We start from the raw sequence: 143,821 nt of genomic DNA, 5'->3' as shown, positions 1-143,821 counted from the left end.
GCTGCTCCGGGGGCCCTTCCTGCACTTGCGCGGCGCGCCCTCCTGGGAAGAGCCCCCTCTCCCGCCCTGGCCCAGGTCAGTTCGTGACCTGGGGACTGGCCAGTGCAGAGCCGGGCAAGCTCTGCTCTGCGAGGCGTGGGGAAGGGCTGCTGGCTCGACTTGCTTTCCTCTGTCCTGGGGAGGGGGAGCACGGCCAACCAAGCTCAGTATCAGCGCCCGCGCCCTGGCGCTCTGCCATGATTCCAGATGTGCCCGTCCCGCGGTCCTGGCCCTTAGGAGCTGAGGGCCTGCCTGCCGTCCTGTGTGCCCGGTGTGCTGGGCACAGGCACAGCTGCTGGCGGCATAGCAAGGGGGGGAAGCAGCTGTGCGCACAGGCGGGTGCTGGCACGGGAAGCGGCTCTGGCTGGCACAGGGCTGCCTCTGAGCTGGGCAGGGGTTCACTCCCCTGTCTGCTTGGGCGGAGATGAGGGCCCAGGGCCTGAACTGGGTCCCCTAGACGCAGTTTGTGGGCTCAACTCATAATATTCGCTTACTCGGTGCCCCATAGATAAGAAAGGATGCATTTGGCCAGTCTAGATGATAAACCGTGCATGGTGAGTGCTCAGTAAAATTCATTAAGCCAGCCGGGCATGGTGGCACACGCTTGTAACTCCACATTTGGGAGGTTGAAACAGGAGGATCATGGTTCACGAACAACCTCAGCTACTTAGTGAGGCCCTGCGCAACTCAGTGATACCCTGTTTCAAAAAATAAAAAATAAAAAAATCATGCTGGGGGTGTATCTCGGAGGTAGAATGTCCCTGGGTTCCATCCCCAGTACCACCAAAACAAACAAACAAACAAACAAACAAACAAACAAACAAAAAGATTCATTAAGCTAGGTGTGGTGGCCCATGCTGGGAATTTTAGTACTTGGGAGGCTGAGACAGGAACATCCGGGTTTGCGGCCAGCGTCAGCTACTTAGTGAGGCCCTGCTTCAAAATAAAGAATAAAAAATTGGGCTGAGGGTGTAGCTAGATGGTAGAATGCCCCCGGGCTCAATCCCTAGCAACACACACACACACACACACACACACACACACACACACACGACTCATTAAGTTGGGCGTGGTGGCGCACACCTGTAATCCCAGTACTTGGGAGGCTAAGACAGGAGAATCCCAGGTTTGCGGCCAGGCTCCACAACTTAGTGAGACCTTCAGCAACCTAGTGTGACTGTTTTAAAACAAGATGTAACGAGGGCCGGGGGCATAGCTCAGAGGTAGAATGCCCCTGGGTTCAATTCTCAGTAACACACATGCAGAGGAAGCCTGGTCACTGGTCCCGTAATGCTGAGGAGGGATCACTAAGGTGCACCTCTCCCCGGCCTTGGCTTCTCAGGCCCAGCTGCCCTGGTACCACTTCCCGGTGCTCCCAGGCTCCAGACTTCCTCCACGGCGGGGCCCTGCCTCCTGCCGCCGCGGCCCTGGCTGACCCTCCACTGTCTGCACTTGGCATAAGATGGCAGTGAGCCTGGGCAGCCCTTTGGGGTCAGCATATCCAAACTCCCCCATCTTATGGCCAGCGAGACAGAAGGCGGCCTGTCTGGGGCTGCAGGGCGAGAAGCAGGACGAGAGCCTGGCTGGTCGTCCTCCGCTGACCTGGGACCCTGGGGCCCCACAAGGGCTCAGCCAGAGCCAGGGACATTGTTTTTTTTGCCTTTCCTTTAACGGCTTGGTGACATGACCATGCTTGGCATCACCAGGGTCCAGGTGTAGGCGCGCGCATGTGTGTGTGTGTGTGTGTGTGTGTGTCCAGTGCAGCCCTCAAGCAGTTACTAAGCAGACTCCGAGCTGTGCTCTGCCCCAACCCAGGGTGGAGACATGGTTTGGTGTAGCTAGAATTTGGGGGACACTCTGGAGTGAGTTGGAAAAGGAAGCCGTGAGGCTGGCAGAGGGCCTCGGGTGCCTGGGTGGGGGGTGGGCTTCACACAACAGCAGCAGCAGCAGCAGCAAGCCTCGTGAGGGGTCGGCAGGGAGGGACGGCACAAGGCTGTGTTGGGACTTTAATGCCGAGGGCCACCTTCCTAATTATTCAGGGTGCCAGGAATGAAGGCAGGTGAAGACCTGGGAGGGCCAGAGGTGCCTCACGGGGCTCTGAGAACCCTTCCCGCCTCCCTTTGTCAGCGCCTCTGCAGCCTTGGCCTCACTGCCTCCAGCCGGCCTGAGCAGCCCTTTAGACCTTTGGAACCCACTTTGGAACCAATACTGGAAGCCCTATGTGAAACACCCCTAGAACTAACTCAGACCCCTGTCCCTGGGAGTGTCCCTGGGGCCCCGAGAACTTGGGAGACCCTGTAGGGTGGCCGGGAGGACTGGGAGTCGGGTCCTAGGCCCTGTCCCGGGCTTGGCACGCAGGTTCCTTTGTGCCGGCCTCGGTTTTGTCCTCTGTGTGAAGGGGACAGTGTCTTTGCCTTGCCCTGCTCCTCTTCGGAGGGGCTTGCACAGCAGCTGGAGCCACGTGGGAAGGCTTGGTGTAAGTGGGAGGCCCCGGGAGAGAAGGGAGAGGCGCTGGCGTCTCCCCAGGGCGCCAGGGAGAGCTGGCTAGGGGAGACCCCTTTTTGCCAGGGACGAGCAGGTTTAGCAGCGGCTGGGCCATGTGTTTACTGACTCAGGCCCAGCAAGTCATCTACTGTTCTCCCGCCTGGGACTGACTCGCTCGCTCGCAGGGGCAGTGGTCCTTTTGTGTTGTTGTTTATTTTGTTTTGTTTTTGCAATGCTGGGGATCAGCCCCAGGGCCTGGCGCATGCCAGGCACGTGCTCTGCCCCTGAGCCTCACCTCTAGTCTCAGGGTGGTGGTGGTGTTGGAGTATTTAATGGCCAGAAGGGTCTACTGTGCCCCGGGAGGTCCTGGAGTCGAGGGGTGGGGTCAGCTGGAGCTACAGCGAGTGTCCCACCATGTCTTAGGAAAACAGATCCTAACAGATCCAGGTGTGGGTCGTGTGTGATAGGCTGGAGAGCGGCTCCAGCTGGTGGTCCCTAGCTGGGCTGAGGAGGGGGTTGTGCTTGGGTGGGTGGCTAGGTGGGAAGCACTGATACCCCTTGTGGTGGGGAGCCGGTGGCCTGGGCAGGCTGCCCTGTGAGCTGCGGTGGGTTGTGCCCACCTGGGGTGTGTGTGTGTGTGTGTGTGTGTGTGTGTGTGTGTGTGTGTGTGTAGTTTCTCCTGGAGACCATCTATCTGAGGGTCAAATCCCTCTCCCAGGTACCTGCCAGAGCTGGGCTTGGGACTTTGCCCGCTCGCTTCCCTGGCTCAGGCTGGCTCCTGGTGGCTGGAGGGGTGGACAGTCACTGCACAGCCTGGAGCTTGCCTCTCTGGACAGGCTGCCCCACCTGGGGGTGGGCGGGCAGGAGTGGTGGCCGTGGTTACAGCTGGGCTCCAGTGAGGAGATTCTGGCCAAAGTCAAGAGAGCATTGGCTCCTGCAAACAAGTGCCCCGGCCGCCCAGTCCGGAGGGGCCGCTGCCCATCGCCATGGTCGGGGCCAGCGCTGGCTCTGGACCTGTAGCACCTGGCCCCGCCCCACCGGGTCGCTTGGGGCCAGCCCCAGAGCGGTCCATTGGGAAGGTGGGCTCTAGTATCCTGCACTGGGGGCTTTTTCTGACCCTTGTCCCTCCTCCCAGCAGGCACTGGAGCTAGCTACCGGGAGACTTGGGCTTCTCAGAGGGGTTCCAGTCCACGCAGAGAAGGGGGCGGGGGGCACTGCTGCCTTTTCAGTCACTCCCACCTCTGCCCGGCTCCAGGCTCTCAGCACTCTCGTGCCCTGGGCTGTCCCGCCAAGCACACTCATAGCCGGCCTCACTCGAGAGCCAGGGCTCTGCCTCCACCTTGCCCTCCCCATCCCAGCGCTCAGAGCCCGTCCCGGCCGTCCATCCCAGATCCTCCCAATCCATCCCAGATCCGGGAAGCTGAGCACCTCCGGAGCTTCTGGGCTCTGGCCCGAAACACCTCTGTTTGCAACTCTGGGGCACTGTCCTGGGGACCTTGTTGAGGGGAGCTGGTCACAGACCCCAGAGGAGGGAGAGGCGCCCTGCCTCCCTCCTAGCTCTGTGGGACTGGGGGGCGGGGGGGCTGGACGCTGCAAAGGAATGCCCTCTCTGCCTCGGGAGCAGCCCCAGCACATCCTAGGACAAGCGAGGAGCCCGCCAGAGACAGGCGGACACGGGGTCGCAGCCCGGGGACTGACTGTGCCGCGACTGCAGCCCAGCTGGAGGTGGGGTCAGGGCCGGGGGCTCCAGGACCCCACGTAGACCGGCGGGAGCAGCCCCCGCCCACCCTGTCAGGCCCCCCTGAGGTCTCCCGCAGCCCAGGGCCACCAGCAGCAGCCAGGCACGGGAGAGGGGCAGCCCGCCGCGGCCAGCCAACCCTCGGTCCCGCCGGCCACCGGGCACCTGCGGCTGCCAGGGCTCTGGGCAGAAAAGCCTGGCTGCCCGCTCTCCCACCTGCCCGCCCAGGGCTCGGGCGGCCGCCCCCACCCCTCCCGCACCGGAGCTCACCTCCGAGGCGCCGCGGCTGGGAACTGTCCCGAGGAGCCGGTTCTCCGCCGAGACAAAGAGGAGGGGAGCGAAGGGGGCGCTGTCGAGGGCCAGGGGGCCGGGAGGAATGGAGGCTCCGGGAAGCGAGCAGGAGAGGCTGCCACGGAGGAGCCGGCGGCGAAGGGAGGGCGGCGCGCCAGCCTCCCAGGGATAAAGCCCGAGACTCGGGCCGGCCGGCGGGAGAGGAGGGAGGGGCGAGGAGGGGCGGGGGGCCAGGGCGGGGGGCCAGGGCGGGGGGCGAGCCCGTGAGCGCGCGGGGAGGTCGGGCCACGAGGGCGTGGGCAGCAGAGGCTGGGGCTGGGGCTGGGGCTGGCGGCCGCGGGTAGATGCCCCCCCCCCGTCCCGTGCCAGGCTGTGGTCTCAGCGAGGCGAAGCGGGTCAAAAGTCCACGCAGGAGGGAGGCGGACGGAGGAAGCAGCCGGCCGGGGCTCTGGGCTGGTGGGCTGGCCTGGGAGGACGGGCTGGGACAAAGAACAAAGGTGCCTGCGGGGAGGGTGGCCGCTGACCCCGGGGCCGGGCCCTGAGCTGGGCAGGTGCAGCCTGGGGGAGGGCTCGGGACAGGCTCTGCCCCCCTCCTGGAGGAAAACCGGGACCACCTACCATGACTGACCACGGTCTCTGGGGGAGGGGGTGGGCTGGGGTCTGAAGCCCAAAATAAAAGGTGCATGGGGAAGCCCCCCCTTTAGACTGGGGAGGGCAGCAGGGCATGGGGAGGTGGGGTGGGGTGCAGGGGGTGGAGAAGCAGGGGAGGGGGACACAGGGCCGCCACTCCTCACCCCACCGTCCTTGGCTGCAGAGGCGGACACCTCTGCCCTCCTGCCACCACCAGCAACCTGGGGTCTCAAGAAAGGAAAGCACCTTCCTTCCTCACGCCTTCGTTTTACCATGTTCTGTTTTGTACTGGGAACCGAACCCAGGGCTGTCCTACCACTGAGCTACACTTGTTGCCCTTTTTATTTTGAAACAGGGTCTCACTAAGTTGCTGAGGCTGGCCTTGAACCTGTGATCCTCCTGTTTCAGCCTCCCAAGTACTGGGATTACAGGCTCGTGCTTGTATCTTATTTATTTATTTATTTTTGCGGGTCTGGGGCTGGAACCCAGGGGCATTTGACCTCCGAGCTACACCCCCAGCCCTATTTTTTATTCTTTCTTCTCTTTCTTTCTCTCTATCCTTCCTTCCTTCCTTTTTCTTTTCTTTCTTTCTCTCTCTTTCTTTCTTTCTTTCTTTCTCTCTTTCTTTCTTTCTTTCTTTCTTTCTTTCTTTCTTGGTGGTACTGGGGATGGAACCCAGGGAGGGGCTTTCTACCTCTGGTCTACACTCCCAAACGTATTTTATATTTTATTTGGAAACAGGGTCTCTTAAGCCAGCTGAGGATGACTTCGAACCTGTGTGATCCTCCTGTCTCAGCCTCCCAAGCGCGGGGATTACAAGTGTGCGCCACCACACCCGGCTTTTATTCTTTATTTTGAAACAGGGTCTCACTAAGTTGCGGAGGGCCTTACTAAATAGCTGAGGCTGTCCGCAAACCACAATCCTCCAGTCTCAGCCTCCCGAATGCTGGGATTGCAAGCATGCGCCACCATGCCTGGCTTTGCTTGTATTATTTAGAAAAAAAAATTTGAACTTCCAGAAAAGTTGCCAGAATAAGAATAGTATATAGCAGGGTGGAGTGGCATATGCCTGTACTTGTAAGGCTGACACAGGAGGATCAAAAGCTTGAGGCCAGCCTCAGCAACTTGGTGAGACCCAGTCTTAAAATAAAAAATAAATATAAAGGGCTGGGAATGTAGATCAGAGGTAGAATGCCCCTGGCTTTAATCCCCAGTAAAACACAGATACACACACACACACACACACACACACACACACACACACATCTATATATCCTGTAGCAGATATATTTAACTTTTTGTCCGTTTGCCTTGTTGCACTGGGCTACACCCCCAGCAACTCCTTTTTTGTGGTGCTGGGGATTGAACTCAGGGGCATTCTACCTCTGAGCTACACCGCTAACCCTATTCTAGCCCTATTTTATTTTTATTTTGAAATGGTTTTTCTAAGCCGAACGTGGTGGTGCACACTTGTAATCCCACTACTAGGGAGGCTGAGACAGGAGGATCGCAGGTTTATGGCCAGCCTCAGCTACTTAGGCCCACCACAATTTAGTGAGACCCTGTTTGAAAAATAAAAAATTAAAGACAAATAAGGTTGGAGGTGTAGCTCAGAGGCACAATACCCTTGGGTTCAATCCTCAGTTCTGCAAAGTAAGTAAGTAAGTAAATAAATAAATAAATACATATATAAGCAAATAAAATATTAATAAAAAATGGAATGGTCTTGCTGGGTTGATGAGCGTCTCACTACTTGCTGAGGCTGTCCTTGAACCTGTGATCCTCCTGTATCAGCTTCCCAAATACTGGGATTACAGGTGTGCGCCACCACGCCTGGGTCTCTTTCTCTATATATTTGCGGTGTGTGTGCATGAATAGACATACACATACCCACATGCATTTTTCTTTTTTCTGAGCTGTTTGAGTAAGCCACGGATGTTTGTCTGGTTTCTTTCCTGGCTTGGGACCGAAGCCTTTCTCCTCCAGGAAGCCTGCCGAGTTTTTCCAGCGCATCTCACTCCCGTGCCTTCCCGGAAATCTCTTGCGAGCTCACAGTGAACCTCCTGGCCGGTTCACAGTGGTGTTGCCCCCAGGAACTGGGGCTTTGCTTGGTCACCAGACACTCTTCCTCCTGCTGCCCAGGCCAGGCGTATCACCGGCATCGTCCCGATGGACGGACATTGGATTCTTTTGATGCCCTTGTGTCCAGGGTGTCTGAAAGCCCACAGGCCTGGGCTGGCTGAGGTGGGGGACCGCAGGGGGCCCACTGAGAGGGGGACTGGCTCCTTGGAGATCACCAGTTTGACCTGGGCTTCTCACTGCTGGGCCAGGACTTCTTCGTTCCCCAGAGCGCATGCACTACCCCTGCTCAGGCTGTGGCCCAGGGTCCTCTCTGAACCCCACCTGGTGACCCCAGTGAAGGCGGGATGGACCCGCAGGCGTCTGGTCCCTCTAGCCCACCCATGTGAAATCCGGGGGGATGCTGGCCTCCTCTCCCAGTGCCCATCCCCCCGAAGAGATTTCAGCCAATTAGCACGCACAGTATTTACTTAATTAGGGTAATAACATAATTAGTGTAACTTGGGCTCCATCACTTGGCTTCAACACGCAGTTAGGAGCTGTCAGCGGGAGGCGACGTCCTGAAAACGCTCATTCAACTTGGGCGGTGCACGGCCGGGCAGCTGTCTGCTGGAAAGCAAGGCGGGTGGTAGGCTGCAGCGTGTGTGTGTGTGTGTGTGTGTGTGTGTGTGTGTGCGCGTGCGCGCGTGTGTGTGTGTGCGTGTGTGCATGTGTTGATCTGGGACAGAAGAGTAACCAGGGAAGAACGGTGGTGTTCGAGGCCGACAGAGTCCCTGCCTGAGGCTACTTGCGTTACGTGGGCATTGCCACCCCTGGGCCCAGTATCAGAGCAACAGCCGGAGCCTCGCTGGGGGGACAGAGGATGGACCCCTGTCCCGAAATTCTCTGCCTGAAACATGACAGCTTTTTTTTTTTTTTGGTGGTACTGGGGGTGGAACCCAGAGGCTTTTTACCTCCGGGCTACACTCCCAGACCTATTTATTTATTTACTTATTTATTTATTTATTTGGTGATACTGGGGTTCCTGGAAACCCTTCTCCGGGCTACACTCCCAGACCTATTTTTATACTTTTTTATTTGGAAACAGGGTCTCTTAAGCCAGAGTCTGGCATCGAACCAGTGCGATTCTCCTGTCTCCGCCTCCCAAGTGCAAGGATTACAAGCGTGCGCCACCATGCCCGGCTCCCAGACCTATTTAATATTTTATTTGGAAACAGGGTCTCACTAAGTTGCTGAGAGCCTCACTAAGTAGCTGAGGCTGGCTTCGAACCTGTGTGATCTTCCTGTCTCAGCCTCCCAAGCGTGGGGATTACAAGCGTGCGCCACCATGCCCGGCTCCCAGACCTATTTTATATTTTATTTGGAAACAGGGTCTCACTAAGTTGCTGAGAGCCTCACTAAGTAGCTGAGGCTGGCTTTGAACCTGTGCGATCCTCCTGTCTCAGCCTCCCGAGCGCGGGGATGACAAGCGTGCGCCACCACGCCTGGCGCTTCACAGCTTTTGGGGTGGGGAGGAGGCTCATTCCCTGGCCTTCCTGTGTCCCTCCACCTCGTGCAGCATAGTGCTGGAACTGCAGCCCTTCTTGGAGTCTGGCTTGGTGTTTCAAGCTCACAACCGCTGCCAGGCATGGTGGTGTACGCCTGGTATCCTCGTATTCTGGAAGCTGGACAGAGGATCCCAGGTTTAAGGCTGGCCTCAGAAATTTGGCAAGACCCTGTTTCAAATTAAAACATTTGTCGGGCGTGGGGGCCCACGCTTGTCATCCCAGCATTCGGGAGGCTGAGACTGGAGGATCGTGGTTTGCGGACAGCCTCAGCTACTTAGCGAGGCCTCTGCAACTCAGTGAGACCCTGTTTCAAAAATAAAGAATAAAAAATAGGGCAGGGGGGTGTAGCTCAGAGGTCAAATGCCCCTGGGTTCCGTCCTCAGACCTGAAAATGGCTGGGGTATATTTTGGAGGTTGATCCCCAATCCTACCCCTCCACACACACGTCTTCAACTCCCTGCCCCACCTCAAAGCAGCCCAGGAGAAGTCACCAAGCTGGGTTTATGCTGCCGTCTCCTGAGCCTCTCAGCATTCTGCTAAGTGGCATGAACATCTCCACCTCTTAGGTGGGGAAACTGAGGCAGCAAGAGCCAGTAACGGGCAATGCCAACTCCCACTCCCGTCATTAGTCCTTGCGGGCCAGCGATCCCTCCCACTGAGCATCTGCAAGGGAGCCCTGGGCTGGCACAGGGCTCTGGAGAGGCAGGGGCTCCTTGAGAGGAGAATTGTTACCATTGGATACAGAATGTCCCCGGAGAAGCTCATGGATTGGTGCTCAGAGCTGACGTGATTAGGTCCTGAGGGCTGTCATCTCACCAGTGGGTGAATCCATTGGGATAGGCTTACTGGGTGGTCGCCTAGGCAGGGGGTGCGGCTGGAGAGGGAGGGCCCCTGGGGGCGTGGCCTTGGGGACCCTGCTTGTGTCTCTGAATCCCCTGTGTGCTCTGGCTCCAGGATGAGAGGGTGGATGGAGCCCGTGCTCCTCCCTCTCTCTGCTTCCTGCTGCCAAGCCTGAGCTCTGCAGACCCGGCCTAACCTGGACTAAATGCTGAATCTCCAATAATTGTGAGCAAATAAATCTTCCTTCTTCTAAGTTGTGCGATCAGACTTTTTTCTTTTTTTCTGTACTGGGGATGGAACCCAGGGGCATTCTACCTCTGAACTACAGCCCCAGCCCTAGATTTTATTCTTTACTTTGAAACAGGATCTGAGTTGCAAAGGGCCTGGCTGTGAACTGTGATCCTCTGGTCTCTGCCTCCTGAATGCTGGGATTACAAGTGTGCAGCACCACACCCGGCTTAGCCGTTTTGAATTTTAGTAGTGAGAATGTTGACCGAGAGAAGCTGTCTGGGGGTACTTGTAAGATGGGGTACCTCTAGAGCCCAGTGTTCCTGGATTGGAGACAGGAACTCTCCAGTTCAGAAGGGCGGGGGCCTGGCCTGAGGCAGAGGAAATTGCCAGTTGGAACTGTCCCCTCAGGGACCGTGGTGCTCAGACAGTGCACAGCAGTGCGGGCAGAGGGAGGCTGGCAGATAGCCATGGTTGCTAGCAATAGTCACAACAAAATTAAAACTTCATTCCCACTGTCAGATTTCTGTAGAGACCGGGACATCATCTGGGGAATAATGAGATAAAGATGGCCGCAGGAGGCCGGCCGCGGGCGTAGAGGAACCCACGCTCACCTCTGTCCCAGCATCCAGCGCCGGCCGCCTGGCTCCCTTGGGCTTGATTGCCAGGCACGTGGTGCACATCTGTGGTCCCAGGGGCCTGGGGGGGTTGAGGATGATTACACGTTTGGGGCTGGCCTGGGTAACTTGGTGAGACTCTGGACTGGAGTCATAAAATATAATAAAATAGAAGCCGAGCGTGGTGGTACACGCTTGTCATCCCAGCATTCGGGAGGCTGAGACAGGAGGATCGGGTTTGTGGACAGCCTCAGCTACTTAGGCCCTTTGCAACTCAGACCTTGTTTCAAAACAAAGAATAAAAAATTGGGCTGGGGGTGTAGCTTGGAGGTCAAATGCCCCTGGGCTCCATCCCCAGTACCACACACACACACACACACACAAAAAAAAAAAAAAAAAGAAAGAAAGAAAAAGGGCTCTATGTAGGTTAGAGGTAGCATGCTCCTGTCTGTCTGTCTGTCTGCCTGCCTCTGGAAGTCACTCTCTCCATCAGCACCAATTAGCTGTGTGTCCCTGGGCAAGTCCCTCAGCTCCTGGGCCTTGGCTTTTCCCCTGGAGGAGCTGAAGGAGCACCTCTCTGAGCCCCATCCTCCCTGCCGGAGATCTGTGGCTAGAGAAGACAGCCGTGTCACCAGCAGCAGAGCGCAGTGTGGACGGCGCTGGGCTGGGGCTGGGCTGCCATTCCTGCAGCTGTGGCCTGTGACCCCCGCTTCACCCCCACTCCTGGGGACTCAGGTCCGTGGCGCTCCCTCCTAGCCGACAGGCCCCACGCCTGGGCATTCCTCCTCTAGGAGGGGAGGCGGCTGCCATCGCTACCAGCAAACCATCCTCCCTGGTTCCTTGCTCCTCCAAGCCAAGCACATTAGGGGATAATTAAGTAAAAATAGGCCTTCCGACCAGCGTAGCTCATTAAGGCCTAATTAAGTTAATTAGTTCCAGGTGTGGACTGCGGGCTGCGCGGGGAGCGGCTGTTGTCTGCTGTAACTGCGTTCTCGCCGCCGCAGCAGTGGTGGCAATCGGGATGGCCGTGGCCGCCGCCGAGGCTGTCTCGGAGGCCTGGAGGCCTGGAGGCCTGCCAGGGTGTTCAGGAGGCTGCCACTGAGCTGGGAGAGCCAGGGAGCAGCAGGGAGCCATCGGGAACCACCCAGGGAGCTGTGCACACAACTCGCTTGATTTTCTCACACCCTATTGTGGTCCCCCTAAAGACAATAACCTGGCTTTGCTCACAGGCAGGATTAACCCAGAAGGAGGGACTGGGACCCCAGGAATCCACCTCCGTTACCTCCTTTGTTCCTCTTGAATCCCAAGTCCTGTCTTTTTTGGCAGATGCAGGATTTTTGTTTGTTTTTAATTGTGGTACTAGAGATGGAACCCAGGGGCATTCTATATCTCTGAGCTGCACCCCCAGCCCTTTAAAAAATTAACATAAAACTTTTGGAATAGAGTCTCACTAAGTTACCTTGTGCTAGCCCAGAACCTGTGATCCTCCTGCCGCAGCCTCAGTGGGGGCCGCTGTGCCTAGCAGGTGTGTGGCTCTCAGAGGTGGCCCCTCTTTGTGGGCCAGGGCAGGTGTGGAAGCCACACTGGACCCGCTGGCCAATCAGTGTTCTGCTCAAATGTCTCCCAGAACCTACTTTCTGTATGTGGTACTGGGGATTGAACCCAGAGGAGCACTACCACTGAACTTTGTGTGTGTGTGTTACTGGAGGTTGAACCCAGGGGCATTCTACCTCTGAGTTATACTGCCAGCTCTTTTTTATTTTTATTTTATTTTATTTTTGTTTTGTTTTGAAACAGGGTCTTGCTAGGTTGCTGAGAGTGTCATTATGTTGCTGAGGCTGTCCTCGAACCTGCCATCCTCCTGCCTCAGCCTCTCACGTACTGGGATCATCATACTTGACTCTTTTTTTTTTTTTTTTAGACAAGGATCTCCCTAAGTTGCCCAGGATGGCCTCAAAGCTGCGATCCTCCTGTCTCAGCCTCCTGAGTACTGGGGTTAAAGGTGTGTGTCACCACACCCAGCTATGAACCTACTTTCCTCCGTGACTTTCAGACCCCAAGAGCTGTGTGGGTAGGTCCCTTAGTTTTGGCCACACTCCTGCTTGTTCAGTCAGCTGTCATTCCTGGGCCTCTCCTCTGTGCAAGGCTGGGGTATGATGCGGGCAGGGCAAATAGAACCCCGCCCCACGATGCCTTTGGTCTCTCCAAAGGGACAAACATGTTAACGCATCTAGCCACAATTCGTTGTGACTGTGAGCACCCAGGGGTGCTCCACTCAGGCTTGAAATAAGATGTCGTTGCTGCAGTGGGTGTCCTGTCGGTGATGAGGCAGGGTGTGTACCAGGGCTCGGAAGGGCCTCCCTCTGTCCAGAAGAGGGCCAACTTGCTACCAGGATGGGAGAATGAGGGGCCACAGCGGGGTCTGAATGAGGGTCCTGGCTAGAAAAAGAACTGGCAGCTGGAAGGCCTGGGAGGAGGTGGCCAGGTCACAACTGCAGATGGATTTGAGGGGTACTTAGAACTGAGGGGGCTTGGTGCATTGGTAGAGTCAAGAGCGCTGCCGGCCCCCCAGGGCGCCTGGGACGGGGCTCAGGCCCAGGGACGACCCGACGGGGCTGAGACAAGGGTGAGGAGAGTGGGGTGCCTGCGATGCAAACTTTGGGGTACGCCTAACATTTCCTTTATACGTGTGTCCTGTCACCAGCTCCCTGAAATTTCTCATTAAGAAAGATAAGTCTTAGGTAGGAGCAGGTTTTGGCCTCCATGACGTGGGGAGCCACTTCCGTCCTCCACGATGTGGTAACGGCTTCCGTGGTCTATGATATGGGAACGGCTTCCATTCTCCATGATATGCGGGTATTTCTGGCCTCCATGACGTGGGAGCGGCTTCATCCATGATGTGGGAGCGGCTTCCGTCCGCCATGAAAAGGGAGCGGCTTCTGTCCTCCACGATGTGCAGGAATTCCATCCTCCACGATGCAGGAGCGGCTTCGGGCCTCCATGACGAGGGAGCAGCATCCCCCATGCTCCTTGCCACTGTGGCTCTAACATTTATCCTCTGGAGCTGGCCCTGTGGGATGAAGAAAAAAATGGCCAGGGATATAGTTTGAAGATGAAATGCCCCTGAGTTCAATTCCCAGCATAAATAATAAATAAACAAATAAATGTAAAAAAAGAGATATATCTTAGATGGGTGTGGTGGCTCTCACACACGTCATCCCTGTACTTCAGAGGCTGAGGCGGGAGGATCACAGCATCAAGGCCAGCATGTGGTAACGTAGACCCTACTTCAAAATAAAAAGGAGAGCCGGGCGTGGTGGCGCACGCTTGTAATCCCCGCGCTTGGGAGGCGGAGACAGGAGGATCGCGCAGGTTCGAAGCCAGCCGCGCTGGCTTAAGAGACCCTGTTCCCAAAAAATAAAAAAGTATAAAATAGGTCTGGGAGTGGAGCCTGGAGGTAGAAGGGCTTCCAGGAACCTCAGTACCACCACAAATAAATAAATAAATAAATAAATAAATAGGTAGAATGCCCTGGGTTCAATCCTTAGTACCACCAAAAACTAAGATACATCTTAGGTGTGGTGGCATGTGCCTACAACCCCAGTACTTGGAGGCTGATACAAGGGGATGTCAGGCTTGAGGTCAGCTGTGGCAACTTACTGATGCCCTCAGGAACTATATACCACACACACACACACACACACACACACACACACACACACCACACTGTGGGCAAAGGTGCCACAGAGGCACGGCCATGGCATTGGGTATGGAGTTCACCAACGACTGTGTCTCCCTAACAGTACCAAGTTTCAAATGGCAAATGCCACCGAAGGCAGAGGAAGGGGTTTTGCCCATCACCAGCTCCTGGTGACCCCAGGAGCTCTGCTTTTTGTCCTGGCCCCACAGGCGAGAAGCCTCAGGGGCAGAGGCCCGATGCAGTGTGGCCGGGCAGCCTCCAGGGTGCCGAGTCACCTGTGGCTGGGGCAGTGCCCGAGGGCAGAAGGTCTGTGTAGTGCTCTTGATTTTTCTCACCCTCGTTGTTCTACACACTGGGGCTTTGTGAGGAGCAGGACTTGCCCCACGCCACACGGCTGGTGGGGTCTAAGTTAGGATGGCATGGCCTCCTTGCACCCCCCATCCTGGTGGCTAGCCCCTCCCTTTGGTCTTGTCAGTGGCCGAGAGCTGTGGGCTGTCTAGGGATGCCTCAGTGTGATCTGCAGCAGGGCTGGCCCAGCCTCCTGCTCGCTCTGGGTGCGGTTCAGCCTCGGGTCTGTGCCTGGATTTTCCCTGCCGTACAAGGAGGTCCACACATTCCTGTCTGGCCCATGTTCTTTTGCCTCCCAGAGCCACAAGGCAGCCCAGGAGCGGGATGGTCCTCGGCTCCACTCTTGAATGGGAAGATGAGGCTCAGAGATGGACCATGAGGGCCTGGGGCCCGGGTCACTCCCAGGCCCCCGGATCCATCTCCGATAATGCAGCCGAGTAGCCAGAGAGGAGGCCGCAGGGGGTCACTGGGCAGCCAAAGCTGGTCTTTTTACATCTCTAGTTTTCTTTAACTTCCCTCCAGACCCCCTTTTGGCCTTGGGTTCACAACTCTACCCCAGCTGAGGCTGGGCCCCCTCCCCCCAGCCCCCAATTACGACTGGCCACAAAAGCTGGACCAGGATCAGACAAAGGGACAGGGATGAAATGCTGGTTGCCACGGCAACCTGGCAGGGTTGCTGGGACCCGTGGGAGGGGCCTGGCTGTGTGCCCGAGCCCAGGCATCCTGAAGACCTCTGAGCATGAGCCAGGGTGGCCCGGGGGCCCACAGGAGTCCCCCTCCTGCCCTGGACCCCGGAGCTGGGCGTACAATGACAACCTTGCCCCCTCCGTGCGCAGCACCTGCTCGTGGGGCCTCCCCCGGTGGCCCCATTATCCTGCACCTGCTGGCCTGCCACCTGCTCCTTGTTCCAGGCTCCCTCCCCATGGCACTCCCTGTCCACCCCCAGGCCCAGCTGCCTGCTCCGAGGGCCCGCCAGGGAGGGCTGGCCAGCAGTGTGTGTGCTCACAGCGAGGCCCCCAGGGCCTCATCGCCTCACCTGTGAGATAGGAGCTGCCATTCCTACTCTCAGGGGCTCCAAGGGTCCCTCTGCTTGGGAGGAAGTCTGAGGCCAGCGTGTCCCAGAGCTGGGTTATGGTGGATCGCCAGGTTGGGAAGAGAAGAGAGAGAGGGTGTGCTTTGGGTCACTCTCAGGCCCATCTAATTAGACCACAGGGAAACCAGAACCGAGTCACTGCTGGGGTTGGAGAGGGCGTTTCTCAGAATCCCCTGAAGGGTACAGGGGAACTGGCATTAAAGATACATGTTATAGAGAGATGATGAAGCCGGGTGTGGTGGGCACGCTTGTAATCCCAGCATTTGGGAGGCTGAGGCAGGAGGATCATGGTTCACGGACAGCCTCAGCTACTTAGTGAGGCCCTTTGCGACTCAGTGAGGCCCTGTTTCAAAATAATGAATAAAAAAAATTGGGCTGGGGGTGTAGGTTGGAAATAGAATGCCCCTGGGTTTCATCCTCAGTACTGCAAAAATAAATACATAAATAAAAAAAATAAAATAAAGAGATGATGACACTAAAGGCCAAGTGTGGTGGGGGACACCTGTAGGCCAGTACTTGGGAGGCGGAGGCAGGAGGGTCACAAGTTTAAGAACAACTTCATCAATATATTGAGTCTCTCGGCCATCTAGTGCGACCCTGTTTCAAAACAAAAAAATAAAAAAGGGCTAGTAAAATGAATTTGGGTTCAATCTCTGGAACACACACACACACACACACACACACACACACACACGGATGGCACTAAGCCAGATGTGGTGGCACATACCTATAATCTCAGTACTTGGGAGACTGAGGAGGATGGCAAGTTCAAGGTCAATTTCAGCAACTTAGTGAGACCCTGTTTCAAAATAAAAAATAAAAAAAGACCTGAGGGTATTTCTTGGAGGTAGAATGCCCCTGGACTCAGTCCTCAATACTAAAATAAACAAAGCCCCCCAAATCCCCCAAAACCCACAGTATTGCAAGATTTTTTTTTTTGTGGTACTGGGGGTGGGACCCAGGGACTTTCTACCTCCAGGCTATACTCCCAGACCTATTTTATACTTTATTTGGAAACAGGGTCTCACTAAGGTGCTGAGAGCCTCACTTAAGTAGCTGAGGCTGGCTTCATATCTGTGCGATCCTCCTGTCATCTCAGCCTCCCAAACACTGGGTACAAGCGTGTGCCACCATGCCTGGCAGTTGCAAAATTTTAATTAGCCAAAACATTCTGATTGATGTTAGGATTAGCTAAAAAAATTGACATTAGATAATGGTTAGATTTTACTGAGGCAAATATAACAGAGTAAAACATATCTAGTATTTGTCTAGCTAAAAAGAATTGACTAGGCCCAGATAGAGCTATCCTGTCCAATGACCTACCAGAGTGAGGTAATGGTGTGTAGGTGAGGATGGTAGTCGTGGAGGTGATGGTGACAGAGCTGGTGATGGAGGTGGTGATGGAGGTGGTGGAGGTGGTGATGGAGGTGGTGATGGAGGCGGTGTTGAAGGTGGATGTGGTGGAGCTGGTGATGGAGGTGGTGATGGAGGTGGTGATGGAGGTGGTGATGGAGGTGGTGATGGAGGTGGTGATGGAGGTGGTAATGGAGGTGGTGGTGGAGGTGGTGATGGAGGTGGTGATGGAGGTGGTGATGGAGGTGGTAATGGAGGTGGTGGTGGAGGTAGTGATGGAGGTGGTGATGGAGGTGGTGATGGAGGTGGTGATGGAGGTGGTAATGGAGGTGGTGGTGGAGGTGGTGATGGAGGTGGTATTGAAGGTGGTGATGGAGGTGGTGATGGAAGTGGTGATGGAGGTGGATGTGGTGGAGCTGGTGATGGAGGTGGTGATGGAGGTGGTGATGGAGGTGGTGGAGGTGGTGGAGGTGGTGATGGAGGTGGTGATGGAGGTGGTGGAGGTGGTGGAGGTGGTGATGGAGGTGGTGATGGAGGTGATGGAGGTGGTGATAGAGGTGGTGATGGAGGTGGTGATGGAGGTGGTGGAGGTGGTGGAGGTGGTGATGGAGGTGGATGTGGTGGAGCTGGTGAATGGAGGTGGTGGAGGTGGTGATGGAGGTGGTGATGGAGGTGGATGTGGTGGAGCTGGTGAATGGAGGTGGTGGAGGTGGTGATGGAGGTGGTGGAGCTGGTGATGGAGGTGGTGAAGGTGGTGATGGAGGTGTTGTTGGTGATCCCCAGAACACACGTGGTGGATCTCTTGAATGGCCATCCCTGTAGGGCTTCGTGCTGCGTCCCTGGAGCTGTCTGAGTGTGGGGCATAATGCTCCTCAGTGTCTGAGATCCAAGGAGACAAACTTGTTCTGGGCTCTGGGCCTTGGTGGTCTATGTTACTACGGGGGTGTTCACTTAGGTGCCAGCGACGGGTAGGTTCCCACAGGTGTCTCAGTCATCCTCTAGCTCAGAGGTGCCTCGGGTCTGAAAGTGAGAGACCCGCGCTACACACTGAGCTGCTGGGATCCCATGCAGACCATGACCCCAGGTGGAGGCTGTGTCTCTGTGAGCCCACGTGGTATGCGATCACGTGTCAAGGCTGGGTATCTGTGACTGCATGTGGATCTGTGATCATGTGTACAGGCTGTGTGTCTGGGATCATGTGTAGATATGTGACCACGTGTAGAGGCTGTGTGCCTGTGATTATGTATAGACATGTGACCACGTGTAGAGGCTGTGTGCCTGTGATTACGTGTAGATATGTGACCACGTGTAGAGGCTGTGTGTCTGGGATCATGTGTAGACATGTGGCCACGTGTAGAGGCTGTGTGCCTGGGATCACGTGTAGATACGCAGTGAATCTCATGAAGAGGCACACTGAGATCATATCAGGCACCAAATGTCCCCCATACCCATGGCTTTTAGGTGGCAAAGTTGATTTTTTTTTAACATTCTCAGCCCTTTTAAAATTTTGAAACAGGGTCTTGCTGAGTTGCTGAGGGTCTAAGTTTCTGAGGTTGGTCTCGAACCTGTGATCCTCCTGCCTCAGCCTCTCAAGTACTAGGATTTCAGGCCGTTGCCACCAAGCCCAGCTGGAGCAGGGGTTTAAACCACAAATGTCAAACTTCATCTTCTTTCTATTTATTCAGGGAGTCAGGGGAGGACCCACAGAGTCTTATTTTTAGTTATGAAAAGAAAGGAAGAAAACCCAGCCTCTGGCTGCTCCCCACTGGTTTCCTATTCGCTGCGGGTCCTGCGGCAGATGCCTGGCTCCACGCTCCGTGCTCTCGGTGGCCTCTAGGCGGCACTGGTGCACTGTCGGAAGGTTCTAGGCTGCAGACAGGAGGGCAGATAAAATCAGAATGGAGGATGCAAGTTGGCAAGAATAAAATTCTTTATTAAGAGAGCAAGTAATGTCTATGTACCTTCAATCAGTAGAATGCCAAAATAATCTTTAGAACAGCATGCTAAAATAGCATGGTTTTATTTTTCCATTGCTTTATTTTAGTTTTTAATTGCTTTATTTTCCATCCATCTTTCCATACAGATACTCTCTGATGGCCCCTCATTTAAGATAACCTACCAGCCGGGCGTGGTGGCGCGCCCTTGTAATCCCAGCATTCGGGAGGATCGCGGTTCGCAGACAACCTCAGCTACTTAGTGAGGCCCTCTGCAACTCAGTGAGACCCTGTTTCAAAATAAAAAGTAAAAAATAGGGCTGGGGAGTGGCTTGGAGGTAGAATGCCCCTGGGTTCCACCCCCAGTACTGCAAACAAAAACAAAAACAAAAGCAAAACAAAAACAAACCTACAAAGTCCAGCTTTTGCAGACAAGGTATATTTGGGAGTTTCTCTTCCAGGCAGGTCGTGAGAGGGGCTTCCTTGCAGTGCGCGCTGAGGGCCGCCTGCATGAGAGCCTCTTAGTTAGTGGGTGCAGATTCCTGGGGTTCCGCAGAATGGCTGGCATTAGGTCTTACTTTTGTGTGTGTGTGTAAGTAATATTGGAAATGGAACCCACCAGTGTTCTACCTCTGAGCCACGCTGCCAGCCCTTTTTCTTATTTATTTTTTTGTGGTACTGGGGATTGAACCCAGGGGCACGCTACCACTGAGTGACATCCCTGGCCCTTTTTTATCTTTTTTTTTTTTTTTTTTGTGGGTCTTGGGGGTGGAACCCAGGGGCATTCGACCTCCAAGCCACACCCCCTGCCCTATTTTGTATTCTTTATTTTGAAACCGGGTCTCACTGAGTTGCGGAGGGCCTCACTAAGTAGCTGAGGTGGTCCACGAACCACGATCCTCCAGGTCTCAGCCTCCTGAATTCTGGGATTACAAGCGTGCGCCACCACACCCGGCTTATCTTTTTTTCTTTTTTTTCTTTTGGTGGCACAGGGGGTGAAACCCAGAGGCTTTCTACCTCTGGGCTATCCTCCCAGATCTATTTTTGTATTTTATTAGAAACAGGGTCTCACTAAGTTGCTGAGAGCCTTATTATGTAGCTGAGGCTGGCTTCGAACCTGCGCGATCCTCCTGTCTCAGCCTCCCAAGCGCGGGGATTACAAGCGTGTGCCACCATGCCCGGCTTATCTTTTGTTTTGAAACAGGGTCTTGCTAGTTTGCTGAGAATCTTCTGCATGACTGAGGCTGGCCACCAGACTGCGAGCCTGCCTGGTACTGGAATGACAGGCATGCTGGAGAGACGGCGCCCCGCTGGCTACGTCTTTAACAGTCCCACAGTGTGGAAGATGACTGCGGTGACCAGGTGACCATTATCTGTAGCATATAAATAGTCCGAGGCAGAATTGCTGTCTACAAGGATATGCGCTTGTAATTTTTATTTTGTGGAACTGTGAATTGAACCCAGGGGCATTCTACCTCCGAGCTGTACCCCCAGCCCTGTTTTTTATTCTTTATTTTGAAACAGGGTCTCGCTAAGTTACGGAGGGCCTCACTAAGTAGCTGAGGCCTGCCGCACACCTGCGATCCTCCTGTCTCAGCCTCCCAAGTACTGGGATTGCATTTGCAATTTTGATAAATATTTTTAGTGGGGAATGATACCAACTGATTCCTTAAACAACCATGCCCGTGAGTTAGGCAGATGCTTATGAACAAGGCGAGTCGATGGCTTCCTTGTGGAAGTTTTGCCAAGCACTCGCAGATTCTTGGACGCACCTCCTAGTGAGAGGTGAGGTGAGGGTCACGTCCCTTCCCCAGGAAGCGGAGGACGTTGGCTCCTGTTGGCACTGACAGATAGCATGGCAGTATGAAGCCATGTGGTGCCGGAGGTCAGACCATAAGAGCCCAGCAGCCTCCACCTGGTTCTCTCGGGATGCTCCTTCTATGGAGAGCAGCCACGCTGAAAGAAGTCCCGCCACCCCGAGGTCAGGAGTCTGGAGAGCTCGCGCGTGGGCACACTGGCCAGCAACACTCAGCCACAGAAAGGCTCTTGTAGCCGCCAGTCTATGCTCTGCGCCTATGTGCTAGAATGCTTTTATTTTTTTCCCTTGTGTACTGGGGATTGAACCTTGAGGCATTCAACCTCCGAGCCCCCAGCCCTATTATTTATTCTTTTTTTTTGTGTGTGTGTGGGTCTGGAGATGGAACCCAGGGGCATTCGACCTCCAAGCTACACCCCCTGCCCTATTTTTTATTATTTATTTTGAAACCGGGTCTCACTGAGTTGCAGAGGGCCTCACTAAGTAGCCGAGGCTGTCCGCGAACCGCGATTCTGCAGGTCTCAGCCTCCCGAATGCTGGGATTACAAGAGTGCGCCACCACGCCCGGCTAATATTTATTCTAATTTTGAAACAGAGTCTCGCTAGGTTGATGAACATCTCACTACTTGCTGAGGTTATCCTTGAACCTGTGATCCTCCTGTCTCAGCCTCCCAAGTGTTAGGATTACAGGCATGTGTCACCATGTCAGCTTGAAAGTTTTATTTTGTTTCTGCAGTAGTCGGGATGCAACCCAGGGGCATTCTACCTCTGAATGACACCCCCAGCCCTATTTTTTATATTCTTGATTTTGAAACAGGGTCTCACTGAATTGCAAAGGGCCTCACTAAATAGCTGAGGCTGTCTGTGAACCCAGATCCTCCTGTATCAGCCTCCCAATTGCTGGGATTACATGTGTGTGCCACCATGCTGGGCTAGTTTGAAAGTTTTAGATCCACATGTGAGAACCTGGGCCACTGTTTTTTAATTTCATCCAGGTTGTCTCAATTTTGTTCATTTTTTAAAGACTGAAAAGCATTCCACTGTGCAAGTATACAACATTTTCTTTATCCATAGATAATACTTAATTTTCTTTTTCTTTGTTTTTTTTTATGGCAATACTGAAGCTTGAACCCAGGGCCTTGCTCATGCTAGGCAAGTGCTGTACTATTGAGCCACCTCCCCAGCCTGATAATCATTTTTCCCCCATGGTTCTGAGGATTAAGCCCAGGAGCATTCTACCTTCAAGATATACCCCTATGTGGTAAAGCCCAGGGGTCCTTTACCACTGAGCTGCATTGCCAGAACTTATAGTTTTTAAATTTTTTTTGCAGTACTAGAGATGGAACCCAGGGGTGTTCTACCTCCAAGCGACACCCCTAGCCTTAGTTTATATATTTTATTTCAAAACAGGGTCTCATTGAATTGCAAAGGGCCTCACTAAGTAGCTGAGGCTGTCCATGAACCATGGCCCTCCTGTTTCGGCCTCCCAAATGCTGGGATTACAAGCGTGCGCCACCATGTCCAGCTTTTATTTTAATTTTTTTTTGGTGGTACTGGGGTTCCTGGAAGCCCTTCTACATTCGGGATACACTCCCACACCTATTTTTATACTTTTCATTTGGAAACAGGGTCTCTTAAGCCAGCGAGGCTGGTTTCGAACCAGCGCCATCCTCCTGTCTCTGCCTCCCAAGTGCGGGGATTACAAGCGTGCGCCACCACGCCCGGCCCTATTTTAATTTTTAATTATATTTTCTGAAGGACTGAGGATTGAACACAGGGGCATTCTACCTCTGAGCCATAGTAAACTGGGTGTGGTGGCCTAGGCCTCAGCAAATTAGTGAGGCTCTCAGCAACCCAGTGAGATCTTGTTCCAAAATAAAAAATAAAATAGAGCCGAGGGTGTAGCTCAGAGGTATAATGAGTGCCTCTGGGTCCAATTCCCAACACCACACACACACACACACACACACACACACACACACACACACACACACACACACACAGTCTCACTAAGTTGCTGAGGCTGGCTCCAAACCTGCGATCCTCTGATCTCAGCCTCCCAAGTCACTGGGATCACAGCCGTGCGCCTCCACACCCTGCTGCCTCCTCTTCTGACCTAGGGCTTTCCCTAAAGCGAAGGGAGTCCGCTGGCCTGAGCTGATGACCTTAGAAGCCACCCTCAGTGAATGAGAACAGGACTCAGCAGGTGCAGGTCAGCCTCCCGGCCATTCCTGAGGACAGCCTTCCCTGGAGGTTGCTGTGGGATCAGGCCCACCTGGCTCACAGCGGCGGCCATCTCAGCCACAGGCTTCAGGTCGCCCTCTCCTCCCTCCTGCTTCCTGGGCTCCTCTTCCAAATAAACCACCAGGCTCAAGGGCCTGTGCCCAAGTCTCTGAATGGAGACGCCGGCCTTTTTCCAAGCTGAGGACGCGGCTGCGGGGCGCAGGATGGCCAGCAGAGGGCGGGCTGGCTCCGCGTTCTGTGCAGTCCCTCATCAGCTGGAGAAACAGCCTTTGGCTCTTTTCCTCTGGTGACCGGCTCTTCCGTCCCAGCTTTTCCATGTGCTTTGCAGAGGGGCTGACATCTTTAGTGTTCAGAAGCCTGGGGCGGAGGCTAGAATTTGCTGGAAGTCCAGCCTTTATCCTGCGGATTCTGAAAACCCTGCCTGTGGCCTCCGCGCCTCGGAGATCAGAGGGAGAGGCTCCCAACTAGTGATGGGTCACGTGGCCAGTGCACCTCTTCATCTCTGCCACCTGCAGGAGCGCTCTCGTCTCCGCACCCGGCCCATCTCACCCCACTTTCAAAGACATAAGAAGCAAAACACTCCGGAGAGCACAGCCGGGAAGACCTCATTTTACTTAGTTCTTCTGCAGTACTAGGGGTTGAATCCAGGGCTACTTTAGCACTGAGCGGCATCCGGCCTCCTTTATTTTGAGACTGGGTCTCTATGAGTTGCCCAGGCTGGCCTCGGACTCGTGAGCTTGCCTCCCAAGTTGCTGGGATTATAAGCATGCAGTTCTGTGCCTAGCAAAACTCCTCTTCCCCTGTTTTTGCGTACTGGGGATGGAAACCAGGGGCATTCTACCTCTGAGCTACAGCCCCAGCCCTATTTCTTATTCTTTATTTTGAAACAGGGTCTAAGTTGCAGAGGGCCTCACAAAGTAGCTGAGGCTGGTTATGAACTTGTGATCCTCCTGTCTCAGCCTCCCAAGTACTGGGATTACAAGCATGAGCCACCATGCCCAGCAAAACTGCCCCGTTAAAAAAGAACCCCTGAGGTTATTTCTGGGTAGTGGTGATGTGAGTGATGTTTCTTAAGTGTACCTTTTTTTTTTTTTTCCTTTTTGGTACTGGGGATGGAACCCAGGGGCATTCTACCTACAAGCTGCACCCCCAGCCCTATTTTTTTATTCTTTATTTTGAAACAGGGTCTGAGTTGCTAAAGGCCTCACTAAGTAGCTGAGGCTGTCTGTAAACCGTGATCCTCCCATGTCAGCCTCCCGAATGCTGGGATGACAAGCGTGAGCCCCCATGACTGGGTTTTATCTGCACTTTAAAAAACTTCTCTTATCCTGAAATGTGTTTTTTGTTGTTGTACAATCTAAAAGGTTAAAAATAAATTGAACTGCACAGATAATTTATGAAATAAAGGAATTGTCAAAATAGCCCCAGCCTAATGAGACTGTTCTTTCTTTCTTTCTTTCTTTCTTTCTTTCTTTCTTTCTTTCTTTCTTTTTTCTTTCTTCTTTCTTTCTTTCTTTTTTCTTTCTTCTTTCTTTCTTTCTTTCTTTCTTTCTTTTTCTCCTTCTCTCTTTCTTTTTTATGGTACTTGGGATGGAACCCTTCTACCTCTGGGCTACATTCCCAGATCTATTTTATATTTTATTTGGAAACAGGGTCTCTTAAGCCAGCACGGCTAGCTTCAAACCTGTGCGGTCCTCCTGTCTCCACCTCCCAAGCGCAGGGATTCCAAGCATGTGCCACCACGCCCGGCCTAGTGAGACTGTTTCTAATAAAAAAAAAAATTTTTAAAAGCGATGGGGATGTAGCTCAGTGATAGAGCACCCCTGGCTGCAATCCTAGTATTACAAAACAATAACAACAAAAAATAAAAAAACCAGACAGCTGAATAGCGACAACTGGTTACGTAGAAGCATATTTTATTTCTCAGTTCTTGGTCACATTCCTAGGTCCCTGCATATTTTGCCCAAGTCCCTCCCCTGGCCTTTCTTCTGCCCACAACCACGCAGCAGCTTTACAGAAATGAGCCTTCATCCTCGGGACTCAATGGTCTGTCAAAGAACAAAGTTGGAATTAGAAGCAAAATGGTTTTACCAACGGGTAGACTTGTTCTGGAGGACCTGGTTTCTCCGGGCTCCCCGCAAATGCAGCTAGTGCACCTCTCCAGAGGGTTTGCTTTTTATAATAACAACGATAAGGAAACACCTACGTGGCAAGTGAATACCTATGTCAATATGCTGGAACTTCACAGTAACCTCCTGATCCAGACAGTTACTCTTTATTTTATTTTATTTTAATTAGTTTATTTATTCATTTTTTGCAGTACCAGGGATAGAACCCAGGGGCATTCTACCTCTGAGCTACACCCAGCCCTACTTGTTTTTTTTTATTCTTTATTTTTTTATTTTTTATTTTTTATTTTTGGTGGTACTGGGGTTCCTGGAAGCCCTTCTACCTCCGGGCTACACTCCCAGACCTATTTTATATTTTTATTTGGAAACAGGGTCTCCTAAGCCAGCGCATGCACCTGGCTTCGAACCTGCGCGATCCTCCTGTCTCTGCCTCCCAAGCGCGGGGATTACAAGCGTGCGCCACCACGCCCGGCTTTTATTCTTTATTTTGAAACAGGCTCTCACTGAGTTGCAAAGGGCCTTACCAAATAGCTGAGGCTGGCCACGCATTGCGATCCTCCATTGCGATCCTCCTGCCTCAGCCTCCCGAGTGCTGGGATTACAAGTGTGCCCACCACGCCCGGCTCTCCGTAACTATTCTAATTTTTCTCTCTGAACTGCATGCTATCAACGTGATAACCTCTTGCAAGATTCCCTCCACCTGGCTGGTAGGGAATTCAGCCCAGCCACGATTGGGGCTCTTGCTTGTCTCCATGGGATCAAGTAAGAACCCTCAGCTGAGCCAGGAGGGGCCTTGTGTCTGGCGAGCGCCCACTGGGCTTTGGTTTCCGGGTTCCATAATAGAGGCTACCCTCAGCGTTGATCTTCCTGCCTGGTCCCGGACACTAGAAGAGGTCTCCTCCGGCTGCTTTGTGCTGTGGGTTGTGCTCCACATGCCCCCATCCCCAGGGCTCAGAGGGTGCTCAGGGTGTAGGGTACATCCACTCCAGGAGTGCAGCCTCAGATATCTGTCTCCCTTCTCTGCCCCATGTGACGGCCTTGGTTGCCCGTGTGTGTGTTGGGATTGGACCTAGGGGCATTCTACCTCTGAGCTATACTTCTAGCCCCGTTTTGTTCTTTTTCTTTTTCTTTTTTGTGGTACTGGGGATGGAACCCAGAGGCTTTCTACCTTCAGGCTATACTCCCAGACCTATTTTATATTTTATTTGGAAACTGTCTCACTAAATTGCTAAGAGCCTCACTCAGTAACTGAGGCTGGCTTTGAACCTGTGTGATCCTCCTGTTTCAGCCTCCCAAGTGCAGGGATTACAAGCGTGCGCCACTACACCTGGCACTTGTTCTTTTTATTTTGAAACAGGATCTCACTCTATTACCACGCTCTGGCCTCAAATTTGCGATCCTCTTGTTTCAGCCTCCCAACTGTAACGTTGAAATCGAGCCAGGGGTTGCAAGGGAGGCAAAAACCAGCAAAGGAGTGTGAGACTAGGCACTCTTTAATTAATTGGCGCTCTCACGCGAGGTCTGTGGACCAATATTGTGGGGAGAGGGGCCGATCGGTCAGCAGAGTCGCACCCGAGAGAGGAATTGGGGTATTATGTAGCCGGGGTCTTGGGGTGGGGCTAGTGAGGCGGAGAACGCTGGTCCTCTTGTGATATCTGGAGTCTGCCCCACCTCTGCTTCTGGCTTCTGGGGCTCTGCCTCCTGTCCCATCTGCAGGGTCCCGTGAGGGGACCCGACCTATCAGCCCAGGTTTTTGGTGATATTTGTTGACGACCTACTTCCTACTGGCAGAGGGGAAGTTATAGGGGCCCCTCGGCCAGGAGAGTTGGGTCATTCAGAAGCAGGCAGGTGGGAGTATGGCTGCAGCAGGGGTTGATTGAAGGTTACCTGAAATAAAAGCATTAAAGAGTTATGCCAAGAAAAACGGAGCTTAGTGGGCCCCAACACTGTACAGGAGTTTTTCATGAGTCTGTTGTAACAGAGTCCTCTTTAGCCGAGTAAGGTGATGCCGGTTGGGGTTCCCCAACAGTTTGGCTGCGGTAGGTGTGGTGAGGATCACTGTGACGGGCCCAGGCCACCGTGGTTGGAGATGTTTTGGTTGGAGAGACTGGAGGAGGACTTGGCCTCCCAGCTTAAGGGCCTCGGCTGCAGGGTGCGGAGCTGCTTCTTCCGTCCCAGGTTGGTGAAGATATTGGTCGGCGTGTACCTGAGAAAAGACACGTAAGGGAGATAGGAAGCCAAGGGAGGGGGATCTGAAGGGAGAGAGTGATTAAGCAAAAGGGGCGACCATGCAGCAATTCAAAGGGGCTTTGAGGGATGCCCGAAGGGGGACAGAGCCAGTGGTAGGAGTCTGGGCCATGATACCCGCAGCTCCAGGGAAAGTTGTTTTATTAGATGCTTTTTAAGAGTCCCATTCATTTTTTCTACCTTTCCCGATGACTGTGGTCGATATAGGAGGTGGTGCTTCTAAAAAATCCCAGGGGCCTTTGCCACCTGTTGGGCAACCTTAGAAATGAAAGCCAGTTATCAGACTAACAAATTTGAGAGTCTAACTGAGGGATCCTTGAGATCAGTAACAGAGAAATGAGTGGTCGTGCTAGAGCCTGGCCAAAGAGGTGTGGGCTATCTCAGAAACCTTGGGGAAGGACGGTCCAAGTGAATTTTTGAGTGACCTGTGTGTCAGGGTCCTCCCATGTAAAGGCAAAAGGGGATACGACTCAAGATATAGAGGAATGGTAGAGCATTGGCCACCACGCCATCCTGTTAGGGCGCCACGATAGTTTTTTTGTGAGAGCATATGGGTGAAATCAATCTGCCAGTCCTGTCCTTGCAAATATCCTCTCATTTGGTGGGTAGGAAAAGCAGCTGTTGCAGGAGGGGAAAATAGGAGGCCCAATGTGTAGGGGATTATGTCTTAGGTTAATGACCACTTTGGCCTGAGCCTCGGACAGATTGTAAGCCATTCCTCCTCTATGTAGAATGCCCTGCGTTTGGTCAGGTGTTCTTGTTCAGCCAAACTGTAGTTAGGTGTCATTATGGAAAGAGTTAAAAATAAGATAGGGGTATGAGGATTCAATTGTGCTTGTTGTGACAGGTGCCTTGCTGTGTAATTGGCCTGGCCTTATTGATTCCTTTTGTTACAAAGCAGGAATCTACCTGGTGAGCCTTCCAATTCCTTAACAGGGTGGATGGGGGTATATGGGGAATTAGTAGAGACAAGTAGGCCCTGGATAGGAGGTGAGAGATAATTGGTGTAAGCCTGTACTGGTGCTGAAGGGAAATAGGGAACTGAGAGCAGGTGGGAAAAGAGTGGGGTCATGGAGGACAATCTGAATTGGAGTATGGTGGGTTGCGGTAACTGGAGTAGTGGTGTCCCATACAATAGGGTCAACCAAATCTATAAGGAGGGGGTTTTGGCCATCTGGTCACTGTCTGTAAAAATAGCCATTAAAAGAATATTGGGAGAAGCCGGGCATGGTGGCACACGCTTGTAATCCCCTCACTTGGGAGGCTGAGACAGGAGAATCGCGCAGGATCGAAGCCAGCCTCAGCTACTTAGTGAGGCTCTCAGCAACTTAGTGAGACCCTGTTTCCAAATAAAATATTAAAAAAATGGGTTTGGGAGTATAGCCTGGAGGTAGAAAGCCTCTGGGTTCCACCCCCTGTACCACCAAAAAAAAAAAAAAAAAAAAAAAAAAAAAAGAATATTGGGAGAAATGGAAGTGGCAGGGGAACAAAATGAAAATGAAAGTTTGATCCCAAATCTGGTTAAAAAAGTCTCTTAAAGGGAGGGTAGGCATGGTGGTGCACACTTGTAATCCCAGCATTCAGGAGGCTGAGACAGGAGGATGTGGTTTGTGGACAATCTCAGCTACTTAGTGAGGCCCTTTGCAACTCAGTGAGACCCTTTTTCAAAATAAAGAATAAAAAATAGGGCTGGGGATGTAGCTCGGAGGTAGAATGCCCCTGGCTTCCATCTTCAGTACTATTAAAAAAAAAATACGAGAAAAAGAAAAGGGAGGGTGGAACAGGAAGGGATAATCAGGAATGGATGGGCAACTGTAAGGTTTTCCAAATGGCAAAAAATGGGGCCTGTATTGGGTGGGCAGGAGGGCTTACCATCAATCCCCTGTACCAAGATTGGAGAAGGAAAACTGGGCCCTGAAAAGGATGGAAGGAGTCAGTAGGTAGGTTCCATGTCAACCAAAAAGAACACTGGCTTACCCGGTACCTTGAGAGTTACCCTGGGCTTGGCAAAGGCAATCAGGATTGACAAGTCTGGGAGCCATCAGTCTTTGGCCAGGCCAAGCAGGGCCAGTGGCGGGGCCTGGTCTGGAAGGGTGCTCCCCCTGTGTTGAGGCACCTGGGGCTCACTGCTTTCCAAGGGCACTTTTCCAGTGGCCCTCCTGGTCGCACTCCAGGCACAGTCTGGTTGGGGGGCGTGGCTGAGGGCAGTGCTTAGCCCAGTGTCCTTCCTTGCCACACTTGAAGCAGGCTCCTGGAGGTGCTTCTTGTTGCTTCCCTCCACCTCTAGGTGGTGCTCCTCATCCAGAGGGCTGAGCCTCCACCGCCGGTCATAGGGCTGCTACCAAGGTGCGGGCTTGCAAATCTTCCTTTTGCAGAGCTGCATTGTGTGCTCCCCCTCAGCCTGTTCCTCTCAGGAATTAAAGACTTTAAATGCCGTGTTCAGGCTGGGTATGGTGGCGCACGCTTGTAATCCCTGCACTTCGGAGGCTGAGACAGGAGGATCGCACAGGTTCAAAGCCAGCCTCAGCTACTTAGTGAGGCTCTCAGCAACTTAGTGAGACCCTGTTTCCAAATAAAATATAAAAATAGGTCTGGGAGTATAGCCTGGAGGTAGAAAAACCCCTGGGTTCCACCCCCAGCACCACCAAAATAAAACCTGTCATGTTCATCAAATCTCGAATAGGGGTCTGAGGGCTGTTCCCCACCTTTTTAATTTTTTCCCCCAAATGTCAGGCGCCAATTACCCAATGAAATGTGTTGCCAACACCACAGTTTCCTACCTCAGTAGATGGATCTAAGCAAGTTATAGAGGGTGAAAGCCTCCTGAAGCAGATTAAAAGGCTGGGTTTCCATCTGGACCTTGGGTGATTTCCTTAAGTTCATCATAGTTAACCACCTTATAGGAAGCAGCCCACATGCTGACAAAGGGGCGTAAAATCATACGGTCTACTTTTTTATTCCCTCACTCCCTCCATTTGGGGCTGCCTGGCAATCCCACCGGGGATCTTCAGAAGGTGCTGCAGCCGCTCCAGTAAAATAACCTGAAGATTCCGCCATGCGAGATCATAAAATTGAATGATATATTGGAATTTCTTCATAAAATAGGATGGATTGGTGGAAAAAGAACACAGTTTTCTTTCAGTTTGAGCAAGGTCAAGGAGGGTGCTCTGAAGGCGGGTTGAGATTGGAGAGGGAAGGGTAGATAGAGGGAACCGGGGCTGGGAGGTGGACTCTGGTGGTGAAGGGAGATTGGCTGTAGGGTACAGCGATGGTCAAGGCGGCGAGGGAGGATCCTGAGGACCAGGGGTGGAGTCAGAAAATAGTGCCTGTGTCTCAGTGGAGTCATCAAATAGCAGCTGACGGGGGAGGGAGGTTATAGCAAGGTGGAAGGCTGAGCAGAAGGGTCCTGTGCCTACAGAATGAGGCGGCAGAACAGTGGGATCAGAGGGAATTTTGGTTTCCATGTCTGGTCTGCAGGTGAGAATGGAGAACAGGAGACAGGCGTCCCCGTTACCCTGATCAACATCTGGGAACGGGGTCAAGAGGGTGGGAGGGAGTCTCACTCCCTCTCAGGGCCGGAGGAGGACAACCTGGTTATCCGAGGCAACTCTGACGCCAGAGACAGTAACCCGCAAACCAGGGGAAGGGAGGGGAACTCACCCCGTCAGAAAACAGCTCCAGGTTCAGGGGAGTAGAGAGGAGGGCTCCCGTTAGGGGCCCGGTGGGGACAATCTGCCGGGAAGCCACAGGGGCTCGGGAGGGAAAGACATGCCCCCTCTCGGGTTTCGGCACCAGATGTAATGTAGAAATCAAGTCGGAGGTCACAAGGGAGGCAAAATCCAGCAAAGGAGTGTGAGACCAGGCGCTTTTTAATGAATTGGTGCCCTCAGGTAAGGCCTGCTGACCGATATTGTGGGGGGAGGGGCCGATTGGTCAGCAGAGTTGCACCGAGAGAGGAATTGAGGGTATTTATGTAGCCGGGGTCTTGGGGTGGGGCTAGTGAGGTGGAGAACGCTGGTCCTCTTGTGATATCTGGAGTCTGCCCCACTTCCACTTCTGGCTTTTGGGGCTCTGTCTTCTGTCCCATATGCAGGGTCCCATGAGGGGAGGAGGAGGAGGGGACCCAACCTATCACCAAGTACAGAGGTTACAGGCATCTGCCACCACGCCTGACTAAAGGTTTTTTTTTTTTTATCTTTTCTTTTTTAACACTGGGTGTAAAACCCAGGGTCTCATGCACACAAAGCAAATGCTTTACCATAGAGCTAGATATCAACCCTGTCACTTCTTTTTCTTTTTTTTGGTGGTACTGTGGGTGGAACCCAGGGGCTTTCTACCTCTGGGCTATACTCCCAGACCTATTTTTTATATTTTTATTTGGAAACAGGGTCTCTTAAGCCAGCGAGGCTGGCTTTGAACCTGCGTGATCCTCCTGTCTCTGCCTCTCAAGCGCGGGGATTACAAGTGTGCGCCACCACGCCTGGCTACTCCCAGACTGATTATTATTTATTTTTTTTGGTGGTACTGGGGTTCCTGGAAGCTCTTCTATCTCCGGGCTACACTCCCAGACCTATTATATTTTTGGAAAAAGGGTTCCTTATGCCAGCGCGGCTGGCTTCGAACCTGTGAGATCCTCTTGTCTCTGCCTCCCAAGCGCGGGGATTACAAGCATGTGCCACCAAGCCTGTCCTCCCAGACTTATTTTATTTGGAACAGGGTCTCACTAAGTTGCTGAGAGCCTCACTCAGTAGCTGAGGCTGGCTTCGAACCTGTGCGATCCTCCTGTCTCAGCCTCCCAAATGCGGGGATTACAAGCGTGTGCTACCATGCCCTTTCCTACCCTGTCACCTCTTATAAACACCCAACTAAATCCTCCCCAATTGTGTTGAAACAGAATTTTTACTAAGTTCCTAATGTTGACTAAAAGTGGGGGTGCATCTCCGTGCCCATGAAGGGTGGGGTTGAGGAAGGGCATGTGGTACTAACATCATACATGTTTGTAAATCCTTAGGCCCTTTGTGAAGTCCCATGAAGAAAATGGATCAGGAGTTGTTGGAAGCAGAAATGGGAAGACTCACAGACTAGAAATTAAAAAATGTCAGGCCTTGGCAAAGGTTGGGCATGGTTGATAGGAGACCTGCACTTGCTGTGTGTGAGGACTCACACCTGTCATCCCAGTACTTGGGCGGCTGACAAAGGAAGATCACAGGTTCAAGGCCATCCTCAGCAACTTAGCGAGAACTTTAGCAACTTAGTGAGATCCTATTTCAAAATAAAAAATAAAATGGGGCTGAGGGTATAAATATACACACACACTCTTTTGTTTTTTATTTTTATTTTTTATTTTTTGGTGGTACTGGGGTTCCTGGAAACCCTTCTACTTCCGGGCTTCACTCTCAGACCTATTTTTTTTTTACATATATATTTTTATGTGGAAACGGTCTCTTAAGCCAGCGCGGCTGGCTTTGAACCTGCGCGATCCTCCTGTCTTTGCCTCCCAAGCGCGGGGATTACAAGCGTGCGCCACCACGCCCGGCTTACACACACCCTTTTAGCCAGGCCTGGTGGAGATAGAATGACCTTGGGTTCAATTCCCAGTACCAGAAAAACAAAAACAAAAAACCTCCAAAAGCTTGAACACCAGAACCAGGAAATCAGAATTCCCAGGAGGACTTGACGCACACTCAAATTTGAGATCTTCTGCTCTGCAGCGTCCAGACGTCCGTCCTCTCTTTTATCCATGAATGACCTCTATTGTTACAGAGCGACCACCAGAGAAGACCACTCAGATTTAGTTTAAGCTTAACAGAAAGTCTTTATTAGCCGGTTGGCAACTAGACTGCAGGGTGTTTAGTCCTGAGTGCAGCCCTGAGCTGTTTTTTAGGGCTCATTTTATACCTCAAAATCACAAGCTCAGGAGAGAAGAATTTAGGTTCCCACAGAATGGACAATTCCCAATAGTTTCCTTCCTCTTTCTTTCTTTCTTTCTTTCTTTCTTTCTTTCTTTCTTTCTTTCTTTCTTTCTTGGTGGTACTGGGGTTTCTGGAAGCCCTTCTACCTCTGGGCTATACTCCCAGACCTATTTTTTATATTTTTATGTGGAAACAGGGTCTTTTAAGCCAGCGCAGCTGGCTTCGAACCTGCGCGATCCTCCTGTCTTTGCCTCCCAAGTGCGGGGATTACAAGCGTGCGCCACCACGCCCGGTTCTTTTGGTTGGTTTAAGGGTAGAAAGTTCCTAAGGGCCTTTGTTACCTAGGCTCCCTTTATCACACTATATTGACCAAAAAAAAAAAAAAAGGCACTATATATATAATATGTATGTGCCCTGGAGGCAAAGGGGAGTGTCTGTATGTGTGGGGATGTTTGTACTCATAGTCAATGTCCTCTGAAAGAAAAGCAGGTCATTTGTTGATTAAATTTGCTTATAAAAGGAAGCTGTTAACCACAATTATGCAAAATTTGGGAGTGGAGTAAAAAGGTGACTGCCTGACATTTTCATGCCATGCTACAGCGCTTTCTAATAAGCCTGCCCAGGGCGTTCTGACTCATAGGGAATGTAATTTCCTTTGACTTACTATTCACAATTGATTAGGGCTCATTTGTCTTATAGCTCTGAAAAATTAGAGATTAAGTTGCATTAAACTGAAAAGGAACTTTTTTTTTGCCTAGTTGAGGAGATAACTCCAAGGATTAGCGCCTTGTTGTCTTGTAGAAAGTTAACCAATACTGTCTGTGGCTTAGCAGTCTTTCTTCAATATTCCACTGACCACGTAGACCAGGTTTCTCATATCCACAGGGAGCTGCTCGCTCCTGTGTTAGTGGGTTGAATTAAACCTTGACACGTTGGCCGGGCATGGTGATGCACGCTTGTAATCTCGCTCTTGGGAGGCAGAGACAGGAGGTTGCGCAGGTTCGAAGCCAGCCGCGCTGGCTTAAAAGACCCTGTTTCAAAAAAAAAAAAAAAAAAAAAAAGAAAAAAAATATATATAATAGGTCTGGGAGTGTAGCCCGGAGGTAGAAGGGCTCCCAGGAACCCCAGTACCACCAAAACAAAACAAAACAAAAAACCCCAACCTTGACAGTGCTTATTATCTATTCTTAGAGATTTGTGATTTTGTTTTTTAGAGAAGGAAGGTTTATTTGGTTCATGATTTCAGAGATTCAGTCCATGGCTGGCTGGCTCCAAGGTGAAAACATCGTGGCAGAGGGAAGCTTCTCAGCTCATGGTGGCTGGAAGGAGAGAAAACGAGAGAGAGAGAGAGAGAGAGAGAGAGAGAGAGAGAGAGAGAGAGAGAGAGAGAGAGAGAGAGAGAGAGAGGATTAGTAGTAATCAGAAAATTATAAATTATGCTTTCACAAAGCACACCGGGTGTTGTTTTTAGGTCTGAGGAGTAAACTGAAGCAAAAAACAGGAACCAGTCAGGGGACCAGAGTTACCCTGCCTGGGCATAGCTTAAGAGGCGGAATTTCAGAAAAGTTGAGTGAACAGTTCGGGATGGAGGTCACAAGCACAGTGAGGCTGTCAGGTCTCATTCTGGCTGGGTATCACCCGTGGGTGGACCGGATCTAGGCACTGTTCTGAACCAGCCCGCCACCTGTTGTGCTCCTCTCTTGCCTCGGTTTTTGAAGTTCAGGCTAAGTTTTATGCTTTATTGTTTTTCCTTCCATTAGTTGGCAGCTTTTTCTTTCTTTTATTCTTTTCTTACTTTTTTGTTACTTAGTCTATTTTGTATTGTGTTTATTATTGGGAGTATTATTGTACTTTCTTATTATAAGTTGTTTAGATTTCTATTATATATTTTTTGTGGTGCCAGGGATTGATACCAGCTCTAATTTTTTATTCTTTATTTTGAAACAGGGCCTCCTTAAGTAGCTGAGGCTGGCCACAAATCTGTGATCTTCCTGTCTCAGCTTCCCAAGTACTGGGATTACAGGCATGCACCACCATGCCTGGCTTGTCATAATAAGGCTGATTTTTGGGGTCGAACCACTTTTCTTTTTTTTTGGTGGTGGTACTGGGGTTCCTGGAAGCCCTTCTACCTCTGGGCTACACTCCCAGACCTATTTTTTTTAATTTTTATTTGGAAACAGGGTCTCTTAAGCCAGCGCTGCTGGCTTTGAACCTGCGCGATCCTCCTATCTCCACCTCCCAAGCGCGGGGATTACAAGCGTGCGCCACCACGCCCGGCTCGAACCACTTTTCTAAAAAGGAAGTTTCTTGTAATAATCAAAATTTATGTAATATAAACCTCTGAAAGACCACTGACTAGGAACTCCGAGACCCTTTGTTATAAGAAACTGCATCTGTTGAAATACTTATTACAGAGAGTAAGTAGTCTTTAGAACTTGGAGCTGCAAGCTGTGTCTGCCATGGGATCAACCTTAGGACCCCTGGTGCTGCTGTTACAGTGGTGCTGGGGCTCTTCTCCTTGATTCAAATAGATACATTGAATTGGGAAATTAAAACGAATATCTCCTTGTAGCTTCAACAAATCTAAGGGAAGAGAAGAAGAGCAGTGTGCCTGGCAGACACTCTGGGGAGCCCAAAATGGAACCCTGCCCCTTCTCTAACCAGGTACGTTGTACAGCGTTACCAAGGCAACGGGCTGGTACCTTATTCTTAGGTAGGTGGCGCCTCCTTGTATCCAGGGCACTTACTGCGCGCAGGGACCACTAATCTACCTTGTTTTTACCTCTGTTGTATTGGGCTGTCCTCGTTGCCCACCAACGATGGGGGCTTTGAAGTAACACACGGAACTTACATTTCCCAAATCCTAGTGATGAGGTAGATTAGAAGAAATATAATTTTAGGTAGAAAGGAGAAGCCTTGGGAAGAAAAGGAAAAATATGGTTTCAAAATCTGAAATCTTCGGTTTAACAGAGCTTGGTCATTCTTAAAAAGCCAGGCCCATACTCTCAGATCATAATGGGCTGGCTCAGAAAATTTCTGCGGTGATTAGAGCTTCACCTTTTGTCTGCCTCCAGGAAGATCCTCCCCCCAAAAAGTTATACCTTTTGTTAAAGAACCCCACATCCTTGACAGCCCCAGCTTGCTGTCTCTGCTCCCTAGGGGTCCTGTCCCAAAAGGAATTACCGTCTTTTGTGAACCAGAAAGCTTCAAAGAGAAGAGGCTGCCATTCCACGTGACCCTGGTCACCCCTTCTCTAGTAGGCTCTATAGGAAAGTACAGCTCTGAGGAGCTCAGGGCCATTTTGGGGGCAGCTCTGGGGTAGCTTTTGTCCCTCTCTCCCCATGGCTGCTCTCATGGTTTTGAAATGGCCTGTGTTCCCCTGAACATGTATCTTTTTACTTGCATTAAACCTCCGCCTTTATCTCTGACTGGTGCGTGTTGAAATTCTTGCCACCGAAGCCAAGAACCCACGGAAGTTACCGTGTTTTCCCACGACACTAGGAATTCTTGACTTTAGCACCAGGTCTCCTCTTTCCAGCCTCGGTATTTCTTCCCTATTTGAAGTGACGACTCCTTCTCTTGTGCAGACTTGTAGGCTTTGATGGGGCCTGAATCATATTAATTCCTTGGCTTACATCTCATCATCTCTGTCTATGTCCCTTCCTCCTCCCTGAGATCATCATTTCTTTATCCATTATTCTCTGCTCTCCCATCAGTGAAGATGAAGACGGAGACACTCTAATTTGAGGCACTTTTCAGATAAAAGAACAGAAAGAATAGAAAGGAATCAGAATGAGCAGATGCAATCAGTTACCAAAGAAAACGGCTGCTAATTGCTTATGTGTCCTTCGGGAAAATGGCATTACCATTTTGGAATTGAAAACAATTCGGACTTCGCTCCTGACTAAAGTGTGGCTGCCCAGTCTCCTGGTGCCTCCCTGCGCGCTTCTCATGGCAGTGACTAGCAGCCTCGGTTGAGACGTAGATGATCTGTGTCGCGCACACATTGGCTAGCCTTCTGATAATGACCACCGAGGGCGCACTTCCATCTAACAAAGCCAGGCTAAGCTGCTGACCCGGGGCACCTCCCGCCAGAGAGACCACGGGGCACCTGCCAGACAAAGGAAGACAGAGGTTTTGGGGGCTGGTGGTGAGGTCTAGGTAACAAAGCAGGGGTGTGTACAAAGGGAGGGATATCAGGCCTGTGCTGAGATGAAAACATAGGGTCCTGTTTCCTTGGAAACTAAGTTAAAATAAATGTGAAATGCCACGCGCAAAACCCTTATCTGAAGTTCCACACCTGGGGTGGAAATTGAAGATGTTTCTCTGTGTGAAAATGACTTAGACCCTCGAGTAAACACTGAGGTGTCTCATTCTCAGTAAACGTGATTTCTAACAGTGACGTTTCTGCCAATCTGTGATTTTAGAAAGTACATTTTCTCATGTCCTTTTGTTAATGAACAATAGCATTTTTTTTTTTTTTTTTTTTTTTACTGGGCATTGGAATTTAGGGACAGTCTATCTCTGAGCTACACCCCCAGCCCTTTTGAGACAGGGTCTCGCTAAGATGCTGAGGGCCTTGGTGTGTTGCTGAGGCTGGTCTGGAACCTGGGATTCTCCTATCTCAGCCTTCCAGGAATTGAGATTACAGGTATGTGTCACTACACCCGACTAACAAACACATTTTTAAAAATACCAGTTTCTTATGGGAGATCCCTCGCCCTCTTCTCACCAGCTGTGCGCCCGCTCTGGGTCTTCCTAAAAACAATGACTTTCAGAGTCCACGTCCAGAGGCAATGTCTGTGCACATCACATCGCGGCTACCAGAAGCTGGAGGAGGTCTTTTGGAGGTTAGGTATATCATGGAGTGGCTATTTGTTTCTCTATTCACAGTACAAATATTTTTAAGATCCTACTTTGTGCCAATCATTGTAAAGGAAATAGAACCTCTCTCTGTCTCTGTTTCTCTGTGTTACTAGGAATGGAACCCAGGGGATATTCTACCTTTGAGCTACACCCGCAACCCTATTTTCTCCTCCTCTTCCTCCTCCTCCTCCTCCTCCTCCTCCTCCTCCTCCTCCTCCTCCTCCTCCTCCTCCTCCTCCTCCTTCTTTGTGGTGCTGGGGATGGATCCCAGAAGCATTCTACCTCCAAGCTACACCCCCAGCCCTATTTTTTAGGCTTTTTATTTTTTTGAAACAGGGTCTCGCTGTTGTAAAGGGCCTTCCTTGCTGCTGCTAACAGGCTGCCTTTCTAGTGGCTGCTGATTTCAGGAAGCATCATTTGACCCCATTTCTGCAACTGCTTGAGCCAGAAAGTAAACAGCACAGCGTTGTAAGCGCGCCCTCCCCATCCCGAGGCGAGGTGATACAGAGGGCTATAACAGGGATGCAACAGAGGCCTGATGGCCGCCGACTCCCTCGCTCCCCGTCCATCCTCCGTCTCCCGCCTCCATGGGGACCGGATCGAGCTGAGCACAGGGATACCTAGCTGGAAAGCAAACTTCAGGCCCTCCTGGCAGTGGGGGGTGGCCAGGGACGAGCTGTAGGCGTGGGGCAACCTCCGCCCTACTTGCATAGAGGGGAGGAGGTCTCTGGCTCGGCTCTTCCATCCACCCTGGATACTTGCAGGAATGTCTGATGCCACGTGGTAAATATGGCGGGTTTGCATCACCCTGAGCCCTTGCACGGCCTCCCCCTGCTCACCTGGAATACCCACCGTAAACTGAGAAAGAAACGATTTTCTCTCTAAGCAGAGTAATCGTCATGTCACTTTATGGGTTTGTTTTTTTTTGTGGTACTGGGGATGGAACCCAGGGGCCTTCTCCCTCCAGGCTACACTCCCACACCTATTTTATATTTTATTTGGAAACAGGGTCTCTTACACCCGCTGAGGCAGGCTTTGAACCTTGCGCGATCCTCCTGTCTCCGCCTCCCAAGCGCGGGGATTACAAGCGTGCCCACCACGCCCGGCTATCATGTCTCTTTATGTATCTGCGTAACTCTTACCCTAACTTGTGCAAACTCACACGTAGGTATTTTTATATTCCTTTTGACTCCATCCTGATTGCTAATTAGTTTTTATTTTTTGTAGCACTGGGGATTGAACCCAGGGGTGTATTTTATTCTTTCTTTCTTTCTTTATTTTTTTGTCGGTCTGGGGATGGAACCCAGGGGCATTCGACCTCCGAGCTACACCCCCTGCCCTGTTTTTTATTCTTTATTTTTGAAACAGTGCCTCACTAAGTAGCCGAGGCTGTCCGCGAACTGTGATCCTCCAGTCTCAGCCTCCCAAATGCTGGGATTACAAGCATGCGCCACCACACCTGGCCTTATTCTTTATTTTGAAACAGGCTCTCACTAATTTGCAGAGGGCCTCACAAGTTGCTGAGGCTGGCCATGAACCTGTGATCCTCCTGTCTCAGCTTCCCCAAGTACTGGGATTACAAGCATGGGTCACCACACCCGGCTTAGTTTTGTTTTAGTATTGTTATTTTTCTTTTTTTTTGTGGTACTGGGGATTGAACTCAGAGGCACTGTACCACTGAGATACCCTCCACCCAGGTCTTTTTATTTAATTTTTTAAAAATTTGAAACAGGGTCTCACTAGGTTGCCCAGGCTGGCCTCAAATTTGTGATCCTTCTGTTTCAGCCTCCCAAGCATGGGTGTGCACAACCATGCCCAGCTCATGGGCTTGGTCAGAGCATTCAAGATGGATGCATTCTCTCTGAGCTATACCCTCTATTTTATTCTTTATTCTGAAACAGGCTTTCACCTTTCGTGGAGGGCCTCACAAGTTGCTGAGGCTGGCCTTCAACCTGTGGTCCTCCTGTCGCAGCCTCAGCACTTACTTACCTATGCAAATGCTACCCAGGCAGGGAGTGTTTGTCCTTGTTTAGTTCATGGATTTATCTCTTTAGCCATCCATCCATCCATCCACCCATCCGTCCATCCACCCATCCACCCATCCACCCGTCCATCCGTCCACCCGTCCATCCATCCATCCATCCATCCATCCATCCATCCATCCATCCACCCATCCACCCACCCACCCATCCACCCAACCATCCGTCCATCCATCCATCCATCCATCCATCCATCCATCCACCCATCCACCCATCCACCCATCCACCCATCCACCCATCCACCCACCCATCCACCCACCCACCCACCCACTCTCTCATTATATGTGGTGTGTGAGGACCCGATATGTGTAAGGCTCTCTTTGCTGTAGTAGGTCTGGGTTGGCAAGTGACTTTAAGATGAATCACACCTAAGATCTGCTCTCAAGATACTTATACTTTATTTTATTTTATTTTTGTAGTACTGGGGATGGAACCCAGGGGCATTTGACCTCTGAGCTACACTCCCTGTCCTATTTTTTATTCTTTATTTTTTGGTGGTACTGGAGTTCCTGGAAACCCTTCTACCTCCGGACTACACTCCCAGACACCTATTTTTATACTTTTTTATTTGGAAACAGGGTCTCTTAAGCCAGCATGGCTGGCTTCGATCCTCCTGTCTCCGCCTCCCAAGCACGGGGATTACAAGCGTGCGCCACCATGCCCGGCTTATACTTTATATGGAAAATAAAACATTGAAATAGGGACAATTGCAAAGACTTTTTTATTCCTGGGAATTTTAATTAACATAGAAAAGGCTGGGTTCATTGAGGTGACCTGATTATTACTATTTTTTCCCCCTTCGGAGAATGTTCTCCATGTTTTTGTGTTCATTGTAAGGATGAGTGTTTATGAGTCGAATAACCATCTTTCTTTCACGGCAATAAAACACGCATGAGTGCAAGCAGTGTGTCAGTCACCATAAACACAGCCATCTGCCTCCCCGCCCCACGGTCCCAGGAGAGTCTGAAACCCTGGCGGAGCTGGCTGTGCTTCTGCTGGAGACTTCCCGGGCTCTAGGAAATCCCCAGGGCTCCAGTGATGAGGATCACAAGGAGAAATTGAAAGGCCCAGCCGCAAAGGCTTTTCCAGGTAGGAGGAAGTTCCTTTTCTTCGGGACACTTTGATGGGTAGGTACTATCATTCATCCATTCATCGTACTGGGGGTGGAACCCAAGGGCATTCTACCTCCGAGCTATACCCCCAGCCCTATTTTATTTATTTTTAAATTATTTTTCTTTTTTTTTGTGGTACTGGGGGTGGAACCCAGGGGCATTCTACTCCGAGCTATACCCCCAGCCCTAGTTTTATTCTTTATTTTTATTTTTTATTTTTTGTGGTACTGGGGATGGAATCTAGGGGCATTCTACCTCCAAGCTATGCCCCCAGCCCTAGTTTTTATTCTTTGTTTTGAAACAGGGTCCCACCGTGTTGCAAAGGGCCTCACTAAGTAGCTGAGGCTGTCTGTGAACTGCGATCCTCCTGTCTCAGCCTCCTGAGTGCTGGGATAACCAGCCACCATGCCCGGATTTTATTTTATTTTTTATTTTGAAACACAGCTTCACTAGGCTGCTCAGAGTCTCCTTAAGTTGCAGAGACAGGTCTCAAACCTGCGAACCTCCTTTGTCCGTTTCTCAAGTACTGGGGTTACGGGTGCACACCGCCAAGCCTGGAGACTGCCAAGCCTGGAGACTGCGAACAGCTTTTATTTACTTATTTTTATTTTTTGTGGTACTGGGGATTGAACTCAGGGGCATTCTACCTCTGAGCTACACCTCCAGGCCTGTTTTTTATTTTGAAACAGGGTCTCAATATGTTGCAGAGGACCTTGAGGAACTGCTGAGGTTAGCTGCGAACCTGAGATCCTCCAGTCTCACCTCTCAGGCACTGGGATTCCAAGCGTATGCAGCCACGCCTGGCTTTGTGATCAGCTTTCACTGCATTTCAAGCTCAAGTGTAGATATGCGTCCACTTCTCCACAAATACTTTTTTTTTTTTTTGTGGGCCTGGGGGTGGAACCTAGGAGCATTCGACCTCCGAGCTACACCCCAACCCTATTTTTTATTCTTTGTTTTGAAACCAGGTCTCACTGAGTTGCAGAGGGCCTCGCTAAGTAACTGAGGCTGTCCGCGAACCACGATCCTCCAGGTCTCAGCCTCCCGAATGCTGGGATGACAAGCGTGCGCCACCACGCCCGGCTCCCAAATACTTTAACATGCATTTCATTTACTAGGGTTGAAGAAAATGGTTATTTTTATTTTTATGTTAATTTAAGAAGGGTTCACGTGAAGTTGATCAGAATTAGGTCTTAAGTATACTTTTTAGATCATTGGGGTGGATATGTCTACATGTAAATTCACTGAACAAGCGTGGGGTGGTAATTGCATGGGGTGACCTCTGTGGGAGGAAGGAATCGGACACAGGCTGAGAATTACTTCACGGGCACCACAGGAGAAAGTGGTAGCACCCATTTGTTCTGGTTTGTATTGGTCTTCGGAGGCTCAGGAGCAGGTCCATGAAATTAAAAATACAGAAGGACATTTAAAAAATTTCAGCCCTGAAAGCATTGCCCAATGACGTTTTTGGGGGTATTGGGGATTGAACCCAGGGGTATTCTACCTCTGGGCTATACCTCTAACCCTTTTATTTATTTATTTATTTATTTATTTATTTATTTATGTATTTATTTATTTACATTTATTTTGTTTTGAAACAGGGTCTCGCTAAGTTGTTGAGGGTCTCACTAAGTTGCTGAGGCTGGCCTTGAACCTGTAATCCTTTTGTCTCAGCCTCAAGTACTGGAATTATAGTCATACTTTACTGGCTGCCCCGTAGCCTCTGAAAGCAGTATGCCCTCACAGTTTCCAACATTCAGGAATGAGCTTTCTGGAAGGGTCTATGGAGGTATTAATTTTGCTACCGGCTAAGGGTAATGGAGCCCTGTCTGCATTCTGCAGAAACAGCAAATACGGTGCCCTAGGGGTCACGAAGAGGCGAAATGATGACTAATATCTGCCTGTCATTTTGGCCGTAAATATTCTGAGCCCTGAACAAGAGCACACAGGGAATCGTTTGCCCAAAACATTCCATGTTGTATGTTTCAACAATATTTACTACCTACATGGATGTTTGTGGCTGTTTTAGAAGATCCTCATTCTGGCCACATCCCTCCTGGCCCTCTTGGACATGGGTTGCAGTCACACGCGGACTCTGTTAGATTTCTCTGTGCTTTCTTTCTTTTTTTCATTTTTTTTTGGTATTGAAGATGGAACCCAGGGACATTCTACCTCTGAGTGACACCTTCGGCCCTATTTTATATTTTATTTTGGAACAAGGTCTCATTAAGTTACTGAGGGCCTTGCTAAGTTGTTGAGGCTGGCCTCAGACCTGGAGTCCTCCTGTCTCAGCCTCGTAGTCTCTGTGTAGTCTTTAACCAAGTCCCCTTAAAAAATCAGGCTAATTCTCTGGCTTAGTTCCATAAATCTGCCAGGTGTTTGGTTTTATGATGTTTGGTCTGGACATATTTACATATACATAGACATCACACGTGTGTGATGTGTGTGTGTGTGTGTGTGTGTGTGTGTGTGTGTGTGTGTGGTACTGGGGATTGAACCCAGGGGGGCTCTACCACTGAGCTACATTCCTTTTAGATTTTTTTTTTTTTGGTGGTACTGGGGTTCCTGGAAGCCCTTCTACCTCCGGGCTACACTCCCAGACCTATTTTTACATTTTATATTTGGAAACAGGGTCTCCTAAGTCAGCACACGCGGCTGGCTTCGAACCTGCGCGATCCTCCTGTCTCTGCCTCCCAAGCGCGGGGATTACAAGCGTGCGCCACCATGCCCGGCATCCTTTTAGATTTTGAAGCAGGATCTCACTAAGCTTTTGGGGGTTTCGCTAAGTTATTGAGGCTGACCTCGAATCCGTAGTACTTCTATCTCAGCCTCCCAATACTGGCATTTCAGGTCGCACCACTGTGCCTGCTGGGTATGGGGTCTTCTTGGTTTTCTATAGATAGTATCATGCCGTCTGCAAGTAGAAAGCTGACTTTTGACAGGTTGTCTGGCGAACACTCAAGTTTAAGAGCCACTAACACAGAGCGTGGTGGCACACGCTTGTAATCCCAGTACTTGGGAGGCTGAGACAGGAGGATCGCAGGTTCGAGACCAGCCTCAGCAAGTACTGAGACTCTCAGCTACCTAGTGAGACCCTGTTTCTAAAACAACAACAGCAGTGACAGCAAATGGGTTTACTGGAGAAACACTGGCCTGATCCTTTGGGGGGAAGTTTGTACAATAGGAGTCGACTGAGTAGGTCTCTCAAACCAGGACTAAACTTCCAGAAGCATCACTAAACTCTGGAAGGCAAGATGACTTGTTCTAGTCCGTAGGGGAAGTGATTGTGTCAACACCGGAACCAAAGCCTGTGAGATTTCTTTGAAGTCAAGGGTTCTCTAAGCTTGTTTCTGGTGTGTGTGTGTGTGTGTGTGTGTGTGTGTGTGTGTGTGTGTGTGTAAGTAATAACATAGATCATCTCATGCCTTTGAATTTTTTTTTTTTGAGGTACTAGGGATGGAACCCAGGGGCATTCTACCTCTGGGCGACACCCCAGCCCTATTTTGTGTTCTTTATTTTGAAACAGGGTCTCACTGAGTTGCAGAGGGCCTCACTAAGTAGCTGAGGCTGTCCGCGAACCATGATCCTCTTGTCTCAGCCTCCCGATGCTGGGATGACAAGCGTGCGCCACCATGCCCGGCTCTTTGAATAATTCTTAAGGAGTAAATTAAATATAAACAATGGAGATGTACCCACAGGGATGCAGGATGACTATATCTAACAGTTTCTGGAAAGAGGAACGCAGTTGCTGGGTGTCTGGTATTTTGGGGCATGCTGATGATAATTTCCAGGCACGATTCCATCGAAAGGTCCCAGACTAAAAAGTCGAGATTTTAGCCGGGCGCAGTGGGCACGCTTGTCATCCCCGCGCTTGGGAGGCAGAGACAGGAGGATTGCGCGGGTTCGAAGCCAGCCGCGCGCGCTGACTTAGGAGACCCTGTTTCCAAATAAAAATGTAAAAATAGGTCTGGGAGTGTAGCCCGGAGGTAGAAGGGCTTCCAGGAACCCCAGTACCACCAAAAAAAAAAAAAAAAAAAAAAAAAAGTCGAGATTTTTTGCTTAAGCTCTTTGGTATGTTGAGTGTTCACCAGATATTTTTATCGTTTCTGGTCTGTAAAATTTATCTCCCCAAATATATAGTTCATTTCTCCACGCGTAAGGGGAAGGTTTGCCATTTCATGCTCTGTGGCTCCTAACAGTGTCTGGATACAAAGCGGCGTTCTTTGAAGATCGAACTTAAGTCTTGAAGCTTACATTTTTTTTCTTACTCCAGGGTAAATTTGGGTCTTCACTTGACATCAGGTGGGCTCAAGAGTTGGATGACGGTCTAGATTTGAAGAGTTTTCCCCGAAGTGTTTGCAGCAGATGTTTGACGGGATCCGTGGTTAGTTCACCTGGGCCCGGGGGCTGGTCGGTGTAGCTCTGGTATACTAACTACTTAACTAACGGCCTTCATTTTTTTATGTGTGATACTGGGATTGAACTCGAGGGTATTCTGCTTCTGAGCTACACCCCCAGCCCTATTTTATATTTTATTTTATAACAGGGTCTCACTACATTGCTGAAGACCTCACCAAGTTGCTGAGGTTGGCCTCAAACCTGTGATTCTCCTCTCTCAGCCTCCCAAAGTTCTGAGATTTCAGGTGTGTGCCACCACAGCCAGTTCTACTTAACCTTCTTGTTTCTGATTTCTTGAGTAGAATAAGGCCCCTTCTGCTGGCTTCTCTGAGATTTGTGGTAAGAAATATGGAGACATTAGCAGAATAACTTATAAGGCAGAAATCAAGTGAAAAATATGTCAAAGGGATGAATTAAACCAAATAATATAAGTTAACTTACACAAACGAAATAACTTCTCTATTAATACAGAGGCAAGTAGCCCTTCCTCTACCTCTATAGACTCTGAGTTCCAAATCAGGGGACATTCTTCTAAAATTTTACATATTAAAATTCCAAAACTAATTTTATTTAGCCAAAACTCCAAGATAATTTTTAAATTTATTTTTGATACTCAGACTTGAACACAGGGACAATTCTCCCTCTGAGGCCTTGCTAAGTAGCTGAGGCTGTCCTTGAACCGTGATCCTCCGGTCTCGGCCTCCAGAATGCTGGGAATTCCGGTGTGCATGACCACACCTGACTTGGTCTTATTTTTAGATTCAAGTGCTCTCTCAGAGTGAGCGGGTGGAAATGGGATGGTGGGGAGACTGTTTTTCGGGATGCTTGGGAAATGTCTCGAGTTTAGGGGAGGGAGTCCTGTTCTGCTCCTCCTGGGAGCACGGAAGACGCCTTCAGGCCAGGCTGACTTGGTCAGGCAGCTGCGCCTCGGTGACACTGGGATATTTCTTCATGCTACAAATGTTTATTGGGTCATCAAACTCTTGTATAAAATCCAAATGAAACCACCCAGACTTGTTTATGTTCCACCAAATTAATTCAGCGTGTAAAACAGAAGTTCTCCTCCATGCCCAGGGTGTTTTCTCCTTTTATAGGCACTGTCTGGACAGCTTTCAACAGGGAAGTCGCAGGCCTACACACACTTCAGCTGCTTACAGAATTCTCCCCGAGTCAGAGCCGCAGGGTCCTTCTCCTCCAACAATTGAAATATTGTGGCAACACCTCCTCCTCCTCCTCCTCCTCCTCCTCCTCCTCCTCCTCCTCCTCCTCTTCCTTCTTTTCTCTCTCTCTTCTCTCTTCTCTCTCTCTCTCTCTCTCTCTCTCTCTCTCTCTCTCTCTCTCTCTCTCTCTCTCTCTCTCTCTCTCTCCAGGGGCATTCAATCTGGAGCTACAGCCCCATCCCTTTTTATTTTTTATTTTGAAACAGCGTCTCTCTAAGTTGCTGAGGCGCACCGGGAGCCTGTGATCCTCCCGTCTCAGTCTCAAGTTCTGAGATAAAAGGCGTGTGCTACTATGCCTGGCTGGCATTTCCTTCTTTATTTTGATCAAACTTCTGTTGGTTTGGGGAAAAACACAATTGTCTTAATTAAAAAATAACATATTGAGGTATAAATTACATGCAGTATGTTGCGCTCATTTTAAGTGTGTCAAGGCATTTTTTTTTCAATACTGGGGATTGAACCCAGGGTTATTCTACCTTCAAGATACATCCCCAGCACAATTTCTTACTTTTTATTTTTGAAACAGGGTCTTACTAAATTGAGGAGAGCCTCACTAAGTACCAGAGGCTGGCCACAAACCTGCGATCCTCTTGTTTCAGTCTCCCAAGCATTGGGATTACAAGCGTGTGCCCCCACGCCTGGTGGAGGGCATCATTTTTAATGACGAACTTTCTTTTTCTCTCTAGGGTCCTGTCCAGAATGGAGATTTGGAAGTTGTTTTGGGCGACTATCTCCCTTGCAGCTAGTGTTGGATTCACCAGGGCACAGAGGATTGGTAAGGCATGGGATTCTTTTAGCCAAAATGATTACCTTGCCAGCAACCTAGTGGTCATGACAACTCTAACGGAGTACTGTAGGAGCTTTGTAATTAGCAAAAGGGAACTGATTCATTGAAGAAGAAATTTCCAGAATCTGGGAGCTTTTAGCAAATGACGGACACTTATTCTTTCAACCCTTAATCCCAAAAGACAAAAAATAGCTATTAAAAGTAACACTTCTGGATGTATTACCATACTCTCAAATGCTCTTGTAAAAGGGTCCGGGGTGCTCCAAAGGGCAGTTATCATCCCGAGAGGAATAGTGTCACCAAATGAGGGCGACAACTGTGAAATTTTTCTGCAGTTATTTGAACGGATTGTTAGGACTTTTAAAGATGAAGGGCGTATCAAGAGAGGATTGGGGGAGGAGGCAGGAAGAGAAGACTGAGTAGCTTGAAGTACCACTGAGACACCACTGCAGTTTTAATATTCAAACACAACGATACAGCCAGGTGTGGTGGCGCACGCTTGTAATCCCAGCACTGGGGAGGCTGAGACAGGAGGATCACAGTTCATGGGTAGCCTCAGCTACTTAGGCCCTTTGCAACTCAGTGAGGCCTGGTTTCAAAATAAAGAATAAAAAATAGGGGTGGGGTGACTGGGCGTGGTGGCGCACGCTTGTAATCCCCACGCTTGGGAGGCGGAGACAGGAGGATCGTGTAGGTACGAAGCCAGCCGCGCTGGCTTAAGAGACCCTGTTTCCAAATAAAACCTATAAAATAGGTCTGGGTGTGTAGCCCGGAGGTAGACGGGCTTCCAGGAACCCCAGTACCACACACACACACACACACAAAAAAAAACAACGAAAGAAAGAAAAATAGGGCTGGGGTGTAGCTTGGAGGTAGAATGCCCTGGTTCCATCCCCTGTACCACAAAACAACAACAACAACAACAACAACAACAACAACAACAACAACAACATCCAATGACACAGGCTGTTATTTGTTGGGGTAAAACATGAAGCTGCCCACATTTTCCCTTGGCGCTGGCTTCCTCCCTGGGAGCTGAATCAGGGACAGTCCATCTTAGGATGTTTCAAACATCTTCTAAAACCCACAAAGAACTGGTGGAGAGGTTACAAGAGTGGAAATGTATGACGATCTAGTACATCTAGGGAGTTACACATGATGGAGCCAAAATTTGCCTGAAAAATACTCCACAGCTGGGAGCATCCTTCTGCTATGAGGGAAGACCAGAGAAACACTTTGTGGTTTGCGTGGTCCCAGCAGGCCTCCCTGAGACAGCCGCTGAATCCTCTCTCCCCTGTAAGATGGGCCTTGAGCTGGAGAGTCAGCAGGAAGCGAAGTCTAAAGGACCTGAAATCCCATCACTGTCTGCCTTTTCTGTAGACCCCACATGGCTTTAGGAGCGAGGCTAGGCAAACTTTCGCAAGGGAGGACCCGGGACTCTGGAAATGACGAGGAGTTTGTGTCTCTTGATTATGCAAGGTCTCCAACTCTTCTGTGTCCAAGCTTTCACTTCTTCCCTTCCTTCCTTCCTTCCTTCCTTCCTTCCTTCCTTCCTTCCGTACTGGGGATAGAACCCAGGGGCATTCTACCTTTGAGCTATGCCCCCAGCCCTATTTTCTATTCTTCATTTTGAAACAGGGTCTCACTGAGTTGTTAAGGGCCTTACTAAGCAGTAGCCGAGGCTGGCTGTGAACTGTGATCCTCCTGTCTCAGTCTCCCAAGTGCTGGGATTACCATGTGCCAGCTCTTCCTTACTTTTCTGATACATGGATATTTATTTATTTATTTATTTATTTATTTATTTTTGTTGTATGCATGGTACTGCAGATTGAACCCAGGGGGCACTCTGTCACAGCCCCTTGAACTACAATCCCAGCCCTTTTAGTTTATTTATTTATTTATTTATTTTTGGTGGTACTGGGGGGTGGAACCCAGAGACTTTCTACCTCCGGGATATACTCCCAGACCTTTTTTATATTTTATTTGGAAACAGGGTCTCACTAAGTTGCTGAAAGCCTCACTAAGTAGCTGAGGCTGGTTTCGAACCCATGCGATCCTCCTGTCTCAGCCTCCCAAGGGCGGGGATTACAAGCGTGCGCCACCATGCCCGGCTTAGTTTATTTATTTTTAATTAATTTTTGTGGTACTGGCATATAGAACCCAGGGGCATTTTACCTCTGAGCAACACCCCCAGCCCTATTTTATTTTTCATTTTTAAGCAGGATCTCACAGAGTTGCTGAGGGCCTCACTAAATTACTGAGGCTGACTTTTAACCTGCAATTCTCTTGTCTTAGACTCCTAAGAACTGAGATTACAGGCATGTGTCACTGTAAGACCAGTCAGTGACCCTACCAAAAACCACCAGGAGCCGATTCCGATGCAAAGCACACGAGGGTCTTTATTCAAGCTCGAGCTTGGGCTCCTGTCATGCACCAGCACAGTGGTTATGAAGAGAAAGCCCCGTGCTCCCCAAGAACAAAGCTTTTATCCTTTAGAAAGGTAGCCCAGCCCATCTTTTCACTGATTGGTTAATTTGAAACAAAAGCCTGTTGTAAACCCGCTCCCCCCATAGGTTTAACTTTCGCGCTTCAGGTAAGGGTCATCACCAGGGAAGTATTGGCCATATAAGGTGACCTTTAAGCTGATTGGCCTGGCCCACAGCGCTTTATCTCAAGAATGTTCTGAATTGAGTGGGGGTCTCTTACTCCGGTTGGAGTGACCTCGCCCGGATATCTGCGAATTCCAGACGACCCAGATGTACTGGACACCGATCGATGAATCGGCTGTTGCTGGGGGAAGATCAGTTTAGCACAGCTAATGGTTTTTCCAGGAACTGGGGCAATGGCTTATGGGGGAATAGAAACTTGACTTTTAAGGAAACAGAAACTTAGGCCTATTCTACTTAAAGCTTTTTTTTTTTTTTTTTTTTTTTTGGTGGTACTGGGGTTCCTGGAAGCCCTTCTACCTCTGGGCTACACTCCCAGACCTATTTTTACATTTTTTATTTGGAAACAGGGTCTTCTAAGCCAGCACGCGCGGCTGGCTTCGAACCTGCGCGATCCTCCTGTCTCTGCCTCCCAAGCGCGGGGATTACAAGCGTGCGCCACCACGCCCGGCCTACTTAAAGCTTTAACTGGAGTCTGTCATGGCATCATTTTAGTCCTTCGCCACCAGGCCTGGCTTCTTTTTATTTTATTTCTTTTTAATTTTTTTGCAGCATGGGGGATGGAATCCAGGGCATTCTACCTCTGAGCTATACCCCCAGCCCTATTTTTTATTCCTTATTTTGAAACAGGGTCTCACAGAGTTGCAAAGGGCCTCACTAAGTAGCTGAGGCTGTCCTTGAACTGCGATCCTCTTGTCTCAGCCTCCCGAATGCTGGGATTACAACTGTGCACCACCACGCCCAGCTTTTTATTTTTTTATTTTGAAGCAAGATCTCACAAAAGTTGCCCAGCCTGGCCCAGAACTTGCAATCCTTCGGCCTCAGCCTCCCTACTAGCTGGGATTTCAGTAATGTACCAGTGCTCTGGGCTCGAAAGAGGGGTTTTAATTTTAACTTTGATGGTTGTTCAGCATATGAATTGTTTTTCAGGAGAGCTGGGTTTGCTGATGTACTTTTCACATCCTTTTATTATAAATAATAATAATAGTCTTATTATTATATATTTATTATTATTCAGATTATTTGTTTATTTATGGTCCTGGGGATTGAACCAGGGGCATTCCACCCTTGAGTTCCATCCCCAGACCCATTTTATATTTTATCATTTAGGTCTCACTAGGTTGATGAGTCTTACTACTTTTTGAGGCTGTCCTCGAACCTGCGATCCTCCTGTCTTAGCCTCTGGAATGCTGGGATTACAAGTGTGTGCCACCACGCCTGGCTTCCTTTTCTTTTTATTTTCCTTCTCTGTGAGTTGAGCGAGATTTCTAATTCCATACTTGGGTCGTTGTAATATAGTGACCATTAGCTACAAGTGGCTATTTAAATTTAAAATAAGTTACAATTTGGTAAAATACAAAATGCAGTTTCTTGGCCATTCCTCCACTTACGTGCTCAGTGGGCACGAGTGCCTAGTGGCTACGGCATCATCTGACATAGCATCGTAGGGTCATTCCCAGCTTTAAAGTCCTGATTCCTTTATCCATTTTCATTAATGCTTGAGTTCCACCCTTCTAAGTGCTGTCTTCTCCCCCTCCTTCCTTCCTTTTCTCCCAGTCAGTCACAGATGGGAGCAGTCAGCCACAGTGCTGGGAGCTGCCGGGAACAAGTGTGCCCGCCACTACGGGGGACCTGGGCAGGGGCAGTGGCTCCTCTACTGATGGGAGCCTGGGCTCTTTGATTAAGTGCAAGGCATGTGCAGAGAGCCAGGGCAGGGCGTCCAAGGGAAGGGTCAAATGTCTGTCAGAAAGAACAGAGGGAGCCGGGCTTGGTGTTGCACACTTGTAATCTTGGAGTACTTGGTGCATGCAGTACTTGGGAGGCTGAGACAGGAGGATTGCCTCAGCAGTGAGACCCTGTTTCCAAATAAAATATAAAACAGGGCTGGGGGTGTAGCCTGGAGATAGAAGGCCCCAGGGTTTCATCCCCAGTATCACACACACACAAAATAAAAGCCGGCCGGCCATGGTGGTGCATGCTGGTAACCCCAGTGCTTGGGAGGCTGAGACAGGAGGGTCGCACTGGTTCGAAGCCAGCCTCAGCTACTTAGTGAGGCTCTCAGCAACTTAGTGAGACCTGTTTCCAAATAAAGTATAAAATAGGTTAGAGGTAGAAAAGCCCCTGGGTTCCACAAAAAAAAAAAAAAAAAAAAAAAGAAAAAAGAATGAAGGGTCTCGAGGGTGGATAGCAGCCGCAGCCACGGAGAAGATGGAGGGTCCGGGGCTGTGAGCGTGGTGGCTCCGTCAGGCCCGCGGGTGTGGGTGAGGGCACGGGGAGGGAGCTGGCTTCCCAGCCAGCAGCCGCCAATCTCCCAGTGTTTCGTCTTGAAGCACCTCTTTTTCTCAGTGTGCAGGGCGGCCTCTGCGGGAGATGTGGTGTTTCTGGTGGACACCAGCCTGAACCCCCAGAATGCCCGCAGCGTGAGGGACTTCTTGTACACGCTGGTCAGCGGCTTCAATGTCAGCAGAGAGGCCATCCGCGTGGGTCTGGCCCGGTATGGCGACGTGCCCCGCTCGGAGTTCCTGCTGTCCACCTACCACCGCAGAGCTGACGTGCTGAAGCATATCCAGCGGCTTCAGTTTAAGCCTGGGGGCCGCAAGACGGGCCTGGGCCTGCAGTTCATTCTAGAACAACACTTCCAGGAAGGAGCGGGGAGCCGGGCCAGCCGGGGGGTGCCTCAGATGGCCGTGGTGGTCAGCAGCGGCCCGGCCGAGGACGGTGTCCGGGAGCCCGCAGAGGCACTCAGAAGGGCAGGCATCCTTCTTCACGCCGTCGGCGTCCGGAATGCAGTGCGGACGGAGCTCCGGGAGATTGCCGGCAGCCCCGAGGAGACCTTCACCTCCTTCGCCCCCAGCTTCTCGGACCTGGGCAGTCTTGCACAGAAGCTGCGGCTGGAGCTGTGCGACGCTCTGGCAAAGGCAGCTCGGCCTGCTGACCTCGTGTCTCCAGGTATGGAGACCGCTCCCTCCTGTCTCATGTGCGTGTCCCCAAATCCAAGGGTCCTCTCTTGCTCATCGCTCCTATCCTCCTGTTCGTCTCCCATGTGTCTGCGTGTTTACTTTGGACATTGCGGCTTCGCTGAGGCATCTGTACTGTATGCAGCTCTTGAACAGTGGCCAAAGACCCAGCAATCCTGTAGGCCTCGTCCTGGTTCTGTTGACTGAGACACCAGTATATTAATGTGTTAATGTAGTGTCATGTAAGTCCAGTTTGGAGGCAGAGCTATTTGTTTCTAGAATGAATATCATTATTCTTAAATTCTCCAAGTGATACCCTCAGTCCTATTTTTCTTCTTTATTTTGAAACAGGGTCTCACTGAGTTGCAAAGGGCCTCACTGAGTAGCAGAGGCTGTCCGCGAACCGCGATCCTCCTGTCTCAGCCTCCCGAATGCTGGGATCACAAGCGTGCGCCACCACGCCCAGCTCTGATTTTACTTTTTTTTTTTAAACTGGTAAACAGGGTCTTGCTAAGTTGCTGAGAGCTTTGCTTAGTTGCCGAGGCTGGCCTGGAACCTGCGATCCTCCTGTCTTAGCCTCCTGAGTACTAGGATTACAGGCGTGCACCACCATACCTGACTTCTCCATACCTGAGTTCTCCACTACCTATCACGGCACCTCGCACAAGCCGCTTGACCTCTCTGTATCTAAATTTTCTTCCTAGGACGATAGCATCTGCCTCTGTGAGTTGTCAAAAGCATTAAACGAAATGAGCACGGCCAGTGCTCAGCAAGGGGCGGAGGCAGCCGGAGTGACCGTAAGCACTGGTCATGGCTACCTGTTGTTACTTGTGTTGAGGATGCACCGCCATTAACTTAGTGCTTTTATTGGGGTGGGGGTATAAGCTGGTGAATTTTTTATAAGTGAATTACTAAGCTCCATAATGAAGCTCACAACTCTGAGCAGAGAAGGAGAAGATTGCTGTGAGCGCCATCACAAGAGGATAGAGCCTGCCTGATGTACTCAATTCATTGTTTTGGTATTTCTTAACAGAGCAGGGGAATTGGAAGAAATGCTGAAACTTTTGACCCATCGAGGCTGTACTAGGTGGTAACTGCATTTGTGTGGCCAAATACATATGATATGTCTTATTTTTACGTGGCACTTCAGGGCTTACAAAGAGGGTTTCAGTACTTAGGTAGGAGTCATAAGTACCATTGCTTGGTGCTCTGTAGCTTTCAGAACTTGTTTACATGGCTCATCTGGCATATCCATCTTCTCAACATTGTTAGATATGCGGGGTAATTAGCATTATTTGCATATTTCAGATGACGATCCAGAGGCCAAACGTACCACAAGCGCACGGCAGGGCTAGTGTCTGAATCCCAGGTCCCTCGGAGCAGCCCTGCTGCACCAGGGCAGGAGTATTATGTTGTGTTCCCCGAAGCGGAGCCTGAGACCAGGATTTGGATACATGTGATCCGTTAAGGAAGGGCTCCTGGGGGCGGTCAGTAAGGATGTGGGGTGCACAGGAAAGAAAGGAGAGGAGAGTAGGGAAGGGTCTGATCTCAGGCAAAAGGTCCACAGAGGGTAGTTTCAGCCCGATCCTACAGAGGAACTAGTAATACACATTATGTTTCAGAGATGTCTTGACTCTGAATCAGAGATAGGCAAAGCAAAGGTCTGGGCTTCTATATTTATATATTTTTATTCATCTTTTATTTGTAAGCAAAGCAGCTCCATAGCTGGCGGGAAGTCTTAGGAAAAGCAGGGCACAGACATGGTAGAAAGGAACCCAAGGGCCCTGGGCAGAGTGCTGGTACTGTCAGCTCCAGAAGCTCATGGCTTCCCCCCAAGCCCCAGGAGAGTACAAGGGCTCCGGTAAGGATTTCAGTGCCATAGAGAAGGACGTGAAGTCTCAAAGAGGCGTGTAATAAGTAGATGGCGGCGCGCCTTGGTGGCGGAGCTGCAGTGAGATGAGTCAAGGAACGCGGCTTTTACACTCCTAGAGATGAGGTTTTTGGAAAGAGGCTGGCGGTTTATCCCGACGAGAGAGGACGCCCCCTTTTTCAGCGTGATGCACAATTTCCACACGTGTTTTCATTCCTTCTAAGATTCAGTGCATTGCCCAAGTGCACTCGATACTTCGAGGTATCAGCAGAGCAGGTCTGAAGCCCTGAAGGCAGCGCGAGGGAGGGAAGGCCGTCACTTCTCTTGTGCTGTCATGGGGTGAGGGTGGGGTCTGAGGACCCTCGGTGCTGCCCCTTCCTTTTGGTACACATTCAGCGCTGTTGATGCTGGGCATTTTGAGTGAAGACCCGGTGAGCCTGCTCCTCTTCCTCTTTCTCTCTTGCAGCTTGCAGGGAGGCAGCCCCGGCAGACATTGTGTTCCTAGTAGACAGCTCCACTAGCATCGGGCCCCAGAACTTCCAGAAAGTGAAGAACTTCTTGTACGCCATCATCTTGGGGCTTGACATCAGCAGTGACCGGGTCCAAGTTGGCCTCGTCCAATACAATGACAACATCTACCCAGCGTTTCAGCTGAACCAGTACCCTCTGAAGAGCGTGGTCCTGGAGCACATCCAGAACCTCCCCTACCGCATGGGAGGCACGAATACAGGGAGCGCCCTGGAGTTTATCAGGACCAACTACTTGACAGAGACGGGTGGCAGCCGCGCCAAGGACAGGGTTCCTCAGATCATTATCCTGGTGACAGATGGTGAGTCCAACGACGAGGTCCAAGATGCAGCTGACCGGTTGAAAGAAGATGGAGTCGTTGTGTTCGTGGTAGGGGTCAATGTTCAAGATGTCCAGGAACTGCAAAAAATAGCCAGCGACCCATTCGAGAAGTTTTTCTTCAACACAGAAAGCTTCAACATCCTGCAGGATTTCTCGGGAAGTCTTCTTCATACTCTCTGCTCAGCAGTGGAGGGAAAAATCAAAGGTAAGAAGCTGTGTCAAAACCCACTGTTCGGCTGGGCGTGGTGGCGCACGCTTGTAATCCCGACGCTTGGGAGGCAGAGACAGGAGGATCGTGCAGGTTTGAAGCCAGCCGCGCGCGCTGGCTTAGGAGACCCTGTTTCCAAATAAAAATGTAAAAATAGGTCTGGGAATGTAGCCCGGAGGTAGAAGGGTTTCCAGGAACCCCAGTACCACCAAAAAACCCCCCAAAAAACAAAAAACCCCACTGCTCCATCTACACACCGAGGACCATATAAAGCAGCACACTCTGGGTGTAGTGGGCGGGTGGGGGGACAGGAGAAGGCATGTCTGTTACCGTGGAAGCCTGAGGAGTCTTCCTAGAGGAAGGGGTGTTTGACTTAGGCTTGAAGGATGGATGGAGCTCTTATGGGTAGAAAAGAAGGGAAGGAACATTATACTGTGCAGAAATAGCATGGGTTGGATGTGGTGGCCCATGCCTACAGTCGTGGTACTTGGGAGGCTGAGACAGAAGGATCACAGGTTGGAGGCCAGTGTCAGCGATTTAGTGAGACCTTGTTTTAAAATGAAAAAATAGCCGGGCATGGTGACTCACGCTTGTAATCCCTGCACTTGGGAGGCAGAGACAGGAGGATCACGCAGGTTTGAAGCCAGCCGTGCTGGCTTAAGAGACCCTGTTTCCAAAGAAAATATAAAATAGGTCTTGGAGTGTAGCCCAGAGGTAGAAGGGCTTCCAGGAACCCCAGTACCACCACCAAAAAAAAAAAAAAAAAATAGGGCTAAGGGTATAGCTCAGAGGTAGAATGTCCCTGAGTTCAATCCTCAGGAACACACACACACACGCACACACACACACACACACCAACAACAACAACAACTTGGGTTTTAAAGTCTATATGACCTGTTTTTAAATCTCTCACTGACCACACTTTAGGTATGTGAGCATTGATACACTTCTCTTCGGCCTCTTCTTTGTGCAATGAGGATAATAATACTTGCCTAGAAAACTACTTTCCAGGGGTTAAGTGGGATAAAGTGTATAAAAGCTGTAGCATAGAGTGACTACTTAGCAGGGAGCTCTTGCTCCCCCATTAGTACTCCAAGGTACTAATAAAGCAGATAAGACCATAACGGCTGCAGGCCAGAGGAGAAGTGAGCCTCAGGACAAGAGTCCTGCACAGAGCAGGGAAAGTGCAGAATGTGCGGCACTGTGTCAGTACAACCGCTCCCTCGCTCCTCGCCCCCTCAAACCATCCTTGCATTCAGTTTTCTTAGGAGCTCAATTTGAGTTACCGTCTCTTCTTGCTTTTCTGCTCCCTCTTCTTCCTTTGCTTCCAGAATTTGCCAGAGCCTATGCAGACGTGGTCTTTCTCGTGGACACCTCCCAGGGGACATCCCAGGCCAGTTTTCAGTGGACACAGCGTTTCCTCTCCAGAGTGGTGGGCATGCTGGAGGTTGGGAGGGACAGGTACCAGGTGGGGCTGGCTCAGTATGGGGATCAAGGTCACACTGAGTTTTTGCTCAATACCTACAAGACGCAGAATGAGATGGTGACCCACATCCGTGAGCATTTTGTGGCTCGAGGCGGCTCCCGGAGGACAGGCAAAGCTCTGCGGTACCTTCATCGGACCTTCTTCCAGGAGGCAGCGGGAAGCCGGCTTCTGCAAGGCGTCCCCCAGTACATCGTGGTCATCACCTCGGGCAAATCTGAAGATGAGGTCTGGGATGTTGCACAGATACTGAGGGAGAAAGGCTTGAAGGTCGTGTCTGTGGGCGTGCAGGACTTCGATAGGAGAGAACTGGAGGGGGCCGGGCTCCCAGCCCTTGTATATGACACGCCGGGAGAAGACGGAGTCAGACAGGTGATACAGGATTTGAGGAGGCTGATCCAAGGAACCGGACAGCCAGAGTTCAGCACAGAGGCAGCTAAGGAGGCCACTGTAGGTAAGGCTGGTGCACGAGCCACTGGGAAGTCTCAGCATAAGAGGATAGGAGAGCGGGGGCTATTTTGAATTCCTGAGTACTGAGTACTGAGTACATCTGTGGGTAGGAAGGAGGAGGAGACCAGAGATGCTTCAAGGCCACTCCTTGTATTCATTAACTATGCTCACCATAGTGATGCTGCCTAACAGGTCATTTGAAAGGTCAGTGACTGGAAAGAATTATTCTTGAAGACCCAGGTCAGCTGATGTTGGTCGGGCCCAGCTGGCTAGCTTTGCTGATCTTACCAGCTGGGCTGATTCGCAGGTCTGGGGTTTGGTTGATCTAAGTTTGGCTCTGTTCCTGAGTTCCTCTTCATCCTCCTGGGGTCACAAGGCCAGTCTGAGTATGTCCCTCTCATGGTAACTTTGAGGTACAAGAGAGAAACCCAACCACATAAGTGCTTTGAAGACCCCGCGGCATCTGAGCAAGTCATATGACTATGTCCACATCAGTGGAGTGGGGAAAGATATTCCTACCATGGAAGTGAGGGATCAGGAGTGAGTATTTCTGAACAGTAATCCAAGGTACCAGATATCTCTTCCAGGAGAAAGAGCCTGTGCCCAGAGATGAAATGAAGTCTTCCCTCTGGTGGACATTCAGGTGCTCAAAGGAGATGCTATGGGAATTTTAGGCGGGATTTTCCTGTACATTTCATAATGTACGGAATTTTTTTTTTTTTTTTTTTGGTATTGGGGTTCCTGGAAGCCCTTCTACCTCTGGGCTACACTCCCAGACCTATTTTTAATATATTTTTTATTTGGAAACAGGGTCTCTCTCTCTCTCTCTCTCTCTCTCTCTCTCTTTTTTGGTGGTACTGGGGTTCCTGGAAGCCCTTCTACCTCTGGGCTACACTCCCGCGGGCTACACTCCCAGACCTATTTTTTAACATTTTTATGTGGAAACAGGGTCTCTTAAGCCAGCGAGGCTGGCTCTGAACCAGCGCGATCCTCCTGTCTCTGCCTCCCAAACGCGGGGATTACAAGCATGCGCCACCACGTCCGGCCATAATGTACAGATTTTAATATTCCCGATTTCTGCTGGCTGCACCTCTGAATAATTATGCAATCCAAAATACCTTCGTATATTTCTAAAATATTCCCCGAGGATGGGTACTCTGTTGATTGGGAACCACTGAGCCTTATATCTTCTGATACATCTTTTAAACATTCTTTTCACAGCCAGACGTGGTGGCACACACTTGCAATCCCAGTACTTGGGAGGCTGAGACAGGAGGATCACAGGTTTGCAGCCAGCCTCATTTAGTGAGATTCTGTTTCAAAATAAAGAATAAAAAAATAGGGCTGGGGGTATAGCTCAGAGGTAGAGTGCCTCTGGGTCTAATCCCCAGTAACACACACACACACACACACACACACACACACACACTATTCTGAACTACTCATAATTTGCCATATATATTTGTCTGACATATTTCCACTTCTGTGTCTACCCTTGAGCACTGCACTGCCCTCCTGGAATGCTTTGACCTTTCAGTTCTTTTTTTTTTTTTTTTTTACTTGTTACTTTTATTTTATTTTATTTTTATTTTTTATTGGTGCAATGTATTCATACATCATAATGGTATAAAGAAAATACTTTTGTAGACATACATGCACACATCGCCCAGTTAGCCCCTACCCGATCCCCACCCCATTCCCTCCCCATTCCTCCTTCCCATGCTTGGCTTAGTGGTTGGCATCTAGTTTTATAGCAATTTATTCAATATTAATGATGATAATCTCACAAACAGTTTCATTTGTCTGATACCAAGCTTTTGATGACTAAAAGATAACAGTTCAATATTTCTTTTTGCTTTCTTTATTACCAGAGAATATTTTTTTATTTTCTTTTTTTTAGGTGAAGCTATCATACATTTATTTATTTATTTTTCAGAAAAAATATATCCTGATATGGAATATGGACTCTAGACACCCAAAACAATCTCAAAGAAGAACAAAGCTAAAAGATGTATATTTTCTGATTTCAAACCATATAAAGCTACAATAATTGAAACAGTGTAGTACTGTTCCAGAGACAGATATATAAACCATTGGAGTTAAATAAAAGCCTAGAGATAAATTCTTCCATATATTGTCAAGTTATTTTTGACAAGGTTTCCACGAACATTTGGTGGAGGAAATAATAATCTTTTAACTAAATATTGTTGAAAAATAATAACTACATGAAAAATAATAAAATTGGACCCTTACCTAACATATTTACAAATATTAACTCAAAATAGATAAAAGACCTAAGTATAAATCTTAATACTATAAACTTTTAGAAGAAAATCTGGGTCATAAAACCTCACAACATTGAAATTGGCAGTGATTTCTTAGATATGATTTCAATGGTGCAGGCAACAAAAGGGTAAATAAACTCCCTAAAAAATAAAAAAATATTGTATATCCAAAGACAATGTAGACAGAGTTAAAAGTTACTGATAGAATGGGATAAAATATTTCTAAATGCTATATCTGAAGGTATATTAATATTCCAACTAGAAATCCTAAAAATTAGCAACAATAAAAGCAAACAATACAATTTAGAGATAGGTAAAAGACTAACATAAATAATGAATCTCCACAGATAACCAATCTTAGTTGACTGTTGGATGGAAAATCTTGTTTCTCTGGTTCTGGTGTGTGTTACCTAATTCTTCTTTGTAGTTAATCTCTTTGAGTATTTTCTCTAGCGCTGGTTTTGAAGACATAAATTCCTTCAGTTTCTGTTTGTCGTGGAAGCTTCTTATTTTTCCATCTAATTTGATAGAAAGTTTTGCTGGATAGGAAATTTTTGGCTGGAATTTGTTTTCTTTCAGAGTTTGGAATATGTTACTCCAAGCCCTTCTGGCTCTCATGACTTGGTTTGGGAAGTCTGGAGTGATTCTCATTGGTTTGCCTCTGAATGTCACTTGGCCCTTTGTTTTTGTTGCCTTTAAGATTCTCTCCTTGGCTTCCACATTGGTCATTTTGACAATTATGTGGCGTGGGGATCCTCTTATCTGATCTTCTCTAATGGGAGTTCTTTAAGTTTCCTGAACCTGTGTATCGACCTCTTGCTCTATGTTTGGAAAATTTTCTGCTATCATTTCCTTGAAAAGATTGTTAATCCCTTTGGTTTCACCTTCTTTTCTCTCCTCTATTCCAATTATTCTTAGGTTAGCTCTCTTAAAATGGGCCCATATTTCTTCGATGTCAGATTCCTGCTGTCGGATTTTTTTTTCTAAATTAGAAACTATGCGTTCGTTTTTTGAATGATCATCTTCTAGGAGCGAGATTCTATTCTCCATGTGGTCTAATCGGTTGTTTGTATTTTGAATTGAGGCCTTTACTTCATTAATTGCATCCTTTATCTCTCTTTGGCTCTCTCTGAATTCTTTTCGAAACACCTGTATTATTTCTACAGTTATTTTCCTGATTTGATCTTCTAGAAATCTCTGAATTTCTGTTTTATTGGGTTCTGATGTTGTGGGGTTGTGGGCATTCATTGCTCCATTGTTATTCCTCTTTCCCATGATTTCGGAAGTTTGTGCCTTCTCTGGGTTCTTCCCTGGGTCACTACGACTTCACTTAAGGTGCTCTGGATCTCGAGTCTGTGGTATCTCAGTTCCCACTACTCCTTTACTGGGTTGTATCACAGAGTCTCAGACCCTGGGAGTCAATCGAGGCTGCTTTAGACCATGGGGGGTGCCAGGTTGGGCGTTCTCCTATGGTGTAATATCTCTGCCACCACCACTCCCCCACTGGGTCAAGTCCCTGGGAGTGCAGTACTGGGATTTCTCCTCTAGGGGCCCCAATTTGACTCACTGTTGAGTGTGCAGATGGAGCTGTCGTGGACTCGGTGAATTCGCTGCTGCTGCCGCCGGTAGCAATATGGTGCCGCTGTTGCGCCCTCGGCCGTGAGGCTGGTGTATTTCTCTTCTGTTTTTGAACTCCACTCTGGGTCCCTGCAGGGTGCTCTGAGCCCAGCCCCTGGGAGCTTTAGATGCTCCCTGAGCCGAGAGATCTGCCAAATCCCACCCGGCTGTTCCGCAGCGGCTCACCTCGGCTAGCTGTCCGCCGCTCCTCTCTGGAGCTTGGTGGGCTGTTGAGTGTGTTGGTCTGGTGCCGTCCGGTGAATTCACTGCTGCCGCCAGCAGTAAGGCGCTGCTGCCGCGTTCTCGGGCGTGAGGCCGGCGTATCTCCTCTCTGGTTTCTGAGCTCGTTATGAGTTCCCTTCCTCTCTGGAGCCTGGTGCTGCAAGGGAAAATGACGCCCGCCACTTCACGCCGCAGCTCCGGCTGCGGCACTGCGGTCTGGTTTCTGGTGTCTCGTTTTTCCAGCCCTCTTTTTCTCTGTTCTTTAAAATTACATTTTTTGTTTCTCTGCTGATGGTGTTTTCTGGCTATGAAAGGCGCTGATTTTGTGGTAATAGAGATTGGTTGTTAGCGGGGCTCGCAAGCCCTGTTTTGCTCCGTCGCCATCTTCCTGGAAGTCGACCTTTCAGTTCTTAATGAATGTGACCTGGCTCTTCTTTCTTGAAACTGTCATTGCTTTGCCCAGACCTCTCAACATCTGGAACTTGGGGGCCTTGCAGTTTTATGGGCAGAAAAGACAAACACATCTACATCCAGTCGCGTACCGAGGAACTAAGATGCACTGTGTGGACACCGCAGGACGTAGAATAGGACAGGCGGGCACAGTGGAGAGCGCACTGGGCAGGCGCGGGCCGGCCCTCTGTATTGGGTGTTACCTTAATGGACAAGGGAAAGGGAGGAGGGCACTCTTGGCAAAGGGCAGAGCCAGGCAAGTGTTCCACGCTCCCGATGGTGTGTGCAAGTGGGAATAGTCTGAATAAATGTGAAAGAAAGTGAAAAAGATTGGGATTGGGGGAGGCATTAGAAGTTGCGAAGGACGAGGTTGGATTGGGCAGGGAGGACCCTCAGGACAGGGCTCCAGGACACTAATAGTAATGGGAGGCTTTTCAGCAGGAAAAAGAACCGGATCAGAGAGGGCCAAAGAGAGACTGCAGCGGAAAGGCTGGATTCTAGGTGGAACCTCTGAGCCAGAGGGCTGGCTGTCACCTGGCCGCAGATGTGGCACAGTGGATTTCTTCCATTAAGCGCTGTCTTCCAAATATGGAGGGAGGTGCTCGGTCCTGGTGGGAGTTTATACTCTCTCCTCCATTTGAGACAGGCTGATGGAGAGAGATTTATTTCTTATTTTTTGTGCTACTGGGGATTGCACCTAGGGATGTTCTACTTCTGAGCTACACGCCAGGCCCTTCTTATTCATTCTTATTTTTGTGGTGCTGGGGATGGAACCCAGGGGGCATTCTACCTCCGAGTTATACCTCCAGCCCTATTTTTTATTTCTTATTTAGCAGGGGCTCACTAAATTGCAGAGGGCCTCACTAAGTAGCTGAGGCTGGCTGCGAACCTGTGATCCTCCTGTCTCAGCCTCCCAAGCACTGGGATTACAAGCGTGGGCCATCACAAGCAGCTTTATTTGTTCTTTTGAAACAGTGTCTCTCACTAAGTTGCTGAGGCTGGTTCTGAACCTGTGATTCTTCTCTCTCAGCCTCCCAAGTACTGAGATTCCAATCATGCACCACCACATGGAGGAGGTTCTTTTATAAATGAAACAGCTAGCCCAATATTTAGACAAGGACTTTTCATAGGAACCAGCAACATTTCACATTGTCTTTGTTAAAACAACACAAGAAAGATGTACCGATTAGTCACAACTTATTATGTTCATCTTTTATCCAGAAGAAGAAGAAAGTCATTATATGGAGGAGGTGTCAGGCCTATCAAAGAGAATTTGACTCAGCATCTCTTGAAACTAGACAAATGAAGGAAAAAATGGGTCAAGAATGAGATGCTGCTGGGTGTGATGGTGCACACCTGGGAGGCTGAGACAGGAGGACCACAGGTTCAGAGCCAGCCTCCACAATGTAGTGAGGCTCTCAGCAACCTAGTGAGACCTTGTTTCCAAACAGAGATAAAATCAGGCTTCGGGTGCAGCTTGAAGGTAGAATGCCTCTAGGTTCAATCTCCAGTACCCCCCCCCCCACAAAAAAAGTCAGATGCGCCTCAGATACTGAGATAAACTGATTTTAAAGCACTGCATCATAAATACTTATTTCTTTACATATTATGCAGGTGATGGGAATCCTTCCTTGTGAGAATCTTGAGGGAGGCACGAGCCCTGTGAGGTTCTTTGACTTTCACTATATTCTGAAATGTGCAGATAGAAGTTAGTCTAATACAATGTATTACAACTTGTAATGCTGGAGTTGTTATTGTAGCATAGAGAATGTATCATGATCATAGCTTTTACATATGGGCATTGTCCCCATTACTCTGTTCTCAGGCTAAAACACTTCTTTCTGTTTTGTTTGTTGACAGCATGTCCGACTGCCGTCCGGGCTGACCTAGTATTCCTCGTTGAGGAGTTTAGCAGGGCAAGGCAACCCAATTTCCAACAAACTGTCCATTTCCTGAAGACCACCGTCAGCTCTCTCAGTGTGAGTCCTCGCACTGTGAGGATCGGCTTGGTCTTTTACAGCGAGCACCCACGACATGAATTTTCCCTGGATACATATCAGAATTCAGCCCAGATCTTGGAGCATTTAGACAAATTAGCCTACCGGGGAGGAAGGGGAGGGACGAAGACCGGAGCTGCTTTGGACTTCCTGAGAAGCCGAGTTTTCAGCCAGGGAAAGGGCCTCGGGGCCCCACACAGAGTGCTGCAGGTGGCCGTGGTCATCACGGATGGTTTCGCTCAGGACAACGTGTCCAGACCCGCGTCTCAGCTCCGCAGGGCGGGGGTGACCGTCTACGCGGTGGGCACCCAGCGTGCCGCAGAGGGTAGGAACCTGGAGAAGATGGCGACGTATCCTCTCTGGAAGCATGCCATCCCCCTGGAATCCTTCCTGCAGCTCTCTATTGTGCGAAAAAGACTGAAAAACCAGCTCTGCCCTGAGATGGTGGGCAGAGGGGTTTCCATCACTGGGCTGGGCCAGACCCTGCAGGAAGGTAGGAGGGCCTTTTCCACATCCCATCTCTTCTCCTCTGAAAGTCCTTACCCTCCTTCTTCCATAAACCTACCTCTCTGTCTCCCGCAAGAGGAAAAAAATTCTAGAGCCAATTAAAAATCCCAGTACCTGGGAGGCTATGACAGAAGGATTGCAGGTTTGAGACCAACCTTGGTGACTTAGTGAGACCATCAATAACTTAGTGAGATCCTATTTCAAAACAAAACAAAACAAAAATTAAGAAAAGGTCTGGGGATGTAGCTCAAAGGTAGAATGTCTCTAGGTTCCATCCCCAGCACTTTCAACCCCCAAAGTAAACATTTTATCTTTTCCTATTTTATTCTTTATCTCTTCTAACGAAAAAAATATGCACATTTTTATAGTAGAAACCCCGAAGAACTGAATATGGATTGGTATTTGCTGATCTTGTGGTATAGGCCGAAGTTTCTTTGAGTACTGGACTTCTGTGTGTTTTCTTCATAAGCCAACCAATAGTCTCTTGCCTACAATTTCTGTTTTCAGTTCTTTTAAGGTGGGGAGAGACTTTAGCCACTCTGAAACAGTCCAAGTACAGAAGTCCTTGTAGATATTTTTTGTGGTAAAAATTTTTTTGTGGGGCTACACCCCAGCCCTATTTTTTATTCTTTATTTTGAAATAGAGTATCACTGAGTTGCAAAGGGCCTCACTAAGTAGCTGAGGCTGTCCTAGAACAGCGATCCTCCTGCCTCGGCCTCCCAAATGCTGGGATTATAAGCGTGCACCACCACGGCTGGCAGTCCTTATAGATATTTATGGTCTCAAGCAGTCTATCTTTCATAGTACTATCTAGCATGCCAGCATTAAGAAACATCAATAATTTGTCTGTATTTTCTCCTTTTCTTTTTTGAGGTACTGAGGGTGGAACCCAGGGGCCTTCTACCTCCGGGCTACACTCCCAGACCTGTTTTATACTTTATTTGGAAACAGGGTCTCATTAAGTTGCTGAGAGCCTCACTCATTAGCTGGAGCTGGCCACGAGCCACAATCCTCCTGTCTCAGCCTCCCAAGTGCTGAGATTACAAGCGTGCGCCACCACGCCCAGCTGTATTATTTTCGAAACAGTGAATCTGGTATTCATAGGTGCAGTAAACCTCTTTTTGTCACACACATCCTACTGATTTGCACGATGTTTGATTAATTATACAATTATAACAAAACTGTCATTTTCAGGCTGGGAACAAATCTACTTCACTGTGGGAAGCTTGTTTTCCCGAGTGAAGCAGACTATGGACACTTGGCGCTTCTTGAGGACATCGCCGGCGTTTTAAGATACAGGGAGGACAGCAATTTATCTGACGAGCTCGTTAAGCAGAGGCTGGTTAGGAGACTTTCTACTACGTATGCAGTTTAAAATGGAACAAAACAGAAAAGCATCCTGGACTGACAGCACCTACATCCTGAACCCCCAAACGCGCCACATACTGGCTGTTAGAAAAATCTTCCTGTCTGTCAACAGGTCTATTTTTGTTCACCTGTGTTAGTTTTTTTTTTTTAGATTCAAATTAGAATTGTAGATTTAAATTAGAATCATTGAAATATAGGTGCTTGCCTTAAATATTCAAGACTGTGATTATATCTTCAGGGAGAGGAAATCACTGAGTTTTTTTTTTTTTTTTTTTTAAACACCAACGAACACTGAATGATCTTGTACTTCTTGATTTCTGGTCCTGAGTCTAGAAATACGGAATATATAAATACATTTCTTTTTTTTGTGGCACTGGGAATTGAACCCCAGGGCATTTTGCTTCTGAGTTCCATTATTTCTATTGGAAACAGGGTCTCTCTAGGTTGATGAGAGTCTCACTGCTTGCTGAGGCTGCCCTCGAACCTGCGATCCTCCTGTCTCAGCCTCCCAAGTCCTGGGATGACAGGCGCGCGCCCCGCTCACGGCTCTGTAAACCAGTCTTTAGTTACCCTTCTCTGTTCTGGGAATGAGAAGCAAAGCTGTTCAAGATGGAATTTCATTTCCTTGTACGCTCCTTGTGTTTATTCTTTAGGGAGGAAAGAGGAAAGGAACTGACACACAGTGCACACGGTAGAGAGTTGGTTTCTTTCTCAGACTACACAGCAGCTCAGAAAAACTTTATCAGGAAAACTGGCCTGAAGTCTAGAAGGCTTAGGAGTGGGGGACTTAGAGATAAAGCTAAGCGTTGCTGATTTCACTAGAATCCTGTCCTGGGTGACCGTAAGAGCCACAATATCTACCATTTATTGGTCATTTGGTATTTACATATATGACACTCTGCTAAGCCCAGCATGAGTGTAACAGATGTGGATACTCAGCTGTATCCCGATGGTAAGAAATATTCTCTCTTTCCTTCCTCCCTACCCCCAAAAGCTCCTCATTTGTCAAGTCTAGCAAAAATGTGTAGTGCAGGCAATATTCAGGGCCCTCAGCTCTTCCGGATGGTGCGTGATGTGGCGGGGCTTGCTGGGCCACTGCTCCGTGAGGCTGGCTGGAGACACCCCTTCCTGCACCGAGGTCCTGCACTCAGACTTCAGGTCCGGCTCTCTTTCTCCACAATTCTCTCTCCATTCTCCAAGATTTAACAATTTACCACAGGGGGCAAGACAAAGCCTCTCTGTAGCCCTCTAAGCCACATAAGCCACATTCTTCTTTAACATGTGATCCTCTAGGGCAGGGTTGAAAGATGAAATATAGGATGTCTAGCCAAATTCAAATTTCATTCAAATAGCTGGGTATGGTGGCGCACGCTTGTAATCCCAGCATTCGGGAGGCTGAGACCGGAGGATCGCAGTTTGTGGACAGCCTGAGCTATTTAGTGAGGCCCTTTGCAACCCAGTGAGACCCTGTTTTAAAATAAAGAATAAAGAATTGGGCTGCAGGTGTCTCTCAGTGTTAGAATGTCCCCGGGTTCCATCTCCAGTACCGCCAAAAAAAAGTTTTTTTTATTCAGATAAATGGAAGTCTTTTTTTTTTTGGTGTATTGCCTGGACCTCGGTCCTCTCAAGAGAAGGCTGGGGCGGGGGGGGGGGGGAGCCCAGCTCCCACCTCAAATAACTTCCCTCCCGCCAGGAGACATGAATAGCTGTTTAGTCTTTCCTATAATTCATGACGTAAGGCTGGCGGGTTTCACTGAAAGGAACCAAGAGAAGAACGTGCCTCATTTTTTCTGAGGAATCTGTTAGATTTTATTCTATTTTATTTTATTTTATTTTATTTTTTGGTGGTACTGGGGGTGGAACCCAGAGGCTTTCTACCTCCAGGCTATACTCCCAGACTTTTTTTATATTTTATTTGGAAACAGGGTCTCACTAAGTTGCTGAGAGCCTCACTAAGTAGCTGAGGCTGGCTTCAAACCTGTGCGATCCTCCTGTCTCAGCCTCCCAAGTGCGGGGATTACAAGCGTGTGCCACCACGCCCGGCAATCCGTTAGGTTTTAAAAGATTAAATGCTGAGCCAGGTGCAGTGGCGCATGCCTGTAATCCCAGTACTTAGGAGGCTGAGACAGGAGGATCATGGGTTCGTGGACAGCCTAAGCTACTTAGTGAGGCCTTCTGCAACTTAGTGAGACCCTGTTTCAAAAAAATAAGGCTGGAGGTGTAGCTCAGTGGTAGAATGCCCCTGAGTTCAATCCTCAGTACCAAAAAAAAAAAAAAAAAAAAAAAGAAAGAAAAAGAAAAAATAGAAAGAAAAAGAAAAAGGACAGAAGGCATAGTTCCATGGTAGAATGCTTCTGGGTTCAGTTCCCAGTACTACAAACATACACAAATCCAGCCAGGATGATTTTTAACCCTGAAATTCTAATTCTCAAGCTCTGTCGTGTTTACATAATTTTACTTAAGCCTGACGACAAGCCTCTGGAGTAGATGTTAAGATCTCTGCTTGACAGACGAGGAAAGTCAGATTCGGAGGCGCCGGACCTGCTGGCAAAGTCTAGGAGCCCTTTGAAGTCTAGGCCTTAACACCAAGTGACTCGTTTAAGTAAGGCGTACTTAAAGCTGAAAGTTTTAAATTAGTTTTAATCTAGCTAATTAAGTTTCAGGAAGTACACTGTCTTTCCTGTGCAGTTAACAAGTGCAGCCTGGATGCTGTTTCTTCCCACTGCCCAGATTGTACGCACATCCAGCAGGCAGACATCTACTTCCTCATCGACGGCTCCGGCAGCGTCTACCCTGACGATTTTCTCGAGATGAAGGTGTTCATGAAGGCGGTGGTCATGATGTTCCAGATTGGGCCCGACCGAGTCCGGTTTGGAGTCATTCAGTACTCAGACCATATTCAAAGTAAATTTACCCTCAGCCAGTACACCAGTGTGGCAGAGCTGACGGCAGCCATTGATGCCATCCAGCAGGGCGGCGGTGGGACCAGCACCGGGGAGGCTTTGGGCAACATGACCGGGGTCTTTGCGGACACGGCCCGGGGCCACGTTGCCCGGTATCTTATAGTGGTCACCGACGGTGAGTCCTCAGACCCCGTGTCTGCGGCTGCGGAGAGGCTTCGGCGTGATGGTGTCATCCTTTTGGCCATTGGAGTCAGAGATGCTAACACGACAGAGCTTCGGGAGATCGCAGAAGACAAGGTGTATTTTGTATACGAGTTTGATTCCTTGAGGGCCATCCGAGAAGAAATAGTCCGGGACATCTGCTCCTCAGAGGGTAAGACGTTTTACTTTCTTCCAAGTAAGTATTTGTCTAGCCTACTAGAACGGGCTTCTTTCTCTACATGTACACACTAATTGGCAAGGGAATATTGGATGGACTCAAATACACTCACCTGGCAGAAACCAAGCTGGTAAAGTCTCCTCTCTTCACCCCATACCTGTGTCTCACTCAAGACTCTTCTGTGCCGAGTTGCAGAAAATGCACTTGGTTGACTTCCTCTTTCACTCTCTTGAAAAATACGTCCATGGTAAATATATTATAAGTTCCTGCTCCCGGGAACTCGTAATTCGTTGGTTTCAGACCCTGAATGCATGTCCTTCTCTGCCCCCTCTTCCCCCCAGCCTGTAGGAAGAGGAAAGCTGACGTTATCTTCCTGGTAGATGGTTCTGAATCCATCTCCCCAGAAGACTTCGAGAAGATGAAGAAGTTCATGGAGAGAATGGTGACCCAGTCGAACATCGGCGCTGCTGAGGTTCAGATTGGCCTCTTGCAGTTCAGCTCAGAGCCCCAGGAGGAATTCAGGCTCAACCAGTACTCCTCTAAGGCGGACATTCTCAGCGCCATCTTGGTTGTCCAGCAGATGAACGACGGCACCCGCACCGGGAAAGCCTTGCATTTCACTCTGCCTTTCTTCGACAGTTCAAGAGGAGGGAGACCCAGCGTCCCTCAGTATTTGGTCGTGATCACTGACGGGGTCTCCCAGGATGACGTAGCCCTTCCAGCCCAGGCCCTCCGGGACAGAAACATCACTATTTTTGCCATCGGGGTGGGACAAGCCAAACATTCCCAGCTCTTGGAGATGACCAACGATCAGGGCAAAGTGTTCTACGGAGGAAAGTTTGAATCTCTGCAGAATCTGGAGAAAGAAATTCTTCAGGAGGTCTGCAGCCCACAGGGTGAGTGAAGGAGAAATTATTCCATCCACAAACTATTCTCGGTGTCAGGGACCCTGTTGGCGCGCTTAATGGTACAGAACTTGGATCATCCTGGCCAGGCAGGGAGAGGATGGGAAGATGACTCCCTGAGTCCCGGAAAGCTGCCCCTGACCTTCTTCTGGGAATATGTGGAATCATTCCCAGGCCTTCTGGTCTTCTTGAAAGACCCGAACCTTCTCATAACTCTGTCTCCACAATTCTTACAGATCTTTCCTTTATTTCTTGTGGCACAGGCAAAACCAAACTGGAATGTTTGAACACAACCCACAGAAAGGTTTAGGCATATTTGTTAAGGAGATAGGAGCATAGAATGGTATCCGTTACAGAGTCTCTTACGAAACAGGGCATAATCGACACAACTGTAATCCTGATACATGGGAGGTCGAGACAGGAGGATTGCAGGTTCAAGGCCAGCCTCAGCAACTTAGCGAGACCCTCGGCAACTTGGGAGGACCCTATTCCAAAATAAAAAATAAAAAGGGCTGGGGCGAGGGTATAGCTCAGAGGTAGAATGTCCCTGGGTTCACTCCCTAGTTAAAAAAAAGTCTTTTAAGAAATAGAACACACTAAGTTTACTTTTATTGTTAAATTGGTTTTTATTGGCGTATTGTAATTACACATCCTAGATTCATAGCGATACATTGATACAGGCACACAGCATCACTTGGTCCGTTTCCCTCCCCACCCCTCACACCCCGTCCACCATAACAAGATATTCATAGTGATGAACTCATATGCGCCCGTAACGTAATTTGCTCTATCTCCCTCCCGAGCCTCGCGCTTCCCTCCCCTCCTACCTCCCCCAGCACCCTTCCTCCACTCTCGGGTCTCTCTCCATTCCCTGAAATCCCTTTTCTTTCCTATTTTCTCTCTAGCGTCTACATAGGAGAGAAGACAGAGCCCTCGCTCTTCTGAGGCTGGCCGGCCTCACTTAGCCTGATGCTGTGCAGTTCTGTCCACTCCCCCCAAAGGAAACATCTTTGTTCTTTATGGCCGAGTAAAACTCCCCCGGACAGTTTTATGCGGTCGCAGGGGCATCTCTCTTCTACACGGCCAAGGCGATTCGCAACCCCTTTTTACTTCGTAAGCTTTCCTCCCAGGCAGCGGTGCCGTTCCTCCTCCTGCCTGGCCGGCTCTGCTTTTCTGCTTTCTTTCCCTGAGTTGTCTTTCAGGGGCGATGGACGCCGAGCCGGCTTCCTGGGAGGTTTCCTCTCCCGCCCACATGGGATGAGCCTCGAGAGCAAGCCACGCTGTTGGAATGGCCGGCCTTCAAATAGTGTGCTCGGTGGGCGCGTCGGGGTCTGTTTCAAGGGCTTCCATATGTTGAAACCTCGAATCTTCACACTGTGGCATAGATACTATTTAAAAAATGAGGAAGAAAACCAAGTCATAGAAAAACCTGATTACTTGGCCCAAGTGAATAGCAGAACTGAGATTTCCAGTCGAGGCAGTCTGGTTCTGTGTGTTAAATATCGCACTACAGTGCCTTTTGGTATGGGATCATAGAACATAAGAGGGCCTTTCCAACATAAACGTGTGCTCAGAGCACCTAGGGATCTTGTTAAAATGCATATTTTTGGGTAGAGGGTATTGGGAATTGAACCCAGGGCATTCTACCTTGGAGCTACACTCTCAGGCTTTTCATTTATTTTATTTTTTCTTTTGAAACAGCGTTTTGCTAGGTTGCTGAGGCCCTCCCTAAGTTGCTGAGGCTGGCCTCAAACCTGGGATCCTCTTGTTTCAGTTTTCCAAGTATTGGGATTCCAGGCCTGGGCCATCATAGCCAGGCTAAAGGTGAAGTCTTTATGCAGTATGTCAGGGATAGTAGTCTGCATTTCTGACATATTGCCCAGCTAAAGTAGATCTTGCAGGACGCTCAGAATACACAGACAGACAGACAGACATGCACACAGAATCTGTGCCATAGTGTAGTATCATGTACTGAAGAGTAAACAGCCACAGGATGGTGTAGCGAGCGCAGCGCTGTGTAATCAAGCACCGCATAGCACAGAGTCCTGTACAAGAGCGTGCAGCGGAACCCGAGGGGCCCAGTATTCCGGCAAAAGATACTAGGCACATAGGAGGTCACTTTACTATTTTTTTTTTTTTTTTGCCTATAAGCATATGCATGTTTAATTGAATTTGGGAGTTTCTGATCTTTTGTGCTGAGAAGAGGGGACCGCATGGCCGCTCACCTCCATGCACTTTACCCTATGCTTCTTGACAAAGGCCTGCCGCCTCACCCTTCTCCGGGGAAGTAGAATGTGGCTTTTTTTCTTCCTTTTTTTTTATTTATCAGTACTGGGGATGGAACCTAGGGGCATTCTACCTCCAAGCTACACCCCCAGTCCTATTTTTTAGTTTTTTTTTTTATATTTTGAAACAGGGTCGCACTGAGTTGCAAAAGGCCTCGCTAAGTAGCTGAGGCTGTCCACAAAGCGCGATCCTCCCATCTCTGCCACCCACCTACCAAACTTTTAAAGTCACATTTTTTTTGGTGGTACTGGGGACTGAACCCAGGGCAATCTATCTCCAGGCCGCACCCCCAGTCCATTTTATTTTGAACTGGTCTCGCTATGCTCTGGTGTACTGGCCTCCAACCCTGACCCTTCTGTTTTTTCTTTCCAAGTTTTGGGATGGCAGGTGGGTGCCACCAAGCCAGGCTGGAAGTCCAGTTTTATATATTAAAGAAATATCATTGCTCACACTTTTTTTTATAGTAGTGAATCTATAAATGATAAAAATGCATGTTTGTAATTATTTTTTAAATAGGCGTGGGTTACGGGCTTGCCTTCGGTAACTAGTTGAGGTTGTCTAGGTGTCTCAGCCCCACTCTTTGTTTTTATTGCAGGTGGGCGTTAGCTTGGGGGAGTAGGAAGAGGTACAGGATTCCTGCGTCTCTTTTCGGTTCATTGCACACCGTATAGTAAATTAGGATTTGTGTTTATCTCCGGCGTTGTCCTTAACATTTCCGATGAAATTGCTTTAATGATGGCTGAAACCTAATTAGCTACAGAATTAAGGAATCACAAAGCAGAAAAAGACCTTAGAGGTAACCTGCCAGGCTTCAACCCTCCCCATTGGCAGGAGAGAAGCCGCTGCTTGCACTTGTCAATTGTAGAATAGAGGCAGCTGCAAATGTTCTCGGGGAAAATGTAAATTAGAAATGTAATTGGACTCGTATGCCCTGCCGGCAACAGGAAATTCATCTTTTTTGACAATGGGTCTAATATAGGAATGGGATTTGCATGCATGAAGAAAGCGCTTTTCTGTGAATTTGAACAAGAGATTTAAGAAGCAGAATTAAAAGTCTGCTGTTTATATGGCAGAAGGAGAGGAAAGCACTTTCTGTCCCTGTAGTTTTGAGAACACATCTGACTGAATGGAGTATGGTCGTCGGGGGATTGAAAACTCCTGGCTCAGCCCTGGCTCACAGGCCTTGGGAAACTTTGAGCTTCTGTCTGTGACCTTTTTCCCTGGTGAAGGGTCTACCACATGTGCATTTCCCCCAGATCTGCACTTTTGTTTTTTACTGATTCTGAGTCAGATATTTCAACTGGATAGTCCTAAGTTATTTATTTATTTTTTTTTGTCCAGCTGTAATGAGTAGTAGTGGCCTTTTATAGTTGATAAGTTATATAAGTTATATTTAATTTATTCATATAGATCCTATAATGTTGAAATTGAGTTGGGGGTTGCAAAGGAGGCGAACACCAGCCAAGTTATTAAAGGCCTCTTTAATTAAACTGGCACCTTTGGGCGAGGTCCGCAGCCGTGGGGGAAAGGACCAGGCAGCAGAGTCACCAGCAGAGAGGAAGAGAGGGTATTAATGTAGCCCGGGTCTTTGGGTGGGGCTAGCGGCATGAGAATGCCAGTCTTCTTGCAACATCTGGAGTCTCGTGGCATCCGGAATCTTCCCTGCGATGTCTGAAGTCTCACTATACCTGGAGTCTCACGATCTCTGGAGTCTCGCAACATCTCTGCTCTGGCTCCCAGGGTTCCGCCTCCTGTCCCGTGAGGGGAGCGGGAGGGACCCGACCTATCAGATCCTAACCCAGATGTGTCTATAGACCATCAACCTTTGCATCCTCATTAGAATTTTTGTGGATGGCCTTAATGTACACCTGAGATCAGACCTTTAAATCCTAGATAAATCCTTCCCAGGAGGGCTTCAAACATTTCAGACAGAAGAAGCAAAAAAATGGAGAGGATAATTCAGTCCTGATATTTCCTTTTTCTTTTATTTATTTATTTTTTGTGGCACTGGGGATTGAACCCGGGGCTATTCTACCTCTGAGCTACAACCCAAGCCCTATTTTATTTTGAAGCAGGGTCTCACTAGATTGATGAGCATCTCACTATTTGCTGAGGCTGTCCTCGAATCTGCGATCCTCCTGTCTCAGCCTTTCAAGTACTGGGATTACAAGTGTGCGCCACCACATCTGGCTCCGTCTTGGCAGTTTCTAAGGTACTCCTACCACCCTCCCCCAAGGTAGAGGTACGGGCAGTAGATAAGAAAGATAATTTCCAACGGAGGAGGAAATAGTTACAAATATCGCTGAAGGAGACTCAGAGGTCTCACTTACAGCCACGTCTTTACTCATTGGCCACACGTTTAATGAGCATCTGTCTGAGGCAATAGGAAAATTAGATGATGTAGCACTTTACTCCGTGGTTGGTAGGTGGAGGTCAAGCAAGGTCACAACAGACATGTGGGGGCATTTAATACTTTACCTTGAGGAGGTGGGTTCAAGGATCCGAGAGTGCTTGGGATTGGGTAGCGCGGGCCCTTGAACTTCCTGAAGAACTTATTAGTATCAGTATTAGTAGTGCTGGGGATTGAAACTAGGGGCATTCTATCTCTGAGCTACACCTCCAGCTCAATTTTATCTTTTATTTTGAAGCAGTTTCACTAAGTTGCAGAGGACCTCATCAAGTTGCTGAGGCTGGCTGTGCACCTGTGATCCTCCTGTCTCAGCTTCCCAAGTACTGGGATTACAAGTGTATACCACCACACCTGGCTGAAGAACTTGTATGTTAACTAGACCAGGGTGGGAGAATGGGAACATACTTTAGGCAACAGATATGCAATCTGCAGGGATAAAGACATGAAGCAGTATATATTGTATCAGTTAGCTTTGACTGTGTAACAAAACAATCTCCCAAATGTAACCATTATTTAGCTCATACTTCTGTGGGTTTCTGGGGATTCTTCTGTTGGTATTATCTGCAGCTGTAGATGACTAATTTTATGTTCTTCTCCATCTTCAAAGGATGCACCATGGATCTGTCTGTTGGAATTGATCTCTCTGCTCCCTCCAGGCAAGTTCAGCGGAAGCTTCAGAAGTTGCTGCCAGAGCTGATGAAGCAGTTGGCCTCCCTGTCCAACGTCAGCTGTGGTGCTCCTGGTCAGATCAACCCCAGGTTCTGCTACATGCTTCCCGGCTCAGATGGCCGGCTTAGCTTTGATTCTGGCTTTCAGGAATACAATGATGAGACCATCCAGAAGTTCTTGGCTCATCAGGCTGGCAAAAGCAACCAGATGGATGCAGACTTTCTGCAGTCCCTGGGAGATAACGCTATCCAACTCTCTTCTGCAAAAGTGAAGGTAATTACAAACCAAGGAGCCCTGCTCTAGAGCCCTCAGGCAGGGAGCGTGGGAAGGGCTCTTGTAACCGAGGCCGACTGACTGCTCTGCACAGAGGAAGACAATCATGTTCTCTCCTATTAAGAACCAATACGAGGGGCTGGGATGTAGCTCAGTGGTGTGGCACTCTGGGTTCGATCCCCAGTTCCAAAAAAGACCAAAAAAAAAAAAAAAAAACCCAACCCTTTAAGAACCAATACAAGAAGCATTTTCACTTAATCAACAAGTATTTATTAAGCCCAGGCTCTGTGCTGCAGAATGCCAGTGGGAAAGAAAGACTAAGGTCCCTGCCCTCAAATTGCCAGATTCTTCTAGGGCATAAATTCATTCCAAAGGCAGCATGCAGGGTGGTTCAGGACTTCTTAATTTCTGGTGGTCACTCATAGCTATTTAGAGTTGGACCACTATCTTTTTTTTTTTTTTTTTTTTTGCAGTACTGGAGATGGGATCCAGGGGCATTCTACCTCCGAGCTACACCCCAGCACTTTTTATTTTTATTTTTTATTTTGAAACAGGGTCTCACTACGTTGCAAGGAGTCTCACTAAGTAGCTGAGGCTGGCTGAAAACCTGTGATACCTCCTATCTCAGCCTCCCAAGTACTGGGATTACAAGTGTACGCCACCACACCTGGCTAACATTTTGGTACACACACACACACACACACACACACACACACACACACACACATATATATTTTTTACTGGGGTTCCTGGAAACCCTCTACCTCCGGTTACACTCCCAGACCTATTTTATATTTTTATTTGGAAACAGGGTCTCTTAAGCCAGCGAGGCTGGCTTTGAACCTGTGCGATTTTCCTGTCTCTACCTCCCAAGCATGGGGATTACAAGTGTGTGCCACCACGCCCGGCTTCATTCTGTTTTGTTTTTTGGTGGTACTGGGGTTCCTGGAATCTCTTCTACCTCCGGGCTACACTCCCAGACCTATTTTTATACTTTTTTATTTGGAAACAGGTTCTCTTAAGCCAGTACGGCTGGCTTTGAATCTGCACGATCCTCCTGTCTCCGCCTCCCAAGCACAGGGATTACAAGTGTGCGCCACCACATCCAGCTTCGTTTTTGGTATTTTTGAGTTGTTAAAAATTAATATTATAAAACAATTTTGGGAAGATATTATTAAACGAACAGTTAAAGCTAGTCCAGATCTCCCCCCACCCAGGGAAAAGAGGAAAGTGGAAATAAAGATAAATTTGTAATAAAAGCTGAGCGTGGTGGCACACACTTGTAATCCTGGTACTTGGGAGGCTGAGACAGGAGGATCACAGGTTCGGGGCCAGCCTCAGCAACTTAATGAGGCCCTGTTTCAAAATAAAATATAAAATAGGCTCCAAGGGTATCTCAAAGGCAGAGTGCTCCTGTGTTTAATCCCCTGTAGCCCCCCCCCCCCAAGATATGTGTAATAAAGTAACAAAAGAATTGGTAAAAGGAAGAAAGTGAAAAAATCTGGGCACTATGAGGAAAGTTCAGCCTTGTATCTTTTCTTTTCCTCCAGTACTGGGGATGGAACCTAGGGGCATTCTCCCTCTGAACTACACCCCAAGCCCATTTTTTTATTCTTTATTTTAACAGGGTCTACTGAGTTGCAAAGGGCCTCACTAAGGAGCTGAGGCTGTCTGTGAACCGCGATCCTCCTGTCTCAGCCTCCCAAGTGCTGGGACTCCAAGCGTGCGCCCGCACGCCCGGCGCAGCCTTGTATCTTGAAGACTGTGTACTTACAGCATCTGTGTTCTCCTCCCCCTGCCCTGTTCCCTTCCTGCTCTCTTTCAATTACTCCTGCTGCCTCCCCTCCCCCTCTCTGTCCTCCCTCTACCCTTTCCCCATAAACAACAGGTCCTTGTAGTGTTTACAGATGGCCTGGACGATGATTTAGAGAGACTGAAGGCAGCCTCGGAGCTTCTCCGCCACAGAGGTAAGCGCGGACCTGCCCAGCGTGGCTCTTCAGCTCAGTGGCTGGGTCGTGAAGCCACCCAGGTGCTGGCCCAGCCAGGCGGAGCTCAGTTCCAAGAGGCATCTCCCACACCGGGGATCTCTCTGCCTAAGACGGAGTTGGCCAATCAACCAGCCTGGCATCTGCTTGCTTTTTTTTTTTTTTTTGGTACTGGGTATTGAACCCAGAGACATCCTACATCCGTTCTACACCGCCAGCCCTTTTATTTTTTCTTTTGAAAGAGAGCCCTCTGTTTCAGGTTGCTGAGCGTTTCCCTATCTTGCTGAGGCTGGTCTTGAACCTATGATCCTCCTATTTCAGCCTCCCGGGATTGCAAGTGTGCTCCATCATGCCTGGCTCTGGTATCTGTTTTATCTAAAGCTGGCCCCTGCTCTTTGGTAAAGATTAATATTATAATCTTTCCTCTGAATGCCCCTACTTCTTCCTCCTTCCCCATCTCCAAGGGCAGTACACTTGTCTGTGCAGCACGTTTGTAAAATTAGAAGGTAGAGCCAGGCGTGCATGGTGGTGCGTGCCTTTAATCCCTGTACTTGGGAGGCTGAGGTAGGAGGATCGCAGGTTGGAGGAAGTCTCAGCAATTGACTCGAATCAATTTAGCAATACCCTGTTTCCAAATAAATAAAAATCAGGTTGGAGGTGTAGTTTGAAGGTAGAATGCCTCTGGGTTCAATCCCCAGAACCACACACAAAAAAAAAAAGAAAGAAAGAGAGAAAGAAAGAAAGAAAGAAAGAAAGAAAGAAAGAAAGAAAGAAAGAAAGAAAAAAAAAACCAAGGTGGGCTGGGTGATTGCAAACCTGTGTCTGAGTTTTGGCACCAAGAAAGTTCAGTGCACACGAGCGCCCCCTGCTGGACGTCCTCGACAGCACAGTGCACATCACGGCCTCTGGCGGTTCCCATTTAGTGTTACATGACGGCTCTAAAGTCAACTCAGAATGAACACCTAGCTCCTTAACTGAAGCGCCTCCACCCTTCTCCTCCTTGGTAGAGTACATTCAATGTATTCTGCTGGGGAGGAGTTTTCCCAGGTCAGAGATGTGCCGGAATGTTTTGTAATGATAATTTGCTTCTGCTGAATTTACCTTGTATGTTAATCTTGGGGCTTCAAGTTCTTTGTAGCTTTTCTGGATGGGATTTGTAAGTAGGTAACAAGAGACTGCAAACTTTGCTTACATGTCAGATCAGCAGTTCCAATTCATTGTCAATAATTTATTTTTAAGGAAGAATTAACACTATGCAGTCGGGTGTGTTGGTGTACCCCGAAGTCTCAGTACTTGACAGGCTGAGACAGGAGAATTCCAGGTTCACGGCCAGCCTCAGCAACTTAGAGAGGCCCTCTGAAATTTATTGAGATCCTCAGTGTTCTGGTCAGCATTCCTGCAGCTATACTCTAAAGACTTGAGAACATAACTTAGAGGAAACAAGATTTATTTTCTTATGGTTTTGGGTTCAGTCCATGTGAGGCTGGAGACCAAAAATCGCAGGCCTGGCGGCAGGAGGCAGGGAGAGAGAACACGTGGGCTGCACTCCTCACATTATGGCGGCTGCAAACAAGACAGAGAGAGGGGGAGGAGGAACCAGATACAACCCCAAGGCCACATCCCCCAGGACCCACCTCCAGCCGCACTCTATTGACCGGGTCACCACCACCCAGGCAAATCCAATGGGTTTATCCGCTGCTGGGATTACAACCCTCATGTCTCAATGACATCGCTCCAGGCATTACTAAATGAGCTCTTTAGGGGACTTTCATATCTAACTGTAACAGTAACTTAGTGAGACTCTGTTTCAAAATAAAAAAGAAATTAGGGTTGAACACCTCTAGGCTCAACCTCCAGTCCTGCCATGTCCCCTCCAAAAAAGACAGATGGGATTAAATGAATATCTGGGGCTGAGACAAAGACCATTCAAAGGGCGTGTGCCTATATCTTCTACCCGTTGGTATTTTGAAGGACTGTCTGGACTCCTACTCATCGGCCTGGAAGGAGTGGATAAGTTAGAAGAACTCCAGGAGCTGGAGTTTGGCCGAGGATTTGCATATAGGCAACCTCTGAGCACGACCCTAGAGTCCCTCCCAAGCATCGTACTGAAGCAACTCGTAAGTCCGTTTTAAACACCATCGTTCCCTAGGTCTTGATAATTATAACAATTTAGGAAACTTTGAGGGCATTTTATCTCTTCGGTGTGCAACGTGATACAGGCAAACAGAGAGGGGGAAAATAACAGGTGTGATGTGGATTCTGTTTGCAGGACACAGTTGTAGAAAGAATGTGCTGTGACATTTATGCCAAGTGTGTTGGAGAAGACGGGTACAGAGGCGATCATGGGAGTCCTGGGACCAAGGTGAGGATGTGGACATGGGATGCGGATGGGGGAGGAGATGGCGTTTCAGCATCTCAACACACCAGGCCCCATGTTATGTATTTTACAACTTCCTTCCTTCCTTCCTTCCTTCCTTCCTTCCTTCCTTCCTTCCTTCCTTCCTTCCTTCCTTCTTGTTGGTGCTGTGAATGGCGGGTTCCATTGTGGTACACTGTACTTACATAAGAACATAACTTGATCACCTTTGCTCCCGAGTTCCTCCCTTCCCCTCCCCTCCTTCCTCCTGGTCTCCTTTGTCTGCTCTCATGGCCTCCCTTCCACTTTCACGGTGTCTCTTTTTTGTGTTATATTCCTCTAGCTTCCACATATGAGAGAGAAAACACACAATATTTTTCTCTCTGAATCTGGCTTATTTTGATCAAAACTATGGTCTCCGGTTCCACTCACTTTTCTGCAAATGACATAATCCACTCCTTTTTAATGACAAACTCTGAGTTTACCCTCTTAACACATTTTAGAGATTCCTGGTATTTTGTATATACGAAATTGAGGCTCAGAGCGGGACATACTTTACCCAAATTATGCAGTCAGGAGGAGACGTTTGGGATTTAAACCCTCATTTCTAACTGACTCTGTGTCTTCTGTTCTTTCTACCATACTGTGTTGCCTGGTTTTCTGTGTGTGGTTCTGGAAATTGAACACATGCCACGGCATGCAAGCAAAGTCAAAGATTTACCACTGCATAGAAATTTTCATTTACCTACCAGATATTCACTTGTCCAATGTCATAGTCTTTACAGTCACAGATACTTCTTTTCCTCATATCTAACATTCTTTTCTATAGCATTAAAGTCTGAGGAAAGGTACAGTGGGTTGTTTCATGTAGGAGTTAATTTACATCTCTGTTAACTCTGGGTCAGTTGATAGGAAAATTGCTACTTAATACTTGCGAGGGAGAGTATGTCATTAGAAATGGTCCTCAGGTGTCCAGGTGGGCAAGGCCCCTTTCTTATAGGAATACATCAAAGATGGGGACATGGTCACAAATCCACAGGTGAGGTTGGCTTGGTGCCATATTTTCACATGTGTCTTTGGACGATTTTCCATGAGGCTGTTGGAATGAGCCTGCCAGCTCTGTACATCAACCTTATTAACTTCTCTGTAAAATACACAAGTCCTTTTTTTGTTATTTCGTTGTTTCAAATTTTGCTTATACTATCTGTCCAGAAGATCAGGTTTGTACTTGTGTTTTAAAATATACTTTTATTGGTTGATTGTAATTATAATCATAATGAGGTATAGTGTGATAGGAACAGACAGACCCATAAACCTTGGTGTGTTTCCCTTGAATTAATTTCTGAAAAGTAAACTGTACTTATGTCTTAGCATTATTTTTTTTTAATGTTAGATTGGGGAATCAGAAAATCAAGTTTTGAAACCTCTTGACAAGTGTTCTTGGCAGCTCAGTGACGGCCAAAGGCCAAAGGAAGGAATGTTTTGAACTTTGTTAGCATCTTCCTGTTTGTTAGAATCCAGTGGTTGGTCGTGTTGACTTTTGTATCTTTGTGGAGCATAAATTAATATGGCTCACAAATCTTACTGACCAGTTTTAGTCTAAATAAGCAAACATGGCTCTAAAATGGCAAGCCAACTTCCTTGAGAGGCTACGGTTTGTGTGTTTAGGTTGGAAGAAGTGAAAAAAGAAAGACTAAACAGCGGAGTCACAGAAATAAATAACCATTTCTCATACACTAAGTAACTGATGCTATCTAAAACAAAGCCAAAGGCTGCTTTTACGATAATGATTTTCCTTAATCTTTTAAATAGAAACTACTGTTTTAAATAGAAACTAGTGTTGAATTTTTATACTAGACTAGCTTAAGAAAGCATTTTGAGAATAATAAATAATAATAATAATAATAATAATAATAATTTTATGTCCCAACTAATAAGACAAACAGGCATTCATGCTTTCTTTCTAACACAAGTCCGAAATCTTAGTCCCTCTCTATCTCTACGTGTTGTTTCTGGCATCTAGTCGATTCTCAATGAGAGATCAATTCAGTGAGACGGCATCTTTTAAGTTACAGTTTGTATCTCACGTAGACTTGAGAAGTGAAGACTTCAGAGTCTAAGTTGTTTATTTTATGTTCTTGTCTTAGGGAGAGAAGGGTTTTGATGGCTTACCTGGTCATCCTGGAGAAGAAGGTGAATATGTAAGTACTGGATATTCTTTTTTTTATAGGTTACGTTATCTTTATTGTTTACTTTATTTCATTTGTGATCAGTGTGTTTTTAATTACACATCAATAGGGATCAGCATGACTTTTCAGTACATCCACACAGTGTGCACTGACCAAATACAGCTTCCTTTTATGTCCCCTGAATCTTGTTTTATTTTTCTTTTTAAGTATATGGTAAAAAATGTGTCAAGTATTAGCAATCCTGAATTGCTCTTCAGTTTTGAAAGTTTTTCTCATCTATATCATTTAAGTTGACTTAAAATAGCTCTATAAAATAACCAGTTACTATTACCAATGCCAGACATACCGATTTTTTTGCTTATTTATTTATTTATTTATTTATTTATTTATTATTGGTGCATTGTAGTCATACATCTTAATGGGATAAAAGACTTGTGGAGACATACATGCACATATTACCCAATTAGCCCTTACCTGATTTTTTTTTTTTTGGTGGTACTGGGGTTCCTGGAAACCCTTCTCCCTCCGGGATACACTCCCAGAAACCCCTTTTATATTTTTATTTGGAAACAGGGTCTCTTAAGCCAGTGAGGCTGGCTTTGAACCTGCGCAGTCCTCCTGTCTCTGCCTCCCAAGTGCAGGGATTACAAGCGTGCGCCACCACGCCCGACTCAGGGGACACTCTTTATCTAACTCTAACACTTGTTAAGGTCCTATAAAAAAATCTTTTTCTTGCCAGGACTTTTTTCCTCATGATATCTTGCTGTCGACTCTAATATAACACAGTGTGCCTGGCTTGTGAAGCATTTCCCATTCCGTATCTCAGGTGACCAACGTACAGTCCTCTGAGATGGCCAGAATCAGTGTTGTCTAGGTCATTTATAGGCAGGGACGTTGTGCTTCACAGAGGCGCAGCAGGCAGCAGGCTGGCGGGGCCCAGGGCCTTCCCGCTGGACGCAGGATGGCTCTCACTTTGCCAAGGGCCTTTACACTCTCCTGGGCAGCCTTTGTACTATCCAACCTCGTGAAGTCTCAATTAGATGTCACAAAAGTGGATTTGCTTCCGATGAAAGCTCAGGGGTTGTGTGATATTTTCTCATTCGTGTTTTATCAATTTGGCAAAAAGCATGATGTCCACCATTCCCTTCCCTAGCCAATACCTGGATGAAGAGATTCTATTCATGCCAGGAGTGGTGACATACACTTGTAATCCCAGCATTTGGGAGGCTGAGACAGGAGGATCGTGGTTCTTAGACAGCCTCAGCTACTTAGTGAGGCCCTTTGCAACTCAGTGAGACCCTGTTTCAAATAAAGAATATTAAAAAATAGGGCTGGAGGTGTAGCTTGGAGGTAGAATGCCCCTGGGTTCCATCCCCAGTACTGCAAAAAAAAAAAAAAAAAAAAAAAGAAAGAAAAAGGTTCTATTCATTAATATAATTCCCTGGGTCATTCCCTAAATCCTGATTGGATGTCTGTTGGATACATGACAACAGGTTTGGGGCTGGAAACCCAGAGGTAATAAGAATGAGATATTGCTCTTGTCTTCATGAAGGTCACAATATAGCATAGATTCTAATATATATAGTTGAGTATATTATATTTATAACAAATATTTATTAACATTTACATAATTTTTCTATTTATATAATAAACCATTATATTATATAATTTTAGTATCATATTTATATATTATGCACCATATATCATATTTACATAAAATAACCATAATTATTTAATAAACAAATTATCTAATTATGTATGATAAATATAACAAATCATTACATTTACATAATAAATTTATAAATAAATTATATTATAAATTATTTTTTATATCACATAATATATCTATCTACAAATATTATAAATAACATTATACAATATGTTATATAATAATATAATAGGCAAATGATAAATATATAGCATATAATATGCTATATTCACATATTTTTATATTATATTTTTATATAAATAAATTTCACCATGGTACATGTCAAATTGACTCCCCTAAATGCTACGAGGACACTGAGGGCAGCGGGGTGGGCTATAAAAGGAGCCTCTCGGGAGAAGAGGAGGCAGATGAGCTACGTTTTAGGAATGGCAAGGACTTCACCTAGAAGATAAACATTTAAGTCACGAGTTATTCTTGGTGGGGCTGCAAGAAAACACCCAGTTTCAGATGTCTGATGGAAATGCTCATACGTGTCTGGTTAATTTGAGTTCTGGAGCTTGCCCAGGCAGCCTGAGTTAGCGGGAGGTACAGGCGGTTCGGGTTTCTGTGGTGTGGGGGCCTCAGTGTGGCGGGATGATGAATGGACAGTCCGGTCAGGTCTCTGGAGATGCGCGGGCAGCGGGAAGGACCACGTCACACCTTGGCCTTTTCATCCTCATCCCTGCTGGTTTGCCGCGGCTGGGCGGTGGCAGAGGCGGCTGCGGGACTGTCTTTGTGTGTCTTTATTCACAGGGAGGAAGAGGCCCCCGGGGGCTTCCTGGACTCCGAGGTGAGGAAGGATGTCCAGGTGTGAGGGGACCTAAGGTGCGTGCAGCCTCGAGTAGTGGGATCCTTCCCCTTTTGTGGTTCCCCCTTGAGTACAAGAAGTCTCGATTCTTTAGTGTAGCTCAGGCTCCTCCTTAGGCTGAGGCTTTCCCAGAAGTAAAGGCTGGGAGAGGAATCAACGTGGGCAGTTTAATGGGAGGGGAATTCTGCCAACAAGACAGGGAAGCAGGAGGCGACCTCAAAGGGCACACCGTCAGCTGCATTACCGCCGCCAGCAGGGACAGGGTTTCCCACGCTAGGGCTAGGGCCGAGGGAGCTGGGTGGTGAGCACCAGAACCCGTCCGACTGATCCAGCAGGATGTAAGTCCCCAGCGCTTTTGGCCTGTCCTGCTGGTGGCTAGAGCACGCTCTGGTCCCGGGGAAAAACTCCAGGAAAGAGCTGAGGGTGCTTGTGGGTGCACTGGTCAAACCCAGCCCCCAATTATCTACCTCTCCACCTCTCCACTTCCCCAAACTTAAGTAATAAGGCCATTTCTTTTGAAAAGTCCACAGATGAGGGAACATATGTTACCTGCTTTTCTGTGTCTGATTTTTCCCCCACTTAACTTACTGTTTTCCAATTCAACCCACTTTACTGCAAATGACAGGATTTCTTTCTTCTTTTTTATTGGTACTGGGGATTGAACCCAGGAACATTCTACCACTGAGCTACACCCCCAGCCCTTTTTATTTTTATTTAGTTATTTTTTATATTTTTGGTGGTACTGGGGATGGAACCCAGGGGCCCTCTACCTCTGGGCTACACTCCCAGACCTATTTTATATTTTATTTGGAGACAGGGTCTCTTAAGCCAGCTGAGGCTGGCTTCGAACCTGCACGATCCTCCTGTCTCAGCCTCCCAAGCGTGGGGATGACAAGCGTGCGCCACCACGCCCGGCTTAGCTCTTTTTATTTTGAAACAGGGTCTCACTAAGTTACCACATGATGGCCTTGAAATTGCAATCGTCCCGTCTCAGTCCCCCAAGTCCCCCAGATTACAGGCTCGTGCCACTGTGCCCGGCTATTTCTTTCTTCTTCTTCATGGCTGAGTAACTTTGTGTATATACATTACATTTTCTGTATTAGTTTTTCACTGCTATTGTGACTAGTGCTGCAGTCAGCATGGACACACAGGTGTCTCTTTGTCATACTGATTTAATTTCCCTGGGTTGTCTATCCAGCTTATTTGCTTTTTATACCCAGCTCATTTGCTTTTGTTTTTTCTCCCTTTAGGGAGTCAGAGGATTTCTAGGAGAACAGGTAGGTAATCTCTTTTCTTTCACTGGGTAGCACTTTCTTTGGGAAACAGCACTGAGCCCAACTCCTTTTCCTCTGCATGAGTGAGGTCAGGCTCAAAACTTTTACACAAGGGAGGGGGATCAGATCTTATTACCAGCTAAACTACCTCGCTCATATTAGAGTGACTATTTCGTAAGACACGTATTTCAGCTTTAAGGCAGTGATGTAGAGGATTCTTTTCAACTCTTACTTACTCCGTGAGAATGAGCCAACATATTCATTACATGGCATTTATGTTGGTAACACGGTGTGGCGGAATCCAAGGTGTCCTGGGGGCGGGGGGTCAGGTCAAGGTGGGTGTTGGATGAGGGCGGGGCATTAGGCCAAGGTTGGTGGAAACAGAGTTGCAACAAGAAGGAAATGATTTTGTAGATTCAGAACCAAAATACCTTTCGCTCATTCATCCACTCAAAAAATGCTTCTTACATACCCGTGGTGTTCCCCCATCACATCATCCTAGGGGGTGGTCCCCAGAATGCTAAGAAGTCAGGTAAGGGGTTGTAGGGTTTCCCTAGCCACACCTCTGGCACTTCTCACTTGTTTCCTATGGCCCGTGGCAAATGCGTCCGTAACTCTAGTCCAAGAGTGTGGCACACTTGTGGCCATGTGACGACTCAGCTCAATTTTTGACTTAAAAATTTTACCTGAAACTTGATTTTCTTGTGCGGACAGTAGGAAACCAGTTATTCCACACTGCATAAAATGGGTATTACTTTGTGTGGAGAATTCTGCTTTATAATGAATATGCTCATTTTTGTGCTGAGATGGGTTTGTTAAATAAAGAGCCCGTCATTTAAAAGCAATGGCGGACTGATGAGATGCTCTGATGTAGCCACCCTGTCAGAAGTTTGATCACCAGGGTAGCCTTGGTTTTTCAGTTTTCTTTTCTTTTTAAAAATCTCTCTTCCCAATGCACACACACAGACACACACCCATTTAATCTCTCCTTTATCTGTGATCTTCCTAGTTTCCACTATATAAATTAACACAGGCACATTTGCCAGTCTTTTAAAATCAAAGCATGTCAAGGGCAGAAGGACTGTTTTTAGCAGGTGACCACCAGTGGTGGGAAGATAGTGGGCACTGTGAGGTCTGGCCACGAGCTCATGGTGGAGGAGGCCTGGGAACAAAGGAACAAAGAGAGAGAAATGCCCCTGACCACTGCCCTGCCTGAGGTGACCTGGCCACTAGCCACCAACCAGCAGCCACATGGCCACTCCTGAACCCATCCCTTCCGTGCCTCATACAAGTCCTCCAGCCTGTAAGGGGGTGGGCTTCGGACTCTGGGCACTCTCCCTGGTCAGATGTCTCCTTCCAGCTTTTATTCCCTTTCCCTGCCATTGGGCTGTGTTTTCTTTGCCCCATATACTCCAACAAAGATTTCATTTCATCTTGCAAAATAATTCACTATTTTTAGTAATTCATTTAAAGAAACTTTCTTATCCATTAAAAGATCTGAGTCTTTTTCATTTCTATCCCCTCCTCCTCTTTCTTCTTTCTATTCTTTCTATTCTATTTTTCTGGAAGATTATAATCATTAATCTTTAATAATCAAATGTGGCATATAACTATTGTTTCAGAAGGTGTAGATTCTTTTGTCAAATAAAAATAAATGTTAGTGAGGAAACGAACAGCACGGGGATATCCTTGCACACCTGTCTCTCTTGCCTCTAATGTTCTGAACTGTCTTCGCCTCACAGGGAAACCGTGGTGAGGACGGCGTTGATGGCCTGGATGGGGAACAGGTACAGAAGTGTCTTGTTTAATGTTTGGCCCTCGATTTGTGTGACCTTTACACTCAGAGAGTGAGCAAAGCTTTTCCTGATAAGTTCAAAATATTTAACGTGTATATTCGGCAGTGTGTAAAGCTAACCTATGTTACTTGTTCTTATCCCTCGAATACAAGGGCCCTAAAAACTCAGCTTTGTCCATCTTATTCTTACCTATCTTATTTTTGTTAAGTCCTGCCAGTTAGACATTATTATTGTTTGATACAGTCAGCGCTGATTCAGCTTTATATTATCAAAGCCTTCCTTTCACATTGGTGTTGCCTCCAAAGGATCACGGGAGCCAGGTGTGGTGGTGCACACCTGTAATTCCAGTACTAGGGTCGGAGACAGGAGGAATGCAGGTTTGAGGCTAGCCTTGCCTCTCAGTGAGTCCCTCTGCAGATTAGCAAGACCCTGTTTTAAAAAAGTTAAATAAGCCGGGCGTGGTGGCGCACGCTTGTAATCCCCGTGCTTGGGAGGCGGAGACGGGAGGATCGCGCAGGTTCGAAGCCAGCCGCGTGCGCTGGCTTAGGAGACCCTGTTTCCAAATAAAAATGTAAAAAGAGGTCTGGGAGTGTAGCCCGGAGGTAGAAGGGCTTCCAGGAACCCCAGTACCACCAAAATAAATAAAAAAGTTAAATAAAATAGGGCTGAGGGTGTGGCTCAGAAATAGAATGTCCCTGAGTTCAATCTCTAGTATAAAACATATCAAAACACAAAGCATGAGAGAGCATGTTTATTTTGCCTAAGGTACACTTGTAGAGTTTTCTTTAGTGAAGGTCATTTAATTGCAAACTGCCTTGGCTTTTATCCGTCTGAACAGCTCTTTATTTTACTCTTTTTCTTGAAAAATAACTCACTGGGTAGACAATGGCGAGCTGATGGTTATCTTCTGTCAGTACTTTGAAAATGTACTTTCCTAGTCTTTTGGCTTTTATTGTTTTGTGTCTTTCATTATTGATGTTAAGAAGTCATCTGTCAAAATTATTTCTTTGTAAGCACTATATAAGAAATATGTACAAGGCTGCTTTAAACATTTCCCTATGTTTATTTTTTGACAGTTTCAGTATAATGTGTCTAGGTGTGGATTTCTTTTTATTTATCCTGCTTGGGACTTAGTAGGCTATCGAGAACTTGAGTATTTATGTCTTCAGTAAATTGTAGAAAATCTCTAGGAGATTATTATATTGAAATTTTTATCTTTCTAATTGTTAGTGGGCTTTCCATCACTATAATAAAATTCCTGAGATAATTAACTTATTAAGAGGAGTGGCTAATTTCAGCCCACAGTTATAGGAATACCAGTCCCTGATTGGGTAGACACATTGCTGTTATGCCTCTGGTGGGGGTGCCAGAAGGCGAGGCTGGATCGAGTGGCGGGGAAAACTGCCCTGCTCGTGTCCAGGAAGCAAAAGAAGATGAGGAGGAGGAGGGGACTGGGGCCCCATGTTTCCTTCAAGAGTATAACCCAATAACCCAAAGACTTCTCGCCAGATCCTGCCTCTTACAGGTCCAGAGCACCTCCCAGTGCTGCCCCCCTGAAGACCCAGCCTTAACACGTGGGCCTTTGGGGGGCAATCAATATCTAAAGCAAAGCACCCACTTTCTTTATTATTTCCATATGTAAATGTAATTAAAAAGTAGGTGAGACTTTCTCATTCTGCCCTCAATGTCTCTTAGCTTCTTCTCCTGTTTTCCTTTTGTTTTTCTGAGATGTATTCTGTATAATTTCTGCAGTTTCTTGTTCACTATTCTCACTTCAATTTAATATGTTACTTGTCAGTTGAAGTTTTAATTTCATGTATTATATATTTCACTTCCAGGAGGTTTTTTTTCCCATTTATTTTTTTATTTTTTGGTGGTACTTGGGTTCCTGGAAACACTTCTACCTCCGGGCTACTCTTCCAGACCTATTTTTTATACTTTAAAAAAAAAAATTTGGAAACAGGGTCTCTTAAGCCAGCACGGCTGGCTTCGAACTTGCGCAATCCTCCTGTCTCCGCCTCCCAAGCGCGGGGATTACAGGCGTGAGCCACCACGCCCGGCTTTTTTGTTTATTCTTTAAAAATTCTCTACCTGTTCTGTTTTCATAACTGTTTGTGATTATTTTTACTCACTTTCTTTTGCTTATTTTTATTTTTATTGCTGCATTTTATCTTACATCTTAATGGAGTACATGCACACAGCACCCAATTAGCCCTTCCCCAGTTCCCACCCCATCCCTCCCTCTCTTGCTTATTCTAATATGTACAGGAAAGTGCTTATGTTACATCCTGTGCATGATAACTCTACCAGCTATATTCACCCTAGGTCTGTTTTCGCTGCCAGTGGCTACTGCTGCTCCTTCGTGGCCTCTCCCTCCTGTGTGTTATGACTTTTGACGTACATTCAGTTTTGGTGGGATTCTGTGAGAGGTCACTAAGGACCTAGTGGAGGAGGTTTGCTCCTGCCGTGTTCCTAGCAGTACGCCCTCCTGAGACCAGTGAGGCACGATGTCAGTTGGAGGCTTTCCATCACATGCACACGCTGATCACAAGAAGCCCTTGCACAGCTGAGGGTTAGTGCTTCTTTGGGTCGTGCTTTCCCTTTATTTAGAACTAAGGGTTTCTATTTCTCAGGATCCTTTTCTTTCTTTTGGTACTGGGCATTGAACACGGGGCATCCTACCTCTGAGCTATGCCCCAACACTTTTTTTTGTTTTGAAACAGGGTCTTGTGAGGATGTTGAGAGTCTCACTATGTTGCTGAGGCTGGCCTTGAACCTGTGATTCTCCTGTCTCAACTTCCCAAGTACTGGAGTTATAGGCAGGCACCACCATACCCAGCTTCTTTATCATTTTTTTCTTTTTCTTCTTCTTCTTTTTTTTTTTTTTTTTTGGTGCTAGGGATGGAACCCAGGGGAATTCTACCTTCAAGCTATATCCCCAGCCATATTTTTTATTCTTTATTTGGAAACAGGGTCTCACTGAGTTACAAAGGACCTCACTGAGTAGCTGAGGCTGTCTGCAAACCCTCATCCTCCTGTCTCAGCCTCCCGAATGCTGGGATTGCAAGCGTGCCCGCCACACCCGGCTCTCATTTTCTTAATGTCTCTAAAATACATTTAGTTTATCTGGGATTTGCAATTGTCTTTCGGGTTGAGAACTGTCCAGAGCATGAAGACTTACACCATCATGGAAAAGCAGCTCCGTACTCGGCTAAAATGCTAAACTACAGGAACGAAGTTTCTGCAGTGACTGATAATGACTTTGTGTTTATTTTTATTTTCTTAGGGTAATCCTGGAGTCCCAGGGTCATCTGGAGAAAAAGGAAATTGGGGAAATCGGGTAAAGTATGATGATATTCTGTTCATATTTCTACTGAATAAACTATAATCAATCGATTAGTTACTTATTTTGTGGTATGGGGAATTGAACCCAGGGAGATTCTACTTCTGACCAACAACTCTGGCCCTATTTTAGTTTTTATTTTGGAACAAGATCTTGCTAAGTTGCTGAGGGCTCACTAAGTTGCTGAGACTAGCCTCAAAGCTGGGATCCTCCTATCTCAGCCTCTCACATACTGGGATTACATACATGCATGTGCACTTTGCCTGGCATCAACAGTTTGCTTGTAAGCTGTGGGACAGAAACATCTAAATACTAGTTCAATGCTAGATTGAGAGTTCAGGGGTGACCAGTGTTAGGTGACAGGAAGGTTTACTTAAGATCTGGCTCTGCTGATAGTGAAGTGAGCCTGTAACCCAGAGATGTGACCTTTTGTACTTTAGAAAATGACTTGTGTCATCTCTAGCTGTCTCAGTCAACATTCTCATGATATAAGCCAAAACAACTGACCACACAACTGAGAGGAAGGTTTATTTGCTTGCAGTTTTTTTTAATAGATCCCAAAGTCTCAGTCTATGTTAGGCTGGGTTACATCTGTGGAGCTCAGAGCACGGTGGCAGGAAGCAGAAAGAGGGAGAGCGTGTGGGCTCTGCTCTCACGTCATGGAGGTGGGAGGCAAAAGAGGAGCAAGCATGGGGATTCAGAGACATAAGCACAGTCCCTAAGGCCACAGCCCAGGGACCCACCTTCCCCAGCCACACCCCAGGGACCCACCTTCCCCAGCCACAGCCCAGGGACCCACCTTCCCCAGCCACACCCCAGGGACCCACCTTCTCCAGCCACACCCCAGGGGCTCACCTTCCCCAGCCACACCCCAGGGAGCCACCTTCCCCAGCCACACCCCAGAGACCCACCTTCCCCAGCCACACCCCAGGGACCCACCTTCCCCAGCCACAGCCCAGGGAGCCACCTTCCCCAGCCACAGCCCAGGGAGCCACCTTCCCCAGCCACACCCCAGGGACCCACCTTCCCCAGCCACACCCCAGGGACTCACCTTCTCCATCACACTCCAGGGACCCACCTTCCCCAGCCACACCCCAGGGACCCACCTTCTCCATTACACCCCAGGGACCCACCTTCCCCAGCCACACCCCAGCTACCCTGGTTACCACCCCGTAAACCCATTACAGTGGGTGAGATTGTTACACATGGATGAGTCCATCACACAGGGGCTCCATTGCACACTGACGAGACTGCAGCCCTCATGGCTTCATTGCATCAACTCTGAACATTAACATACGAGCTCTTCAGGGACATTTGTATCTAACCAAAACTCTGTTGAACCACATTTTTCACTAATCTCGATTACGTCCAATTGTCCTACTCATTGTTCCCTGAACGTCCCCGTGCCTGTCCACCCTGAGTCTGCTCATGCGGTCCTCCTGGAATTCTTCCCCTCTGATTCTTTAGTGCTTACCTGCATGTCACCCATTCCTTAACGCCCAGCTCCTTTCTTTCTTCTGATAGATTCCCTGACCATGTTAGTGTGTAGTGACATCTCCCATCTCTACATTCCTACAACCCACATTATTTGTACGATCTGCTGGATGGTGATTACGCACTACCTCATGCCTTAATTTTATTTATCTCTAAGGGGAGGATGATACCTGGCATTTGTACTGAGGGTTTCCCTTCCTGTCTCCCATGGCAGACATTTCTAATTGAGCATGAATTCTAATATAGCCGAAGGATCCATGTCAGCACAGCACTATGATTAGCTTCCTTTGTTTGGGAGGATTAGCTAGGAGGTGAAATTTATTTACTTATCCTTCTTTGTACTCATGGAACTAAAGTAGTGCTTTTAATCCAAAGATGCATAATTAATAGTGTGGCTTGAATTCCTGATAAATGAAACAGAGAGAGTGGGTAGACATAGCTCTTTATTATTATTTTAAAATCATTATTATTTTAGACATGGCTCTTTATTGAGGTTGAATTTCCACACAGAAGTTTGTGCATCAGATTTTCAGGAAGGTGATGGACACCGCAGTTCCTTAACACTCCAAAGCTTTGAGTTTCAAGTGAATTTAGTTAGATTCAGTAAATACCTGCCAAATGGATTCAAAGATAAACAAGTCATGCTGATTATGACCAACAGAGAGACGGTGAACCTGTGCAGGAGATAATTAATCAAGCAGCTGTTGTAAACTAGGTGTGACTTAGAATGGGGAGCAAAACAGGCCTGGCTATAACCCAGGGCTGGCCTGTAGGGGAGAGATGGACATTAGTGAACAATCACAGTGTGATGGTCATGCAAGATGACCATTAAGATAAATGTGTGGAAGAAATCCGAGCCAGCCTTTGCAACCAGGAAGGCATCTTTGAGGAAGTGGAGATGGAATGAAATTTATTTATTTATTTATTTATTTATTTATTTATTGGTGGTACTGGGGGTGGAACCCAGAGGCTTTCTACCTCCGGGCTATACTCCCAGACCCATTTTATATTTTATTTGGAAACAGGGTCTCACTAAGTTGCTGAGAGCCTCACTAAGTAGCTGAGGCTGGTTTCAAACCTGTGCAGTCCTCCTGTCTCAGGCTCCCAAGTGTGGGGATTACAAGCGTGCACCACCACGCCCGGCTTGAAATGTATTTTTTAATACTCTAGTGCATTGTAACTGCACCTCATAGTGAGGGTCAGTATGAAACAAACACACATGCACAGCCCTCCACATCCTCCTCCTCCTTCCCTCCCTGTACATGTTAGTGAAATTGATATAATACCTTCAGATTCTGCTGTACTATTATTTCTTTCTTCCTCAGTCCTCCTTTTCCCATCCCCAACTCCCTCCCCCAGTCTCCTTCCAATACTCTACTGGCCTCTTCTCACATTTTTTAAAGTTACTTACTTTCTTTCCAGATTCTGTGTAGGAGAGAAAATATACAACCCTTGATTTCCTGAGACTGGCTGATCTCACATAGCATAATATTCTCTAGTTCCAACCACTTTTCTGCTAAGGACATACCGTCATCTTCTTTATGGTTAAGTGGAATTCCACTGTGTTATAGGCAACATTTTCTTTATCCGTTCATCTGTTGATGAACACTAGGTTGGCTCCATAATTTGGTTACTGTGAATCATGCTGCTGTCAACACAGGTATGAATGTATTGTTGTAGTACTCTAACTTAAATTATTTTTTTTTTGTGGCACTGGGGATGGAACTTGGGGGCATTCTCCCTCTGAGCTACACCCCCAGCCCTATTTTTTATTCTTTATTTTGAAACAGGGTCTCCTTGAGTTGCAAAGGGCCTCACTAAGTAGCGGGGGCTGTCCATGAACCGTGGAATTCTTTTGGAAAGATCCTGAAGAGTGGCACAGCTGGGTCATGTGGTGATCCCAGTCCTAGTGTTTTGAGGGCCCTCTATACTGATCTCCACAGTGGTTGTACTAACTTAAAATCCCACCAGCGATGTCTAAGGGTTCCTGTTCCCCTGCATCCTCGCCAGCATTTGTTATTGTTTTTTTTCTCGATGATTACCATTGCAACTGGAGTTAGATGGATTCAGGGTAGATGTGATGTGCATTTCCCTAATTGCTAATGATGTTAAACATTTTCCCATGCATTTATTAGCCGATTGTTTTTCTTTGGAGAGGTGTCTATGGAATGAAATGTAAAGCACGAGTAACACTTATAGGTACTGAGGGAGGAGGGGAGAGGGCATGAGGACAGCCCTCACAGCGAGGCCCTGTGGCATCTGAGCAGGCGCTCAAGGGCGGAGAGGACCGGGCTCTCTAGGACACAGGACAGGCTTAGAGTTAGAACTCAGCATAGGAGGAGCAAGGACTCCAAGTTATCAGGAGTAGAGGATGGGACAAAAAATATAAAGTGTGGGAGGACAGTCCCGCCAAGGCCATGTGTAAGACCTTTCTGCCCTACTGAGTAATCAAAGGCTAGGGAGGTTTTGGGCAAGGGAGACACATCTTGGAAACTACAAGTTTGAGAAATTATTCTGGAAGCTCAGCTAGACCCACTCCTCAGGCTTTTTTTCCAAAAGAATCAAAGTCAGAGTACGATAGTGGTCCCTGTACGGTCAGGCTTATGGCAGCACGATTAGCCAGATGTGGGACTGAAAAAAGAGGAATGGATAAGAGAAGGAGGTATAGTCACACAACGGAATTCTACTCAGCCGCAAAGAAGACCAAACTATGTCATTTGCAGGAAAATGGATGGAACCAGGGAATATTATGTGAAGTAAAGTCAGTAGCCTCAGAGAGTTGGGGGTGAAATATTTCTCTCATACGCAGAAGCTAGAGAGAAAATAGGGAACCAGGGAGAATTCAGATGAATGAGAAGAGAGGTACCAGTAGCATTGTAGAAGGAGGCGGGGGAGGGAGGGAGAGAGGAGAGAAAGAAAGAACGAGGGAGGAAATGTTTCAGATAATGCCAGTCCATGCACGAAGGTGTCTCTACCAATCCTACCAGCGTGGATGGGGAGGGTGGCCCAGGTGGGCCGGAGGGAACACACCAAGTGCTGTGTGCAGGTGTGTTCACGTCGCTGGGAATCTCACTATGATGTTAATTACAACTCACCAATAAAAGTATGAAGGAAGTGTCACATCTTTTCTCTGTTTTAGGGCCTGACGGGACCCCCAGGACCCCCTGGAGCTCACGGAGCACCTGGGTCACAGGGAGAGCCTGTGAGTGATTCCCGGGGGGATTTCTTCTGCTTGCCGTCCAGGAACTTGAGAACAACATGTTTACCCATGGCACAAAGGCAGAGAGAAATTTATTATTCATTAGTGAGGCACCTGCTCAGCCTCTCTTTTCTGCATCGCAACAAAAGAGCTGAGAGTAAAACCCATCTAGGAGCAGGTTTGGGTTCATAGAGAGGTTGGGATTTTAATTGCACTGGGTATATGGGATTACTGAGCAGATCTGGATGATAAAAGGGTCCACTTTAGTTGTGCTTTACTTTCTTTGTAAAACTCTTCTTGAAATATCTTTTCCTTTTTTTTTCTTCGTCCATTTGAGTAATCCACCTTTTATTTTTTCAGGGGGATCCTGGTACTGATAGCTACATTCAAGGCCCTAAGGGAGAAAGAGGAAGGCGTGGGCGTCAGGTAGGATGTCCTCCGCTTGGGCTGATGGGGTAGATGCCCGCTGATGCAGAGAGCTGGGGGACGGTGGGATGCTGCTGTCCGTGGAGACAGGAGCCCTGAGTGCTCATCTTTGCTTACCCTGGTCTCCTTTATTATGGTTTTATCTCCCGGGCACATCCTCTCTCCCGCCACATTAGCTGCACTTTTACAAGGGACCTCTTTTGTCTGTGGTTTTCTCCTTACCAAAATGAAAGCATCAAACGCAGTGATTCTAAACTTTATTTACTTATTTTTGTGCCCTTACTGGTGCAGTATAGTCTCACATCACAGCGTAGTTCAGAGTGCTAGTGGTACACGTGCACACTGCATTCGGCGGGCCTTTTCCGCTCCCCCAGGATATTGTGGTGTGCATTGGCACACACACACACACACACACACACACACACACACACACACACTGTCACTGGAAGTGCCTTCCTAATTGACTCTCCCGCCCCTCTGCCCTCCCCTAGATGCCTCCCTGGCTCCACGGGGGCTTCTGTATCATCTGAAATCTTGCTCGTGTCCCGATTACTCTCCAGCTTCCGCCTGTGAAAGAAAACACCGGACCCTTCGCTTTCTGTGATTGGCTGATCTCACCTAGCACCATGTTCTTCGGGTCCTTCCATTTCCCTGCAAATGGCATTTTGACACTTTGTTTAATTTTGTTCTTCTTCATGGCCGGATAGAATTCCATACGTTTTGTGTCCCTCACTATTGCGATCCCTTCCTCTCTTGATGGACACCTAGGTTGGTTCCATGATTCGTAAAATTTGAAAGCCGCCCACCTCACAGTCATTATGCTGCTGGCTTGCAGCTGGTGCTGGGTTGAAGTGAATCAGGTCTAGCCATAATTTAAGATGAGATCTTTGTCTAGTTCTAAACACTACGGGCATCATGACAGAAGATACTGCAGAGGAAAAAGACTTGTTAACTTGACAGATGTTAATTTCTTGGAAGCCAGTTTTAGACGCCTGGACTACTTTATGATGTCAGGCTACACTGCATCAACAAATTCACATATATACAAACATATAACTCTAAAACTGATTAAACTAACCCAAGGACTTCAGTCTTCATATCTCCTCATTCCTAATCTCCAGGAATGAAGCCGTCGTAGCAGAGGACGTGCAACTAGACAGAAACCTCTACTTCAGACTCCAACTCTCCTCCCTAGATCGTGGCTCCTTATCACCCCGTTACGTAGGTCCCAAGTTAAGTTAGTCTGTAACCACACCCTTATCATGTAGCTATGTGAGAAACCCACCAGGAATCGCTGCAAGAATATCTCAGCCTGTAGTTAGTCGGGGTCTTTTTGGGTAAACCCCATTGAGAATGCTCCCTTTCATGGAATCACAGCACCTCATGAATGGCCACTCCATTGTCCATAGGGTTGAGCTAAGGAGTTGGCACAAAAGCAACTTTCAACCCACCTGGACTCCATTTTCTTCACCTGTAAGATGGTACCAGCAGGGAAGTCATCAGTTTTCACAAGTTAGCAGTTGTCATGGGAAGAAAAGGTCATGGTGGGTGTATAAACTGAGCTTGGTTCCGCAGTCTGCTCAGAGTTTGTCGCTGAGGAGGAGCTGGGGCCTCAAGACACATTTCCCGGGGTTGTGCCAATCACAGCTACAACGAGAGCCTCGTGCGCACAGCTGTCGGGGGTCCCTGTCCCCGACTAGGCGTGGGTCAACTTTGAGCATCAGACCCCTGAATTGTGTGGGCAAATAAATTGGAACCCTGTGAGGCAGTGTCATGTCATATTGAATTTCTGTTTCCCATGGTTTCTACTTCCATGCCAGGCTCAAAAAGCATGCTAATTAAATATGCTCTGAATAGACTTTGATAGGAAAAGTCACTCCTGCCTGGTATGAAGATGCTCTCGCCCAAGTGCCATTGGAAGACCGACCTCTAGGGGGCAGTCTCTCCTTGGTATTTTTTCTGAGCTTGTCCTAGGAGCAGATCCAATGTAGAAATTAGGAGGGGGAAGGTTCTCTGATTTGGTGCTCTTTCCAACCAAGATGAGGCGCTTCATTACACACCAAGTATTGGGGAAGGAGTGGAGAATCAATAGGCCAGTCAGAAGCGTTGCTTTCATAGGTCTGACTGGTGTGATTGACATTTCGGGGAAGAATAAAAGCCAAGGAAACCTTTTGGGGAGGAAAGAGGTAAATACACCAAAGGACTGCTGTTTTCTGTTTTGGGGGCTTTCTTTCTCTTTTTCTTTAATATTCATTGAATATATTATATTAATACATATAACATATAGTTATGTATTGTTATATGTAAATATATAGTATATAATAATCATCGAATACATTATACATTATATAACATATTTTATACATTATATAATATTTCATTATGTATTAATTATATATGTAAAACATATAACGTATACTATATTAGTTATATATTAATTATATATTATATAATAATATTGAATAAATTATATATTCAGTTAAATATATATAATATTCAATTAACACTAACAAATGTGTTTTGGTGATTTTAGATTTGATATGCCATTTCGGTGGTGCCACTGATGTTGCAAGGGGCAGGGCCCTTCCCCCTCCGTCCCGCCATCCTCAGTGCCAGCATTTGGTCCCTGGGCCTGGCAGCTTGGAAGGCATCTTGTCTTCACCTTTACATGAAATTCCAGGAGAAGGCTTTCTTCTCGCCAGGGCTTCCTAGAGATATCCTCTTTCTAGCTCATTAGCCAATATCCGCTTGTTCAATTCCAGGAGACACAGAGAAAGCAAGTCTCTGGCCAGAGGAAATGGGGTTGCCATATTGGCTGAGACAGGACGATCATAGATTCGAGGCCAGCCTCAGCAACTTAGTGAGACCCTGTTTCAAATTAAAGAGTTAAAAATAGGGCAGAGGTGTAGCTTGGAGGTCGAAAGCCCCTGGTTTCTATTCCCAGTACCACAAAAAAGAAAAAAAGGCAGAAAGAAAGAAAGAGAGAAAGAAAGAGTGTTCTCTGATATTTGCTTTCATTCTTCTTGGCCCCGATTTTCCTTCTTGGCCATTTCTAATCCTTGCAGAGGCCAGGATTCCCCTGCAAGGACACCGTGGCTAAAGTCACCACTAAGGCCACAGAGTTACCATCAGACCCTCTTCTTACAAACGGTCCCTCACTTACAGCGGCTTGAGGAAGCAGTGATTTGACTTTATAATGATACAAACATAATATGCATTCAACAAAAACTCATACCTCAACTCTCTTGTGTGTGTGTGTGTGCGGTACTGGGGATGGAACCCGGGGGCATTCTTCCTCCGAGCTACACCCCCAGCCCTATTTTTTATTCTTTATTTTGAAACTGGGTCTCACTGAGTTGCGGAGGGCCTCACTAAGCAGCTGAGGCTGTCCCTGCACCACGATCCTCCGGTCTCAGCCTCCCGAATGCTGGGATGACAAGCCTGCCCTGCCACGCCCGGCTTGACTTAATTTTTTAATCTGCTGTTGGTGCATTTTAGCCCCCCATCATGAGCCACAGGGGCACACGTGCACGCAGCACTTGTGGGCTTCGCCCCGGCTCCCTCTCTACTCTGTCCCCTTCTCATACATGATGTTGGGATTGCCATTGGCAATTCCACGGTATGTAGGGTGTGATTCACATTTAATAGCCGCGTGCAGCTAGGGACTTCTGTATCGGACAGTCCACATAAACATAAAGAGTTAAAGAAGCGCGTGGCCGCTGCACTGATCCTCCTATTGCTCTTGTTTTAGGGAGGGTCCAGTTCTAATGGCGCTCACGGGGCTGTCGGAGTTGCTGGCCCTCAGGTAGGTTGCCCGCCGGTGGGTGTATTTCCCCTGCCTGTGTGGGAGAGGAGGTGGGCTGGGGTCAGAACTGATTTACTACCTCTGAGATTTCTGCTCCCTTCCATTCCTAGGGGTCCCAAGGAAGACGAGGTCTGCCAGGCTCGAAGGTCAGTATTCTGTAGAGACTAGCCCTTTGTACAACCGACATGGCTGCCTGCTGAGTTCTCTCTGAAGTCCAGGCGTTGGGCCACTGGAGGTTGTATGGGGATCGATGGGACGTTACCATGGGGATTTATTTTCATGAAGAAGGGAATATTTATATGGTTCTCTGTTCCCTCTCCGACCTGCTATAATATTTCATTTAGCACGTTGAAAAGAAGCTAATGTCTTGGAGAAGGGCTTTCACTCCTGTGTAATGACTTTGCTCCGCTTAAAGAAGTGAGGCTTGCCATGGTAACCTCTGCGTAAAGGCACAGGGCCTAGCCACGGCCAGCGGAGGGTGGTGTGTCTGGTGGTGGGCTGGGGGAGAGCCCTGTGAGGAATCCTGTGTGGCTTAGTATGTATCTAGCACCAGGCGCTGCGCGAGTCTTTTGTTTGTATTATCTCCTGTAAACTTATCCGTGGAAATCTTTTATGAGGAAGAGAGGAAATACTTAGCCAAGAGAAGTGACTCATCAGAGGCCTCACCTCTGACGATGGCTGGAGACAGGAGTCCAGTCTCATGTCTGATTCCAAGGAATATGATGCTCTTTGCAATTTTTGCACAAAATGGGTATTTTCCACGGGCTTCTCTCTGATGGAGTCTCATCAGCTTGGCGTGCATTTTTATTGTATTCTCATGCTTTCGGGCTGGAGAAGCAATGACATTGACTTGTCTAGGTTTTCTATTGATTTCTTACTATGGGGAAGGAAGATTTTGTGTGTGTGTGGTCCTGGAGATAGAAGCCAGGGCCATTCTACCTCGGAGCTACACCCTTAGCCTTTTTATGTTTCTTTTGAAGCAGGCTTGCTCTAGGCTGCTGCGAATCTCACTGCATTGTTGAGACTCTTCTTGAGCTTGTGATTCTCCTATCTTAGCCTCCCAAGTACTGACTACAGATGTGTGCCACCACGCACAGCCATTACTTTCTTAATATAACAACAGCCTGAACTTTACCGTACAGAGCGCTGGATCTTCGTAAATGTCACATTATGAAACCCGCTCAGGTGATATGCAGATTAGTTCACATTTGACAATCTAGCTACCTTCCTTTCAAAACTTGGTTCTTAGTAGAAATCTGGAAATCAGCTCTTAAACAGCAGGACAGCATAATAATAATGATTCATAGACATTCCGAATAGGTCTTCAAAACCTAAGGAGCACAGAGAACTGGATCCACATATCGATTAGTTCTGAGCTTGAGGCTTTTGCTTCTGGCACATCTGTGAAGTGTCATCGATCCAGTCTGTGTGTGAAACGAGGAGGCAGAATAATCCACAAAATCGGTCTTATTCTCAATCTTGGAAAATGTATTTTTTCTGTGGAAATGAAAATATTTCTTTGGGGAAGAAGAATGGAGGAAATATCAAATGAATCATTTTAACAATTTACTCTTTGCCTAGAATGCTAGCTCAATGCTCTAATAGGAGTCGTTCTATTTATGTCTTTATTTACTTTTGTACTGGGGATCGATCCCAGGGGCATTCTGCTTCCTAGCTATACCCCCCCCCCCCCCAGTCCTATTTTACTTCTATTTTGAAACCAGATCTTGCTCAGTTTCTGAGACTGGCCTCGAACATGTGATCCTCCTGTCTCAGCCTCCCAAGTCATACAATCACACCATGCCTGCCCCCCCCCCCCATGGGGTTTTAAAGCACTGTCTATTATTTTCCCATATGCTTTGTGTTACTCTGTCCCTGGGTGTCACAGTGTTCAATGTCCTGTTTTCTTGTAGCGGATAAGGGTCCTGGATACCAGCGAGTACTGGGTCCATGTACCTGAAGGAAAGGGCTGGGCTTTCAGGAACCAGTTATTATACAAGACAGGAGTTTGGGCCATGAGAGTATTATTGTTTCCATGACTAGTTGAGACGCATGAAGGCTGTGAAAGGCGTCGAGAGTCTGGTCTTACATTTCCCCGGCCTGAGGGGGGCCCCTCGCAGTCCTTTCCAATCTCACCTTTGGGGAGGATTGTTCACAACCAGTCAAATCCGTTTTGAGACTTTCCCTGGGTCTTCTAAGTGACTCCCTGCAGGGAAGGCTCTCTTGAATGGGAGCGCTAAGGACGCCTGGTGGACTCACACAGTTGTATCCATTTTGACAGGGTGTGCTTGGAGAATCTGGTGAAGAGGGCCGTCGTGGAGAGCCTGGGTATCCAGGCCCACAGGTTGTATCAGAGAACTTGTTTTAAAGATTATAATGACTAGCATATATTAATCGTACAAAAGAATGGGCTTCATTGTTATAATTTCACACATGCATATAACTGTATTTGTCTTGGTATAGGATATTTGTTTGAAACAAACTTGATCATTTGCTAGGAATTTTAATCAGAACGGTTTCGGAAACTCTTCTTTGCTGGGGCCTCCCCAAGCAAACGGTATAGTGTGTCTGGGAGGATCAAATCCCAATAGTTAGGGTTTATTGATTTCTGTGTCCTAGGTCCTGTACTGAACGCTTGTATAACTCATTTGATCCTTAACTGTGTGGGATCGGGGGTCTTATTACCCCCATTTCACAAGGACAAGATGGAGTGAGGACGGAGGAGTTGGGGAAACTGACCATGTTGGATATCACTTAGCACGTGATGAGCTGAGACTCAGTCTCAGGCAGCCCCATCGTAAAGCCTGCCTTGATTGCCCCGCTGGAGCTGCTTACTGGAATTACTCAGACGATCTGTAATTCACAAAAATGTATTTCCTATGGCAGGAAAGCCCAGTAAAAGTATATATTGAGTACCTATTATACACAGAATGCTCTTCTAGTAGATTTGTGACATTCACACCATTATTGAGGCAAGCATCTTGTCCTCAAGGACTTCAGTCCAGTGTGTGGGTGTGTATAAATTATCCTGTAATAGCTGGACATTTGAATTTCTACCCAGTTCTTTTGGAATCCTCTGAGCATAAACCAAATCTGTCATTCTTTAAACCCTCTGGAATATGAATGAGTATGTATATATGTATATATATCTGTGTGCATATATATATCCAAGCATATATATATCCAAGTTATTTGGATATACGTATCCAAATTATTTATATACATAGACCTAAATTATTTCTGCACATTCTCAGTGGAAGAACTTTAAATCAACAAAGTTTACTCATATTGAATCATTCTCCGTAATTAAAAATCCTGTGTCAGATGATGATTTGAGAAGGTTTCTCCTGAATTTTGGTTTGAAGACAGCACTGAGGGAAGACATGGGTAATTACGGTGCCATCAGAAATTGCATTTATTTTATGATGGAAAAATAATGTCTGAGCTCAGGGGGAAACAACTAAAAGGTATCTATTTTTTTTTCATTTTCTTTTTGATCACTGGCTTCGTTCAGATTTGGACCGCCTGCGGCAGTCATGTTTCAGCTTCCCCCACTGCACCCACTTTATTGTGCCTTCAGGCAGAGAGAGGTGCAGGTCCTGCTGGGAGGTCTGAGCAAGATAATCAATGAAACCTTTTTTCAGTTCTCACCTTCCCGCTGACTGTCAATACCTGGAGTAGCAGAAAGGAAGCCATGAGCAGCGACTCTATTGGGAAGACATTTCTCAGAAAAACTGGAGAAAAATTAAAATGCCCCAAAGCAATAAGATAAATAGGTTGGAGAGAAAATGAGCAACTCCCCCGAAATGCAGTCGATGAGATGGAGCCACTTCCATGTGCCTTTGGTTCTTGATAAAAACAACAAAACACGCCCTCTCACGCTTGGCCTTGTGTGGTCAGTGAAAGGTTGCTTTTTCAAAGATCAGTAGTCTAGCGGCCCCTTGAATCCCTCTTTTGGGGCTCAAAATTCTTTAGGTGAATTAAAATACAAAATCAGTGTTCTTGAACTTGAGTGTTCGCGGGGCACGGTGGCGCACACTTGTAATCCCAGCATTTGGGAGGCTGAGACAGGAGGATCACAGTTTGTGGCCAGCCTCAGCTATTTAGTGAGGCCCTTTAAAACTCAGTGAGACTCTGTTTCAAAATAAAGAATAAAAAATAGGGCTGGGTTGTAGCTCAGAGGTAGAATGCCCCTGGGTTCCATCCCCAGTACCAAAAAAAAAAAAAAAAAAATCTTGAGTTTTCAACAGATTCAACTGGAGAGATGGCTAAATAGATCATTATTTTGAACCTCACTGTAATGCATAGTTGCAATGCACAAGTTAAAAAAAATTTTTTTTTTTGGTGGTGCCAGGGATGGAACCCAAGGGCACTGTATTTCTGAGCTACACCCCAGCCCTATTTTTTAGTCTTTTTGTATTTTGAAACAGGATCTCACTGAGTTGCGAAGGGCCTGGCTAAGTAGCTGAGGCTGTCTGCGAACTGTGATCCTCTGGTCTTCCCCTCCCAGATGCTGGTATTACAGTGTGCCACCACACCTGGCAGTTAAAATTTTTTTAAATTCCTGAGTGCTGCGGACTCACATCGCGTAGACTGGGATGTGGGGTTTGGAGTGACAGAGCTCAGGTGTAATGAAGGAGGGCAGAGGACCATGGCTCAGGCCACCTTTATTTGCATCTCCGTAGGCATCTGAGATGACTTTGTGGTTATGTGGAATATAACTGGCTCTCTGCAAATGGTCTGATTTTTAATATCGCCTTTGGACCAGGGACCAAGAGGAAGGCAAGGACCACCAGGACATTTTGGACAGAAGGGGCTACTGGGTTCTCAGGTAGGTCTGAACAATAACAGATAAGTCCAAGACAGTTGTTAATAATTAACAATGGTAGATTCGCAGCCCTGGGTGTTCTGGGTGAGCAAGAGAGAGCTGCACGGTGTGCTCTGGGATCTGCGGGCACCAGAGATCTCTAGAAGAAGGAATCTGATACAGTTGGCATCGATCACCAGCTATGTCTCCCCTCTGGGTATATTGTGGAAACATAGGAATCAGTGAGAGACAGGCTTGCACTTCAGAGGTATGTAAGACAAGCTTGGATTTATCTATAGTGTGAGACCAAATTACAGTACTGTGATAGAGTTCTAAATAACGAATCTGCTTCTCATAAAAGGAAGACTCTCAAGTCTATAGATAAGAGAACTTTGGCTCAGGGAGATGATAAAATGATTTCTCATCCAGATAAGAAGTGGCGGAACTGCCTTCCAACTTGAATTCTTTTTTCTTTAAGTCTTGAGGACTGAACCCAGGGATGCTCCACCGCCAGGCCATATCCTCAGCCCTTTTTAGTTTTTGCTTTGAGACAGGGTCTTTCTAAGTGGCCCAGGCTGGCCACTGACTTGTGATCCTCCTGTCTCAGCCTCCCAAGGACTGGAATTACAGTTGTGCACCACTGCAAACCCGACTCTTACGTGTGCCTGGTCTATTCCTCACCTAATTTCTGAGCGGTTCCTAGAAGGTGAGACAGACTGGGACAGATAACCAAAGTGGCTTCTTGAGGAAGGGCACATTTGAGATGGCCAGAGACCTGAGCAGCAGATGTGGGTCAGGAATGAGAGTCTTTCTGGAGACTCAAAATAGCAGCCACAGGATGGCCATAGCCATAGGTCTGTCTTCATTCTCTCCCTTGGTCAGGAAGAATCTAGCCCCATAATTAACTGAGTTATTTCAAATCTCACTTGAAAATATTGTCTGTTTAGAACAATAAGTTATAAGTCCAAGCTTTTGTCCTCCTGATTTTTTTGATCAGATCACATTTACCACTCTAGTGTATAGCTAATTCTTCTAAGTCTCAGGATGTGGTAGATATGACCTCTTGCAGAGTACAGCACCTCTTGCAGAGTACAGCCTAATCCTCCCTTCCAAACCCCAACCTAGAGCTTTAACGCATATACTAAGCTGGTGCACATCTGTTAATCCCAGTACTTGGGAGGCTGAGACAGGAGGATCGCAGGTTTGAGACCACCCTCAGCAACTTAGCAAGACTCTGTTTTCAAATAAAAATAAAATAGGGCTGGGGGTGTAGCTTGGTGGTAGAATGCCCCTGGTTCAATCCCCAGCACCTCAAAACAACAACGACAAAAAGAAAAAAAATTGTATATACTATACATTTTATATGTTAGAGAATAAAATTAATTGTATGAAACATTAAAAGCTAAGCTTATATCTCTAAGGTGACTCATAAGCAGATTGCCAATTCCAGACCATTTCATAGTATAGGTGTCCCTTGACTAACAATGGAACTGCATACTAGATGAATCCATCATAAGTTGGAAATATCATTAAGTCAAAAAACATCTAATAGACCTCACCTACCAAACATTTTAGCTTAGCAACACACAGCACCGTAGAGTAGTAGCCATGTGCTCTCCTGATGACACGGCTGGCTGGGAGTGTGGCTCTCTGATGCTCTCCCAGCACCACAAGACAGTGTTACACCACATATTCCTAGCCCAGGGAAAGATCAAAATTCAAAAGTTGAAGTATACCGAGCGAGGTGGGCACGCTTGTCATCCCAGCATTCGGGAGGCTGAGACCTGGAGGATCGCGGTTCGCGGACGGCCTCAGCTACTTAGTGAGGCCCTCTGCAACTCAGTGAGACCCGGTTTCAAAATAAAGAATAAAAAATAGGGCTGGGGTGTAGCTCAGAGGTAGAATGCCCCTGGGTTCCGTCCCCAGTACCACAAAACAAACAAACAAACATTGAAGTATGAGTTTTTGTTGAATGCATATTACATTTGTATCTTTATAAAGTAAAAAAACAGGCTCACTCAAGCCGCTCTAAGTCAGGACCGTTTGTAAGAAGAGAGTCTGATGGTAACTCTGTGGCCTTAGTGGTGACTTTGGCCATGGTGTCCTTGCAGGGCGATCCTGGGCCTCCAGGGCCAAATGGCCAAGAAGGGAAAGCGGGGCCAAGAGGAATGAAGGTAAATATCGGGGAACACGCTTCTTGATTACAGCTTGGGGCGCCCCTTGGGCTTTCTCATAGAAACCTCTCCTTACGTTGATCATTTCCGGCACTGGTTTCTGATGATATTGACACCCCTTTCCCTTAGAGCTGGGTAGATGGACACAGAGAAGGCGAGGTACCTAGAAAGGTGGGTCACACACTTCAGCAAATGAAGGCACATTGGCAGAGAGATACGTGCATGGATTCGCAGCAAACGCAGATTTACAGACCCACACCTAGAAAGGTGATAAAACACCCTGTGATTCATTCTGCCCAGCTGGTACCCAGACCCTTACTGTGTGTGTGAGTTATCCCTGTTTAGCCAAGCCAGAGGAGGCCTTGGACAGAGCCTTTAGACGGCAGAATGATGCCGGCAGGGCTCAAAAGGGCAACTGAGCCATCTCTAAGGAGAATGGCACAAAACTGTAAACTCAGAGGAGAAAGTTAATTTCATCTTTTCTTTTTATTATACAAGGGAGAGCTTGGTGATACAGGGGCAAGAGGCCCAGGAGGCCAACCAGGAGCAAGAGGGAAACCTGTGAGTTTAGCTTCTCTGTTTTGAACTCTTGACTGACTTTTGTATTTGTTCTTTATATATATATCATCCCCTCCTCCTCCTCTTCTTCCTCCTGCTCCCCCCCTTCTCCTCCTCATCTTCTTTTTTTCTTTCGATACTGATGATTTGATACTGGGGGCATTCTCCCTCTGAGCTACCCCCACCCAGCTCTTTATTTTAAAACAGAGTCTCACTCTGTTGCTAAGGCTGGCTTCAAGCTGTGATCTTCCTGTCTTCGCTTTTCAAGTACCGGGACTACAGGTGTGTACCATCATGCCTGGCTGGGGAATTCCGTCCCTCCCTCCTTCCCCTCTTTCCTCCCTCTTTCTGTACTGGATTGAACCCAGTGTCATTCTAGACCCCAGCCCTATTTTATTTTGAAACAAGAGCTTGCTAAGTTGTTGAGGGTCTCCCTAAGTTGCTGAAGCTGGCCTTGACCTTACCATCCTCCTGTCCCAGCCTCCCAAGTACTGGGATTGCAAGCATGTGCCACTATGCCTGGCATAGATATCTTTCTTGAAGGTGACATTTCAGGGTTGTCAGAGGGGGGCTTCTCCAGAATACAGTTTGTGTCTGGGGTTGTGATGCTGAGGCTCTGTGTGTCTTCAGCAGGGAGAACACAGAATACCAGCAAGTGGCCTTACTTACTCCCCCCCCACCCAAAGAATTCATCGCTGGCAATCTTCTTTATCTTCTTTTAATTTTTTCCTCATCTTTTAAACCTTTCTAATTAGTCCATAGGCAGGTTCTTTGTTTTCAACTTCTAAATTTCCCTCTCAGTTGCTCTACTTGGTTTAAGGGTGGTCTTTTTGCATGGAGACAAAAGCATCCACAAGGTTCTGAATTCATCCTTCATTTCCGGAAGCTCCTGATATATATAGGGATAGATGCTAAGATGCCCAGTACTGATACCAGGGTTTCCATTATTTTATCAACATGACTGCCATCACTGCCTTCAGCAATTACACCATCCCCAGCCCCAACGTCACCTCTATCACCATCTTTGTTACCACCATCATTACTTGTCACCATGACAACCATTGCTTCTACCACCATGACCACCAACACCACCACCACATCCTTTCTGCCAGCGCCATCTTTACTATCGCCAGTAGCAACAGCAGCGGCTGCATTAGCAGCAGCTACATTAGCAGTACATTCTCCCTTCCTCTTCTGGGCAACTGTACCACATAGACATTAAGAACATCCCCATGTTACAGCGGCCACTGAAGCTTAGCGAGGTGAAGCAGTTCCCCAGGGTCGGCCATGCAACCAGTATACAGCTCTGTGCACTGAACCTCCAAACTCCACTGGCTCTACTCTGACCTTTTTCTCTAAAGACTTTCTTTATCCCTGGAAATTTACCTCTTCTGGAGCCCTTTTCCTAGCATTGTGTCCTGGAGGAAATCAAGTTTAGTCCAAGGGCAACCTTGCATGACAACGTGGCTTCCTATGACCCTGGTATCATCTGATGTGTAGAATCTTATTGCAGAAGGCACTTAGAAAAACAACCTCTAAATGTCTTTCTATCTTGATCTTAAGACCTATTCCCTCCTAGTGCGAGCATTTATCCTGCAGGAAGGTGGTCTTCCAGCCTCCACCAAGCCCCTCTGCCTTCCTTCCCTCCTTGCCCTGGTGACTTAGCTAAGGGCTCTCTTTTAGCCTCACTGATTGGGCTGGGCGACTCTCCAAGTCATCCTATGTTCTTTTACTAGGGTCTTCTTGGTCCAGATGGATATGGGCGTCCAGGAAGAAAAGGAGCAAAGGTGAGTGCTATTTACAGGGTATTCTTTTTTTTTTTTCTGGTGGTACTGGGGTTCCTGGAAACCCTTCTACCTCTGGGCTACATTCCAAGACCTATTTTCATACTTTTTTTTATTTGGAAACAGGGTCTCTTAAGCCAGCGTGGCTGGCTTCGAACCTGCGCGATCCTCCTGTCTCCGCCTCCCAAGCGCGGGGATTATAAGCGTGTGCCACCACGCTCGGCTTTTTACAGAGTATTCTGACTTAAAAATATAGCTTTAAAATTTTATTTTATTTTACTAGAATATGAGTTATTTTCCAAGTGATATTTTAGGAATGTTTTCTATGGGCTGCTCACAATGTGTTGTAGCTGATAGAATTCCTTCCTTAAAAAGTAAAAGCTGGTTATTTAAAAGTCAAACTGCAGCCAGGCGTGGTGGTGCACGCTTGTGACCCCAGCATTTGGGAAGTTGAGACAGGAGGATTGTGGTTTGTGGCCAAACTCAACTATTTAGTGAGACCCTTTGTGACTCAGTGAGACCATGTTTCAAAATAAAGAATAAAAAATAGGGCTGGGGAGTGTATCTCAGAGGTAGAATGCCCCTGAGTTCCACCCCCAGCACCGCAAAAAAAGAAGAAAAAAAAAAAAAACCTAAGAGGAAATTTTCAGTATACAACGTCTCAAGGAGGGAGAACTATTTATGAACAACCATTCATCTGTTCCATGTTGAATTAGGGGCATGGGACAGGGCCACTTGAGAGCAGCCCAGAAAACAGTTCTTGATTTAGTTGTTTTTCCTGGCACCTGTTTTGAGTCTATTTCCTCAAAATTATAGCTTCTCCTATATGAATATTGAACAATGTCAACAGAACGCGTAGTCACATGACATTAAACAAGACCTTATCTCTTTTCTGCCCCTAGGGTGAACCCGGATTCCCGGGCTATCCTGGTACACAAGTAAGAAGCAGTGTTTGTGGGCCTGCAGTGGAGTTCAGCCTCTGCTTAGTGCTTGCGTCTGCTTTTCCTACATTTAGAGGTCTGCTTTTCATTTTACTAAGGGAGAAGATGGTGACCCAGGCCACCCCGGAGAGAAGGGAGCAAAGGGAACCAGGGGGAAGAGGGTAAGGACCAAAGGAACTTGTCAGGATGGATATCGCCTCCCATCACAGGGGCACGTTTCCATGGGTTAATGGGCTTGTTGGCAGGACGCCCGCTGCTCCTCAGTCAGCGCTTTCTGCGCTCCCCTTGGGCTCCCGCACTCCCCACTTCAGTCCTCTCTCATTTACCTTTGGAAGGCAGGCGTGGTTCGCCAAACCCTAGCGACAGAAAGTGCGAGGTGGGGGTTTCAGCGCTGCACTGCCGACCTGTGCAAAGCAAGTCTGCGGCACCTCTGTCTTCAGGAAGTCTAGGCATCAGTTAGAAGGGTCTTGTTTTAGCTGTAGCTCAAACACCGTTGTTTCTTTAGGCTTAACTTTCCAAGCCTTAACTTCTTTTAGCTATTTTAGGGCTGGATTCTCCAGAACACGGCTGCCATCTTGGTGGACTTTGAGAATTCTGCTTAATGGAGTCTTCCATCAAAAATGGGTTTCCTTTGGGAAAGAGACCAAATAATGTTATATGTATAAATGAACGAACCACTATGAATCTCATGAATATGTACAGTTATAATACTCCAAAGATTTTTTTTTGGTGGTACTGGGGTTCCTAGAGGCCCTTCTACCTCTAGGCTACACTCCCAGACCTATTTTATACTTTTTTATTTGGAAGCAGGGTCTCTGAAGCCAGCGAGGCTGGCTTCGAACCTGCGCGATCCTCCTGTCTCTGCTCCCAAGCGTGGGGATGACAAGTGTGCGCCACCACGCCCGGCTCCAATGATTTTTATACTCTATCGGTGCATCGTAATTATCCATCACAGCGCATGCACACAGCATTTGTTGTGTTGTCCTCTGCGCGCCTCCCTCTCCCCTTCCTTCTGTGCACATGGTAGTGAGATTGGTGCTGATACTTTCATATCTGGACATCGCATTGCTTACACTGTTCTCTTCCTCAGTCTTCCTTTCCCCCTCCTCATCTCCCTCCCAGCATCCCCTTGCACTATTCTACTGGTCTTGCTCCTCTTTTACCTGAAGTCCCCTTTGTTTCTTATTTCCTCTCCAGCTCCTACCAATGAGAGAAGACATCCGACCCTGGACCTTCTGAGCCTGGTCGATCTCACTTGGCATCACATTCTCAAGTTCCATCTATTTTCCTGCAAATGACATAGTTTTGTTCTTTTTTATGGCCAAGTAAAATCCCATTGTGCATATATCTTTTTATCTACTCACCTGTTGGTGGACACCAATGTTGGTTCTCTAATTTGGCTATTGTAAACTGTGCTGCTATAAACATGGGTATGCCCGTATCACTTTAGTACTTTAACTTTAATTCTTTGGGAAAGACACCAAGGACCGGCGTAACTGGATCATATGCTGGTTCCATTTCTAGTTCTTTGAGGACCCTCCATACCGATATCCACAGTGGTTGTGAAAATCCATTCTTCAGGTTCCATAGATCCAGTCTTGAAGAGCCACAATCATGGCTGACACTGTTTGAAGAGAGTAACCCTGTGGATAGTAGCACCTTGGCAGTGTTTAGCTGATGGATATTAGAGAGCAGGGGTCATCTTAAAAAGACATAAACTAGTGTTCAGTGCAGAAAAGAGGAAGAAGGCAGAATGTCCATTTTCCATGCACCCAGTCGTTGGCCTTTTCATCCACTGGCACTGACATAAAGAAAAACTTGATGTACGCCTAACTTGGCTTACTGCTGGTTAAGGTTGCCCTAATCAGCGAACTTATCTTTCTAGTTTTGAATGAAAAAAGACAAAGCATCCACTAAATCCAGACAAGGTGGTGTCATTTCAAATACTTGAAATGTGAGCGGGGAGCCTAGGGCCACCTTGCCCCTTTCCTGAGACCCTGAGGTCCAGAAGGTGCTGTGGGTTTTGTGTTCTTGTTCCTGATGTACAGTGCTCCATTCAGAGACCCCAAGCATTCTTCTTACGATATGACCTTGGGACTCAACTGAGTATTGAGCCATCTTTATTGTGCTTTTATTGGTGCATTATAGTTTCACATCATAATGTATTAAGTCATCTTTTAAGGTGCTGTCCTGAAGAGTTTGTTTCTGTGTGTATCACACGTGGGCAAGGCTCAGCTGGGAATGTGGGGGAGGGAGGCTGGATGGTTCCCTCTCTGTCTAGTTTCCATAGACACGGTTCATAAACTACTTGGACAAAAGCTGACTCCTTAGCCCTAGGCATATGACTGCTCCACAGCTCAAAGTGAGTCTGCTAGTTGTAATCAAGATGGAAGCTCATTCCCTTGGTTTGATCATTTTCAGGGTAGTGCTGGCTTTCCTGGACTGGCTGGAGCACCAGGTGACCAAGGCCCACCAGGAAGAATGGTAATGTATCCCCATCTTCACTTTATTTTCAATCTTTGTGTAAAATGAATAAAAATTCAATAAGAGGCATCTCTGAAGGAGAAATGAACATTTGGGATGAACAAGAGAATCTAGGGAATAGGACATATCTGCTTTAGAAGACATTAGCCTCGAATCCTTGCACAGTGTATTTATTTTTTCCTTGAATGTTGGCAAGATATTGGAGTGGCTAGAGATTTATACATCTGCCTAAATACATAAGGCGATATACATAAAACTCACCGGAGAATGGATTTATCAATGCAAATAAGATGAGCTGTAATACTCACGAAAATGCCAGAAGGAAATTCTGACAAAACATCACATTTATATAATCTTAACTACTAATGTCATAAGCCCACGTATGTTTATAAAACCCCCTTTGGTATGAAGGAAAAGACTATGACTTCGCTGTGCCCCACTCCTTGTCCTGGGGGGATGAACAGCACGGAAGCTCAGCTATGGGTTGAACCCGGTGGCCACACCGCCATTTAGGACTGACGCCAGAGGTGCAGCGAAGTCAGAGAATCAAAAACCACAGAGGGAGAAGGACTATGCCTGCTCATTTTGCAGATGAGGAAACAGAGACTGAGATAATCATAGTGACCTCCCAAGGTTACAAATGCCTCCCTTGTAGGGTCTAAAGAACAGCAAAGATCTCTGGGCCCCCAGAGTGGCTGGAGCCAGGCAGCTATACGCTGAAGGCTTCCAGGGAAGACTTGTTCAGTCTTGGAGAAAAGACAAGGTGGTGATGGACAACCCAAGAGAAGGGACTGGGGAGGGGCTGAAATCTACTTTAGCACAGTCTATGAATGGACCTGGGGTCTTCAGTGAACTTTTCCTGAGTTTGACCCCAAATTGTGGCTTGCCTTCAGAGTGATCTGGTCCTCTAGAGTCTCTATGTCCTACCTACGTAGGCTTCCTGGACTCTGAGGTCTGGGATACCCCACTTGGGCACTCTGGCTTTCCTTAAGGGGCCAGATAGAATTCCAAGGTCAGGAGCGAGGTGTCAGGTACACGTGGGGTGAGCTTTGGCAGTATCGCCTGTTCACTCTGGAGAAAAATGTGTTAGAGACCAGAATCTTGCATTTTAAGCCCAACTTTCTGCCTTTTTCCAGGGCATCAAGGGACCTAAAGGTTTGGTAGCTATGACGGTAGGTGAAGGTTTTTAATTCTAAACTTCGCTTTTTTAGACCGCAAAACTTTCCAGTTTCACAAAACATAGAGCAACTCATCTTAAAGATTCTTTAGTTTCTCTTCTTACAATTCTATTAGTACTTTGAGCGTATAGACTTTACTCTGAAATGTCATAATGGACTCAAATAAAACCAGTAGGACAGCACTTAAACCCAGCAAGGACTCTGGATATGTTTGACTAATATTAGTTGATAAAATAGGAAAGACTCGGAGGCTACTACCTATTTACAACATACCCTTCTGTGAAGCTCAAACATTGCTTCTGAAATGTTCATAAACCAGTACACAGTCTAGTGCAGGCTTTTGTGCCTCATGGCTCTACCTGAGCACAATCTAACAAGTAATGATTTTTCTGTCTAAAAACTACCAGGCAGGGGGCGGGGGATATAAAGGCAACAGAGGACCAAAAGTGATGGGCTGTGGGGTGAAGGGCAGACAGAGCAGAGATCAGGAGATCAAAGAAAGAAGCAGGATGACGCGGGCGCTGCGGGGGAACCTGCCTGAGCTTTGTTTTCCAGAAGTTGCTAGTAGAGAGTTCCAAGCATTAAAAACTTTTTCCTGATATTCTTTGATCAGATTTCCGGATTCTGATTTCAAAATCAGGTTGCATTCCATTGCTTTGTGAGGCAGATTAAAAAAAAAAGAATATTCTTCCTTAGGTACCTATTTCGCTATATTGTATATAAAAATTTTTTTTTGGTACTGGGGATTAAACCAGGAATGTTTTATCTTTGGCCATACTCCTAGCACTATTTTTTTTTTTAAACAGGGTATTCAGTTGTTGAGGTTCTCACTACATTGCTGAGCGTGGCCTCAAACCTGTGAACCTCCTATCTCAGCCTCCCAAGTACTGGGGCTTATAGGCATGCACCACCGTGTTTAGCTTATGAAATCTTTTAAATGTTTGAAAACATTCATTGGATCCAGGAATAAAACTGTTGGCTAGTTTGATCTGCTCTAACAATTCTGGGGTTTTCTGTTGTAGATTAAAGGCTTCAGATATGTACTAACAACATCCTCATGACATTTCTATGTCACAAGAGTAAAGAGAAATATGCTTCAAATTAAATACTTATTTCCTCTTTCCATCTTTCCCCATCTGCCTAACAGCCTTGTGAACTCGTTGATTTTGTGCGAGAAAACTGCCGTAAGTCATCTGGGAAAGGCTCAACAGGAGCCAGTGTGTGCAGTGGGGAGGGATCGAGGATTGGGGCCTCTTCTGTTCAGCAATTTTACAGTTATAATCTAAAAGACTGACCACGTAACTTAGAGGAAAAAAGATTTATTTTCTTATGGCTTTGGGTTCAGTCCATGTGAGGCTGGGGACTGTGGGCTCAGGGCATGGCGGGCAGGAACCGGGGGAGGGGGAGAGCACGTGGGCTGTGATCACAGCATGGAGGTCAGGGCCAAGAGAGCAGGGGAGGAGGAGCGTTCATATAATCCCCAAGGCTGCACCCCAGGGACCCACCTCCGGCCACACCCTGCCGACCCGGCTCACCACCCAGGTCAATCCGTACAGTGGATCTATCCACTTACGTCAGCTCCAGGCATTAATACATGAGCTCTTTAGGGGACATTTTATGTCTAACTAGAACGGGCCTGAGTCACCTGAGGAAGTGAGTGGGGCTTGGGAGATGGCTTGTCCATCACGAAAAGTTCTTATAAGTTAACATGTTTGGTTCGGTTCCCCTTTGGCTAAGGAATCTTTTTTCCAAAGTGGTCTCAGAAACAGAGTGGCATGAAAGGCACGCAAAATAAAATCAACTTGCTGCTCCTCAATCAGCTTTTTGTATAAACACAGATATTTTGTGATGGCTAAGCCTAAATGTAAAAAATAAATTTTAAATGGAAAATGAGCAAGGGACATGAATGCCATCTCAACCGTGAAGAGAAATCCCACTGTACAATCCTGTGTCCCACGGGCTGTGACGGCAACTTCACATCCCCGTGTCCATTTGGGGCACAACACAGGCCAAAAGGGGCTTTTTAAAAATTTTATCTCATCTATTTAAGCAGTGGGATCGATGATGGCACTTTAAAAAATGTGTTTGATTTAGTTACATTTATGTTTTAAAAATGGACTTATGAGTGATCAACTCTTACGTGATATTTTCTCACGGTCCCGGATTGAAATGTACTTACGAGGGTTAATGTATCCCTGCAGAGCTCACATTTCTCCACTCCCTGGCAATGGGGACAGGGCACTGCCTGGGTGGGTCGCTGAGTCTGGAAGCTCCCAGTTTTCTCCACAGTCGCCCTGCCTGTCTTGCTCCAACCCTTCCGTGTTCTGCCTGTGCCCATCCAGCTGCTGTTCAGGGAGGTTCTGGAGCCCATTTTTCTGAAATCAGAAAAAGCAATACCATCAACTTGACCACAGAGGAAAAGAGTTGACCATTTAAAGAGTTAAAGCCCTTGGACACTTAGGAACACCACGAAGTCAAAAGCAAACACGAAACAGTTCCTGGCAGAGGACCTGGTCCTTTCTGTAGCATGTCCAAATAAACCCGCGGCTGCTTCATCAGGTGTTTTTTTTTTTTTCTGTCAACACGAATATTTTGTGATGGCTGAACCTAAATGTAAAAAATACATTTTAAATAGAAAATAAGCAAAGGACGTGAATGGGGAGTCAAAAAAGAAAAATAAATACAAATGAACAATACAGCTAGGAAGATGTTCAACCTCAGAAGTCAAAGAATACAAATTAAAGCCCCAAGGTGCTCTTTGGTTCTCCCACTGGAAATATTTAAAAAGTGAGAGGAAAAGAGGCTTGCCCAAATTTGGAAAATATATAAAAATACACATTGCTGGTGGGAGCTATGGCTCTAAAGAGCAGTCGGACCATACCTATGCAGATCCACTGTTGTAGGGTCTTACGTAGGGCTATGACCGGACGGATATGCACAGGGACTTGCGCCAGTATGCTCATCACAGAGAGGTAGTGGCTGAAGAACTCATGGGATATCTGTACAGTAGGGTAGCCGAGAACACTCTAAAATTTATTGATAAAAGTCATCATATACTAAGGAAAAATGACTCGTCATCATAGGACATATACTAAGCTCTAAGTTTTATACAATGAAATGAAAAAAATTATACATTTCTATTCATAGGTATGGACATGTATATGATGGATTAAGGATAACTTTAACTTATCTCCTGTCGAAGTGGTTTATCAAGTGTTAGCCATCATTTCTACCAGCAAAGAAAGGAGAAGGGTGTTTCTTCAAAGGTCCTTTGGCCGCTTTTCCTATGCTATTACACACACCTTGGTAAGGTGCCCCAGTCCTCCCCAACCCTTCCTGGAAAATGTGGCCGTTGTTCCTGGTGACATTTGCCCAGTCAGAGAGCTGGCTTCTATTACTATAGAGAAAGGGGTGAACAGTTTCTGGGGAGCAGGTAGAGTCCTTGCCATATGGAGGCAGGAGGCTGAGGGCCCTGCTTGAATTTCTCGGAGGAGAGGGTTTTCATATTGAAGCACACAGGTAAAAGATACACTGCCAGGATGAACTAACAGTGTCTTCTCTTTTCTCCAAAACAACTTCCCTCGCAGCCTGTTCAATGGGTAAGCGCTCTTCCTCATTCTCTTAACTCCTGCCTGTTCAGAGACATCACAGACCATCATAAATCTGTGTCTTCTTCGTGTCCAGGTGTCACCAGATGCCCAGTGTTTCCGACTGATGTGGTCTTTGCCTTGGACACGTCCAGTGATGTCTCCCAGTTGGATTTTGAGCGGATGAGAGACATTCTGTTATCTCTGTTGATGAAATTGGACATTAGCCAGAGCAACTGCCCAACGGGTGCCCGAGTGGCCGTTGTTTCCTACAACGTCAGAACTAATTATCTAGTTCGTTTCTCAGACTACACCGGGAAGCCCGCCCTTCTGCGGGCTGTTAGGAAAATCCCCCTGGAACCGTCATCAGGCCGCAGGAACCTGGGAGCCACCATGAGGTTTGTGGCGAGACATGTGTTCAAGCGCGTGCGGACTGGCCACCTCACGAGGAAGGTGGCCGTGTTCTTCCAGGCAGGCAGGGCCTCTGATCCAGCTTCCATCAGCACAGCCACACTGGAACTCAGTGCAGCGGACATCACCCCTGCGGTCATCGCCTTCACAGAGGGGCACAGCCTTCCAGTCGCCCTACTGGTATGTGGGGTGGGAGGTTGCTGATGGAGAGGGGTCATTGGGCTCACGACCGGTTTCTACTCCTCCATTAAGGACCACTGGAGGAATGAGGGTTCTCTGGGGGAAGTTCCTCAGGGATTGCTATGTATGCCAGGAGCCAGGGGCCTCAGTCTGGATCCTGTTGGCCGTGCCACTCCTGGCACCAATGGGCCTTTTATTAGCCCTGATTGTATGCTATGCCTTCAGAGATACTATCATACTAATGTCCTGAAGGTTGTGTGTTATCATGAGGCTCCATGCCAGGGATATTAAAACTGAGACTTCGAGAGTTAAGGGCATCACTGAAGGTCAAATACCTAGACAGCCTGGTATCACCTGCCTTCTGTGCTTGAGCTTAACCACTTCGCTAAACTCTGTCATTGAGGCCACATCTGTAACTTTCTTCCTTGTTCGTATGGGATATAACATAGTGTTCAGGTAATGGAGTGGGGAACGTACAGGGACCTTACGTGTACCAACAGATGGATTTTTATATATGTCTGTTCTTCTGTGGCCAAGATATGGTTAAGACACAGACAACTTTCAGCAGTCTATAAAATTTTCTCAGCCCTTCCTATACACTTGACCCTTCTGACTTCTATGACCCTTCTGACTTCTATCAGTCAAGTAATTTGTACTTGTCCTAGACCTTCATGTATATGGACTCACACCGCGTGCACTTGTTGTATCTGGCTTCTTTCAGTCAGCATAACATCTGTTCTCCTTGTTCAAGCGTGTTGTATATGTGGGCAGTTTACCCTCGGCTATTCTCATGCAGTGTTTCAGCACACGTATAGACCACAACTTATTTATCTCTTCTCTGAAATTTATTTTTCTAACCCAAACCCACACATTTTTGTGGAATATCTGGGGCAATTTATTCAAATGAAGGGCGATTCTCTTCTGAAGAGGCTGCTTATGAATGTGCTATGGTTAGGCGGAGAATTTCACCTGAAGAGCTCGTGTATTACTGTTCAGAGTTGATGCAGGGCTGGCATGTCGTTAGTGGATAAACCCATTGGGATGGATTACTGGGTGGCCACCTAGGCGGCTGGGGTGCGGCTGGAGAAGGCGGGCGCCTGAGGGTTTGGTCTTGGGGAACGTGCTCTTGTCTTTGAATCCCCTTGCCTGTTTGCACTCTTGCTTGGGCTTTCATAACGCTTGAGCAGAGCTGTGCTCTCTCCCTCTCTCTGCTTAGCACCGCCATGCCCTGAGCTCTGCAGACCTGGCCTAACGTGGACTGAATCAGAAAGCTCCAAAAACTGTGAGCCAACAAGTCCTCCTTCCTCTGGGTGCGTTGTCAGGCTCACTGGTTACAGCAGAGAGAGTGTTAACTGAGACAGAACGTTAAGTTGAACCACGTGACATTGCCAATGTTTGACCACTTTGACCCGAAGAAATGGAAAGTCATATGGTTCAACTTAGTAGAAAATGAATTTGGCTGCGCCAGATCATTTAATTTTCTCTGAAGATGGAGTGTGTGCAGCAGAAGTGATAGGTGAGATTTTGTTGACACAGCTGTGAATATGCTTTTTGGAATCAATAAACTTGTGACAGCTTGCAAACTTCTGGAAAAGATAGAAAAATATCTTGGATTTAGAAACAAAGTGAAGATATGGAGAATAAGTTTCTTGCTCACTGTTTCATCCCTTTCGCCTCGCAGGATGTCTGGACAGGGGCCGGATTGGGGGCCAGGGACATTGTCAGTAACTTCTTGAATGCATTAATAAAAGCAGGGTTTAAACAAATAACAACTTATACCAGAGATAATAGTCTTTTTCTCTGTTCTTTCATGAGTGATTAAGTTCTTTTGGAAGAGTCCCTTTACCCGTCTGGTCTCATTTTGCTTAGCTCAACTGCAGAGAGAAGGTTCAACTGGGTGTTATCTAGGTTCCTTTCCAGATGTGATTCTTAAGGCATCTAGTTCTCAGGAAGTCATCTTTCTAGAATTTGGAGAGCAATACCCCTGATATAGTTATGTCCCCTCACACGCTCGCCGGTGCTGCTCTGAGAGGGGATGTGGGGCAGACAGTATTTGGTCTGACATGGATCTGTTCTGGTTGCCTTCTAACTCATCACAGTGACCCAAATGCCTGAAACTTAGAGGAAGAATCTTATTTACTCACAGTTCTGGAGAGTCCAGTCCATGCCAGGCCAGTTTCCAAGCAGGTGCTGGGGCTGCAAGTCCTTAGGGTATCATGGTGGGGGCAGAGAGAAAGGGTGAGAGCAAGAGAGAAAGAAAGGGAGAGCGTGAGCGCGCTTCAGTGGCCCAGGCCTAGAAAACACTGTTTCTGGCCACATCCTCAGGGACTCTTCCTGGCAGTCAGGTCCTGCATCTGAACATGGCCGCGTCACTCAGTAGCTTAATAGCTTGGGGGACATTTAAAATCCAAGCCACAACAGATGGTCGTTCTCGCCCTCCTGTTGCTCCAGGCTCTTGGTCAAAGGTTGCATTGGTTGTGAGAAGAAGTTGCCAGTTAGAATGCACCTGAGCGTCAGGCCTATCACTTCTATCTCTTCATTTCTGGTGTTTTCTTGCCCTAGGATATTTAAAAACACAACTGTTGTGTTTTTAAAATTTAGTAGTTTAGCCAGGCATGGTGGGTACACACCTATAAATCTAGTATTTGGGAGGCTAAGACAGGAGGATCTCAAGTTCATGGCTGGCCTCAGCTACTTAGGCCCACTGCAACTCAGTGAGACCCTGTTTCAAAATAAAGAATAAAATATAGGTCAGGGGGTGTAGCTCGGAGGTTGAATGCCTCTGGGTTTCATCCCTAGACCCGCAAAAATAAATAAATAAATAAATAAATAAATAAATAAATAAATAGAGAGGGGGAATGTCTTGCGAGCTTTCTTCTGAATTCCTGCCTGAAGGCTCTCTCTGGCTATGTGTGGGGCTTCTGTCTTTCACTTCTAAGTTATTTTAACCTTTAGGATGACACCTATGTGCTTCTGGGAAAATGATGGTGGTTCAATTTGAAATGATTCCTAAACAGATGTCTCAAATTAGTCCATTTAAACATGCTTGGGGTTGGCGATGCCTATTGAGAAGCATTTTTTAAAGCCATCTGGTTAGTTGTCCCAGCCCTGTGTAAAATTCCATTCCATTTATTTATTTATTTTTCATTAGACAACTTTTATGAAATGAGAAAACTGCATTTTGAAATGTTGAAAATAGAGCTAGGGAGTTGCGAAGAAGGTAAAATACCAGCCAGGTTGTCGAAAGCTGCTGCTTTATTTGGACCTGGCACCGTTGGGGAGTCAGCAGGCCGTGGGGGAAGGGACCAATGAGCCACGCGTCTGGAGAGTCACGCGCAGTCCCAATTGGCCGGCTGAGTCACATGGCAGAGCGGACGCACAGGTGTTTTATAGGCATGTAGATTCTCTCAGGACATCTGTAATCTTGTGACCTCTGGAGTCTCTCTCGTGATGTTTGGAGTCTCGTGACACCTGAAGTCTTACGATATCTACGCTTCTGGCTTTCAGGGTTCCGCCTACTGTCCCCACCAAGGGGTCATGTAGGGAGAGGGGACCTGACCTATCACATTTAAGATGTGCTGTGAAGCAAAATAGAATTAGAAAAAAAGGGCATAACGTTCCATTTTTGTTTGTGGACTTTCTGTGCCCAACTCCATTGTTAACAACTGTCTAATTGGCATGTAAGCACTCAAGTCTTCATAGGATTCATTTTTTTAAAGTGAAAAACCTTCTAGGTTTCCAATTTCATTTTTCTTTCCAAAATGTTCAGTTCCCTTGAAACAGTGCGTAGCAAAATAGCTCACCTTAATTGATCCAGGAGCGGTTCTGACTTTATTGATTCATTTCATCCTCACAATGACCCAGGGGGAGAAGTAGTGTTCTGAGCCTATTTTTCAGACAGTGAAACTAAGAAAAGTTTAGATAACTGTTCATGGTCTGGAATTCCCACAAGTAATGAGATTTGGAATTCAAAAGTCAAAAGGAGGAAATAAAAAGAGACGAGAATTTTATTTTGTTCTTTTGCTGTGTTAACACATCATATTTTTACAATAACACTATGAGATAGGTCTAGGAACTGGACCTATTTTTATTCTTGTGTGTTGCTCTTGACAACTCTAAGGAATGGAATGCGGCTGTCCTGGGAGAGCAAAAATAAATCAGCTCTAAAGCTGAAAAAAAGCTACAAGATGCAAATGTTAAAAGGAAGGCCAAAGAAAACTTCTGGGATAATTTTAAAATTTTTGGTATAATTTCAGAATTCAGAGAGCTTGCAGAAAGATTATTTTCTGAAAGAAGGAGAAGCTAGCACTGATGTATCTGGCCACTGTGGTCTCCATTTGATCCTTAATCTTCTCCGGCAGGATCAGGGACCTGGGGAAGGAAGTTGGCAATGAGACTTCAACCCCTGGCTGCGTCCCTGTGAATATGAGCATGCCATTTGGCCCCAGGGTCTCAATTTACTTCCCTGTAAAATAGGTATAAACTCATAGATTTGTTATGAGGGTTATGAGACGGTACCTACAAGGACACCTGACGCGTTGTATGAGTCTACTTAACATAGTTCACTCTGTCACCATCTGAAATCTTTAAGGGTGCCCTTTGCCCAGAAAGTATGTATCAAATCAACTGGCTTCTCTTTCTTGAGCACTTACGAATTTCCAGCCACCATCTTACCTGCTTTCCATGCCTCTTTCTTAACCCCTCACCCTTCAAATGGTGGTCTATGGACCAGCCAGAGTAGCCTCACAGACAATATGAGAAAGGTTAAATTCCCAGTCTGCCTGGGATCTAACCAATCAGAATTTACATTTATGCCAAGAGCCCTGGATGCCCTCATGCCTGAGAACTGCTGGTTTAATCTCATAACCACCTTCAAAGTTAATAAATAGTAACAGTCTGAGCCGGGCGTGGTGGGCACGCTTGTCATCCCAGCATTCAGGAGGCTGAGACAGGAGGATCGTGGTTCATGGACAGCCTCAGCTACTTAGTGAGGCCCTCTGCAACTCAGTGAGACCCTGCTTCAACATAAGGAATAAAAATAGGGCTGGGGATATAGCTCGGAGGGTAGAATGCCCCTGGGCTCCAGCCCCAGCACTGCAAAAAAAAAAAAAAAATAATAATGACAGTCTGCATTTTCCAGATAAGGTGACTAGAGGTCAGAAAGGAAGTGAGGTTTTTTTTTAAATTTTTATTTATTAATTTTTTTTTTTTTTTGCGGTACTGGGGATGGAACCCAGGGGCATTCTACCTCTGAGCAACACCTCCAGCCCTATTTTTTATTCCTTCTTTTGAAACAGAGTCTCACTGAGTTGCAAAGGCCTCACTCAGTAGCTGAGGCTGTCCGTGAACCACGATCCTCCTGTCTCAGCCTCCCGAATGCTGGGATTACAAGCGTGCCCACCACGCCCGGTGGAAGTGAGTTGTTTTAGGCCACGTAGTCCTGGAACTAGCATCCCTGAGTGACTGGTTCCCACCAACACCCTCAGCCCAGTGCTGATCCCTCAAGTGTGCTGGGGAATCCAGGAAGAGGTGGCTGCCTCCTCTCCTCATTTCCCAAGCCTGTACTTCAACTTGGGTGCTGGACAGTTTCTGACTCCACAGGGTCTCGTTTGCCCTTCCTCTGTCCAAGGTCAATTCTCCTCCCTGCGCTTGCTTCCTCCCCTCATCTTTGCAAGCCAAGAGCCTCCCCCAACTCAGTCCCAGAAATGAACGCGGTCCCTGGCCCCTGGCAGCTCACTCCAACAGCTGAAACATTGCATCCACCCCTGGGGGGCTCTCCAGGGCAGCACTCGCGGGGAGTTCTTTAACTTGGGGGCTGAAGTTTCTTCTTATACTCTGAGAAAATGTCTTTCTCTTAAAGAAAAGAGGATGTCAATGCAAACCCCTAGGCCATATCCTCTCCCCTCCGTCCGCTCTGGTCTTTAGCATGCAGCCGGGCTCAGCAAACCACAGCTGGACATTTCGGCATGAAGTTGGTTGTACAATTTGCTGTGTTGCTGACTCAAACAATGGCACATCTTTGGGCCTCAGGCAGCCTCCCTGGTTGTTTCTTAAGGTGTCCTATTCTTGAGATTTTCTTCTCTAATGCTGGTGGGAGTTTGAAGTAGGACTCAAGGGCTATTTTTTTTCTCTGCGTATCCTGGAATTCCCTCCCATACTATTTCTCTGTTTGAGCCTTCTCGGGAAATATCTTGTCTCCCTTATCAGTGGCAAGCTCTGTGCAGCCAAGTCCAAAGTCACAGTAATTAGTTGGCTATTAATAACAACTTGGTGAAGATGTACACTGAATCATTTTTGCTGTGGATTTCTATTGTGTGTGTGTGTGTGTGTGTGTGTGTGTGTGTGTGTGTGTATGTGTACACTTATGCCTATACTTTTTTTTTCTGGAAGAACAATGAACAAATGTTAAGCATGGTTATACCGTTATTGTTCCTAAGAGTTTTTATTTATTTATTTTTTATTTTTTGGTGGTACTGGAACCCAGGGGCTTTCTACCTCTGAGCTATACTCCCAGACCTATTTTACATTTTATTTGGAAACAGGGTCTCGCTAAGTTGCTGAGAGCCTCACTAAGTAGCTGAGGCTGGCTTCAAACCTGTGCGATTCTCCTGTCTCAGCCTCCCAAGCGTGGGGATTACAAGCGTGCCCACCACGCCCGGCTCTAAGAAAAGTTTTTCAAAAAGCGCAAGTTCTGCGGCTGTTCAACTTGAGTTGAAGTGGTCGTGTTTCAACACACAGAACAAGGAATGAAAACATTCTATGCTTTTAGCCACTCTGTAGAAAAGGTGATGCCTGGTCCCCAACAAGAGGCTGGTAGAGATGGTCGTAACCGCGGACCTGGACAGAGAACAGATAAAGAGACGCACACAACGAAGTTTACACACAGCCACCTCTTTGCAAACCGCACCTCAAGTCCTAACAAAGAACGGGAAAGCATCTCTGGTCGCCATGAGGTGGAGGTCGTACAAGCTGTTTTGGCCGAGGCAGGTTAACTCAGTGTGAAACCATTTATCTAACACCGTAATGGTTTATCCCGCCATCCGCACGAGTGGGCGTGACCCTTATGTATATGTGTGTGGGCAGGGGCATGTTTGGCTACGTGCCGCCATGTCAGGGGACATGGGATTCTTCCATCAGCTGCCTCATTATAGGCTAGGGCCTCAAAAGCATCTCCTGGATCCTCAACATCTGCCTGGCAGATGTTGGCAGCACATGGACACACTGGAAATGACATACATCAACTCCACCTGCATCCCATTGCCAGACCCCAGCCATACATACCGACTAAGCGCAGGGAGGTGGGGAATGGAGTCTGCTAAGAGAAGGACGATGGGTTTGCTGCTCACCTAACCAGCTGCCTCAAGGACCTTGATGGATCTGTTATTGTTATTATTAATGTTTTGCTTTTAAGCCTTGTTCCTTGGTATTTAACTAGTCGTAACTGCAAAGGCTAAAAGAGACATTCGCTGTGACCCTCCTCACTCTTGCCTTCTGATTATATTACCTCCCAGCTCTGAGTACCTGGAATATTCTAGAGAGGCTTCTTCTATAGTTCCTACCTCTTTCCATTCTAATGGTATGTGACCACTTCTGTGCTGATGACTTCTACCACTCTGCCTTCTGGGTACTGTGAATCGTTAACAAAGATTCATGGATTCATGGAGATTTTATTTTATTATTTTTTATTTTTTGCGCTACTGAGGGTGGAACCCAGGGGCATTCCACCTCCGAGCTACACCTCCAGCCCTATTTTTCTTATTCTTCATTTTGAAATACATTTTCACCAAGTTGCAAAGGGCCTCACTAAGTAGTACCTGAGGCTGTCTGTGAACCACGATCCTCCTGCCTCAGCCTCCCAAATACTGGGATTACAAGCGTGAGCCACTATGCCCGGCTTCACGGAGTTTTTAAACGATTGAACCCTCCTGTCGTTACCCCTGTCCTGGCACAATATCGGCTAAGTTTCACACACAGCTCCACCTGCAGGTTAGAACCAGGGCACCAAATGACTAAGCACAGTTGCAACATGCGATCTCTATTTAGATTTATATATTCATCTATACTTTAAAAATGTTGTTTTTCTCATTTGAATTGGAAAAGTGAAGAATGAAGAACATGACCGGAAATTTAATGCAGCTAATGACAAAGTCCTTGCGTGTGTGTTTGGACTAGATGGATGGGACCAACAGATGTCACCTGTTTACGTGGGAGGCTGAGCGCCAGCAGGACGCGGAGCACGTGGCCCGCTGTACTCTCTGCCACGGTAAGCCAGGGCACTCCGATCAGACTGGTGCATTTAGAACAGGCTGATTTAGCTGGTGGCCACGGGCCAGATCTGCACTGCAGCTGTGTACTGGCTTGCCACGTACAGGGATTTAAAATCTGGAACTTTCTTCTTGGGCCTGGACTTTCAGTTTTTCTTAGGAAGTCAGAGTTGTCTTGAGAGGCACAACGATTGCATTCCTGTGTAGCCACAGACAGCAGGCCTGGCGGGGGCCTGGCCACTTTTGATGGGGCAGATGTCCTCCAGTGCCCCCGTCCCATTGTCTCAGCCCTAGTCTAGTCAGGGCTATCCTTCAAGGCCCCGTGGATGGCAGGGCCCGAGGTTCCTGCCACACAGGCACCTTGGTGTGCTGAGGGGACCACTGAACTAAGAGTCCAGGGGCCTGGGCCCTAGGTCTGGAGCCCCCATTGGCCAGCAGTGGGCTACGGGCTAGCTGCTCATTCTCTCCCGGTCCTCGGTCTCTGTGGGGCCTCCCACACGCCACCACCATCCTGCTGGAAGCCAGCGATGCCCACATATACAGAGCTCCCATCAGCACCGACGGAGGCTCTGGAGAAACAACGTACTTTCCCCAAGGTGATATGATGCATGAGGGATAGACCCAGGTGGAACCAGGCACTCTGGTTCACTTTCAGGTGGTCTCTGTCTTTCGGTGCCCGGCTTATTCCACTTAGAGTAACGTCCTCTAGGTTCATCCACGTTGCCACAAGATGATGGGATTTCCTGCTTTTATATGGCTGAATATGATTCCATCATGTGCCCATTCATGTGATCCTTCTTTTCTGAGCTATATCCTCTAGCTCTTTTTATTTATTTATTTAGAGACAGGATCTTGCTAAGTTGCCCAGGCCAGCCTCGAACTTGTGATCCTCCTGCCTCAGCCTTCCAGACCCTAGGATCATAGGCAGGCATCACTACACGCAGCTCCTGTGGTTTTTTTTTTTTTTATTAGCGTATCAAGTGACACTATCTAGCAGATGTTCTAATAACTACTATTTCAAAGAAGTGATGAGTTTAGACAATAAAGAACTTTCGCAACGACTGCAGCATGCTGTGGGACTGTCTGACTTTATTGGATCTGAGTCACTAGTTAGATAGTGGTTTGTTACTTCATGTATAATAAAAGAAAACGCTACATTTCAGTCCAATAGAGGTAGTAAAAATACAGGCATAATTTCCCCCCATTCTGGTTTACAGGCCCCTTGCCCCTTGAGGGACTACAGCCCCAGGCCAAGAATGCCTGCCACCTGCCAGTCCTCAATAAAGGCTCACCCCTTCAGTGGGTCCCCAACAACACCGTTGGTCAGAGCACCCAAGGGGCATTTCAGTTACAAACTCTGAGCTCATCTCGGCCCTATCAAGCCAGAGACTAGGTGTAAATAGGGCCTGAGAATCTAGATCAGACAAGAGAAAAATCCCACATTGACACCCGCTGGAGAAATCTCTGATCTGTTAGGTGGTTCTTTCCCTCCCTCCCTCCCTCCCTCCCTCCCTCCCTCCCTCCCTCCCTTCTTTCTTCTATTTCTTCTTTTTCTCCCTCTCTCTCCCTCCCTTCCTTCCTTCTTTCCTTCCTTCCTTCCTTTTCTCTACCCCCCTCCCGACCTTTTGACCCCTGGGATCGGACTCAGGGGCACTCTACCTCCAAGTGACAGCCTTCTGCTCCAGCCCTATTTTATTTTGAAACAAGGTCTCCGCAAGTTGCAGAGGCTGTCTGGGAACCTGCTCTCCTCCTGTCTTAGCTTCCCAAGTACTGGGATTACAAGTGTGCACCTCCCTCCTCAGCTTAGGCTGTCATTTCAAATTGCTAATATTCAATTTTTTAACCTATAAAAATGGCAATCTCATATGGTTGGTGGCTAAGGCTGCTCTAACTCTAGCAATGAATGTTTTTGGGTGGTTCCCCAAACAGTGCCATTACTGTTGATGTATAAGCAATTCATCTATAATTCTTTTATTTTTTGGCAGGGGAAAAGAGGATTGCCATCTGTGGACACAGAGATGGGGAAGCCATATGGCTTAGTGGTTGAAAACCTGAAATGTGCGTGCAAGCTGGGGGGGGGGTGGCGTGCGCTTGCAATCCTAGCATTCGGGAGCCGGAGGCAGGAGGATCCAGGCTTGTGGTCAGCCTCAGCTACTTCGTGAGCCCCTTTGAACTCAGTGAGACCCTGTTTCAAAAAAAACAAAAACAAAAACAAAAACAAAAAACACTTAAAAAATAGGGCTGGGGGTGTAGCTCAGAGGCAGAATGCCCCTGAGTTCCCACACATCCCCAGTACTGCACTAAAAAAGTGCCAGCAGCCTCAATTCTTTCTTCTGAACCATGAACACAATCCCTTACAGCACCCATGAGGTGGCTGTGCCACCCAGAGCCTGGCCAACAGCGCCCGGCAACAGGTGCCCTCGCTGAGGGCCCGCAACTGTGTTTTGTGTGGGGGAAAATGTGTGGTTTAACTCCGGCCTCTCCCTGCACTTTCTTCTCAGACAAGTGCCAGCCGGCCCTGGAGTGCGGGCCGGGCGGGCCGGGCGCCCAGGCCGGGGATGTGGACCTGGTGTTCCTGGTGGACGGCTCCCAGGATGTCGCCGCTGATGTCTACCGCGGGGCTCTGCGCCTGGTGGACGCTGTGCTTGACGACCTGGACGTGGCGACGCAGCCCAGCACATCCCGCCGCGGGGCGCGCGTGGCCCTGGTGACACACACGACCCCCGGCTTCTGGCCCGGCCTGGGCGGATCCCCCGTGTGGGAGGGCTTCGGGCTGACCTCCTGTGCCCACCGGGCACAGATGCGGGAGAAGGTCCGGGAGGCAGCGGGCCGCCCGCCGCAGGGAGCCCCCGCCCTGGGCCACGCGCTGCAGTGGGCGCTGGCCAAGGTGCTCCTGGGGGCCCCGCTGCCGCGGAGGGCGCAAGTTCTCTTTGCCATCGTGGCCAGCGAGACCCGCGGCTGGGACAGGGAGCAGCTGAGGACTCTGGCTCAGGAGGCCAAGTGCAAAGGCGTCGTCCTGTTGGTGCTGGCCATGGGCCCAGGCGTGGGGGCCCGGGAGCTGGCCGAGCTGGCCGGCGTGGCCAGCGCCCCCTCCGAGCAGCACCTGCTGTTCCTGGCCGGGGTCTCGGAGCCAGAGGTAGCCTACGCCAGGAGATTCACACGGGCCTTCCTGAACCTCCTAAAAAGTGAGCGTCCCCCAGCACTGGGTACCCCAGGTGGGGTGGGAGAGGGACTTCCAGGCAGGGCATTTGGCCAGGTAGAAGCCTCTGGTATCGCCACCTGTGTGTGGGGCATGCCAAGAATTCTTGGTCACATTTCTAGGTGTTTGCCTGGCTTCAGTGGGTGGGCCTTCACTGAACACAGGGGCCCCTTGGCCTCCTTTCTGGGAGACCTGGGATTTTTGTTTGTTTATTTATTGGTACTGGGAATGGAATCCCAGGGCATCCTACCTCTGACTACAACCTAGCCCTTTTTAATTTTTTTGTTAAATTTTGAAACAGGGTCTTGTGAAGTTGCTGAGTCTTGCTAGGTTGCTGAGGCTGGCCTCAAACCTGCAATCCTTCTGTCTTAGCCTCCCGAGTACTGGGATTATAGGTGTGGGCCACCATGCTTGGTGAGGTTTTTGGTTAATAAGTGGGTGTGATGTCCCACTTGGGGGCCTCCGGGGAACGACGTTCCTTCATTACTAAGGAATAAAGGGAGTCTGGTGGATGTCTTAGCAGTACTACAGTGGAGCTGGGCATGATACTTGAGAGGCTGAGACAGCAGATTGCAGGTTCGAGGACAGCCTCAACGACGTACATTAGCTGGCTTATGGCTTAGTGATTCTTCGAGAGAGAAAAGGGCTGAGGGAATAACTTCCTCAACTCTTTATTTTTTTATTATACTGTATCTTGTCATATTTTATGTTGGGATATTATATTATTTATATAATAGGATGCATTTCATGTTTTAATTTTTTACTCACATTTATTTTTATCTGTTTCATACTTCATTGAATCTTTATGTCACTTTGGTTTTTCATCTTCATTGTTTTTTATTTTTTATCTTGATGTTCTGTTGGCCCTTATTTTTATATTTAATTCTACTTTATTTTGTGCTTTGTTTGCTTTTATGTGTCTTGATTTTTCTGTGAGTAATGTTTTATATTATGTTTATTTGATTAAGTTTTATGTGATTTTATGTTTTATTATATATTTTTAAAAATATTTCCTTTCAGGTGGAACTAACCAGTACCCACCCCCGGAGCTCATTGAAGAATGTGGGGGCCCAGGCCGGGGGGACGCCCTGCTGCAACTAGTTATGCCTGTTAAGAGGTGACTGAGGCTGGGCGCAGTTGTGCCGTAGCTCTGTCCCCAGGAAGGAGACTGTCCTCCCGGAGAAAGGAAGACCTCAGGCAGTGCCTATCTTTGACTTGGCCTGAAAGTAGTGATGCCGGGACACTCCTGGGTTTGACAATTCTGATACGGTTTCTCTCTCTCTCTCTCTCTCTCTCTCTCTCTCTCTCTCTCTCTCTCCCCCCCTCCCTCTCCCCCTCCCCCTCCCTCTCCCTCTCCCTCTCTCTCTCTTCTGGGGATTAAACTACTCTGGGGCTTTCTATCTGATCTACACCTCCAGCCCTTTTTATTTGGAATCAGGGTCTTGCTAAACTGCTGAGACTGGCCTCAAAGCTGTGATCCTCCTGTCTCAACCTCCCAAGTACTGAGATTACAGGCATGTGCCAGCACACCCGGCTTCTTTTCTATTTTTTTTTTTTTAATGTTAAGAGTGATATAGGACCCGTATAAAAAAATTCAAGGAACACCTGAATGTAGAAGAGCAAAAGACGAAGAGCTTCCACCCCAACACACCCACTGACTAATCCTGTGCCTCAAAGGCAAAATTGACATTAGACTTGTCCTTCTGACGCTTGCGTCTGCAACCCAATCTGTGAGACGCTTTGCGCCATAGTGCTTGACGGGGAGGAGACGGCAACTGCCTTTCCCTGGGGCCAGTCCTTCGGCATCTATCGATGTCCAAGAGAGAGGCTCCTGTCCTTGGAGACGCGGTGGCTCAATAATTAAGGCTGATGTTGTCAATGCCAAGACAAAAACAAAAGCTTTAGCGTCACCATGAATGACACCTGCTGCACTGTAAGCAGTCGGGATCATGGTGGCTTTTGCGGGAGCTCCCCGCCTCCCTCCCTTCCCCTCATGGCTCCATTCCTCTGAGCTCTGAACTCGTGCTCAGCTTCCACACTGAAGTGGGAACTGCCGCCGGGTGTGGTGGCCCACGCTTGTCATCCCAGGACTCGGGAGGCTGAGACAGAAGGATTGCAGGTTGGAGAGACCGACCTCTACAGTTCACTGAGGCCCTCAGCAACTTAGCAAGACTCTGTTGCAAGATAAAAAATAAAATTGGGCTGGGGATGTAGATCAGAGGTAGAATGCCCCTGGGTTCAATCCCTAGTCTGTCTCTCTTACACACACACACACACACACACTCTCTCTCTCTCTCTCTCACTCACTCACGGGGAACTGGGCAGAGGAAGGTCTAAGGCATTGAAGGGCCCGGCTTGGAGAGCTGCTGCAAGATGGCACATCAGTCCCTAACAAGCTAGCACAGACCGCGTGCCTTAAATAGCAGGAACTGACTCCTCACAGTCGGGAGGACGAAATCCAAGGTCCAGGCGCCACCTGTCTTGCTCCTGTTGGGGCTCTCCTCCTGGGGCGCCGGCGGCCACCACCTGGCTGTGTCCCCACCTGGTCCTTCTTGGGACCTGCTCGTGGCGGGGAAGGAGGAAGAGTGACGGGGGGGGGGCTAACTCTGGCGTCTCTTCTCCTTAGTAGACCTGTCATGCAATCCTGTTGCATTAGGACCCCACCCCGTGCTCATTTAAGCTAACGACAAGATATCCAAATAGAGTCAAACTGGGGGTCGGGGCTCATTCGGCTATGGATTCTTAACCTTCATAACCAACCCTAAGACGGTGGTTGTCTGGTGGAGCCTGATTTCTGGAAAGTTCCTAGTTCAGCAACTATAATGTCTAGAATCCTTTTTGCTCCTCCACACGGTCTGATGACACTGGAGACGGGGAAAGGAACCAGGTCGGATAGAATGTTCAAAGAAACATTAGAATTTTGATGACGGGAAGGGAGAAGACAGGTTCATCGGTGGTAACCCTACCATCGACTGTGTGCGCACGTGTGAACGTACCGATGGCAGTCTTAGTACTCCGTATTGGGGAGGGGGGTGGGCAGGAGGGGGCATCCAGTGCTGTGTGCATGTATGTCACTGTCGACATGGTGTACGTTATGACTGGGACTATACTGCACCAATAAAAGCACATTATAAAAGTCTGATGACACTTTTTCTGATTATGAAGAGATGGCTGTGCGTTCACGGCTACAGATCTGCACAGCACAAAAACATGTGTACAGAAGAGTGTGCGCCCACGGTCTCCTCCCCCAGAGGCGGTCGTTTTGGGAGCATCCAGGTTTTCTCTAATGCCCAGGAATACTGTCGGTTGCTTCCTTCACGCACTCCTCGTCTCTGACTTTGGTCGCAGCACTTTCAGCTGGGGAGGGGACGGCGGATGTTCCATCCCGCGTGGCAGACAGAACTGCTCACTGTGTGGGGTGCGGGTCACTTCTCTCTCTTAGAGTTCCAGCTGCGCAGGGAGGAGGAGGCCACCTGCATCTATCCAAGAATATGGTGTTTGGTTTCAGTTGTGATTATTGCCACTTCTGACTCCTATTCCTCTGCCATTCCTGTGTCCAGGAGTTGGACACACACACACACACACACACACACACACACACACACACCCAGTAATAAGAGAGCCAGGCATGGTGACTCACACTTGTAATCCTGGCATTCGGGAGGCGGAGACCAGAGAAATGCGGTTCTCAGACAGCATCAGCTACTTAGCAAGGCCCTTTGCAACTCAGTGAGAACCTGTTTCAAAAAATAAAAAGACTAAATAATAGGGCTTGGGGTGTAGCTCGGAGGTACAATGCCATTGGGTTCCATCCCTAGAACCGCAATAAATAAATAAATAAATAAATAAATAAATAAATAAAAATAAGTAAAAAATAAAAATTAAAATAATAGGGCTGGGGGTGTAGCTCAGAAGTTGAATGCCCCTGGGGTTCCATCTTCAGTACCACAAAAAATAAAATAAAAAATAATAAAGTAATAAGAGAACCATGGGTAGGAGACATTCAAGGGCATTGATTCCCACCTGGGGAACGTGCCTGAGGTCCAACTGCAGTTCCCCCTGCGTTTTCTAGGTGGTGGTATAACCCTTCCCTGCAGCTCCCCTGACTCCCAGCAAAAACCTCATCAATCCTGAGGTCCAGAGGTGGAGAGGAGAGGCAGAAGCGGTTATCCACTGTTTTAGAGACGCTTCATCCCCATCCTCGTATGTGCCATTTATGAAGCCCTGCCCCATGCTGTATTAAGTATTTGGCCATTCCCACCACTAACTCTGATGTCTTGTTCTTGTTTTGGGGATGAGGGAACTATCTCAGAGAAGCAAGGTGGCTGGACCTTGATGTGGAACAGACACGGGCTGTGAACTTCTGATCCCGAGTCAGGGCGCCTTTTGCTGAACTACATTTGTCCCAAACCATTAGCGGCCGCCTGAGAATCTGAAGGTTAGGCCCCGGGGTCCAGGGCGTGGGAGGTTGGAGGAGAAAGTGCTTGGCTTTTTGACTGTGCCAGCTTCACCCTTCTCCTGTCTCTGTGGCTCTGGCCTGGGGAGAGGCAGAAAGGGGCAGAAGGACAGGCTGAACCATGGTACAGACCCAGGGCGGGCTCTGGGCCACACAAGGCTTCCCAGAGTGGCCCAGGGCAGGCTGAAGGGGTGGGACCAGCATTCCTGCTTCCTTCAGCCATCGGGCATGGGCAGCCCGCAAGGGCACGCCTGGAGGCGCCCTGAGGGAGCCAGCTGACGCACTCTGCCGAGAGTCCTCCTAGCAGCTGCGGCCACTCACAGACCCTTCTCGAAGGCACATCTGAGCGGCACGCACTGCGCTTGTCACAGTCCGTCTACCTGGGCTGCTTTCCAGTCTCCCCAGCTCTCCAAATCCAGATGAGGACGCACTCAAAAACACCCGTGTGGCGGCCACAGGCTCAGAGAGCTGGACTTTGTGCCATCTACGGCCTCGCTGGGGGTGCTTATTGATCTGCCCCTTCAACTCTTTTTTTTTCCCTTTATGGTACTGAGGATTAAACCCAGGGGTACTCTACCTCCAAGCCATGTCCCAGCCCTAATTTATTTTATTTTTAAACAGAAAAGACATGTTATAACAGCCTGCATATGCATGGGAGCCCCACAAAATAGGGAACTAGAGGAAAAGCCAGACAATGGAAATTCATATAGTGTCCTGTCCTGCAGAAAAGTCTAGGGGCTTGGGGCTTCTGGTGGGGAGTGAAGGGCAGAATCACGTGTTGAGTAAAGCCTGTCTCCTGATGTAGGTAAAAAGCCTCCCAGACTATAAAAGATCTCAAGGAGGAGCCGTTGGGATAGGTGCAGCCCTGACAGTGTCCCTGTTTTGCCTCTAATCCCCCACACTGCACGGCTGCACTCACCTCTTCCTGCTGTCAGATCCTTGGTGCACAAATTGGCAGGAGGATTTGCTTGGACGGTAGTAGGAGGCTTGCAGGTGGATGGATCTGTCAGTGGCCACCCAGAGGCACCCATCCCAGACCCTCAGAGCCAGTGGGAGCAGGGACTCAGGCTGCCCTTAGCGCCCATGACAAGCCTTCCTTCCCACCTGCCAGGCTGCTGATGACCAGCGGGGGTGACTTCACTCGGCGGCTCTGCATTTGCGCTTAATCCATTTGGTTTTCAGGAGTAAAGAGGAATGTTTCCTATGTACGTTTTTTCTGGGGTATTTTTCTGACACCATTTACAGTCACCCGCTAAGCAGCCCTGCAGAAGTGGGTGAAGACACCAAGAGGTGTCTTCTGAGAGGCTGCAGGAGGGGCACAGTAACATCCTTGTCGGTGTGTGTGCACCCAGCGGACCAGGGTGGGAGATGGACAGGAGTCCAGGCCTGGGCGTGTGCCCTCCACCTCACAGAGGCCCCTTTGTGAAGAGGGGTGGGGCTGAAGGAAGAAGACTACTCAGGAGTCTGGCTTTGGTTTCAGTCCATAGGGTCAGCTCCAAAGCATCACTGATATTGGCAGGAAGCTGCTCCAATATCACGGAGTCTGGAAGCTGCTCCCACATCATGGAGGACTGAAGCCGCTCTCACATCATGGCGGCCGGAAGTCGTATCGCATAGAGGCTGGAAGTTGTTCTCACATCATGGCGGCCGGAAGCTGCTTTGTCATCATGATTGCCGGAAGCCGTCCGTATCATGGAGGCTGGAAGTCGCTCTGGCCTTATTTTTTGTTTTGAGACGGGATCTTGCTGTGTTGCTGAGAGTATCACTACTTGCTAAGGTTGTCAGTGAACCTGTGCTCCTCCTGTCTCAGCCTCCCAAGTACCGGGATTACAGGTGTGCACCACCACGCCTGGTGGGTCCCTTCAGCTTTTCACTGGAGTAGTGACAAATCACTCGTGATTTCCTGGAAATGGCACATTTTATCCAGTCATGATACTGATACATCCATGGGAAACATCTTTCTTTCATTTATTTAGAAAGCATTTAAGCTGGGCATGGTGGCGTACTCCTATAATCCTAGTACTAGGGAGGCTGAGACAGGAGGATCACAGGTTTGAGGACAGCCTCAGCAATTTTTAGCAAGGGCCTCCACGACTTAGACCCTTAGGAGCCAGAAGAATCCAGCAGGAGGGTGAGGGAGTTCTTCCCCAAACCACCACGATCCTTACTACTTACATTGCAGAAGTTCTCGTTCATAGTGAAGCCACGCCTTTTGTTTCGTCTTTTCATTAACAGCATCAGCCTTAACTGAGCCACCAAGTTTCCAAAGACAGGAATCTCTGTATTTGATGTCAAATAAAAATAAAATAGGGCTGGAAGTAGAGCTCGGAGGTAGAGCCCCCAAGTTTCGGTCCCCAGTAAAGTGCACGCGCACACACGCACTCAATAGGTATCTTCTGTGTAGGCTCACGTGATACCTGGCTTCCATGTGAGAGCGACTTCCGGTTTCCATGTGAGAGCGACTTCCGGTTTCCATGTGAGAGCGACTTCCGGTTTCCAGGTGAGAGCGACTTCCGGTTTCCAGGTGAGAGCGACTTTCAGCCGGATGATGAGAGAGCGGCTTCCGGCCGCCATGATGTGTGAGCGGCTTCCGGCCGCCATGATATGAGAGTCATTTGTGGCTCACCTGGGTCAATACCCCGCTCAGCTCTTTGTCTCTGTGAAGCCCCCAGCTGTCCTCTTTCCAGGGAGCTCACCGCCTCCTGCCGGGCCCTTGTCCTCATTTCCCTTTCTGCCCTTCCTCCCCACCTCCACATCGCTTCCCGTCCATCTCCTTGCTAGGCCGTGAGCCTTTTGCACCTGAGAACCCCTGCCCGGCCCGGGCCGCACATCTCTCTCTGGTTCTGATTGACCTCTCCGCCAGCCCTGCGGCTTGGGTCTGGCGTGTCCCCCACAGGCTCACGTGTTAAAGGCTCGGTCACAGTCCGTGGCGCTCCTGGGAGGTGCTGGGCCCTGGAGGGGGTGTGGCCCAACAGGGGAGTTAGGTGGTGGGGGCACGTCCTTGCAGGGGATATTGCTTTGATTTCCTCTCCTCTTGGCTCCGAGAGGTGCGCAGCATTCTTGGCCACTTGCTCCTACTGTGGTGCCCCGCCTTGCTGCAGACCCAAAGCAAGGGGCCACTCACCATGGACTGAGATCCCCCGGACTGTGAGCCAGGCGTTATCCTTCCTCTCTATACGGCGGGTTATTTTAGTCGGTTTTCAACGGCGGTTAGACGTAGCTCCCAACCCCGTCTCCTGCTCTGGAAAAGCTCTTCCCTTTCCTTCTTCTGCATTTATTTTTATCCCGCATTCATTCCAGACTCCGAGGCATCTGTCCCCCACCCGCCAAGTGGAAAGAGTGGCTCACATGTGTTTTTAAATTCTCCACGGGTTCTCTTATCTCATTACCACCTGACGTCGCTCTGGGGATATTACTTTTTCTGATGAAGGAATTAAGGCCCAGAAAGGTCGAGTCACATGGAGCCTCCTGTGTTGAATCAGTCGGTAGTCTAATTTTAGAATTAAAATGTGTTTTGAACAGACTTGGTATCTGTTGGGTTTGCTCTGCAAAATTTAAGGGTTTTTATCAGTAGAATGGAGCACTTTGCACGTTTTATTATAATGGTTTCTTTAAAGTTTTTTTATTTTTAAAATACTTTTATTGGGGCATTACAGTCTTCACATCATAATGTAGTTTACACTTTTGAGCATACAGTAGAGGTCGCTGACCTGAGGAAACTGGAAGTTTTAGGACTGTTAGGGTCAGATCTGGTTTCCAGACATGTAAAAAGTGTGGGTTTCCCCCAAGTTCTCCTAAGCAGAGCTCATAGAGACTGGGTACCACTCAGAGCTTGTTTCTCCCTTGTGTAATTTTTGCTGCTTTGTGATTTTTTGTGGTAGAATCTTCCTTCCTTCCTTCCTTCCTTCCTTCCTTCCTTCCTCTCCTTCCCTCCCTCCCTACTTTCTCTCTCTCGCTTTCTTTGTGGTAACTTGGAATTGAACCCAGAGGCACTCTACCTCTGAGTTACACCTCCAGCTCTAATTTATTTTTTATTTTAAAACAGGGTTTTCCTAAGTTGCTAGGTCTGGCCTCAAACCTGTGATACCCTGTCTCAGGCTTATTCCTTTAATGTTTGAATAACTTCAAAGATTTTATATTCATACATATATGTTCAGTCCATGCATGTTCATCTTTGGGTTCACTGTTGGGATCATAGCATTGTGGGGGGCACCAAGACCTGGGCACCTGAATTCAGCCTCTCTTCTGGGTCCCTCCTTGGATTCTCTGGTGACACCATTTTCTGGCTCTTGGTCTTTTGAGACTGGAGATGAGGGAAGTATGTCTTGCCCATGTATAGTCTCTCTCGACCTGCTCACTACTGAAATTGCTCTTCCTTGAGCTCGTCTCTTACCTCGGGCAGCTAAAAGAAGCCCCTCAGCAGAGAACAAAAGAACTGCCTTGCCGAGCTCAGCCCTGAATTGCCAACCCAAAGAACAATGCACTGGCTAAATGGCTATTTTTTTTTTTTTTTGGTGGTACTGGGGTTCCTGGAAGCCCTTCTACCTCTGGGCTACACTCCCAGACCTATTTTATTTTTGGAAACAGGGTCTCCTAAGCCAGTGTGGCTGGCTTCGAACTTGCGCGATCCTCCTGTCTCCGCCTCCCAAGCGTGGGGATTACAAGCGTGCGCCACCACACCTGGCCGCTAAATGGCTATTTTAAAACTACGTTTTGGGGTGACTATTATTTGGCACAAATCATGGCTAAACTAACTCTAGTGCCCACAACCAGCTATCAGTCTGAGTCACTTTCTAGTGATAAATGCATACATACATATATACATGCGTACATACATACATACATACATACGTACATACATAAAAAGTAGATATTTGTATGCATCTAATAATGGAGGCTTAAAAGATATGAAGCAAGCCAGATATGGTGGCGCACACCTGTGATTCCAGTACTTAGAAGGCTGATACAGGAGGATTGCAAGCTAGTGAGAACACACACACACACACACACACACACACACACACACACACATATATATATATATATATATATATATATATATATATATATATATAGACTTGGACTAGTGTATAGCAGGAATGTAGAGAGCCTTTGAGTTCAGTCCCCAGTACCAATAGAAGAGAGAGAAGGGGAAGAGAGAGAGAGAGAGAGAGAGAGAGAGAGAGAGAGAGAGAGAGAGAGAGAAAACACATCATGTCTTGGTAGGTGGTAGAGGTTTTTCTTGGAGAGGGAAAGCTTTCTAGTATAGCATTATTGATGGAGCCTGCTCCATTAGCCCGGAGTGGCCATGAGACAACTGTGTAATGGCCAGCAAATAGGGTTGAAAAAAAACACCTTGCTTATCATAAGCCAAGTGGACACATTTTAGAAGCATATTTTTTCCCTCATTCATCAGAAGACAGTAATGGTTTCAAAATGCCTTGTGTTGTTAAGAGAGAACCAGAGATGTTCCAGGTCTTCCTTCTTAATCATTTTCTTTAGGGAGAACTAAAGAACCATGTCAGAATATCTGATCTCATTTCAACCTCTGGATTCTGTAGAAATATCTCGGTTTTGATTCTTAGAACTGGACAGGAGCTTAGAGATAAAAGATTATATGCAGTACGACCCCTCTCCTCGGTTTCCCCTCTGGCTCATTTCTCCCGCCACCTCCTCGTTCACACCACTTCACGCACACCGGCATCTTCATTGACGTAGGCTGCCACCCGAAAGTCTCCCTGCCAGCCGCTGTCTCGTCTGGAATGACTTTGCCCCACAGATCTGCATACAACCTTCAAGTTTGTTTGTTTGTTTTTCTCAACTATCACCTCCAGTGGCACCATTTTAGTCCTGTAGCACCGCTGAATGTTTCTCATCGCAGTTGCTTTTATCTTGCTGGACTTTCTTTTTCGTTATTTAGCCCTTTGCCTGCTAGCACTCTGGGTAATTTGCCATGTCACCATTCCTAAGCCCCCTCCCTGCCGCTCCTATGTGGGTTCCACGAGTCAGGGTTTTTTTCTTTATTCTTCACTGATACATCCCAATATACTAGGAGAGTTCTTAGCACATACAGGGACTTACTACATGTTTATCAAAGGAATAAACATACATTTCTTTTTACCTCTAAGCTCCTGTCCAGTTCTAAGAATCAAAACTAAGTGATTTCCAAATGATCCTGAGGTTGAAATGAGATCAGATATTCTGACATGGTTCCACTGGGGGTGGCCAAAGACCAAGAACTCAGCTTTGGAAATGTTCACTTTGAGATATCCATTGGGCACGTGACTGGGGATGCTGAGTGAGCAGCTGGATATACGGGTCTGGAACTTATGGAGAAAGTATGGGTTCAAAACCCATCCTTGAAGTCATTATGTGAATACAGATACTTTGTAGAGCTGTGGGACTGGAGGAGATTCCCAAGAGAATGAGCATAAATAGAGAATAGGACCGGGAACGGAGACTTGGGGACCTCCCGGTCTCTAGTGTCATCAGAGAAAAATTCATCGATGAATTAATAATTGGCATGAATTAACGGGTGGTCACACAGGCAGGTGGGATGTGGCGCAAGAAGGTGGGTTCCTGGAGACGTGGCCTTGGGGGGCAACATATGTTCACCTGTCTCTACCTCTTTCTCCCTCTGTTCCCAGCCATCAAGTCCTAAGGACTTGTAGCCCTGGCTCCTGATTGACAGCCAGGGTGAATGGTCTGTATACATGGTCTAAAATCTCTAGGCCCATCAGCAAATAAATCTTCCTTCTTATAAGTTTTGTGTGTGGTAGGGAGTGGATCACTTGGTCTCCTCAACTAAACCACCAGAAATAAAGGTTAGAGGGCTGGACACTACCTTCAGGTCTCCATCTGGTGGGTATTATCCAAGATCTACCACTGAGAACCACCGTGCGTGTGTGTGTGTGTGTGTGTGTGTGTGTGTGTGTGTGTGTGTGGTACTTGGGATGGAATTCAGGGGCATCCTATCCCTGAGCTACACCCCCAGTCCTATTTTATTTTAATTTTGGAACAGGGTCTCACTACATTGTGGAGGGCCTCTCTAAGTTGTGGAAGTTGGCCATGAGCCTGCGTTCCTTCTGTCTTAGCCTCCCAAGTACTGGAATTACAGGCGTGTGCCACCATGCCCAGCTAGAAACCTTTTCCTTTGACACTCTGGCTCTTAACAATCAAAATTCCATTCCCTCCTGCAGGCCACCTTGGTAGTCTCTTCTTAGTTCTGAACTCCTGTCAGAAAGACTTCTCTCTGGTTGACACCTATACGTGCATAGCTCTTATCTTGGAATGTTAGGAATATATCTTAATAAAATAGAAACATACCTATAACCGTAAGTATAATTCATTTTAGTGGGGAAGGATTGGGGATTAAACCCATTTTGAAATGGAGTCTCACTAAGTTACCCAGATTGGCCTTGAATCTATGATCCCCCTGCCTCAGCCTCCTGAGTACTGGGGTTACAGCTGTGCACCACCGCACCCAGCTTGCAAGTCTGTTTCTGAATGGGAGGAAAGAAGGTTATTTTCTCTTGAGGGCATGTCCTCTGTCACCCCCACTCCAACCGCTGTGAGACTGTTCTCTTCTAAGGAAAACCATCAAAGTAAACTCAAACCGCTTGTCGCTAATTAACTAGCACCCAAGGGAACTGGCCAGAGTTCTGTGAGTCATATGTGGTTTTGGGATTTATGTTGGACTCAGGATAGGGAAAGAATGGTCAGAGTCCAAGAGCCCCCCACCCCCCCATTCACATATATAGAAAGAGGCCAAGTAGAAAAATAAAAAGGAAAGTCACACCACACATCACCATAATTTATTAAATGAGTACATTTGTTTGTGCTTTATTTTATTTTTGTGGTATTGGAGATTGAAACTGGGGCATTCTACCGCCAAGCTACACCCCTGGCCCTATGTTATTTTTTAATTTGGACAGAGCCTCACTAAGTTGCTCAAGCTGGCTTTGAACCTGTGATCCTCCTGTCTCAGCCTCCCCAGTCCTGGGGCGGGGTACAGCCTTGCGCTGCCACACCCACTTAAATGAGTGCATTTATGCGAAGCAGGAGATTTCCAGCTAAGTATAGCAGAATGGAGACGGACCAACTTCATCCTCCTCCCTGAAACAACAGAAAAAAGAGCAGAGAGACAATATGGCAGGAAAGCTCCAGCCGCAATCTATGAAGGGCTGCTGCCAAATGTGGGGGAGTTTAGCGCAGCCTGTTTTAATGACCATCTGTGCATCCCTCACGGCCGCCGTACCCCTTCTGTGCAGCTCTCCCCCGGCGAGCGTGGCACTTTTCACCAAACATTGTAATTCATAACATTTATTGCTTATTGTGAGTCGCTCTCCTCTTAGCCCCCAATAATGTAAAATCTACAAGTATTTCCCTCCCCTCCATTTGCAATTTCACTTTTTGTGGTTTCAGTTACCCAGGGTCAAAATGTTAAGTGAGAAATTCCAGAAATGAGCAATTTGTAAGTTCTATATTATTTGCTGCTCTGAGAAATATGATAAAAGCTCACACTATCCGGCCTGATCCTTCCCAGGATGTGAATTATTCCTTTGTCCAACATATCTATGCTGTTTGTACTACCACCAGCTAGACACCGAGTAGCTGTGTAGCAGGTATCAGGATACTGCAACGTTTGTGTTCAAGCAAGAAGGCCGGTATGGCGGCGCATGCCTGTAATCCTAGTACCTGGGAGGCTGAGACAGGAGGACCACAGGTCTGAGGCCAGCCTCAACAACTTAGTGAGACCCTCAGTCACTTAGTGAAGCCTCAGCCACTTAGTGAGACCCTGTTTCAAAAAAAAAAAATAAATAAAAGAAGCCTGGGGTATAGCTTAGAGGTAGTATGCCCCTGGATTCAATCCCTAATACCTACCCCCACCCCAAACACACACAGTCAGTAGAAGCCTAATGTGACGTCATCTTCCTGCCTTCGTCTCCTTTTGTGGCCATTGTGGCATC

At 47.8% G+C, this 143,821-nt stretch overlaps 1 protein-coding gene across 1 annotated transcript; it reads left to right on the top strand.

Moving 5' to 3' along the window:
* Positions 1-38,924: 38,924 nt before the first annotated feature.
* On the top strand, positions 38,925-131,517 carry LOC308263639 (collagen alpha-4(VI) chain-like; the record flags this gene model as incomplete). The annotated part of the gene is made up of 35 exons (XM_080696624.1): positions 38,925-38,988; positions 41,132-41,263; positions 52,704-53,306; positions 55,651-56,238; positions 57,573-58,178; positions 64,609-65,238; positions 69,352-69,897; positions 70,245-70,799; positions 76,112-76,446; positions 78,335-78,413; positions 80,403-80,548; positions 80,701-80,793; positions 81,788-81,826; positions 82,935-82,988; positions 85,438-85,509; positions 86,743-86,769; positions 88,509-88,553; positions 91,849-91,902; positions 96,539-96,601; positions 96,959-97,024; positions 100,776-100,829; positions 100,940-100,975; positions 103,111-103,173; positions 105,598-105,660; positions 107,748-107,810; positions 107,940-107,981; positions 110,105-110,155; positions 111,055-111,090; positions 111,192-111,254; positions 113,515-113,577; positions 114,714-114,753; positions 118,440-118,933; positions 127,106-127,196; positions 129,699-130,382; positions 131,417-131,517. 35 exons carry the CDS (start codon positions 38,925-38,927, stop codon positions 131,515-131,517), a joined length of 6,741 nt encoding a protein of 2,246 aa, XP_080552750.1.
* Between the last annotated feature and the right edge of the window lie 12,304 nt (positions 131,518-143,821).

This window comes from Muscardinus avellanarius (genome assembly GCF_963383645.1).
Source record: "Muscardinus avellanarius genome assembly, chromosome: 5".
NCBI lineage: Eukaryota > Metazoa > Chordata > Mammalia > Rodentia > Gliridae > Muscardinus > Muscardinus avellanarius.
Note: the sequence above shows the minus strand (reverse complement) of the source record. Positions and strands in the feature narration are given on the sequence as shown.